We start from the raw sequence: 144,179 nt of genomic DNA, 5'->3' as shown, positions 1-144,179 counted from the left end.
GACTTGAACCTGAAAGGTCTCAACCATATCCCTCTTGTACCCTTGAATTTAAAGTCTATGATTTCCAAGTTTTGCAATGGTTGGAATAGGATTTGCACATTAATAAATTTGGAATCACGCCCGCACCACTATGATTTGATTTCAAGAAACTTGCCAATGAATTTAATATTTTTTTTCCTACACATAAAGTAAATCAAAATCCTTGGTTTAAGGATAAAGATCTAATGGATGAAATTAAATACGTCATGAGCCATATGTTCTTCTATGGATTAGATAAATTCTTACAGCCACCCATCTTCATTTGTAAGAAAATTATACGTGTTTTTGCAAAAGAAAGACTAGATTCTCCTGAATTTATGCCAATAGAGGTGACTGAAGAAAACAAAATACATATTGTCAATGACTGCTTTGTAGATTTTGGTGTAGAACCAATAATTGATAAATGTCTTCCCTACCTAATGGGAAACTACAAAATACATAAACAAGAGTTTAGATGGTTCACAAATGCACATGATTCTGTATTTTCTCCCTTCACACATCGTATCACACTTATGTTAAATGCCCTAGATAATGGTCTTAAAGGATACATTGTCATGCTTCATAAAAGATTGGCTATGTTCTCACAAATGACACAAATGCATATTGGGTTATCAATAATCAATATGATTTCTTGATAAATAGGCCCTCAATGATTTTTTCAGTAGTATCATATGATGTTGAAGCTTGTTATGAGACTATTCCTCACCATGGTGAAATTAGTCTGATAGAATCATTACAAAACATCATTAAACTAGTAAAAATGATGGCTATAAAGGATTTGTCCTTGTCGTAATCATGAAACAAAAAGAAATAAAATGGTCATTGAATGTTTTACCAAGCTGAACTCATTTGTTCTTGACCATTGTTTTTCCAAATTAGGTAGATATATTTTTTGTCAAACTAAGGATATATTAATAGGATATTCCTGATCTCCCTTATGGTGTAGCCTCTATCTAGCATGGTTTGAATTTAACCATATCAAAAAATTGACTATGCTTAATATCCCTAAAATGCTTCAGGCCTTTCTATGCTCTTGGCGATACATTGATGATTTTCTTTTTATTAACAATAAATTTGTCATGCAATGTTTATGTCATAACAAACCCTGTTCTAGGAGGACCCCTTTTCTATTTACCCCTAGACATTATATCCATTAAACCAACCTACGAACACAACACACAACATACCTAAACACTGTAATCAATATGACCTTACATTGGCAACTTTTCTACATCCACAGCATGGAAAAAATATAAGTTAGCATGCCGTAACATATCTTTTATATGTGCTGCTAGTAATAGACCTAAAAATATGGCACATAAAGTCTGTATGTCACAAGTGTTACCTACCATTTATAATGCATTACACATTAGTAATGCTTTTATTGATATAAAAAGAATGAGTGAGATTTTTACACAAAATTATTGATAACATTATTAAATTTTTGACCAAAGGATGTTTCCCTGGTATTCGATTCGATCTCAACATATTATTAGAACTCATGAACAAGGACCATATAGAAATATTATAACGCCTCACATTTCTCATGAATTGGCATAATATGCAGGTAGTGATGGATTTGACAAAGGATGGTACTTGAGATTTTTTGGATTACTAGAATGATCACACCCATTGGTGGCTATCTGATATATGGAGTGTAATTCTCTTCAGGTGTACTTCAAACTAGACTATTGACATGGATTTTTGGCTTTGGATTTATGAGAAAATTCTCTCCGGTTGTACTTCATGGTTTTGTATGAATCATAAACCTCATTCCAACAAATGACTTATATACATGACTTGGTGGAGCATAGATCCATTTGGTGGAGGATCTCTCTCTCTCTCTCTCTCTCTCTCTCTCTCTCTCTCTCTCTCTCTCTCTCTCTCTCTCTCTCTCTCTCTCTCTCTCTCTCTCTCTCCGTGCATACCTCAATATAATGGTCTTGATGATGTCATAAATTTCTCATGAAGTATATGTTTGTATATGTCTCTCTCTCTCTCTCTCTCTCTCTCTCTCTCTCTCTCTCTCTCTCTCTCTCTCTCTCTCTCTCTCTCTCTCTCTCTCTCTCTCTACCCTATCAAAGGCATGAGCAAAAAGAAATGTAAACTTAGTAATGGACTTGAATGCCACATAATACATAAATAACTGCATTGAATATGGTAAATTTGGCAACAATGGTTTTTTAGCAAACAAAAGATAACTGCACCAAATATAAACAAAAAATATTGTACACGGTTAAGTATCACTATGGCAGGATATGGACTTTGGCAAACCAAAATTAAAGCACCAAATAGGTGTGCATGTGATACATAGAGTATAGAACAATCACATATTTTCTCTCTTCTCCTACACAAAAACGCGAGAGGTCTCTGCAAAGGTTTTTGTACGCACTTGATATTGTTACGTGGTTTTATACCACACACAAACCTTTTTTTTCACACTCTCTTTCTCTCTATCACACACACGAACATAAAGCCAGTCGCACACACTCCACAAATTTGATTTTAGCTACAAAGAGTACTATATTATATCTCTAAGTAGCTGCTTAATGCCTTCCCAACTGACATATTCCGTATAGAATTTCGGGTATGGATTCTTGATCATCCCTGATTTCATTTACCACATGACTTTCTAGGATTTTTTGCGGGTTTTATATGTATGCTTGATCATGCTGGTGTGATTAAATGACTGGTTGGTTTCCCCCTCCCTTTCTGTGTATGACCATTCCTAGACTATCTTAAGCTAGTACATAAGATTGGTTTTTAACAATAGCAGATACATCAGACAAATAAAAATCGAAGTACGCAGTACACATCACAAACTCTACAAGCATCAACACTCATGGAAACCTCCTTCAACAGCCATACATATAGATTCTTCACAATTACTGGTATTGTTGGCATAGGATATTGATACTGGGACATACTAATACCATTGGATTGTACGGGTATTGGTACCGGTACACACACACATGACTGGTTAATGCATGTTGCCATTTCCCTGTTATAATTTGCTGGAACGGTTGGCCTAAAATACCTTTGGTACTGAATAAGTACTACTCGACTATACTGGTACTGGTACTTGCACTTTCCACTACTGGTGGTGGTACTGCTATACTCGTACTGGTATTGGTATTGTATATACTGGTATTGATACACACACACATGGTTGATTATTGCGTGTCCTCATTTACCTAGTATTATGCACAAAATTTTCTGAGAAATGGATATATAGATCCTTCACAATACACAAAAGAATAAAAATAGTTAATAAATGACTAAAAATGGATTATGGATTCGACTTGAGTAGAAATCACACACACATGGTTGAGTATAGCGTGTTTCTAGTTCCCTGGTATAAATTTTGTTGGGATATTTGACCTAAGGCACTAGTTCTGGTATGTACTAATACTATTGGACTACACTAGTACTGGTACTGATACAACCACATGGCTGGGTTTTGCCTGTCGCCATTTCCCTGGTATAATTTGCTGGAAAGGTGAGACTAGGATACCTCTAATACTACTAGACTACACTGGCAATGGTAATGGCACTATACAGTACTGATGCTCATATTGATATACTATTATATTCGTATTGGTACTGACTGGTACAAGTACATACACATACATGGTTCATTATTGCGTGTCTCTATTTACTTAGTATAATTTAGTAGAGCCGTTGGCATGGGGTAACGTTGATATTGATTGATATGACTGGACTATAATGGCACTACAAATTACAGATACTCATATTGCTATTCTGCTATACTTGTTTTGATAGTATTGGTTGTACTATTACTGATACTTACTGATACTATTGGACTATACTGGTACTGGTATTGATACACACACATACAGAGTCATACGCTGGTTTTACATGTTGCCACTTCCCTTATATAATTCACTAGAACTGTTGACCTAAAATACCTTTGATACTGACTGGTACTACTAGACTATACTGGTACTACCAGTGACACTAGACACTATTGATACTGATACTTCTTTACTACTATACTAGCATTGGCACTGACTGACTCTAATGGTACTGTATATACTAGTACTGGTACACACACACACATGGCTAGTTATTGTGTGTTTCCATCTCCCTGATATAAATTGCTAGAACTGTTGGCCTTGGATACTTTTGGTACTGACTCATACACCATTGGACTATACTATTACTACTAAAAGCCCTCTACACTATAGAAATTGATATTGCTATAATACAAGACTTGACCTCGTGATACTGGTTGTATTGGTACGGGTACTTATTGGTACTACTGGACTATACTATTAGTGGTACTGCTATAGTCGGACTGGTACTAGTACTATATATAATGGTATTGGTACATACAGATAGATGGATAATTATTACGTGTCCCTATTTACATAGTATAATTCATTAATTCACTAAAATTGTTGGTATGGGTAACGTTGGTATTGACTGGTACAACTGGACTATAGTGGAACTGTTAATCACACTATACACTACAGATACTGATACCGCTATACTTGTTTTCATAGTATTGGTTGTACTATTACTCATACTTACTAGTAATGTTGGACTATACTCGTAATGGTACTGCTACACACACACACACACACACACTCATATGCTGGTTTTACATGTTTCCACTTACCTGATATAATTCATTGGAACTGTTGGCCTCGGATACCTTTGATAATGATTGGTACTATTGGTCTATAGTGGTACTACTAGTGGCACTAGACACTACAAATACTGATACTGCTATACTACTATACTAACATTTGTACTCACTCATTATACTTGTATAGTATAGACTGGTATACGTATACAAAATATATACATATATATATTGGTACTAGCACTATACACTACTGATACTAATACTGCTATACTACCATACTAACATTGGTACTAATTGACTATACTCGTACGGTATATATTGGTACTAGTACACATACATGGATGGTTATTGGGTGTTTCCGTCTCCTTGATATACATTATTGAAACTGTTTTTCGGGGATACCTGTGGTACTCACTGGTACCACTGGACTATACTGTTACTGGTAATGGCCCTTTACACAATAGTTAATGATACTACTAGAATGTTAGACTTGTACTGGTAGTATTGGCTGTACTAGCACAAGTTCTTTTGGGTACTATTGGACTATATTGTTAATGGGACTTGTAAACACACACTCATATGGCTGGTTTTTTTGTGTTCCCATTTCCTTGGTATAATTCGGTGAAATTTCTAAAAGTTTGTAGCTCGAATCAGGCCAATTATATTAACCAGTCATCATATGTAAAGAATGTGCACCCTTTACCCACCATTATGCATGAACAGAATACCTGCAAATCTCTGCCTATGAAAGCATTTTTTTTAAACAAAAAGCACATATTAAAAATGAGAGAGAGTATGAGAGAGTTCTAGTGATGTGTGACAACGATAACAAGGAGGAAATGATGCTTGGATGCCTGTCACCCATTCACTGGGGTCAGTTCTTACTAGCAATAGGTAATGGTTGGTTGGCAGGTATAGGTTTTTTTCCCTTCATAAAGCTAGGATTGTCTCATCCGTTCTTTCCCTGTGGTGGTTTGTAATTCCAAATAGATGAATTAAATGATTATAATTGACAATTGTACTTGTAACTTTAAAATTCAAAAACCCAAAATATGGTTCATAATTTAGGGGATTTTTTTATTTTACTCTCTCTCTCTCTCTCTCTCTCTCTCTCTCTCTCTCTCTCTACCCTATCAAAGGCATGAGCAAAAAGAAATGTAAACTTAGTAATGGACTTGAATGCCACATAATACATAAATAACTGCAATGAATATGTTAAATTTGGCAACAATGGTTTTTTAGCAAACAAAAGATAACTGCACCAAATATAAACAAAAAATATTGTACACGGTTAAGTATCACTATGGCAGGATATGGACTTTGGCAAACCAAAATTAAAGCACCAAATAGGTGTGCATGTGATACATAGAGTATAGAACAATCACATATTTTCTCTCTTCTCCTGCACAAAAACGTGAGAGCTCTCTGCAAAGGTTTTTGTACGCACTTAATATTGTTACGTGGTTTTATACCACACACAAACCTTTTTTCTCACACTCTCTTTCTCTCTATCACACACACAAACATAAAGCCAGTCGTATACACTCCACAAATTTGATTTTAGCTACAAAGAGTACTATATTATATCTCTAAGTAGCTGCTTAATGCCTTCCCAACTGACATATTCCGTATAGAATTTCGGGTATGGATTCTTGATCATCCCTGATTTTATTTACCACATGACTTTCTAGGATTTTTTGCGGGTTTTATATGTATGCTTGATCATGCTGGTGTGATTAAATGACTGGTTGGTTTCCCCCTCCCTTTTTGTGTATGACCATTCCTAGACTATCTTAAGCTAGTACATAAGATTGGTTTTTAACAACAGAACAAACATCAGACAAATAAAAATCGGAGTACGCAGTACACATCACAAAATCTACAAGCATCAACACTCATGGAAACCTCCTTCAACAGCCAGACATATAGATTTTTCACAATTACTGGGATTGTTGGCATATGATACTGATACTGGTACATACGAATACCATTGGATTGTACAGGTATTGGTACGATTACACACACACATGAGTGGTTAATGGCTGTTGCCATTTCCCTGTTATAATTTGCTGGAATTATTGGCCTAAAATACCTTTGGTACTGAATAAGTACTACTCGACTATACTGGTACTAGTAATGGCACTTTCCACTACTGGTGCTGGTACTGCTATACTCGTACTGGTACTGGTATTGTATATACTGGTACTGATACACACACACACATGGTTGATTATTGCGTGTCCTCATTTACCTAGTATTATGCACGAAATTTACTGAGAAATGGATATATAGATCCTTCACAATACACAAAAGGATAAAAATAGTTAATACATGACTAAAAATGGAGTGCATGGGGCTCATTTCTATTTACCTCAAATGCATCCTTAACACTAGGTTGGTAACCTAACAGGACATAAAAGTGTCCTTTCAAGGTTTTGAAAAAACCCTCCAAAACCATAGTAGATCCACTCATTTTGTAAAATCCTTTCATGAGGTTATAGTTCAAGGCCTACTACACATGGAAAAAATAAGAAACTTGTAAAATTTCTCATCTTTTGGTCACACCAAGCCTCCAAAGTTGATGAACCAGTGCATTTTCATCAAAACAGTCATTTCTTACGTTTTGTTGCATCAAAATAAGATTAGGGATTTTTGTAGGACTTGAGATAAATTCCTTAGTTAACTTCTATGGGTTGGTGATCAGAACATATGATTGCTTCTCACACACTATTTTTTGTTTTGTCAAAATAAATAGGTACAAAAGAGTTGAATGTTTACCATTCTACAGACCTATCATCAAAGTTTCTATAGCCACGCTCAATACAAATAATATATGCATGTTCTCTTAGTTCCCTATTGTTCTTTATGTTCATAAGGATCCATGGAGCATGCCAAAAGAATAATACATCTCTTACCAAGGGGAATCTTGGGGACAAAGATGAAGTGCTAAATACAGCAAACATGAAAAAACTGGGTTCAACATTATGAGTTTTAGAATCCCATAGAAACTATTCAATATCTAGCCAAATTTGACCCTTATGCTAGATATGATTACTACCTACAAAATGCATGTAGTTGTCACAAGAAACTAACAATATTGAAAAGGCTATACTTGATATACTAGAATGTTTCGTTTTCTTCTATAATCAAAAAAATCAACCATCATTGTGTACTATGAAAAATAGGGTATTAGGTGCCCCAAAACTCAAGGAATATTAGATTTAGGTTACAGTATGCGACATAGAAAATAAAAAACGCATTTGGATATCATGAGATCCACCAAAAAAATCATAGAAGAGCTAAAATTAGCTAAAAAACAGGATTTTGTAATTTTTGTAATTTGGTCATAACTCACAACTTTAATATTTATTTCTCCCTAGAAGCATTAGGACATGTTGAGGACTACTAAAGATAGTTCTCTAGCATTATACACCTTGCAAAAATGAATTCTAGAGTGGCATAGTTGCAAAAAGTTGAAAAAAGCCAAAAACAGCACTCGTTTTTTCACACAGTTTAGGTTGTGAAATGTTGTGCAAGGACAAGGTTAAAGATAGAATTGATATTCCAAAAAAATTTCTAGTTTTTTTTAGCTCACGTTACAACTTTCTAGATAGATAGCACCTCAAAATCCATTTTGAAACTCTTGACATAATTCAAGGAAAATGGTCACTTAATAGGAAAATGGTCACTTAACAGGACATAAAAGTGTCCCATTACCAACCTAGTGTTAAGGTTATCCACTGGTTCATCTGGTTTTAGTAATTGACATTCTTTTGATGTTGTTTCAAGTTGTTGACGTGAAATTCTGTAACTTCACATAAACAACTTATAAATGGTTCTTTTGGAGTGAGCAATGATTTGAGATCCCACCTTGGATTCTACTTAACCTACTCCTAGATTCTACTGTAATTGGGTTGTGAAAGATGTCCACAAACACTTTTTTTCTTTTTTTTTAATGGTTTCCCGAGCATTGATCTTAAGACTTGTCTTGTCCATCAATCATTCTCAAAATCCTATCCTACAATCCTACAAGGTACTTAGCAAGTACAATCTACTCCCAAGCTACCTCTACACAGCAAAAGACGACACTCTTAAGCTATGCGGTTTTAAAGAGAAAATTTAACTCTAGGTGATCCTAGAGAAAGTTAAAGGATAACTACACAAGATGCTCTTGTTTTTGTAGTTTAGGTCTATTTGTCTTTGGCAGCGGTGCCAAATGCGGATGGGTTTTCTAACCTCACTCTTATCTTATTGCAGACAAAGCAAGAACCACGAACATAATTGTCAATCCATGGGACGAAGTTGACTCGAATAGTGTATGAAGGATACAAGAGGGTGTCAATCCCTTGGAAAAAAATAGACAACTCACATCTAACACAAGCTGCACACAAATTATCTAAGTCATCAAAAGCTAATCACTAATCGGCAAACAAAACATGACCGTTACAGCCTCAAACGACATCCCAATGCTATGAAACTTCTAGGACAAGTATATAAGACCTAAGCACACATGTTTATGGTCTCAAATCTCACTTTCAATGAAGTGCAAAAAATGCGATTATTTACAGCAGTGAGATTTTGACCTAGTCGTTTCTGACCCCGAATGCATCTAAATGCTTCGCAATGATACCCCAATACCCCACCTATGCTTACTTTGTGATTTCTTAGTTTAAATTCCTACTTATGATGAAATTAGGCTGCGAGTCAGTGACACCAAAAGCTACGATTTATCATGATATATTTATGTCAATGCATAGAGCTCTTACTTGTGGTTGTAACGCATACGACACTACAATATGAAAACCGACAAGGGAGATAGAAGCACGAGAAGGAGAGAAGTGTGCATTTTAAGCTCACGCTGTGTATTTCTTATCCAAAAACTTAAAGTTAACTTTACAAAATTGGCTTTTATGCCTTAGCCAAAGTTTCTTTGGTGAAAAACTAATCTTTTGGGAGCCCTAACTAATAATAAGTTGATACAATCTAGAAGATTATAGCCACGGCTCATAGATTACAATATCCACTTGTCAAATAGGAGTTACAATATTCTCAATTTACCAAAAGAATAAGTGTTTCTACAATAAAGCTCCCAAAAAATCTTACATGGGTTAGCTTGCTGCTAACACTCCAATGTAGTGATAAGGAGAACTCCATTCCAAAGATTTTGTAAAAACTCAGAGTATTTATATTTTCTTGAGAATTTAGGCCAAATTAAGTTTTGACTTGGCTTAAAACATGTCAAAAAGACTGACCAGTGAAAAAATTGCAAGAAGTGTTCATTTTAAGCTAAAATTAAATAATCGTGATAATTTGCTTTTAGCTCAAAATTGACCAAGGTTGATACCAGAGACTCTATGCATGATTACAAACATCTTTTATGAAGGCTCATACAGTTTGGATCACAAAACATACCAAAAACATGATTAAAATAGAAATTTGTACTGATTGTCGAGAAATTGAGTTTGACTTGATAAATCTTGTTCAAATTTGAAATTTGACTCAAAGGCTTAGTTTAAAGTATAGAACATGTGTGTATGCTCAGATGATCAAAAAAATGCTAAAACTTGACAAAAGTAAATAATCGCAACTATTTCTTTTGTCCAATCTTCAAACATTTTTTCACCAACCAAGCATACCACAAGTTCTATCATATTGTATTGAGCACTCACATCAAATTTGATATGATTTGGGTCTTTAAAGTGGAAATCATGGTCAGTTTTGTAAAGAGAGCAGTCTGTAGACACGAAACTATTGACAAATTGAGCAGGGTTTATCCAAACTTGGTGAAACCTTGCTAGGGAGCTTAAGTTGAGTTGCTTTACCTGCCTGTATCAACATCTTGACAAAAAAATACTAAAAATGCGATTATTTACATCTACCCCAGATTTGAGATTTTTTACACAACTGAGTATACCACAAGGTCAAGCATATCAAGTAGAGCACTCGTATCAAATTTTGTGGAATTTGGACCACAAAAGTGAGACTTAAGCCAGATTCTTGAAAACTGACTTTGCGGACACTAAACAGTTGATAACTTAGACAAATCTTATTCAAACTTACGGAAACTTGTCTAGAGACTATAACAAGGTAGACAGTCTATATGGCAAAAAATTCTAAATTAGTACATGGTAACTCAGTTTCTAGGTTGCAAATTAGTATTTTATCTCTTTGCAGGGATAGAACCTGGAAGTCTTATTTGTTGACTCACTTAGCTCATATTGAAGAGATATACATGGACCAATCACAATAGCTATACAAAATTGTACAGTCTTTGAGAGAAAACAACTAGCTTGGTTAAAACTGACACATGAACCAGGTTGCATGCAAATAATTGGAGTTTGACAGGAGTTAAATTCAAGTGAAGTGGAAAAATCTAATCCGTCGGTAAGTACTCTAACAATTCTATATGAATCTTAGATCTGGTTGTATACTAGCAAATCAAGGCCTATTTGAAGAAATCTCTAGTAGGGTATCCACCAAAGAGTGTGTGAATCAAGGTGACCAATTGGGCACTATCTTTTAAGAAGCCGCAGACACTTATTCCGACTCAACATTTGAAATGTCTTCCTATTTGACTCAGTCAGGATCTGGAACAATAGTGCGATATAAGCACATACTCACCTTTTATAAGATTAATATCCATGGAGCTCAGGTTTACTTGGATCCTAATGAAGAGTATTCCATTCGCATTGATGACAATGACATAGACTTTGAAGAGGAAATCAGGGCAAAAAAACAAGGAAAAATGTATATGGATAAAAACCAGACTCAGTAAAGTTGAAAATCTTGATGTGATAGACAAATGAGGGTTAGAAGTGAATGCAATAATTTTGGATATGGCAGCAAAAGAAGGTCCACCAACTTTAGAATTTGAGGGATACAATCAAGTTGATCTGAAACCTTTGAAATGGATTAGCACTGATAATCCTAGGATTGGAGTCTATTGTTGGGAGGATAGGAACATCAAGGATCTTTTATGGACCTCTCATGCCAAGCCAAGGCAGTTAACACCCATGAAGATCATCTATATCTTTAAGATCAATGACAAGGCTTCAGAAGATCTACCATCGTACCTATTTAGGGGTTGTTATAACAATAAATTTTTTATAATGAGTCTTGAGAAGGTAGAACAGACCAGATACCAAGGGTACTATATAAGAGATTGGATATTGGGGCAAGGACTTGATCCTATTCCAAGTGAGGAACTCCACGAGAGATCTTTTGGGAGAAATGTTAAAAAACCCAAACCTACCTCATCACAAAGGAAATTGAGTGACATTAGAGCCAGTGCAGGGCTACATGAGTCACTATTTCCAATAGATTGGTTTAAAGGACTCGAGACAGGACCAACCGCCAGAAAAGTTGTGGAGCTAAACGAAACAGACATGTCAAACGAGTTGATTTTTGAAAATGGGCCAAAAAACACATTGGATATGGGGATCCATATGACCACTTAGCTAGATTCAAGCAAGTCCTAAGAGCAGAATGCATATTTGATTTCCACACTCAATTTGAGGGATTTGGAATGACTTTAGAAGGAAAAGCTTTGACACGGTTCCAAAATAGTCCACCAAGGGAAATCATGGATTTAAATACATTAGCTCAGGGATTTGTAGCTGCATGTTCCCAAACTAGGATCAAACATAATACGGTAGCTCAAATATATAGCTTCAAAGAGAAATAAGGTGAGTCTGTTAGAGATTGTGCAACTAGGATGAAGCAATACATTACAAGTTGCCCAGAATTAGAAATATCAACAGAAGAAAGATTAGTGTCATTGTTTCTAGAAGGATTGCTAAACAAAGAAATTCATGCTATACTATATAGCAAGAAGCATACAACTCTAGAAGAGTGTGTATCAGATGCTATTGACTTTGGACACAACTGTGATATTTTTAATGAAGAAGATGTCCCTAAGGATACTTAGAGTGAGAAAACAGCATCCACAAAACCAGCACAAGTGGGAATAGCTGTGGCAACACCACTCAAAGCCATAGCAGACATGCTCAAAAGGATGAACAAAATGATGAATAATATGCAAAAAGCACCTATGAGAGGACCAGGGCAAGGGATATCTCAACAAGGACAACCAACTAGGCCGCAAAAAAGGTGTGCTATTGAGGGTAAATGGACAAACCATGTGACCAATGAGTGCTATTACTGGACAAAGTACGATGGAAATGTTCAATATGTGCTTATGAGACCAATGAGTGCTATTACCAAACAAAGTACGATCGAAATGTTTAATATGTGCCTATGAGACCACAAGAAAAACCTACGTACATATATCATCCTAATATGACCCCAGCACAAAGACCACCGATGGGTATGGAAAGACCACAACCAGTGTTGGGTCAACAAACTCCATTGCCTGAACATAATGCATTGCCTATAAAGTACATGCATTCCGAAGGACTCATAGATGAGCAAGCACTAGTGCATGCTACACCTTATGTTGAGCCTAGTCCATCTACACTAATGGTAGAAGGAGAGTGGTATAATTCACATCCACCTTCAATGGAAGAATCTGTGACTTATGCTACACTCGAGCTTACACCGATGTACTTTGTAGCTAATCAAAGTGTTAGACCTCCAATGGAAAGACCCATGATTAAGCCAAAGACTAGAAACTGCCATAATTGTGGTGCAAATGATCATTTGAAAAATGAATGCCCAGAATTTGACAAGAACATTAAGCCAGTTGAAGCTTTTTGTACACAATGCTGCAAGAAGGGTGGCCAATTCCCTGAAGACTATCCAAAAAAAATCCGTTAAACAAAGGAAAAGCAGTGGTGAATGTAGTTCAAGTGATACCTATTATCTCTTTAGAAAGTGAACCTATTGTTCCAATCAAGGTGATTACTAGAGCCCAAGCTAAGAAAAAGAAACACAACTCCTCTGATGAATCAGAGAATACTAAAAATTCCTCTCAAAAGACCAAGAAAAGAAGATGTGAAAGAGATGAGATGAGAAAACAAAAACAAAAGGACGAAATTGAGGAAAAAGCCAAGAAACATTTGTAGGGAAAAGTGAAAGAAACTAGGAGTGAAATAAAGGAAACCACAATAAAATTTGGAGGATCAATTTTGGTAGACAACATTTTTGAGCCAGTTGATGCAGCCTTGGAAGCTTTTCAAGCGGGACTTAAAGCAAGCGAAAATATGGAAAACAAAATGAAAAACTATCCTTCTACAGATTTAGAAGCAGCTAAGCTTGAAGCTTGAAGCTTCAAGCTTAGCTGGAAAAACAAAAACCCAAGCTTGAGAGTATAGCAAACCTGAGGAGATTGTGATAGAAACCAATAAAGAGAAATCCAAAGTGGTGGTAGAACCCCACCTTGAAACTAAAGAGCCAAAACTCATAGTGCTTGACATAGATGATGCTTTAGATGGAAGTCCATTTCTGGAGGAAGACAAGCCATGACATCTATGCGAAAAAAGTGAGAGAGCTTAATGATGGTAGCATAACTTTGAAATCAGCTCCCATAGAGGAAGTCTGGTTAGACAATCTACCTCTTGATATGGACATTGATATACAATCCTTGTATGGGGATTGCACCTCTGAAGTATCAGGAATGTCTAAACCATTGACTCTTAAAACAGTACCCGCTTACTTAGGAGACAACGCAGATGAGTCCATAGTGTGAAAAACCACTGAGGTAAAAAGAATGCAACATACCCTAGAGATGGAGAACATCCATTCAATCATGTCAACGCCCATTCAATGTACTATTACCTTGGGAGAACTGTTAAAAATTAGACCATATTTATAGAATGATTTACAAAAAACTCTAGAGAAGGTGGGGATAACAGGGCTAATCGCAAAAATATTGGGTAAATTAAGACATGAATTGGATAACAAGGAGATTAGATATGTAACATTTAATTCACTAGTAACTTGTGTGTAGAAAAAATTGATAACATAGTGAGAATTTCATTAAGAACAAGTTCCCAATGAGCATAGAGAGAGTACTTAATTTGAGAAAGAAACATAGCAAAATACACCTGCTAATTTGGGATTGACAATACTTGAAAAGAGAGAGAAATAGAACAATTGACAACAATTGAAGACCGGATTTACATGGAGCCAGTCCCCCCTCCATAAAGGCTTTGTATTCTAGCTTCTCCCATCAAAGGAGACTTTTGGACAATACAATCTTTGTGTTCCTTAACAAAACTAGTTGGTGCAATGAAGATGGATGCACCAAATTATGCTTGAAAAACACACCTAGTGTCCCTAGCCTCAGTCCCAATACCTCACACACCTTCAAAATGGTGAGAGCTAGCAGGGAATGAGGATAGATTGAGAGGAAGAAGATATATCTCACGAGAAGAAGTATTCTTCTCACATAATCACTCTAATAGCATAGCTTAGCTTAGTAATTAGCATGGTAGAGGAGATAAGAATGCCATTAAGCTTGGCTCTTTGTTGGATTTGCATTTCATAGCCAAGGCTTGTTGGTGTAGGCATCTACTTCTTATTGCTTGGAGAAGGAGATGGAGTTCTTCTTGCACACATGAGTTGTGTGTGTGTGTGTGTGTGTGTGTGTGTAGCATAAAAGATAGACTAAAATGCCAAACTCCCTCTCTGTTGGTCGACCCCTCTTGCTTTTTGATCATGTTGGCATCCTATTGGCTCATGCAAAGCTTAGCCAATCACAAATTAGAAGCATAATTTATAGCCTTTGGACATGTGATGTGTCCCCCTTTCCCTTTTTGAGGAAGCTTTTGGTACTTAAATAATTCAATAAAACTCTCATTGGACCTCTTAGTCTTCTCCCCAATAGGAATCAGAAAAGCCATTGGGCTCTTGGATGCTCATTGGACCCCTTGGTAGATTGTACAATAGTCTTCTAGGGAGCTTAATTTACATTTTTTCTTTTATTAAGCATTTTTAAGTTGATTAGACTAATTTTACTCTAGCCTAGTTCTCATTGGTCCACCTTATGGCCATCCAAGAGGATTTGAGGGGAGTTTGGGAGCAGCTAACCTAGGAGCTTGACATGTGTCCAGTGTTCCCTTGTGTAAAGGGGAGCTTTGGAGTGTGTGTGCGTTTCTCTCTCATCCCCTACTATAAGGGATCGCCCCCTACTTCCTAGGGATGTGGGATGACTTTTTAGTCTTCCCATGACCTTCCAATTTTCCCCTACTTTGGCCTTTGGACAATTGAATTACATTTAGGAACCTTAGCCTATGGAAGTCTTAATGGAGCTGAACCTTAGGTCGTTTAAGCCCCATTGAAGCACACTTCTCTTTTGTAGACTGTCCCCCTTTGGATCCCTGTAGAGACCGGTCTGGCAGCCTTACCAATATTCTAGCTTTTACTCCCCTAGTACTTCCCCATATTAAATGATCAATTTACCATGAGAAAATCGTTTGGGAGAATTAGATATTAGTTTCTATGAGATTGAAAAAAACTTTGAATATCTATACATATTTACATTTGCTTACTCTAGGGAATTACTGTAAGCATCGACAAAGTTTAGGCTATCCTTTAATTGTATGCCTTGCATCCATGTAGCATCTTCAAAAGGATAATTTTTAAACTTGAAAAGATATCACCGGATAGTCTTACCACCTCGTAATACCTTGTCTTCATGTTGGAGAATGGACTCGGGCTGCAACACCTCTTCTTGGTCCTCTATCTCTGGTGGATCTTCAATGATTGCTTCTTGAGATGGTTCTCCTTTGTAAGGCTTTAGTAGGCTCACATGGAAAGCATTGTGTATGAGCCAGTGGTTGAACCAGCTTAAGTTGGGCTAGCTTAGCATAGTACTTTTGGTGTCTTGTAGGATTCTTGCACATCTTGTGCCTTAATCGAGCCTTGGGAAACTTAAGCAAGACCCAGATCATTTTGTTTAAAGTCTACGGCTCTTCTGTGATTATCAACAACAACCTTAAATTTCCTTTTCTTAGAGATGGACATAGCAAAGAAATTCCCATGTACCTTGAGTAGTAGGGACGTTTTGATCTTCCATCTATCACCTCAAAAGGTGCTTTTCCCATGGAAGTATGTACAGTGTTATTGCAGGCATACTTCACTAGGGGTAAGTACTTGTCCCATTGGGACTTTTGATCTACTTCGGTGACATAAGCTTTTAGTAGATCAAGAATGGTTTGGTTAGCTATTTCACTTTGGCCATCCGTTTGGGGATGATAGGCCAAATTGCCTTGTACCTAAATTCTCAAAGATACCCTTCCAGAAATTACTGGTCATTCTATGTTATCTATCCAACATATAGACATTAGCAAGCCATTGTATTTGAAGATTTGTGATATAAAGAGGTTTGCCATTTGATGGTCCTTGTTAGTTTTTTTGACAGGTATGAAATGTGCTTATTTGCTAAAAATATCTACAATTGTCCATATTCCTATATTCCCATGGATAGACTTGGCCAATCCAAAGATAAAATCCATGGATATGCTCTCCCATGGTGAATTAGGGATTGGAAAAGGTTGAAGCAATCCAAGTTTCTTCCCTCTATCAAAATTCATCTTTTGGCATACCACACATTTTGATACATACTCTTGTATGTTTGCTTTCATGACAGGCCAATAGAAATATCTCTCTATCCCTTCTAGGGTTGATTGAATCCCTCTATGCCCTGTATAAGGAGGAGCATGAGATTCATACATTACTTTCTCACGTAGTGAGTTAGTAACACATAGTCGACTGCCATAGAGAAGATAACCATCTTGTAGGAAACGTTTTTTCCTTCTACTCTAGTGCAAGGGAAAAAATCACATCTTTAAAAATTGGGATCGACAACGTACTCATCTATCATGAATATAGATCACTGTGAGTTGCTATGGATACTGCATTCACTCTTGGTTGTCTTGAGAGTGCATCGGCCACTTGATTATGCTTGCCAGCGCTGTGAGAAATATGAAAATGAAATTGCGAAAGGAACTTTTCCCACCTTATTTTTTTTGTCGGAGAGCTTGGTCTGCGTCACAAAGTATTTAAGGCTTTGGTGATACATTTGCAGAATGAAAGGAGTCCCCAATAAATAGTGCTTCCACGAGTCTAGAGCATGTAGAATTGCTAAGAGTTCCTTCTCATATATGCCTAGAGCCTTCTCAACTGGGTCAAGCCTTCGACTTTCATAGGCTATGGAATGCCCTTCTTGGAGCACAACAGCTCCAAGGAAATCACCACAAGCGTCGCATTGGACCTCAAAGAGGTTTGAGAGATCCAATAGTGTAAGCATATGTTGAGAGATGAGCTTCTCTTTTAGATTTTTGAAAGCATTGTTCTCCTTATTGGACCATATATACCTTCTTTGTTAGTTCATGTAATGGTCCTGCAATTTGTGAGAACTTTTCTATGAAGCATCTATAGTTTGCACACATACCTATGAAGCTTCTTAGTCCATGCCGATTCCTTGGATTAGGCCATCTTTTTATTACCTCTAGCTTTGATGGATCCATTTGGATGCCATCTTGAAAGATATTGTGACCTAAATATTGAGTCTCCTGTAATAAAATTTCACTTTTCTTTCGATTAATATAATGTTTATTCTCTCATAAAACTTGAAATATTACCTTACTTGTGTTTTTCTAATGAATTAGAGTAGATGACTATATCATCAAAGAACACTCTAGTAAAGGTTTGATGGGGCCTGAATAGCTTCTCCATCAAGCGGTTAAATGTGGTTGGTGCATTGGTCAAACCAAAAGGCATGACAATGTACTGGTAAAGTGCAAACATAGTGCAAAATGCGGTGTCTACAATGTCTTGATCAACTATCCTTATTTGATGGTTGCCAATGTTTAGGTCAATCCTACTGAAGTAGCTCGACCCCTATAACTTATCAAATACGTCTTCTACCCGTGGAATGGGAAACCTCTTTTTGATAGTGATCCTATTTAGTGCTCTATAGTCGACACACATATGATGTGTGCCATCTTTCTTTTTCACTAATAACGTTGGTGAACAAAATGGAGATGAGCTAGGCCTAACCATGCCTCTCTCAACCAACTCATGCACTTGCTGCATAATCCCCTCCTTGTTGAGCTTAAGAAACTCGATAAGGAGTTTTATTAGGCGGTGAGCTTCCTAGAAGAAGTTCAATTGCATGGTCCTCATTGCCTTGTTTGAGAGGTAGTTCATAAGGGATATCGCCAATAAAAACAACATCTTGGAACCGCTTGAGGAAATTGGATAACTCTATTTATCTTTGATTTTTTATATTTTCTTTTGCTAAATCATTAGGGTCCTTTTAAGAATCTTTAACAAAAATCATGTACACGGAAATATAGCTCTTTATTGACTTATTGAAATCTTGCTTATGTACAAGGGGTATGGTACTTACCAACTCCTCAGCATTTGTGTACATATCTGTTTCCCTGAACCTAAACTGGATTTGCTTTTCAGGGAATTTAACATCTGCAGCCATGCAGTCAAACCATGGTTCCCCTAGGATTCCATCCTCATGCTTGAGAGGAGAGATGAAGAAATCCTCCTTGTCAACATAGCTTTGGACATGGAGCCTCAGTTTCCCAATTAAGGGAGTGACTAAGGCTTCTTGCCTCTTGAAAGCACCACTGGCAGGTAGGACATCTCCCATCTCATAGGCTTGGATGCTTAGCTTGGTGGTCAACTCTGTGGATATGAAATTGTGAGTAGAACCAGGGCCAAAGAGAATAAAATCATTGTATTCTCTTAACTTTCCCCAAGCATGGCATACAGGAGATCCTTTGTGATGAGAATCATCTTCTTGAATTTTGACCAAAGTAGCTCTACGAGGCTCGTTATGTGTATTCTTGTGGGGGCACGCATGATAGGTATTCCCTTGCTCCCCGCACTTGAAACAACAGTTATTTTTTTATAACACTCTAGCTCTTCAGGAGAGAGTTTATTTTCTCCTTTATAAACTCCCTTCTCCTTAGCTTTGTTGTTGTTGGCATTGCCTTTGGGAGACTTTTGGATGTTGTCCTTCCCTTTAGGCTCGTAATGGTCCTTGTTTTCTATGGGCTTAAGATTTCTCTTAGCCACTTGCTAAAAGTTGATTCTTGAAGCCACCATGGTATGGTGTATGACCGCAGATATGGTACATGGCCTTTGGGAACTAACGTACTCCTCCATATCCTCAGTTAAACCCGCACAAAATTGTTTTTTTTAATCTCCAAAATCCATCTTTTTGAAGACAGCGGCTTTGAGGTGTAAATCCCAAAACTTGTCTACATATTTGTGGATAGATTGGTAGGGAGATATCTTTAAGCCTCGCCATATTTGGTGAGTATTTTGTCTTTGCAATTGGTAGCCAAAAACTACTTCATGATGGAGGCTCTTAAAGCTTTCCATGTTCATGGAGATTCACCGTTTGCTCGTAGGCTAGACCACCATTGCTTGGAAAAATTTTGAAAATGCATGGCTACATGACGTAGCTTAGAGGACTCCATGAAGCCCTCATATCCAAACTCAGCATTGAATTGTTGGATAAAGGCCAAGACTTTGTCTGTAGCACCAAAAGTGCCATTGTAGGTAAGAAAAGAGATGTTTTCCTCCTTCTTTGGGTTTTTTGAGCTTGGATGACCTCTTCCAGGTAGCATAGGATTTCCTATGGCCTCTTCTTTTAGGTGGTTCTAGAGTTGCACCATCACTTTCTTCAGAAGAGGAACAATATGAGGAGGATGGAGAAGAGGGTAACCTCTTTCTCTCTTTTTTCTTCCCTTGTTCCTCCTTGTCTACACATCACTTTCTTTAGAAGAGGAAGAGGATGAAAAATATGGAGAAGAGGGTGCCCTTTTTCTCGCCTTTTTCTTCTCTTGTTTTCTCTCTTCCGTCTTTGCCTTATGGTGTAGAGAAGTATGTGATGGTCTTCTCTGCCTAGGGGGTGTTCAAGAGCCCTAGTTTTAGGTGTAAATGTTTACTTGTAAATTTGGCACTTCAAGCCCTAGTTGCTACTCATATTTACCTTCAAAGATAAGCACTCAAGCATCTATACCCATGGCTTGAATATTATTAATTGCAAGGATAGAAGAGAGGGTTCAACAGAGCCAAGAAAGCACCGATTCCTATCAAGATTCTAATAGCTCAATAATGGTTAAGCCATGTGCAAGCCCCATAGGACTCCATTATTAAGACCATAGCTCTCAATGGTATCCCTGTTAACTGCATAGAGCAGGCGTGCTTCAAGGATGAAAAATCCCTATTCTACTTACTCTTTTGCAATTAATAACACCAACCATTTATAGCAAGCTTGAGAACCTCTCTTCTTGAGCAAGAAAAGAGAATCCAATAGCTCTGATACCAATGTAACATTAAATTCATTAGTAATTCATTAGTATTTCATTAAGAACAAGTCCCCAATGAGCGCAGAGAGAGTACTTAATTTAAGAAAGAAACATAAAAATTTACACCTAGCTAATTTTCCATTGACAATACTTGAAAAGAGAGAGAAATAGAACAATTGACAACAATTGAGGACCGGATTTACATGGAGCCGGTCCCCCCTCTATAAAGGCTTTGTATTCTAGATTCTCTCATCAAAGGAGACCTTTGTACAATACAATCTTTGTGTTCCTTAACACTAGGTTGGTAACCTAACAGGACATAAAAGTGTCCTTTCAGGGTTTTGAAAAAAACCTCCAAAACCATAGTAGATCCACTCATTTTGTAAACTCCTTTCATGAGGTTATAGTTCAAGGCCTACTACACATGGAAAAAATAAGAAACTTGTCAAATTTCTCATCTTCTGGTCACACCAAGCCTCCAAATTTGATGGACCAGTGCATTTTCATCAAAACAGCCATTTCTTACGTTTTGTTGCATAAAAGTAAGATTAGGGATTTTTGTAGGATTGGAGATAAATTCCCTAGTGAGCTTCAATGGGTTGGTGATTAGAACATATGATTGCTTCTCATTCACTATCTTTTGTTTTGCCAAAAGAAATAGGTACAAAAAAGTTGAATTTTTACCATTCTGCAAACCTATCATCAAAGTTTCTATAGCCACGCTCAATACAAATAATATATGCATGTTTTCTTAGTTCCCTATTTTCCTTTAGGTTCATAAGGAGGCATGGAGCATGTCAAAAGAATAATACATCTCTTACCAAGGGGAATCTTGGGGACAAAGATGAAGTGCTAAATACAACAAACATGAAAAAGCTGGGTTCAACATTATGAGTTGTAAAATCCCATAGAAACTATTCAATATCTAGCCCAATTTGATCCTTATGACTAGATATGATTACTACCTACAAAATGCATGTAGTTGTCACAAGAAACTAACAATATTGAAAAAGCTACACTTGATATACTAGAAAGTTTTGTTTTCTTCTATAATTGAAAAAATCAACCATCGTTGTCTACTATGCAAAATAGGGTATTAGGTGCCCCAAAACTCAAGCAATATTAGCTTTATGCTACAATATGAGACATAGAAAATCAAAACTGCATTTGGATATCGTGAAAGCCACCAAAAAAATCATAGAAGAGCTAAAATTGGCTAAAAAACAGGATTTGACAATTTTTGTAATTTGGTCATAACTTACAACTTCAACATTTATTTCTCTCTAGAAGCATCATGACATCTTGAGGACTACTAAAGATAGTTCTCTAGCATTATAGACCTCACAAACATGAATTCTAGAGTGGTATAGTTGCAAAAAGTTGAAAAAAGCCAAAAACAGCACCCGTTGTTTCAAACAGTTTAGGTTGTGAAATGTTGTGCAAGGACAAGGTTAAAGATGGAATTGATATTCCAAAAAAATGTCGAGTTTTTTTTTAGCTCATGAGACAACTTTCTAAATAGATATCACCTCAAAATCCATTTTGAAACTCTTGACATAATTCAAGGAAAATGGTCATTTAACAGGACATAAAAGTTTCCCATTACCAACCTAGGGTTAACAAAACTATTTGGTGCAATGAAGATGGAAGCTTCATGCACCAAATTAAGCTTGAAAAACACACCTAGTGTCCCTAGCCTCAGTCCCAATACATCACACACCTTCAAACTAGTAATTAGACAAACTCAGATGAAATTACAACTCAATAATGGACACATAGAAAAACCCCTAGGACTGTTTAAAAAAGTGAAAGCTAGTTCTTGTGGAATTGATTATCAACATACTTTTGCAAAGAGGACTTTGGAGAGAAACTTAACTATGAAACCATCTTGGGAAGGCCATTTATGCGGCAAAAGTACAGCTCATTCAAGATTGGGGAAACAATTACTTGTACTTGAAGCAAGTGGGATCAATCACAAGGGTTAATTTGAAAGATCACATTTATAGAGATGTAATGAAAACACCCATTCGAGAATTTGACTCAGTTTCTTTAGCTAAATTAAAGCTTCCATCCTGGTTAAATAAATACACACCTATCTAGATGTGTTGAGCCTTAGAAAAGGGGAGTTTAAAGAGAGAATAATGTATCTTAGAAATGAATTGCACAGATGAAGCATATATACCTGAACCCTTTTCAGAGCATTTGTTTGAGCCATTTGAATGGACTCAACTTTTGACAACCATGGATGTCTGTGTGTGTGTGAATACGTCTATGCCTACTCAATTTTGCAATGAGGATGGTTATGACATAAAACTCCCATACAAATTATTTCAACCCTTCACATTGAAGATGAAGTTCAGGAACCCAAGGACTTACTAAAATCTCATCCAACCTTTCGAACCTCTACTATGATGCTACTGACAAGTTTGAAGAACATTCAACTACATTTGATGATTTTGGATTAAAAAAAAGAACATGTGAGAGCACAACTACTCCTAAAAGGAGGAAAAGAAAAGTTTTTTGTCTTTTAAAACCAAAAAACAAGAAGACACAAACAATATAGAATAAAAGAGCAACAAAAAACTTGAAATCCAGACCATGCCATCAGTTTCTAGCAAAACATAGTTTTTGATGCAGATAGATGCACATGACTGTGTCAAAGACAAAATCATGGGTAGGTATCCTTCAGACAACAAACAAGGAACATAAAAAACGTCAAGGAAAATGAGAAAAGAAACTCAATCAAAACCTAATCATCACCAAGATGATGAATCAGCCATGACACGGGTTGAAGGAAAGACAAAATATCAAGAGTTGAAGAAAACTATAAAGGGGTGTATACCACTAAAATGGAAACAATCGAGGAAGAGAGTAAATATGAAATGAGTGTTCCATCCCATTACAAGAAATATACCCTCCAAAACCGAATGGTCATAGTTGAACAACCTATAAGGAAACTAAGAAAGCAGGGTGAGTCATATGAAGGACCTAAAAATGCAAAGAAAATAAATTTAGTTGAACTAGGAGAAGAGCTCAGACTAGCCTACATTGCAAATGACTTGATTGAAGAAGAAGAAGAGCTTTTGCTAAGCTTAATGAAAGGATACCAAGATATCTTTGCTTGGTCTTATAAAGATCTCAAGGGGTGTTGATCCAAAAATTTGTCAACATACCATATCTATGAGAGATGATGCAAAACCAAGTAGACAACGGCCATAAACTTATAATGAAACATTTACCGAAAAGATCAAAGAAGGGATAGAAAAGCTCAAGGAAGCCAAATTCATTTATGAAATTGCACATGGATTGGGTGTCTCCAATTGTGATGGAACCCAAGAAAAACGGAAAATTAAGAATATGTGTCGATTTCAAAAAAGTGAATGCAACCACCATTAGAGATAACTACCCTCTTCCAATCACCGAGCATGTTTTAGAACGAGTTGCTAGAAAAGAAGCTTACATATTTTTGGGGTACAATCAACTTTTGGTTGATCCCAAAGATCAGCATAAAACTGCCTTTGCAACTAAATGGGGTATTTTTGCCTATAGGGTTATGCCTTTTGCAAATGCTCTTGCCACCTTTCAAGACGAGCCATGCTTTCAAAGAATATCTTTGTAATTTATTGGAAGTATATATAGATGATCTGTGTACATTCATCAATCTGAGGTGATCATTTTAAACATCTCAAAAAGGCATTCAAAAAATGTAGATTTTATAGGATTTTCTTAAATCTTGAAAGGTGCACATTTATGGGCAGACAAGGAAAAGTTCTTGGACATATAGTGTCTAAAAAGGACAAAGCAACCAATATGGAAAAAAATCATGTTATTGCCTAGACCGACAATAGTCAAAGGGGTTTAGGCTTTCATGGGACATTGCAAATATTACAGATGATTCATTTATATGTATGCTATAATCACAAAACCCATGTATGGTCTGATAACACTCTTTGTATAGACTGATGAGTGTGAAGAATCCTTCAGGCTTAAACAAGCTCTCACTTCAACCCGAATACTGAAAGCACGAGATTACAATAAGATAATCCAAATACATGTTGATGCTTCCAATTTAGCCATTGGGTGTATATTAGCTCAACCAGGAGACAAAAATTTTGATTTTCCCATTTCTTATGCTAGTAGACAGTTGAATGTGGTAGAGAAGAATTATATAGCCACTAAAAGAGAAGGATTAGGGATGATCTATGCCATAAAAAAGTATAGACATGACCTATTGGCCAACAAATTTGTGCTCTTTGTGGACCACCAACATTTATTGTATTTGGTCAACAAGCCATTCAACACAAGGCGAATAGTAAGATGGTTCATCATTCTTTTGAAATTGATTTCACTGTAGTTGTGAAAAAGGGCACCACACTCTAAAGAGTAGATCATTTATCAAGGATTATTTTAGGAGAACCACCAAAAGGGGTACACGATGATCTACCAGATGCATATCTGTTCTCTATGGAAATGATACCCCATTGGTCAGAAAGTATGGTTTCATTGATGACTATAGCTCAAGTGGATTCTCAAATATCACCTCCTATTACAGTAGGATTAATTGGGCAATTGGCCATGAACCAATTACTAGCTTGAAGGATATACAAAAGAAATCGAGATGGAATATTTCTTTTGTGTATTAATCCTAAGGAGAAAACCCAATACCTAAACCAAGCACACATTACCATAGTAGGACTTCACTTTGCTGAAAACCAAATTATGCAACAGATCTTGAGACTTCGAGTATTTTGGCCAACCATAAGGAGTAATGTTCATTCATTTGTGAAAAACTGCCTTGAATGCCAAAAACAAACACCCATATCTCATGTGACATTATTTCAAATATCACTTGTTCCTAGGTGGAGTAACTATTTGGTTACTTACTTATCAATCAGAACATTTCTGGAGGATATGAGTAAACACCACCAAAGAGTTATTGAAACCAAAGCAAGAGACTATGCTCTTATTGGAAACCAATTGTATCAAAGAGGAAAGGATCAACATTTGCATCTCTGTGTAAATGAAGATGAATATATACCCACTCAAAAACAAGCACATGTTGGGTTAGCTAGAGGTCACTTTTCTAGTGAAACCACCGCTAGAGAAATTTTAATGGGCAGGCATATGGTGGCCAAACACATTTTGTAGATGCCAAAGAATATGTTCAAAGATGTGATGCATGCCAACGAGAAAAAATGCCAACAAGGGTAGATAGCATGCTTTTAAGACCAATGATGTGGGCTAGAGCTTTTGCAAAATGGGGGATAGATTTTGTCGGACCAATACAACCACCTACTTATAACCACCAATAAAATCACCTACTTATAAAACTCAAGATCAATATATCATTGTAGCTACGGACTATTTGACAAAGTGGACAGAGTCTAAGGAAACCAAGAAAATTTATGCTATAATCACAACCGCATTCTTGTATGAGGATGTATTCACAAGATATGGACTACCAATAGAAATTGTCAATGATAGGGGAACTTATTTCCTTAATGATGTAATTGAGTATCTGCTGAATGAATTTATGGTCATCCATAACAAATCCGCTCCATATCATCCACAAGAAAATGGACAAGCTGAGCACACAAATAAAATTCTTAGCTTGGTATTGACTAAAGTGGTTACTTTAGGACAAATTGATTGGAAAATGAATCTACATGCTTCTCTATGGGCTTGTAGAGTTTCATTCAAGACAGGTTTAAATGCTACACCCTTTAACCTTATTTATGGTCTTGATGCCATACTATGGATAAAATTTCTATTATCAACATAAAGGGTAGCTAAAGATCTTGAGTGGATCAGACATGAAATATCAAAGAGGATTAAAGATTTATAAAACCTTGATGGTCAGAGGTTAACGGCTATAGCTCACATCTATGCACAAAAACAGAAGCAAAGACAATTTTTGATTCACATCTAGTCACAAAAATCTTTTTAAAATGGGACTTAGTTTTAGTTTATTCCCTTTAGCAACACATTCCCAAATTCAAGAAAAAAAAAAGGACCATTTGTCATTGAAGATGTATCTCCAAGTGGAGTGGTAAAGTTGTCCACTATAGATGGTGAACCAATGGCTGACTGGATTAGTGGATGCTGCTTAAAGAAGTATTATTTGCCACTAAATAATGATTTGCTAGAGAAAATGCATACGGCAAAGTAGACAAAGATTAAATAACGGTAGGTTATTGACAAAGCTCAAGACAGAGATTGACTTTGAGTAATCAAGAGGAAAGATGCTTTCAAGAATCAAAAAACACCTATTCCGATCAACACTTTGAAACCAGATGAAAGACTATGGGAATCATAGAATGATGCAGTATCAATGGATGATGAATGGTTGGATGGAATTGAACTTCGTATCACAGTACAATTGAACAATCATAGCACAAATGCATTAGTAGATACCGGAGATTGAATGAATGTAGTCAGCTATTCCACTTACAAGAAAGCTACAAGTTAGTCTTTAGCATCGGGAATATCTGCTATCAAAGGATGAAACAAAAACCCAACACCGACATTGGGAGTGGTCAACTTGAATGTGATAGTAAATGGATCTTCATGGCCTCATCAATTTATATGCATACCAGATGAGCATATGAGTGAAACGTTGATTCTTGGAATCTCATGGATGTAGACATACAAGGCAGAACCAGACTGGGACACCAATAAACTCAAACGATCACTTAAAGGAGTAAAATTCTTAGTTCCAATTGCACCGAGAAAAGAGGAATGGAAAAGAGATCGCCCACAAAAGAAACAAGGGAATAATCAATCTATGTCAACCTCTAAACAAGCAAAGGCTACAAGTAGCATGCAAGGTGTCATAAAAGCTAATATCTAATTCTCCTAAATGATTTTCTCATGTTAAACTGACCATTTAATATGGGGAGGTACCAGGGGAGTAAAACCTAGAATATTTGGTAAGGCTACCATATCGATCTCAGCAACGATCCAAAGAAGGGAAAATAGCAAAAGAGCAATGTGCATCAATGGAGCTTAAAATACCTAAGGTTCAACTCCATTAAGACTTCCATAGACTAAGGTTCCAAAATCTAAATTAATAAGTCCAATGGCCAAAAGGGGGGAAAATTGGATGGTTATGGGAAGACTAAAAAGTCTTCCCACATCCCTAGGAAGGAGGGGGTGATCCCTAAAGATAGAGGAAGAGAGAGAAACACACACACACACACACACACACACACCCAAGCTCCTCTTTACACAAAGGGAATAATAGACACATGGCAGGCTCCTAGCCTAGATGCCCTTAATCTCCTCTCAAATCCTATTGGATGGCCATAGAGGTGGACCAATGAGAATTAGGCTAGAGTAAAAGTAGTCTAATCAATTCAAAACTACTTGATAAAAGAACCAATATAATTTAAGCTCCCTAGAATACTATTGGACAGTCTACCAAGGGGTCCAATGAGCATCCAAGCAACCAAATGGTTTGCTTGATTCCTATTGGCAAGAAGACTAAAAGGTCCAATGAAAGTTTAAATAGATTATTTTATTACCTAAAGCTCTCAACAAAGGGGAAAGGGTACACTTATCACAAGGCTATCAACTATGCTTCTTAATTTCTATTGGCTAAGCTCTACAGGAGCCAATGGGAAGTCAGCAAGAGAAAATGGGAGGAGGGATTGACCGAGAAGAGAGGGAGGTTGGTATGTTAGACTAACCAATTTTTCTAGGGTAGGTGTTATAATTGTGGAGAAGAAGGGAAATATGCACCTGATGTCCTCAACCACAGAGAGAAAGAGGAGGTATGTACCTGCTTTTTGGTAGAGGTCGAGGTCAAGGACAATACAATGGTCCAAGAGAGCAAGCGGTGGAGAATCCTGTGCAACCAGCTCCGCAAAACGGAGGTGAAGTTCCAAGAGTAAACATCATAGGGGTGGATAAGCAGGATGTCAAAGTTTTGGCCAATAAGGGAGAAAGAGCTGAGAGAGAGACGGAAACAGAGTGGGAAACTAGATCTCGCAAAGGTAAAGAGAAGGTGTACAAAGGTAGAGAGCAGCCCGAGCCGAGCAAAAGAAGGATGCATCGCAAGATCAAGCAGACGGATTTCCAGCTAGGGTGTGGCTATCCCAAGTACGATCTAGTGAGTGATGTTCAAAATCAAAAGGCAAATATTACTTTTGGTAAGCTGTTAGCTTTAAATCCAAAGTTAAGAAGGCAGTGGTCCACAAGTGTTAGCACCAAGCTGCTAAGATCTAAAGGAAATGTGCAAGCGGTGCAAAACATGGCTTCGAGGGTAGGTAGTCCCACTGACGTTCTTCTGAATTATAGAGAAGAGGATGCAGGTACAAGCCTACATAGACGGTGGAGCACAGGTTTGTGTCATGATAGAAGTAGCCATGAAAGAGATGGGAGTCAAGGTAGTAGTAAGGTCAAATGTGCGATCAAACCATGGTGCCCCTAGAATTACATCCTCATGCTTGAGAGGAGAGATGAAGAAATCCTCCTTGTCCACATAGCTTTGGATATGGAGCCTCAATTTCCCAATCATGGGAGTGACTGAGACTTCTTGTCCCTTGAAAGCACCATCGGAAGGTAGGACATCTCCCATCTCATAGGCTTGGATGATTAGCTTGGTGGCCAACTCTGTGGATATGAAATTGTGAATAGAACCAGGGTCAAAGAAAATGAGAGCATCATGTTATCTTACCTTTCCCCGATCATGACATAGAGGAGATCCTTTGTGATGAGCATCCTCTTCTTGAACTTCAAATATGGAAGCTCTAGGAGGCTCGTTACGTGTATTCTTGTGGGGGCAAGCACAATAGGCATGCCCTTGCTCCCCACACTTGTAATAATGGTTATCTTTTCAATAACGCTCTAGCTCTTCAGAAGAGAGTTTATTTTTGCCTTTTTACACTCACTTCTCCTTGGCTTTGTTGTTGTTGGAGTTGCCTTTGGGAGACTTTTGGACGTTTTCCTTCCCCTTAGGCTCACTATGGTCCTTGTTTCCCATGGGCTTAAGATTTCTCTTAGCCCCTTGTTTGAAGTTGATTCTTGAAGCTAGCATGATATGATATATGATGGAAGATATGGTGAGAGGCCTTTGGGAATTAACATAATCCGCCATATCCTCAAATAAACCCGCACATAGTTGTTTTTTTGCTCTCCAAAATCCATGTTTTTGTAGACAGTGGCTTTGAGATGTAAATCCCAAAACTTGTCTACATATTTGTGAATAGATTCATAGGGAGAGAGCTTCAAGCTTTGCCATTTGGTGAGTACTTTGTCTTTGGCATCACTAGCAAAAAACTGTTCATGATGGAAGCTCTTAAAACTTTCCATGTTTGTGGAGCTTCACCATTTTCTCGTAGGTTGGACCATCATTACTTTTTAGACTTTTGAAAATTCATAGCTACATGGGGTAGATTAGAGGACTCCATGAAGCCCTCATCTCCAAACTCCGCATCGAATTGTTGAGTAAAGGACAAGACTTAGTCCATAGCACCAAAGGTGCCTTCTTTCCTCCCTCTTTGAAATTTTTGAGCTTGGACGACCTTTTCTAGGCGGATTAGGATTTCTTATGGCCTCTTCTCTTGGGCATTTCGAGATCTGCACCATCACTTTCTTTAGAAGAGGAAGAGGATGAGGAGGATGGAGAAGAGTTTGACCTCTTTGTTGCCTTTTTATTCCCTTGTTCCTCCACTTCTGCAACATTCTTTCTTCAGAAGAGGAAGAGAATGAGGAAGATGGAGAAGAGGGTGCCCTCTTTCTCATATTTTTGTTCTCTTGTTTCCTCTCTTCCCTCTTTGAATTATGGTGAGGAGGAGTATGCGATGGTCTTCGCTGTTTTGGGGGTGTTGGAGTGCGTTTTGTCCACCTTAGAGAGGGGGAATGGGGGAACACACCCGGCACAAACACAAGGGCCTCTCTATAGCTCACGGTATCCACAACACCCCTATCCTCTCAGAAAACACCTTCAAAGAAACACTCTACACTAACAGATCATTGTCTGCTCAATTTCCACTGCTCACACACTCCACAAACCACCACACAAGGTACACCTACTACCAATGCTTGTCTCCACCCTTACACACACTCACAACAACTCAATCTCACTCTCTCAGTCAAAACACCATCGGTACAGGGGGGCACACACATCCACACAGTTGGCACCGAGGAAAACCATGAAAGCAGGAGAAAGAGAAGGGGGGAAGGGGAAACAACAGCACAGGAGGCAACTGTGGCTTGATTGCACTTCAAAAAAAATATAAGCGGGCTTGCACTGCCATCACCATGGCCATTTTGAAGCAAAAGTTACAAAGGGGCTACCTTGCTACAGAACTCCACTTTGCAGGCTTCAAACGGCACTCGAAAGGCCAGTCAAAAAACCCCTAATTTGATTAATTTTTTACTTTTATAGGGGGGGGGGGGGGGGGGCTTTAATTTGGAACCTTGAATTGGCATTTTTTGGGAAAGGGGGCACCGCCTTGCTCTATCTCTCTCTTCTTCACTCTTTGCACTTGGGGGGGGCATTAGCGATGTCGCTATTGCCCCTTGGCTCTTTGATTTTTTATTTTTTATCTTTCAGTTTTTACCCTCTTTGGGCTCAAATTTTCACTGCCCTATATGCTTGACTTTGACTCTCTCTCTCTCTCTCTCTCCCTCTCTCTCTCTCTCTCTCTCTCTCTCTCTCTCTCTCTCTCTCTCTCTCTCTCTCTCTCTCTCTCTCTCTCTCTCTATCCGACTCCTCCTTGGCTCCCTTTTGGCCTTGACCTCCATTTTGTGCCCTTGCCTTGGTTTGGCCAACCCTTCCCTTAGCTTTGGCTTCCCTGCTCTTTTATCGGATGGTCTCCCTTCTTTGACCTTGGCCGTCCTTCCTTTTTGCTTGGCCAACTCCTCACTTTATGACCTTGGCAGCCTTCAAGGATTTTCTCCCCATGCTCCTCTATAGTGGGACACCCCTTATATACAAGGAGGAGGGGGGCAATAGCTATGTCGCTATTGCCTCCTCTCTCCCTTGCCTCCTCTCTCCCTTTCCAAAATATGTTCCGTGGGAATGCGCCCCCCTCATCGGGCGGCCATGTCACCTCGTGATCCTCTCCCACGTGGGCGGGCCGGCTCGGGCGCCACCTCACCGATCAAAAACCGCCGTCTCCACCCCGCAGGGCTGCTTTCGGCCAATGCAGCGCCCACGGACGCCTGCAGCGCCGACTCCATATCCATGAGCTCAAGGAGCTCCTATGCCCTCTTATGTAACAATGGAGGCTCACGGCCTACTATATATAGCACGTCCACCAAGCCCGCCGCTGTGCATGTGGGGTAATGGATCTGACACGTGGTAGCACAAGGGCCCATGGCCCCCAAAACATTTGAAAAGCCTGAAAAAACCCTCAAAAAATTTGAACTTTAGGCCTCTTTCAATCTGCTGCACATTCTTGCTCACATGCTCAATGAGAAGCCTATCAAACCCTATGGGAAGAACTCCTTGCTGGCTCCCAACCACCCGAACCTCATCCCCCTTTTTCCTTAGTGTGCCTTCGAATAGTGCACACAAAAAACCAAAAAATCGTCTGGCACCCCGCTTTCATTTTTTAACTGCCGATTTTGACTTGCAAGAACTCCCCACTCCGAGCTCCGATTCACATGCCATCACTTCATGCTAAGTCCACATGATGCACACTATCACCGAGAACTTTGGCGAGGCTAAAACGACACCAGATGCCACATTTTCCAATGCGAGCAAGTGGGCTTAGACCCGACCCCCGGCAAATCTTCTAACGGCCATAACTTGCTATCGAGAGCTCTATTTGCAATCTGAGAAGACAGGCATTCTCCACAACTCGAGCTCTACACATGTATACATTGACACCAGCCCGGGGCACCTGTGCCCAGCTGCCCTTTCCGTCGGGGATTTGCTACACACTCCAGCTTTAGACTGCAATATCTTGAGCACTGAGGCTCCGTTTGACAAGCCATATGGACCAACTTCTAGAGCATGCTGAACAGTACATTCTAGGACATTGATTTGGCATTTTGGACACCTTCATTTGCCATCCCATCTGGACCATCCTGCAGCACTTTTGGCCTGACAAGCCGCTTTAAGCATACATTCCCGCTATCCTTTGGCTGCCAAGGGCCTTGGCACCTGCCCTAGCCTTCTGGACTGCACTCGATCGCTACCTCTGCCTGGCATAGAGCACCTCCTAGCTTCGACCAACTTTGGCTGCACCATCATTGCCCAGCCCCCTCGTCAAACATTTATGTTCGACCAAAAGCATATGTACAAAACTTTAAAACTGGCACACCAAGCTGATGATTAAAAGAACTTATAAAACCATAACTGTATGTACATGCTATGTACAAAAGCTTCATCTCCTTCCTTTCACACCTTGCATGCTTTAGGTGGGGTACCCACCCCCCTTGACTATAATTTGTTGCACTTCAGGCACTAGATCCCTCTCAAAATACAGTTTAAGCCGCACACCATTCACCCTGTTCCTAAGAAGCTTGCCATTCGCTCTTACCAGTTGATAGGTCCCATTCGGAAAGGCCTTTCACATTTTATACAGACATGTCCACTTCTTCTTGGACTTCTTTTGGAATGTGAAATTGAGGTAGCTTTCGTACTTTATGACTAGGTCTCCTTCCTCTATCTTCTTGTCCAGTAGGTTCTGATTGAATTTGGCAACCCTCTTCTCTCTCTACTTCACATAGTAGTCTACCACTGCCTCTCTGTCCATCTGCAAAGCCTCCAAACTGGCTATTCAATCCTATAGAACCCCTTGTTGAGTGGCATTGATACGCCACATACCCTTCAAAGCACCTAGCTGTGCATGCACTGGCAACACGGCCTCATTACCATAGACTATCTTCAATGGAGTGAAGTTTGTAGCTACTTTATAAGATGTTCTATATGCCCACAGACACTTCTCTAGATTTGCTTCCCACTCAACTTCCTGCTTATACACATACCATTTGCACTCTCGACTAGACCATTGCATTGGGGGTGATAGGGCGAGGAAAACCGATGCTGAATCTTTAACTTCGCCACTAATGCGCTCATGAGATTTCTTCTAAACCCCTGACCCCTATTAGAAACTAACACCCATGGAACACCAAAATGGAAACATATATTATCAAACACAAACTGAGCCACCACATTAGCATTTACTTCTTTCACTTCTTTGGCCTCGACCCACCTTGTAAGGTAGTCAATGGCTATCACCACGTATTTCTTACCACTTGTAGACTTTGGGAGAGGGCCTATAGCATCCATACCCCACTTCTCAAAAGACTTTTGTGCGATGATGTCTCCCTGTGACTCCGCTACCAGTCGTCTTTCACCTATAGTTTGACACTCGTGACACGTCTTGCACCAGTAATGCATGTCTTTCACAATGGAAGGCCACCAAAAGCCTGCTCCAAGCACTCGAAATAGAACCTGTTCTTTTCCCTGATGCCAACTCTCTTCATGACATTGCTCTAGCACCAATCATATCTCTTCTTTGTACAGCACCCTTCTAAGCACTCCATCACGCCCATAGTTCATGAGACCTTCACCAACCAGTGTGAATTTGCGGGCCTTTTGCACCACTCTTCTCTTTTGCAGCTTGGACTAACCCTCCCAACATTTCCCTTTACCAAAAAAACCTTCAATCTCCTTAAGAGTTTCTCTACCTGCATAAGTGGTTGTAGGCAACATATAGACCTGCAACATGCACCTGTACTTTGCTACTTGCTAGCTGATCTGCCTCTTGGTTTTGTTCTCTCCTCACATGCTTGAATTGGACTTCTTCAAAAGACTTCAACATCTTCTTGATGGAGAAGAACCAACGCTTCAAGGAATCACGCTTTACCTGCCATTGGCCTAACAGTTGCTTGATGACTAGCAATGCATCTCCCTTCACTATCGACCTTGAAATGCCAAACTCTATGAACGGCTTTAAACCCAAATGTATAGTGAGATATTCTGCCTCATTATTGGTGTGGAAATCCTCTAGATCATACACCTTCGAAAATAGGTTTTACCGTGTGGGTCGTGTATCACCACACCTCTTCCTCCTTTCTGTACTACCCTTTGATACGCTCCATCAAACCACATAGTAAAAGCATCCTCTAAGTTGGGTTCCTCCTTAGCTTCGTCTCACACCACCCTTGGATAGGCCGGCCAATCGATGGCCTTGCTGATAAGAATGTATGCCAGGTGAGACCGACTCGTGTGATCTACCTTGAACTCGAACTCAAACTCTTGTAGATCCAACACCCACTTCATAATCCTCCTTCCTGGCTTCAAATGTAGCACTACCTCTGGCAATAGATTATTAGCCCTCAACACGAAAAACTTACGCACAATCAAATGGAATTTGAACTTCTTGCAAGCGAAGACCAGAGCCATCACCCATTGCGCTGCTTCGGTGTAGGTAGCCTCTCCTGGGCTAATCACCCTGCTCTCAAAATATATCGGCTTGTAGCTTCTCCCTAACTTTTGCAGCAGAACCGCTCCAATAGCAATTGTGCCCACCGTCATAGACACATAGAAGTCGTCCTCTTGACTCAGAGGACACACCACTGGCAACTAGTACAAAACCTCCTTGACCTTATCAAAAGCCTCCTGAGCTTCCCCATCCCATTCATATCCATGCACTTGCTGAGCCCTCTTTTGAAGAGGATGCACATATTGCGATAGCATCCAAAAGAAACGTGATAAATATTTCAACTTATGAACAAATGAAGCCAAACCTTGAGCCTCTGATGGCGGCTCCATCAACACCAATGCCTTCACCTTCTCAGGATCAGCCTCTATACCGTTTTGCGACACCACATGACCTAACAACTACGCTCGAGGCTGTGCTAGCTTGCACTTATTGGGATTCAGCTGACCTCCTTATTCATCAAGACTTTTAAAGCATAACTGGAGCTTCGATAGGTGCTCCAACCTTGAACTGTAGCAGCCGATATCATCCATGAAGACCCTAATAAAACGGCCCAAGTATGGACCAAATACCCTGTTCATCCAACCTTGGAAGGTGGCATATGCATTCACCAATCTGAACGGCATCCTGCGGTAAGCAAAGCAACCGCATGGAGATATGAATGTGGTCTTCAGCTGGTCTTCAAGCGCAATCCCTATCTGGAAGTACCCCGCAAAGACATTCATAATCGAGTATCTCTCATGCCCAACCACCTGGTTTAGGATTTCATCTTGAAATGGCAATGTATAGGGATTACTCCTGGTCACGGCATTCAATGGCTTGTAGTCGACACACACTCTCCATTTCCCATTCTTCTTAGGGGTTGTGACCACTGGAGAGACCCACTCTGACTATCGCATGTCTGCCAATGTTTAATTCCTTGAAAGACAAATCTACTTTAGGTACCATACCCATTGTACATAAGCAAGCTTTCAGTACGTCAATAAAGAGCACTATTTCCATGTACATGATTTTTGTTAAAGACTCTCAAAATGGACGTAATGTTTTAGCAAAAAGAAGATATAGGAAATCAAAAGGAATTAGAGTTATCCAATTTTCTAAATGGATTCCAAAATGATTTTATTGACGACATCCCTTGTGAGCTACCTCACAAATGAGGGGATAATGACCATGCAATTGAGCTTCTTTGAGGAAGCTCACCGCCTAATAAACCTCCTTATCGAGTTTCTCAAGATCAACAAGAGGAGATTATGCGGCAAGTGCATGAGTTGGTTGAGAAAGGCATGGTTAGGCCTAGCTCATCTCCATTTTGTTCACCAATTTTATTAATGTAAAATAAAGATGGCACATATCGTATGTGTGTCGACTATAGAGCACTAAATAAGATCACTATGAAAAAAAAGGTTTCTCGTTCCACGGGTAGAGGACCTATTTGATAAGCTACATAGGTTGACCTACTTCAGTAGGATTGACCTAAACGTGGCTACCATCAAATAAGGATATTTGATCAAGACATTGTAAAGACCGCATTTTGCACTACGTTTGGTCTTTACGAGTACATTGTCATGACTTTTGGCTTGACCAATGCACTAGCCACATTTAACCGTCTCATAAAGAAGCTATTCATGTCTCACCGAAGCTTTACTGGATGATGTAATCATCTACTCTAATTCATTAGACGAACACAAGCAACACCTCCAGATAATATTTCAAGTTTAAAGAGAGAATAAACTTTATATTAATCGAAAGAAAAACATTAGGGAAAATTTGAACTCACAAAGGGGCCCTATAAGGGGTTTGACTTCCTCTCTCATGTCCAAAACGAGCGTGCGGTAAAATTTTTGCAAATCAACTCTAAACTTAGTGGAGATTTGACAATTAGAATCTACTCTTCAAGTTTTTTCTATTGATATATAGCACGCCATGAGATTCCTCATATTTTGAAAGATTCTATTTTTTATTTTCTTGTGATGTGACAACTCCGTCTAGAATCTAGAGAATAAAAAATAGAATCTTTCAAAATATGAGGAATCTTGTGGCGTGCTATATATCAATAGAAAGAGATTGAAGAGTAGATTCCAATTGCCAAATCTTCGTCAAGTTTAGAGTTGATTTGCAAAAATTTTACCGCACGTCCGTTTTTGGACATGAGAGAGGAAGTCAAACTCCTTATAAAGCCCCTTTGTGAGTCCAAATTTTCCCTAATGTGAATTTTTCTTACAAGACATTCAATATTTAGGTCACATTATCTCTCAAGATGGCATCCAAATGGATCCATCAAAGTTAGAGGTAATAAAAGGATGGCCTAATCCAAGGAGTCTGCTTGAACTAAGAAGCTTTATAGTAGGTATGCGTACATACTATAGACGCTTAATGAAAAAGTTCTCACAAATCGTGGGACAATTACATGACCTAACAAAGAAAAACATTAGGTATTCATTAGGCAAAATTTGGACTCACAAAGGGGCCCTTTAAGGAGTTTGACTTTACCTCTCTCAACCAAAACGGGCGCATGGATAAATTTTTGCAAACCAACTCCAAAGCTGGCGGAGGTTTGACAGTTAGATTGTCCTCTTCAAGATCTATCTATTGATATATAGCACACCATGAGATTCCTCATATTTTAGAAGATTCTTTTTTTGATTCACCTATGATGTGACAACTCTGTCGGAATCTAAGTGAATAAAAAAAAGAATCTTCTAAAATATGAGGAATCTCATGGCGTGCTATATATCAGTAGATAGAGCTTGAAGAGGACATTCTAACTGTCAAACCTCCGCCAACTTTGGAGTTTGTTTACCAAAATTTATCTATGTGCCCGTTTTGGTAGAGAGAGGTAAAGTCAAACTCCTTAAAGGGCCCCTTTGTGAGTCCAAATTTTTCCTAATTAGTATAATACACCAAGGAGAAAAATGCTTTTGAAAAGCTTATCTCTCAACCTGTGCTTACACTATCGGATCTCTCAAAGCCATTCGAGGTCCAATGCGACACCAATGGTGATTACCTTGAAACTATTTTTCTCCAAGAAGGGCATGCTGTAGCCTATGAAAGTTGAAGGCTCGACCCTGTTGAGCAAGCTCTAGGTATATATGAGAAGGAACGCATAGCAGTTCTACATGCTCTAGATTCGTGGAAGCACTATTTATTAGAGACTCCTCTCATTCTGTGAATGGATCACTAAAGCCTTAAGTACTTCATGACACAGGCCAATCTCTCCGACAAACAAATGAGGTGGAAAATTTCCTTTCGCAATTTCATTTTCATATTTCTCACATTGCTGGCAAGCATAATCAAGTGGTCGATGCACTCTCAAGGCAACCGAGAGTGAATGCAGTATCCATAGCAACTCACAATGATCTATCTTCTATGATATATGAGTACGCTATCGATCCCAATTTTAGAGATGTGATTTTAGCCGTTGCACTAGGAAATAAGGAAGAACCATTTACCCTACAAGATGGTTATCTTCTCATGGCAATAGACTATGTGTTACTAACTCACTACGTGAGAAAGTAATCTATGAATCCCATGCTCCTCCTTATGCGGGGCATAGAGGGGTTCAGTCAACCCTAAAAGGGATAGAGAGATATTTCTATTGGCCTGTCATGAAAGCAAACATACAAGAGTATGTATCAAAATGTGTGGTATGCCAAAAGACAAATTTTGATAGAGGGAAGCAACTTGGATTGCTTCAACCCTTGACAATTCGTAATTCACCATGGGAGAGCATATCCATGGATTTTAGCTTTGGATTGCCCAAGTCTATCCATGGGAATATAGGAATATGAACAATAGTAGACATCTTTAGCAAACAAGCGCATTTCATATCTGTCAAAAAACGATCAAGACCCATCAAATGGCAACCATCTCTATATCACAAATCTTCAAATACCATGGCTTGCCAATGTCTATAGTGTTGGATAGATATCCTAGAATGACCAGTAATTTCAAGAAGGGTCTCTTTGAGAATCTAGGTACAAGGCAAACCTTCTCTTCGGCCAATCATCCCCAAACAGATGGCCAAAGTGAAATAGCTAACCTAACCATTCTTGATCTACTAAAAGCTTATGTCACAGAAGTAGATCAAAAGTCCCAATGGAAGAAGTACTTACCTTTAGTGGAGTATGCTTACAATAACACTGTACATACTTCCACGGGAAAAGCACCTTTTGAGGTGATAGAGGGAAGATCAAAAAGTCGCCTTCTATTAAAGGTACATGGGAAGATCTTCGCTGAAAATGAATAGCCAAGACCTGCAAGACTCTTTTCAAAAGATTAAGTATGCTATATCTATCTCTCAACAAAGGCAAAAGGATGCTTGATAAGCACAGAAGAGCTCTAGCCTTTAAACAAAATGATTGGGTCTTGCTTAAGTTTCCCAAGGCTCGATTAAGGCACACAACGTGTAAGAATCCTACGGGACACCAAAAGTACTGTGCTAAGTTAGCAAAAAGTTACTATGGTCCCTTTCAGATTCTTAGGCCAATCATGAGATGGCCTATCAGCTCAAGTTGCCCAACCATTGGCTCATACACAATGCTTTCCACCTAAGCCAACTAAACCCTTACAAAGGAGAGCCACCTCAAGAAGAAACCTTTAAAGACCGACTGGGGATTGAGGACCAAGAAGAGGTGTTGCAACCCGAATCCATTATCCGATACGAAGGCAAGGTATTGAGAGGCGGTAAGACTATCCGATGATATCTTATCAAGTTTAAAATTTATCCTTTTGAAGATGCTAGATGGATGCAAGGCATACAATTAACACTAGGTTGGTAATGGGACACTTTTATGTCCTGTTAAGTGACCATTTTCCTTGAATTATGTCAAGAGTTTCAAAATGGATTTTTAGGTGCTATCTATCTAGAAAGTTTTCTCATGAGCTGAAAAAAACTCGACATTTTTTTGGAATATCAATTCCATTTTTAACATTGTCCTTGCACAACATTTCACAACCTAAACTGTGTGAAAAAACGGGTCCTGTTTTTGGCTTTTTTTCAACTTTTTGCAACTATACCACTTTAGAATTCATGTTTGTGAGGTCTATAATGCTAGAAAACTATCTTTAGTAGTCCTCAACATGTCCTGATGCTTCTAGGGAGAAATAAATATTAAAGTTGTAAGTTATGACCAAATTACAAAAATTGTCAAATCCTGTTTTTTAGCCAATTTTAGCTCTTCTATGATTTTTTTGGTGGATTTCATGATATCCAAATGCATTTTTTATTTTCTATGTCGCATATTGTAACATAAAGCTAATATTCCTTGAGTTTTGGGGCACGTAATACCCTATTTTGCATAGTACACAACGATGGTTGATTTTTTCAATTATAGAAGAAAACGAAACATTCTAGTATATCAAGTATAGCTTTTTCAATATTGTTAGTTTCTTCTGACAACTACATGCATTTTGTAGGTAGTAACCATATCTAGTCATAAGGATCAAATTTGGCTAGAAATTGAATAGTTTCTATGGGATTCTACAACTCATAATGTTGAACCCAGGTTTTTCATGTTTGCTGTATTTAACACTTCATGTTTGTCCCCAAGATTCCCCTTGGTAAGAGATATATTGTTCTTTTGACATTCTCCATGGATCCTTGTGACCATAAAGGACAATAGGGAACTAAGAAAACATGCATATATTATTTTTATTGAGCGTGGCTATAGAAACTTTGATGATATGTTTGCAGAATGGTAAAAATTCAACTTTTTGTACCTATTTATTTTGGCAAAACAAAAAATAGTGAGTGAGAAGCAATAATATGTTCTGATCACCAACCCATTGAAGTTAACTAGGGAATTTATCTCAAGTCCTACAAAAATCCCTAATCTTATTTTTATGCAACAAAACGTAAGAAATGACTGTTTTGATGAAAATGCACTGGTCCATCAGCTTTGGAGGCTTGGTGTGACCAAAAGATGAGAAATTTTATAAGTTTCTTATTTTTTCCATGTGTAGTAGGCCTTGAACTATAACCTCATGAAAGGATTTTACAAAATGAGTGGATCTACTATGGTTTTGGAGGTTTTTTTCAAAACCTTGAAAGGACACTTTTATGTCCTGTTAGGTTACCAACCTAGTGTTAAAGGATAACCTAAACCTTGTCAATGCTTACAATGATTCCCTAGAGTAAGCAAATGTATATATGTATAAATGAACAAATTTTTTGTCTTATAAGACTCTCTTTTTCTTTATTGTCCACAAATGTTAATAAGTATACATGCTTAGGATCATGTTTGTCGAGACAACGTCTCCCAAACACCAAGTAGATCTTGTCACTCTACTATGGACTGATGTGTAGACATGCTTGTAGCAGATAAAGCTCTCAAGCACCAAATGGGCTAGTCATCCATTTTGGAATAGTGTCGTAGGGTAAAATTAGGGATCCTCTACCCGCTAACAAATGGACTAATGACTAGGCTTTATCTTCTCTATCTCATAGTCGAGGATGACTATGATTTCAAGAGAGAGCTAACGTCATAAAACCTAATATCTAATTCTCTTAAATGATATTCTCATGTTAAACTGATCTTTTAATATGGGCAAAAACTAGTAGAGTAAAATCTAGAATATTGGTAAGATTGCCAGACCGGTCTCAATAGGGATCCAAAGGAGTAAAAATAGGGATCCAAAGGGGGAAAATCTGCAAAAGAGCAATGTGCATCAATGGAGCTTAAAAGACCTAAGGTTCAGCTCCATTAAGACTTCCATAGGGTAAGGTTTCAAACTATAAATTAATAAGTCTAATGGTCAAAAGGGTGAAAATTGGATGGTTATGGCAAGACTAAAAAGTCTTCCCACATCGGAAAGAGGAGGCGAGACCTAAAGGTAGGGGAAGAGAGAGAAACGCACACACACACTCCCAAGCCCCCCCTTTACACAAAGGGAATAATGAACACATGGCAGGCTCCTAGCCTAGCTACCCCCAATCTCCTCTCAAATCCTATTGGGTAGCCATGGAGGTGGACTAATGAAAATTAGGCTAGAGTAAAATTAGTTTAATCATTTTAAAAATTATTGATAAAAGAACCAATAGAATTTAAGCTCCCTAGAAGACTATTGGAAATTTTACCAAAAGGACCAGGGGAAAGGGGGACACTTGTCACAAGGCTATTGACTATGCTTCTTAATTGGTATTGGCTAAGCTCTATAGGAGACAATGGGAAGCCACCAAGAGCAAATGGGAAGAGAGAAAGAACTCCTTCTCCTTCTCCAAGCGTTGAGAAGTAGAGGCCTACTCCAACAACTCTTGGCTATGGAATCCAAATCCAACCAAGAGCCAAGCTTCAATGGCATGCTCATCTCCTATACCATGCTAATTACTAAGCTAAGCTATGCTATGAGAGTGATTATGTGAGGAGAATACTTCATCCTAGTAAGATACGTCTTCTTCCTCTTCATCTTTCCTGATTCTGTGCTAGTTCTCACCATCTTCGAAGGTGTGTGATGTCTTGGGTTTGAGGCTAGGCTCACTAAGTGTGTTTTTCAAGCATAATTTGGTGCATGAAGCTTCCATCTTCATTGCACCAACGAGTTTTGTCAAGGAACACAAAATTGTATTGTACAAAAGTCTCCTTTGATGGGAGAAGCTTTAATACAAAGCCTTTCTGGAGGGGGGACCGGTTCCATGTAAATCCGATCCTCAATTGTTGTCAATTGTTCTATTTCTCTCTCTTTTCAAGTATTGTCCATGCCAAACTAGCTAGGTGTAATTGTTATGTTTCTTTCTCAACCAGGTGCTCTCTCTATGCTCATTAGGAATTTGCTATCAATGAAATGCCCACTATGTTATCATTTTGCACTACACACAAGTTACTAGTGCATTAACACTAGAATGGTAACAGGACACTTTATGTCTTTGGACACTTTTGTGTCCTATTAAGTGACCATTTTGCTTGAATTATTTGAAGAGTATGAAAATGAATTTCTAGGTGCTATATATCCACAAATTTGCCTTATGATCTGAAAAAAAACTTAGCATTTTTTTTTGAGTATCGATCTCACCATTAACCTTACTCTTGCACAACATTTTTGAACCTAAACTATGTGAAAAAACGGGTTCTGTTTTTGGCTTTTTTTTTCAATTTTTGGCAACTATACCACTCTAAACTTCATGTTTGTGAGGTTTAGATGGCTAGAGGTTAGGCCTTCATAGTTCTCAACATGTTTTGATGCTTGTAGGGAGAGCTAAGTGTTAAAATTGAAAGTTATGACCAATTTACAAGAATTGCATAATTCTGTTTTTTGAGCAAAATTAGCACTTTTATGATTTTTTGGTGGATTTCTTGATATCCAAATTCAATTTTGATTGTGTAAGTGTAATGTATAACATAAAGTAATCTTCCTTGAGTTTTGGGGGACCTAATATGCTATATAGCATAATATATGATGATGGTTGAGTTTTTTGATTTTGCTAAAAGATACGATACATTTTAGAGTAGCAAGTATAACTTTCTCAATATTGCTAGTTTCTTAGGCCAATTGTGTGTATTTTGTAGGTAGTGACCATATCTAATCATACACTACAAACTTGGCTAGATATTGAATAGTTTCTATGGGTTTCTAGAGGTCATAATGCTAAACCCAGTTTTTTCATGTTTGTTGTATTTAGCACTTTATCATTGCCCTGAAGGTTCCAATATAAGAGATCCATTATCCTTTTGACATGCTCCATGGCTCCTTTTGAATCTAGAGGCCCAAAGGGAACTAAGAAAATATGTATATAGTATCTGTATTGAGCGTGACTATAGAAACTTTGATGATAGGTCCGCAGAATGGTAAAAATGCAACTTTTTTGTACCTATTTTTTTTGCCAAAAAAACAATTAGTGAGGTAAAAGCAGCCATATGTTTTGGTCACCAACCCATTGAAGTTAACGGGGCATTTTATCTCATGTCCTACAAAAATCTCCACTCTTATTTATATGCAATCAACCGTAAGAAATTGCTATTTCGGGCAAAATGCACTGGTCCATCAACTTTGGAGGCTTGTAGTGACCAAGGGATGAGAAAAATTACAAGTTTCTCATTTTCTCCATATGTAGTAGTTATTGAACTATAAGGTCATGAAAGGATGTTTCAAAATGAGTGGATCTACTATGGTTTTGGAATTTTTTCCCAAAACCCTGAAAGGACACTTTTATGTCCTGTTAGGTTACCATTCTAGTGTTAAATGTTACACAAGGAGTCAAGCAAATGTGGGTACCAAAAGCACAACTCAAAGACAATCCGTCTCAAATTTGGTGCCAAAAACTCATCAACCATACTGAAGAAAGTTGCACATCTAACAACTCAGAGAAAAGAATGTTTCATAAGAAAAACTAGCACTAGATGGGTTTGGAAACCAAAGGAGCCTTTATCTTTTCTACAAACTGTAAAACCAACCAAGCAATGGAAAGTTAAATCTTAAAAAACTCCACCACAACGGTTTATCGACAGAAAACCAAAATACCAATGGAGAGTTAAATCTGAAGAACCAGCATCATTGATACCTACAACTCAAGAAATCAGTCTACCAAAGCATCAAGACGGAACAATTAGGAATAGAGCAAATAAATTACAAAATCTTCTATTTAGAAAACATCAACAAGAAACCTCAACCACGTAAATCCTTGAGTTAACTACTCAATACCCAACTCGTGCACAGACTACTGGTTTGAATTGCATTGACCTACAAAGCATGATAGAGCCAACCACGGCTATGCATAGACACGATTGTACAACTCATGCACACAGTCCTTCTAGGAGGGGTAAAAGGAAACTTCATTAATTAAGGGCAATGTTTGAAGAGGGAGGAAAAGTTGGATATTAACGTGTGGTTTTTAGCAAAATTACCTAAAAATGTCCTTAAAAATCATCGATAGGGGAATTTCAACTGATAACATCTCCCCGATGAGTGTAAATAGTGTATATACTATTAGAAAGTACAAAAAAAAATAGCCTTTTTGCTTATTTTCATTAATTTTTCTTGATATTGGAGCTTACAAACGAGGAAATTCACCAAAAAGTAATAAAATAGTGTTTTTAATAGATTTTCTTAATTGTTGATCTTTTAATTTTTGTTTTTAGAGTATTTTTATTATTTTCTTTGATTTTTTCAATAAAGAGGTCAAAAACTACTAATAAATAACAAATGAGCTTAGATGGAGAAATTGAAGATACACTAATGATCAAAAGAACAAGACGAACATGCAAAAACAAATTCAATCAAAAAAAAAAAAAAAAGCGGGAGGCCTACGTCAGGTAGCCAGGACCATTTTTTGCAAATTCTTGCAAAATGAGCTAACAGAGTCCGATTGAGGAAATTTTTTAGTCTAACATAGATCATAGATCTCACGGCCTAGTAGGACTAACAGGGGAATGTGGGGAAAAGTAGTTTGGGAGGTCCAAGTATAGTTATCTTAGGTAGCCCAAAATCACCTCATTTCCACTAGTTACTCTTGGAGAAGAGAGCTATCTACCTTCTTTGCACGCGATTTCCGGAGTCCACGATCACCCATTTTCAGTGCCATTTCACACGAGACATGAGGGGTAAGTTCTAAACTCATCAAAGTACATTTCTATGCAGTTGGCTAGCAGGTCTGCGCCCAGGAAAAAACCCTAGAATCCTAGCTGTGTACAAATTCCTACAACACAAAAATGGCCATAGCGGCTTGTCAACTCAACCGAATTGGACAAGACTTGAATTGTAGCATATCCCTAGATAATAGAACACTTTCATATCATTAGATGACCATTTGGTAGGGGTCAAGGGGGTCCCCAAGTAAATAATTTAGGTTTTTACCACATGCCACGAGAATCTTATAAACAAGTTCTATACACAATGTACCTAGATGGTTTCAAGAAAACAAAAGGCAAGACCTCTAACAATAAGAAATAGCTCGAAGGCTACAAAGCATCAATTTTGACATATGGAGTCAAACTGACTCCGAATGAGCCCAAAGTGGATGAGCAGCATCATGACTATGTATCAGACAAGTCCATGGCTTCAACAATGACCAAACAACTTTACACACCAAGTGGTAACAAAAACCGATGATTTTAGAGTCGAAAAGAGCACGGAATGATACCGATGTGACCAAATCTTACCAAACTCATTAATTTAGGACTTGTTTTAGATGTAATGAAGATGTGTAGGTCATAAAATTGTTTACATATGCTACCCAAAGAATTCTATGATGTAGTAGCTAAGCCAACAACGAAAGAGGCCAACAGAAGGTTAGGACTTTGAGAATTTTACGATCAAGATCCATGTGAAGTAGACTTCAAAAGAGCTTATGAACTACTCTCAACAATCAAAGAGGATGGATATGCCGAGATCGACCAGCAAGGAGAGAAGGCTGAAGTGGTCATTTACAAAGACATAGTGGCTGAAGCACTAAAACTTCCCACTGAAGGTATGACAATGAGAGCCAAAGATAGGAAGATAGCTGGTACATTCACAAAGAGCACGACTGCCACCACCTTCTACGACCTTATACTAAATAAAGTAGAGCATGTCGCCCATCTTTATCACCAACACTTCCATTTCGTCACCAGAAAACCACCAAGGTATACTTCCCCGAATAATGTTGTTGCAACCACCTTCATGCAGGTATTGAAGTTAGCAACAAGACAATCAATAGATCATGCTCAGTATGTGCTTACAACACTCAAGAGCACAAAGAGAGAAGGAAGATTAACATATCTGGGAGCTCCAAAAGTTCTAACTTGAAATTCATACCATGCTATTGGGATGGCCGGTAACTTGCCGCCAGCCCCAGATCAGACCACGTGGATAATCACAACTCAGCCCTCTCCATGAGCCACTAGATCAAAGAAGAAAGGAAGTTATAAATCAGTTGAAGAGTCAGCAGAGAGCTCACCCAAAGTCCATAGAAGTGAAGAATGTTTGAACAATGAGGATAAAAGGGCAATGGCCATCCATGAGGAAGAACCTCAACAGAAAAAGGCAAGGTTTGAAAGGGAAAAAGAAGATTATTGAATAATTCACCAAGCTACAGGACAAAATCCAGAATCATGGAGTCCAAGGGAAATTAAGGGTCCTAGAACCAAGAACCCTGAGAAGAAAGTCCAAGAAGATCCAAAGGACCTTCTTGAAAGGATGTATGCGAAAGTTGAAGCCCTAAAGATATAGGAGTCTTTAGAAGCGCAAACAAAATCCAAAGAAGAGTTTAATGTTCAAAAAACACATCAAGAAAAATTTGCAAAACCGACTGAAACACAGTAGGAATAGGGAGATATGCCTCCAAGACCACCCTCACCCACTACCGAACAAGAAGATCAACCATTTCCTAGTCCAAGCCATTCACCAACTGACAAATCAGATGAAGGAAAGGAAACAAAAGGAGATGAGAAAAAAGAGGAGGAAGCCAGTCAAGAACATCCCAAGGAAGCAAACAATGATGAGGATGAACCTTCTACAAAACCTCAAGCAAAATCCATTGGACCATCTAAAGAGCCTGAATCAAAATCTAAAGAGTGGAAAACAACGGATGAAGTTATCATCCAAGTTAATGAATATGCAAAGCAGATGCAGTTGATGATGGAGAAAATGCAAACAGCAGCTCTTAGCTGCGGTGCTAAATCTTGATAACTGGAACAAGTGATTCATGCTCTCCAAGGGGATCTTGAAGACAGAATGAATATCATTGAAAATCTACAAGGCCAGATCAAAGAGCTCAAGAACCAAGTAGAGAAACACCAAGGGTAAGGAAATGGCAAGCACATGAGGATTAAAGAAGAAAAGGCTGACTTGGCTCAACTACCAATAATTGCCAACTCTAGATCAAGGATCAGCAACTGAAGAATACATGGTGAAAATCCTAATGGGTGCCATGAACTTCTTCAAGAGCCTCCCTGACCTCTCGTGTGCAATGCTATTTAAAATCTGCAAAATGATGCTCACATGCATCCAAGTTTTTCATGAGCCTGAATAAGCAGGAGCCCCATGGATGTCCTTTTTAGAAGGTAACCAAGTCTTATGCTATGATTTGAGTGAGCAAACTTCAGAAGAATTCCTTTATGGCTTCTATGCCAGATGTATATTCTTGCCATCAAGCAATATGTTGGCATTCGAAGAATCTTTTTACACTGAGTTCTTCACATGGCGTACAAAGATTTTTGAACCAATGATTAGCAACTTAACAACAAGGTTCATCGAATATTCAACCATAGAACTCAAAAGAAAAGTTACAAGGTTCGTTCATCTCTGAGAAAGAACAGCAGATTAGATATCAAAAAGCACTTCAAGCACTTTAAGACCGCTTCGCCAGCCATCAACACAAAGACTATTTCATTCCATGAAACATTGTCAAGGGATGACACACTCAAGGAGGGGGGGAATGTTAGCAGCAAGCTAACCCATGTAATATTTTTTGGGAGATTTATTGTAAAAACACTTATTCTTTTGATTATCGAGAACATTGTAGCTCCTATTTGACAAGTGGATATTGTAATCTATGAGCCAGGGCTATAAGCTTCCAGATTGTATCAATTTATTCTTAGTTAGAGCTCCCAAAAGATCATTTTTTGACCAAAGAAACCTTGTCTAAGGCATAAAATCCAATTGCATAAAGTTAACTTTAAGTTTTTGGATAAGAAATACACAGCATGAGATTACGGCGCTCACGTCTCTCCTTCTTGTGCTTCTATCTCTCTCATCGATTGTCACATTGCAGTGTTGTCTGTTGCATTGCAAACATAGGTAAGAGCTCTATGCATTGACATAAACATATCATGATAAATCACGGCTTTTGGCATCATTGACCTGTGGCCTAATTTCATCATAAGTAGGAATTTAAGCTAAGAAATCACAAAGTATAGGTGGGGTATTGGGGCATCATTCCTAAGAATTTAGATGCATTTGGGGTCAGATAATCGCATTTTTTTACTTCATCAAAAGTGAGATTTGAGATCATAAGCATGTGCGCTTAGGTATTATATACTTGTCCTAGAAGTTTCATAGAATTTGGATGTCGTTTGAGGCTGTAACAGTCATGTTTAGTTTTTTCATTAGTGGTTAGCTTTTGATGACATAGGGTATTTGAGTATAGCTTGTGTTAGATGCGAGTTGTCTATTCTTTTTCAAGAGATTGGCACCCTCTTGTACCCTCCATGCACTAGTTGAGTCAGCTTCGTCCCATTGATTGACAATTATGTTCATGGCTCTCGCTATGTCTGTAATAAGATAAGAGTGATATTAGGAAACCCACCCACATGGAGTACTTGTTTGTTACATTTAGTTACCTTCCTTGGGTGTCTATCCATCTAGAAATAGGTTTGGATAGGGAGCATCCTTGTGAAGGGTTTAGATGGTGCAAGTACGTGGGGCTCATTGATATGGTTGGAATGGAGCGCTCCTCATCACTACACTAGAAGAATGGAGCGCTTCTTATCACTACACTAGAATTCTTATCTGCCCATTTCTATTGTTAGAATAGAGTGCTCCTCATTATCACTTATTTCACTTCTTCTTGTTTTATTATATATATATATATATATACTATTTCACTTTATTATACAATTGTTCAATTAAATACATTTAAAAAAAAACCTAATATCTCTATGATTGTATGAATGTATAGGTGTCATGTGAACTTGTCATGGGCGTTAATGCTCCCAGAACATCAATGCAATCGCTTCTAGTTGCCCATCAGCTGGTGGTGAAGGATCAAACAATGAAGCTTCCAATAGAGGTAAATGCCAGGCTGGTGGTAAGGTGTCAGGGCCTGAGTGGCAATTTGCTGAGAATGTAAGATCGTTTATAGATTGGTGATGTTCCCTAATGCGAGGTGCTCCTTTTGATAAATCAAAAGGTGCACCTCGCATTAGGGAACACTTCCTTGGATCATGGAATGGGACAACTAATAGGTCAAATGGAGGCAGATGTAATGGCATAGGTTGTGAGAGTGCTACAGAACTCTTGAGAGAGTTATTAGGATCTATAGTCGATGCAAAGCAACCTAGAATATTGACTCCAAGCCGGTTGGATTTAGAACACCAAGCGAGTGTTGCCTCAACACAAGGTGGAAAAAATAGTGGAGCACCCTCCATGTTGGCCAGCGCACACACACACACAAAGAGATAGCACTCAAGTGAGAGATACCCCTCCCCAGGGGTCTATGCACAAAATATACAATTTACACTATTATACAATTTCAATATACATCAGAGTTGTGGAAGCATTTGTATAGGGGAGGAGTTCTCAGCGCCCGACCAAGCATGGAGTTCAGGCCATGAGCCGAACTACATCCAGAGGTACCTAGAAGCTAGTGCTACCCCTGAATGGGTGTTATGAATGAAAGCGTACTCAAGAAAAAATATAACATCGTGGAGGGTGAATATATGTGTACACCGCGTTGCGGGAAGAGAGAGAGAGAGAGAATATAGTGGAGGGTGAAATAGAGTGCACAAAGACATGAGAAATTGACAACATAGGATCTTTAAATGCCCATCTAAATGGAACAGGAAACCATGTATTAATGCAATGACAAACTGTAGCTAAACTACACCACACCGTAACATCCCGACATAATTATGACTTTTCGATACCGTCAACCAAAATTTGATGAAATAGATATTGAAAGTTATTTTTCTTATTTTTAAAAGAGACCCATAAATTGGGGATCTTACATCCTCCCACACTTAAAAAATTTGAGGTGTCCTCACCTCGACATGAAGTCAAGATAATTTAGTCTCATTACATCGTCACGTTCCCAAGTGGCATCTTCCTGAGGATACGTTGACCATTTAACAAGGTGTTCAATAATGGTCCGATTACGTAGATGCTTAATTCTGCTCTGAATTATTTCTTCGGGATATACTTCAAAAGTTCCATCAGTGGATGTAGATAATAGAGAGTCATCAAGAATATGTTGTGGATCAGGTACATACTTCTTGAGTAAGCTGACGTGAAAAACATCATGTACCTTTATGTGTGGTGGTAACAAGAGTCTGTAAGGTTGGTCATTAATTTGTTCTATGATTACAAAAGGTCCACAATATCTTGCACTTAGCTTCTTACACTTCCCCCTTGATAAAGAACTACGTTTGGGTTTCACTCTCTCAAGAATACTATATCTCCTTCTTCAAAAAGTCTGGTGGATCGTTTTGGATCAACGTAACTCTTATGTCTATCTTGAGCAGTCTTAAAATTTTTCCATATAAGATCGGTTTGTAGTTGCATTTTGTCCAACATTTCTTTGGATGCTTGAACTCGTATGAGAGGGTCTGTCCATTTGAGTGGAGTAAGACACTCTTGCCCATACAATGCTTGAAAAGGAGACATTCCATTTGAGCGTTTGAATGATGAGTTATACGCAAATTCAACCAAATACAAATACCTGGTCCATTTACTATGTTCATGCATACAATAAGCTCTCAACATGTCTTCAATGATTTGATTTGTTCTCTCTGTCTGCCCGTCAGTTTGAGGATGATAAGCAGTACTAAAGGCTAAATAAGTTCCTGTAGCTGAGAATAACGCTTTCCAAAAATTAGAGGTTAACTTGGCATCACGATCACTTATTATCCTTTGAGGTAGACCATGATACATAAAAACGCCTTTCTTGAAGACTTGAGCTATGTCCTTAGCCGTAAATGTTGTCTTGACTGGAAATAAATGGGTCATTTTTGTAAGCATATCAATAACCACAAAAATAAAATCATATCCCAGAGATGTAGGAAGTCCTATAATAAAATCCATATATGTGCATTCCCACTTCATTTGTGGTACATCAATAGGTTGAAGCTTACCGGGATATCGAATTCGTTCAGCTTTAATATGCATGTTGACATGTTAAACATCTTGTAACATAGTTCAACACATCGCGCTTTAGTCCTGGCTAAAAGAAACTCTTTCTTACAGTAGAGTAAGTATTAATGTATCTTGGATGTCCTGCTATAGGTATATAATTAGCTTCTTGTAATATCTGAAGTTTGATTTCAGCTTGATTTGGAATACAAAGACGATTACCAAAGTAAAGGTCATCACCTTCAACATGAAAGCCTTTGATTTTCCTTTCTCGCTTCTCTGTGTGATTATTTAGATTTATCAATATTGGATTCTTAGGTAATATGGGTCATTAGTCATACCTTCTCGAATAAGGTCAATTAGAGAAGTAGTAGAGGTTGTGACAACTGCTATCATATTCTTCCTTCTCAAGGCATCAGCCACCAGATTTTCCTTCCCAGGTTTATACTCGACTCCAAAGTCATATTCGCATAACAAATCCATCCACGTTCTCTGTCGCATATTAAGGTCAGGTTGGGTGTAGATCCACTTTAGGCTTCTATGGCCATATGTTAAGAGCATGCACAATGGCCAATAAATCCAATTCATATGTAGGATAATTCAACTCATGTATACGTAACTTACGTGATTCATAAGCTACTGGTTTTCTTTCTTGAGATAGAACGCCACCAAATGCTTGTCCACTTGGATCAGTGAGTACAGTGATGAATGCCATTGAAAAGTCTGGAAGCTGTAGTATTGGACCATTCACCAAAGCTTCTTTGAGTTTTTTAAAACTAGCTTGAGCAAGTTCATTCCAAGTAAACATTTTTTCTTTCTTAAGCGTATTAGTCAATGGAGATGCAATCTTAGCATACCCTTCAATAAATGTGCGATACCATCCTGTCAAACCAAGAAAGATACGTACTTCCCGTAATGATTTTGGTGTAGGCCAATTTTTGACAGCTTCAATCTTACTTGGGTCAGTAGAAACACCATCTTTGGATACAATAAGTCCCAGATATTCCACCTTGTCAATGAAGAAGGTGCATTTGCTACATTTGGCATAAAGTTGATTTTGACGGAGAAGTTCAAGTACTCGTTGCACATGTTGTTCGTGTTCTTCTTTGTTTCTTGAGTAAACCAAGATATCATCAAAGAAGACAAGGACAAAATCATCAAGATGTTCTCGAAACACATCGATCATAAGACGATTAAAAGTCGCAAGAGAGTTAGTAAGTCCAAAAGGAATAACTGTAAATTTATAATGTCCAAAACGAGTATTGAATTCGGTCTTCGGTATGTCCTCCTCCTTGATTAGGATTTGGTAATACCCTGACCTAAGATCAATCTTTGTGAAGATAGAAGATCCATGTAATCGATCAAGCAATTTGTCAATCCTTGGCATTGCATACTTATTCTTGATTGTTACCTGGTTCAGTCCATGATAATCAATACAGAGACGCAAAGTACCATCCTTCTTCCTATTAAAGAGAACAGGAGTACTCCATGGAGAAACACTAGGTTGAATATAGCCTTGCTTAAGAAGTTGTGCTCATTGCTCCTTGAGTTCCGCAGATTCGGGTACTGACATCTTGTAAGGTCTACGAGAAATGGTTTGATCTCGTGGAGTAAGCTCTATTGCATGATCAACATCATGGCTGGGTGGTAGATGAGAAAGTTCTTTGAGAAATACATCATCAAACTCTGTTATCCATTCGGGTTTAGGTGAATCTATCTTCTTCTCTTTAAGGTTAAGATTTACTGCGTAAATCCTCTCATTCTACCTACGACTCTTCATAAGTTTGGTAAAGTTCACTAGTTTGAGCTTAGGCTTTCCCCTTTTTCCAATAACTATAACTCTAGCGTCTTGGTCACTTTGAAAGGTCAAGGACGCTTCTTTACAATGTATGTGAGCATCTTGGTTTTAAGCCAATCCATCCCTAGGATTCCATCGTAAATTTTGATTGGTAAGACTCTAAAGTTTGCAGAAGTATTATGACCATCCAAAGAAAAACTCAAATTATCCACTGAAGTAGAACATCTAACCTTCCTACCCATAGATAATTCTACTGTAAGGTCTGTATCAGGGTGTTCAGTCAGAATGAGGTTTCTGATGCACTTAGGAGATATGAAAGAATGGGTACCTCTTGAATCAACCAATAGGGTAAAATGGTTACCTTGATACTCTGCTGGGGTTTGAATAGCTGAAAATTGTTCATTCACTCCCTGATGTTCAATTGCAGCATGAACATACCTGTTTGCCTGATTTCCTTCACCTCTAGCCCCTTGAGCTCTGTTAGCTTGACGTCTTCCTTGAGGTCTTTGATTTCCCGCTCCTCCTGGATGAAGTTAATGATTAACATTTCCATTGTTGTTATTGCTAAGACAGGTGGTCTGTTCCGGAAAAAAGGCGGATTGCCTGGTCTAAAATTCCCCTGGTTTTGAGGCGGTCTCTGGTTTTGGTTAAAGTTCTGCTGATTGTAGTTCCTTTGAACTGCCAATGGCCTGGGTCTAAAGTTTCCATAATTCCGATTCGGATTGAAATTTCTATTTTCATAATTGTCCACCAATCCTGTGAAGCTTGAGTTGTTAAAGGGACAATCCCTGGATTGATGACCAGGATCAAAACAAATGTAGCATAAATGATCTTGTCTCTTTGTTCCTCCTCTGGATGAGGTCTTTTGATTTCACAAACAGAAACAGGTTCTGGTTTCCTCTTTCCGGTAGTAGATAACTCTATTTCAATGGGTTTTCCTGCATCAAGGACATCTGCAAAATTGGTAAGGCGAAGACTTTGGAGCCTAGTCTTCATAGGATTATGTAGTCCTAACACAAATCGAGCTACCTTAACCTCTTGAGTCATCCCTGCTGGAGCATACTTGACAAGGGTTAAGTAATGTTGGTAGTATGATTCCAGATCTCTTGTCCCCTAAATAAAATCAAGAAACTCATTCATACGGTCTGAATGATAAACTTTGTTTTGATAGTTCTTCTTAAGTTGGGTCTTAAGATAATCCCAAGTTGAAGCATTCGGATCAACATTGTTCTCTGTGCAATGGTCTCTCCACCAACGCTTGGCTATTTTTTCCAGTTTGAACTTAGTGATGATAGCCTTGTTCACTGCCAATGAGTGAGCCAAATCAAAGTAGTCATCCATGCGCTCAATCCAATCTTCAAGAATCTTGACTACATCTTTGCCTTCCCCGCTAAAATTTCCAAGTTGAGACTTGCGAAGCATAGCATCGATGTCTCTATCGATGATGGTGTGTTGAGGAACAATAGGTGCATTTGCATTAGCAGCAGCCGCATTTCCTCTAGGAGGCATGGTAACTTACTGCACCATATCAACCAAGGTCACACTTAGCAAAATATTCTATTTCACTCGAAGTTTTTAAATCAATTTGAATAGACGTTTAAGATAAGATGAGAAGCAATTAGGAGAAGGAATAATAAATCAATCAAATTTTGATATCACAAAACTTCGGGTTTTCAAAAGTCTACAAGGTATTTCGGAAGTTTCTAATAAATCCTAGTGGCTCTAACATAATGTACTCGGTAATATCCATTGTGACATCCTTCCATCAATGAAGCATAGTTGTCCCATTTCTTCAGTATGTCTGATGGTTGACTCCAATAGTCCTTTACGATCTTTGGCTGGAACATCTCTTCGTTGGCATGTGAGTCATACCATTGTTGAGTAAGAGATTTGTTTGTTACAGGTACCCCCATTTCAGTGTGGATAATCTCCTTCTTGCACGCGAAGTAGTCATCGAAGAAAGCAGATCCTTTGGAAACACATACAATGTGTCCCATCCAGCTAATCTATAAATATTTGCACAATCCGCAAGGCACAGAGGTCTGATGTAGGCATTGTATAAAATCTTTACATTTCAAGGGTTGTAGATTAGTGACCTTCCAAATAATTCAAAGAATAACTTCCAAGGGATTGGACTATAGGTATGTCGATCATTGTTCTCGCAGTGTCGCCCCCATACATCAAACATAACAATACTGAAACACCCCGTAGCCATTACTAAGGGTAATATGTTTCTAGCTATCCACGTTTCCTTTGTTGGTCTTAATGCAAGCTCATACGCATTTATATACAATATTTTTTTTGTGACAACAATTTCCTTTTCTAGCTTAGAATGTATCCACTCGATACACCCAACAGGCAAAGGTTTATGTTGAGGTGGTCTAAACTCGGGATTCCCTGCAGCATAGTGATACCAAGCTCTGAAAGTATTTGGTACAATCAAATCCGTAGATATCAACCTTTTTCTTTCTTCCCTGTTATGCGTGGTAGTGACAAGTCTTTGTACTTCCATTCCAGTTTGGAAATGATCTTCCACCATAAGGCGAGAGAGTATATCCACCCATATCCCTGAAGGTAAGATGTCAATCATCTCTACACACACACCCATCACTCATGTCAGTTAGAAGGATAAAAACCAAGATTCAGACTCAAGTATTATATCCTCAAAATAATATGTGTTATATAATAACCATTTTCTTTTTTTATAACTATAGAAGATCAAGAAGGTACATAGTGTTTCTTGGGAGATACATAAATACGAAAGGGTCCAATGAACCAATTCTTGGTTCCTACAACTGAGGTTCTACCCCTATATTTTTTCACATCACGGGTGTCAAAGTTGAGCACTTCAACTTGTGCACTAAAAGTCATGTCTTTCTCTTTATACCATTATTCCCCCCGTGACACATCCTTCAGTGGTAATCCATTAAAACAATTTACATGGCATGTCATTCATTTACATCATTTCTGTAGAAATATCTACTCGAGTTCACTGCTATTTGTTGTGCTCGAGCAAAGTCACTAATGCACCTTGGTTTCTCGTAGTCATCAAAGGTAATGGTAACATTGTGAGGGTTGTACTTAAGAATGGGTCCATAGACTCTGAAGTCGCGAAGCGGAGCTTAGATCGACTCTCTCTCTCTCTCTCTCTCTCTCTCTCTCACACACACACACACACACACACACACACACACACACACACACACACACACACACACACACACACACACACACACACACACACACACAGATATACAGACAGAGAGCTTGCACAGTACGCAGAGAATTCGTTGAAGGGTTATCTCCTAAATCTTATTATTCACAAAAGTATATGTGATATATACAAAGAGTTAGTGATAAGCAAGTTAGGCGGGCGGGCGGCCATATCCGTATAAGAGGCCACTTGGGCTTTAATCCCAACAACCTCCCACTTAAAGTCCAATGTGGCACTTTAAGTAACTGTAAATCTATGAACATAAATGTACAAAGATTTGCATGGCTGCCATCTATCCAATGCCCAATAACTCATGACAATTCACGAAGCCCTCTACTGGAAGTCCCTTTGTGAGTAGATCAGCAGGATTGTCCTTGGTGTGGATCTTCACAATTTGTATCTGTTTGTCTTCAAGTACTTCCCTAATGAAGTGATATTTCACATCAATATGCTTAGTCTTCTAATGGAACACTGGATTCTTTGCCAATTGTATAGCACTTTGACTATCATAATATAGCTCTGGCATATCTACTTTGATTCCCAAGTCTGCTCTACCAATCTACCAAGCCAAATAGCTTCTTTGCATGCCTCATTTTCTGCAACATACTCAGCTTCTGTAGTAGACTGCATAATACAATCTTGTAATTGAGATCGCCATGATATGGCACCTCCAGCCAATGTAAAGACATAGCCTGATGTAGATTTCCTCTTATCCAAGTCTCTTGCATAATCTGAGGTAGTGTATCCTTTGACACTCAAATCCTGACTACCATAGAATATGCGCATACTCTTTGTATGTTTTAAGTATCTCATGATACCTTTCACTACCTCCCAATGTTTCTTGCCGGGATTTGACATATATCTGCTAACCGCTCCCACTGAAAATGCAATATCCGGACATGTAGCAATCATTGCATACATCAAACTCCCACATGCAGATGCATACGGCACCGTATCCATTTCAACCTTTTCCACCTCAGACTGTGGGCAATCTTGGTTGCTTAGTTTCACATATGATGGCAATGGTGTCATCAATGCCTTTCCCCTGTCATATGGAAACGTTGCAACACCTTGTCAATATACTCTTCCTGAGATAAGTAAAGAATCTTCTCTAACCTATCTTGCTGGATACGCATACCCAGTATATGATTTGCCTCACCCATGTCTTTCATGTCAAAAACCTTTGCCATTTTTGACTTAACAGTAGCTGAAATTTCTTCCATTTGTCTACCAGCAAGTAACACGGCATCCACATACAAGATGAGGATTATTAAGCTACCATCCTTAGCTTGTCGAGTATACAGGCAATGATCTATCTCACTTCTTTTGTATCCTTGAGAAAGCATAAATTGGTGAAACTTCTTGTACCATTATCTTGGTGCCTGTTTCAAGCCATAGAGACTCTTTCTCAAACGACATACCAATTTCTCTTTGCATTTCTCAACATATCCTTCTGGCTGCTGCATATAAACCTCCTCATGCAATCTCCATGAAGAAATGTCGTTTTCACATCCATCTGATGTAAATGCAGATCATGTTTGGCAGCCAAAGCAAGTACACTTCTCAATGTTGTCATCTTGACAACTGGTGAAAAGACTTCATCAAAATCTATTCCGTGTTCTTGCTTAAAACCCTTAGCAACCAACCGTGCTTTGTATTTTGGCTGTCCATCATGAGGAGTAAGCTTATACCTGTAAACCCACTTACAAGGTAGAGATTTCTTGCCCTCTGGAAATTGAACCAAATCTCACATTTGATTCTTATGCCGAGTCGTCATCTCTGATTGCATGGCCAACTGTCATTTTTTTGAGTCAACCACTTGTAATGCCTCCTTGTAACAAGATGATTCTCCGCAATCCGTGAGCATGACATAATTTAGAGGTGTCACCTAACGATCAAGTGGTTTTGAAACACGCTCAGAACATCTCACCACAACTGATTCTGCCTCTCTAGCCACTATAGGCTGTTCCTGAGCCTGACCATGCTGTCTTGATGTGCTAGCACTAGGTCCATCTTCCCTGAAGACAACTCTTCTAATCTCCTCTGTCTTCTCTGGCTTAGCATGAAACTTGGCTTCATTGAAATGCACATCATTGCTACGAATAACTTTTCTGGACTCAGGATCCAAAAGCCGGTAACCCATCTCACCCGATTCTCCGTAGCCAAGAAATATACACTTCTTCCTCTTTGGTTCTAACTTATTCCTGAACTCCTTAGGAATATGGCTATAAACTTCACAACCAAAGACTCTAAGATGCTTATACGAAGGTGCCTTGCCTGTCCATAGCATCTCAACCACTTCACACTTATCCAAAACCCTACTAGGAGACCTGTTGATCAAATGGACTATTGTAGCCACTGCTTCCACCCAAAATCCATTAGGCAACCCAGCATTTGACAACATGCTTCTGACCTTCTCCTGTATGGTTCTATTCATATGTTCTGCAACCCCATTCTGTGAAGGATTATATGGTTCAGTAAGTTCCCACTTAATCCCTTTTGCTTCACAAAAGTCTTGAAAAGCTTTGGAAACGTACTCTCCACCATTGTCAATTCTCAAGCACTTCAACTTCTGACCACTCTGATTCTCCACAAGTTGCAAGAATGTCTTCAAGACCTTGAGCACCTCATCCTTGTGCTTCACAAAATAAATCCATACTTTGCCAGAATAGTCATCTATGAATGTACAAAAGTACATTGCTCCCCCTAGTGACAAACTAGGCATTGGTCCACATAGATCATTGTGTACAAGAGCTAACCGTTTGTCCCTATGATTCCTCTTTGATCTGTGCGGTTCCTGTGTTTGCTTTCCATAAACACAATGCTCACAAAACTTGAAATATTGAAATGAAAAGCCAGGAAAATAACCATAATGAGAAAGTATTTCCATTCCTCTTTTTGACATATGTCCCAGCCTACGATGCCACAATGACACACTTGGCGTCTCAATCACATTAATTACATGGTTTTTAACCTCTGAAACATGTAAAGTGTATAGAGTTCCAGACTTGTTGCCACGTTCTACAGTCATTGAACCTTTGGAGATCTTCCAAGCGTTGTTCCAAAAAACTATCACATAATCCGCATCATCCAACTTCCCTGTACTGATCAAGCTCTTTCGGATTGTTGGAACATGTCTGACATTATTGAGCCATAAAGAAGAGCCATTCTGAAACTTCAACTGCACATCTCCCACTCCAAGTATGTCACAAACCTGCTCATTGCCAAGTCTGACATAATCCTTAGTAGCCACATACGATGTAAATCACTCTTTGTGCGGAGAAACATGTAAAGATTCCCCTGAGTTGATAATCCAATCACTCATAGCATGTCCATTCTCTGCAGTCAAGAAAACAGAATAAAAATTTCTTGTGAGGAAGATGTCACTAGCTGCTATACCAGAATCACTGTCTGAACCAGATCCTGTGACATTCACCTCTTCAATCTTCATTGAACTCTTCTTTTCATCTTGCTCAGAACTCTTTGTTTTGCCTTTTTCTTGTTTCCACTTCGTGCAGTCTCTCTTCATGTGACCTTTCTTGACACAATGGTAGCATTCTAAGTCACGAGACTTACTTCGGTTTTGTGCCTTCTTACCCTTCTTCTCTTGAGACTGTTGTCTCCCTTGAACAAGCAAAGCACTATTGCCTTTGCCTTTGTCAATGTTCTTCCTGTTCACTTTCTTTGTAAGCAAGTTTCCTTCTACATTGGAACTTGTAAGACCCTCTGGCGTGATATAATTACTTAATTCCGTGCAAAAAGTATCCCAACTGTCTAGCAAAGTGATTAAGAGAAACATAGCCTTCACTGAATCTGGAAAGACTATCTCCTGTGCTGTTAACTGGCTGAAAATTGTGTGAAATTCATTGAGATGATTTGACATGGTTGTCCCTTCCTTCATCTTCAAATCCACCAATTTCTTCAGCCAGTAAATCTGAGAAGCGTCACTTTGTTCTCGTACATACCACATAGCTTTTGCCACACGCCATACGCTATAGTCTCTTCTGCTACATTGAAGTAAACATTTTCTGCCAGTGTCAACGTCATTGTTGAATAAGCTAACTCGTCAAGCTCTTCCCACTCATCTTCAACCATACCTTCTGGTCTCTCCCCTTTGAGCTTCAGTGGCTTCACTTGTTTTTTCTACACCAAAACCTGCCAAATCTGCTTCTTCCAGAATTGAAAGTTTGTGCCATCCAGCTTCTTTATGTTGTAAAGAGTCTCACTTTGAGAAGATGCCATGTCTGCCAAATGTTTACTCCTGGGAAAAATCCGACAGAGTTTCCCATGTAAATTGGCCTCTGTACACAATAAACAAGCTGTAGACAACAAGTTGAACACCTCTCCTCAAGAACTATCAGTATTTTGAAAATTTTTGACAGAGTCTCCCTTGTAAACTGAGCTCTGGAAACCAAAAGATATCTCAAAAACAACCATAAATGGCTGACCAGTGACAAATCTAAAAATCTCTGTAATATGCTATCATGTAAGCATACACTATCTCCTATCTAGGCGATCACATAGAACATGTATCTAGATTTTTAGATTTGTCTCAACGGCCTGACGCATAAGATGCAATCCAGTGTCTACACAAAGTCGTACATCCTATGGGATAAAAAGTCGCAGAAGAGGATGCGTGTAGAGGGGAAATCCAGCAACCTAATCCACCTCACACTGGGTAACCCAGCCCCCAGTGCTTGGCTTCAAAAAACCTCACACACGACCCTCTCAGATGGCTCAACAAACTGCCCAGAACTAGCATACATCCTACAATAGACCAATCACTGTTCTATGACTGCTCCGACGGTCTGTCTGCTAGCGTGACTCACAACTAGTAGATCCACAATCACAGTATATCAATCTGCAATACATACCAGTGGTGTCAAGCCGTCGTATGGCCACACCTTCCCTGGAACCTGGCAAGCACAAGAAGTAGCAATGGAGACTGCAATATATATATTTGATGATATATATGTGTACCTGGTCTATAGATGATGCTTTGAAGACTAATGAATGATGTATGTTGATGTTGATATTGATGCCGACCACCTCCTACTTGCCAATCTACACAAGACGGGTTTCTTTGTGGCTTAAACCTATCTTTTGATGTAGTGCTCAGAATGAAATTCTGAGGGCATAAACAACTTCTAAAGGGGGGTAAAACCTCAGGTCGGTTGAAGGAAATACTCAAAGACCGCTGAGTGTGAATTTCCAAGCTCTGGATCTAGAATCTCCTTGAAAAGTGCACGCATGCGCGATTATGTGAAACGCACTCAACCTTGCTTTGATTCCAATTGAAGTCGCGGAGCGGAGCTTAGATCGACTCACACACACACATAGATACACAGACAGAGAGCTTAGACAGTACGCAAAGAATTCGTTGAAGGGTTATCTCCCAAATCTTATTATTCACAAAAGTATATGTGAGTATATACAAAGAGTTAGTGATAAGCGAGTTAGGTGGGCGAGCGGCCATATCCATATAAGAGGCCACTTGGGGTTTAATCCCAACAAACTCTATTGAACCAATCCTTGGGTACATGATAGAATTGGTTGCGTCCATTTGACTTCTTCCATACTCTGATTATGACCTTCTCACAAAAGCCGTATCTTTGGTTTAGCATAAGGATCTTTTTACTAAGTATGAGTTCACAACTCGGTATGTCCAAAAGAGAGCATAAGTTAATGTAAATAACATATCCTTGCACTTTAACATCGCCTTCTTGGATCTTTTCCTTCACCCAAAGCTGTGGGTTGGTCATGAATCTATCAGGTACTTGTGTTCAATGTTCGGACTGAGATTCAACATATAACTCCCATGCTACGTAAGTGTTGGGTATAAGGAAATCCTTAGTCCCCTTTGAAACTCGAGTCACTTCAATTTGCCAATGGAGTCTGAATCCAACCGCGTAATTGAAAAAGATTCTTTGTGCAAAATCACTCGGGAGTTCATCAAGACAATAAAAAAGATCCATCTATAATAAGAGAAAGAGAGAAAACTTAGTACACATGTGAATCAAAACTAAGTTTATGCTTCTTCTATTCATCAAAATTTGATCTTTGTGATTTTATTACAATATTATGGGTGTCTTGGAGCTAATTCTCTAAATATCCTTTTAACTCTCATAACAGGGTATTCTCTGAGACCTCTCACGCGACAACGTGGTCTGTAGTTGTCTGTAGTTATCCTCTAACTTTTCTTTTCCTATGATAGCTGCAAGAGCTTCAAACTTCTTGGCAACTTCGGCAATCCTTAACATTTGGGAACGCATTGCCAAGTAGTAGAACATGTCTTCTAGGCCTAGCCATATTCTGAGTTGAAGTAGTTTGAGATTTGCAAACCAATCTCTTGGACAACACTCTTCCAAAAAGTTGTGCTTCCTGGTATGCCAAAGACTTTGGTCCCAACTTCTAAGTAAAAGAGTTCTTGTTCATCCTTGGACAATCGTGTCGCCATGTTGTTGAACACTATGGCCAAAACCTCATTCCCTTGGCTAAAGCATTCAGACCACTTTGGGAGCCATTGGTTACCACAAAACAAACATTCAAATAAAATTACATCGTCGTTGTACTTCAGTCACTTTACCATAACTCAAACCAAACACTTCCACTCAAGAAGACAAGTCAAACAAGTACCATCAACCAAATGTCACTTATAGATCCATCATGAATACAATATACTTTCTCGAACAGCATGCATGAATGCGTGCATGATGCATAACTAACCCGACTAGTATTAGGTTTTAGGCTATCCCTATAACCTTAAGCATTGGCTCTGATACCCGGTGAGAGATACCCCTCCCCAGGGGTCTATGTACAAAATATAAAATATACACTTTTATATAATTTCAATATACATCAGAGTTGCGGAAGCATTTGCACAGGGGAGGAGCTCTCAACACCCTACCAAGCATGGAGTTTAGGCCATGAGCCGGACGCATCCAGAGGTACCTAGCGACTAGTGCTACCCCTGAATGGGTGTTATGAATGAAAGCGTACTCAAGAAAAAATATAACTTTGTGGAGGGTGAATATATGTCTACCCCGGGTTGCGGGAAGAGAGAGAGAGAGAGAGAATATAGTTGAGGGTGAAATAGAGTGCACAAAGACATGAGAAATTGACAACCCAGAGAATCTTTAAATGCCCATCTAAATGGAACAAGAAACCATATATTAATGCAATGACAAAATCTCGGTATACTATAACATCAAAAATTTTATGAAAAAATAACTAGCAGAGCACTCGACCATGTGTAGGGACCGACTGGTCCACCCATCCACTTCCGCTCTTCTACGGACAGACATAATTTCACTTCGTCGGGAGAGATCCAGAATACCTCCATCCTACCTGATCCAGACATAGGTGAGGCCGCTTCGCCTCCCTCCATGAACCCGAGCTCTGAAAGGATTCCAAATACCAGCAGGTGGTAGGGTATCAACACCAACCATACCAGTTTAGGCGCCATGCCTCTTTAATGCCCAGCATTGGGTGTTTAGTCCAAGCCAAGGAAAGATCCCCAACGTGTTAGCCGTGTAGGTCATTCAACCCCCGACGCACTAACCGTGTAGATGAGCCTATAAAAAAGAAGAAGATCTAGGAAAACCCCCGATCCAGCAAAGCCCCAGGTCAGCGACCCTTTATTCTAAGGCTAAGCAATGTAGGTGATCCTAGTCTTGTAGAGACGCTGACATGAGAAACATAACACATGAGTCCAATCACAATAGCACTTCCCAGATGCACAAACAATTCCTTTTCCAATCAGTTAGACAAAACAGGGTCTCTACCCTTACATGTCTAACATAAACCATCTTGATCACTTCATGATCCAATCCAAAACCCATAAACCATAAGCCGTAATCCAATCACATCACACGGGTGAGGTCTCCACCCTACTTGGGTGAGGCATGACCAATCGTGCATAACCACTTTAGAACATAACATGGCTACAAAAACTTCAGCAGCATAACTCAATCCAGAAAAAAAACCATAAGCCACACCGGCTTCCACCATAAAATATCAATCATAATCCATGAGGGAATCTCAGCCCTTAACCATAAATCATAATCACATTGAACCAACTCCCACACTTGGAGTTTGACATATCCCTGTAATCAATCGGAGTCTACACACATGTGAACCTTAAGATGTGATTCTTTCATACATAAAAAGAGTCCTACCAGCGACTAATCGTGATATAAAAATCCAATTTTGACAACATCCAATCATGAAAAGTTGATCCATCACATCCGTACTTCACCACTCTAGTACATAGAGCTAGTTTTAACTTAGAAAGGTGGAAAGCAATCATAAACATGCATATGAGGCATCCACATCAATCCATGAGTTCCCATACATCATATGATAACATTTCAACACCATAATCATGATGCAAAACAACTTCGACCTTTAGGTCAATCATAAACCATAACTTCACACATATGCAAAAACAATTTTTTGACATTTTCGGGAGCATGCAAAACATGCAAATGAAAGTGTTTGACCTCAAACCAATGCATCAAGTTCAGCTCTATAATGTATAATATCACCCCATCATGTCACTTTGACCATATGATACTCACACAACAAACGGTAACCTCTAAAGAAAGTCACTTTATTCATATCTGCCTATGCGGTTCGGAATGTTTAACCATATACTTTCATGTAAGTTTATGGCCATCTAATAGTTGAAATAAACTCACCAAAACAAACCATAGAACATATCAAAATGGCTCGCTTAACTCACGATGTCATATGGTATCCCCCTTTGATAGCACTCTTATGCGTGTAGGTAAAACTGATACTAGAGTGATTAATAACTCGCATTCCCAAAATGATAACGGACATCAAGTTTTATCAAGTTTTTTAATTTGTTAAGTGGGTTTGCCCATCCGGTGAATCTATATAGTAGTTCTCCAAGGAGCCTAGAGTCAAAAAAATTGGTTGTGTAGTGGGCAGCAATCTGTTTTTTGACCATATCTCTTAACTTGTGTGTGTTTTTCACATGACACATAAGAGATAAAATGTTCTAAATGATGTGTTTGATCTATGGTATATAGGGTTTGGCCTGATTCATAACAGTTTGTGATTTATGACCAAAACAGTATTCTACCACTTCTATGATGTGAAACAAAAAGTGCTTCTTTATTCACGTTGTGAGCGGGATGAAAACACACACAACGCCTCTATAACGACCCGATACACACTCTTGGAAGGATACACACACACACTATGGGGCACCACTCGGCTTACACAACACACCTGGCCGAGACAGGGAACACACCTCTGGAGTGAGAGGAGAGAGACTATCCACTCCTCCACTCCACACATACACACACACACACACCCAAAAAACTCAGCTCAAAAGAGGAGAATTTCTGATGTTTAGATACAAATGAGCTTGGGCCAACACCAATGGGGCAAACAGCTCACACAATATGGGTAAAATAAGACAGATACAATCACAAACTGGAGCAGAAACTTCGCTCATAGGAGAAACTTACACAGCCAAAACAGAAGAAAAAGGGGGAGGAATTTGGAAAAATGGACAGCGCCATCGCGTCCAGAACGGCCCAAAACCCCAGTCTACAATGTCAAAGTGCTCAAATCCGACCTCGGATGAGCAGTTTACGGCCAAAACAGGCTCCAAAATGAGCAAAAACACACCTGCGGCTGTTCCTCCTCTCTTCTCCACGTTTTTTCTGGTCTTCTCTCTGTTTTTTCAGTTCCCACTCTTAGCTTTATTAGTTGGGCACCCTTGGCCTTTTAGATGACCTCAAACGGACCCCGAACAGGCCAAAAACTGACCTCGCAGTGCATAGTTGTCACCTTTTTGCATCATTTGCACACCTGGCACTCATCTTTTTTCCAATAATGCATCTCGCCACCACGTGAAGTGGCCCCAAAATATGGTCTTCATGATGACCTCTCTGCATAATTATCACAAGAAAACATCCACGTCGTGTCCGTACTTATCCACGTGCAAGTCTTGACCTCGTTCGGCCTCCTGACACTACTAGATGCCATCTGATGCACTCGCTCACCTCATGTCGTCGGCCCACGGATAGCTTCCTCGAGAATTTTTATGCGCTACCAACTCCTCCTTATTGTAGAAAAAACACACTGGTACTCGTGATAGTGAAAATCGATGCACTATGTACATGTTGTCCTACCTGTACACATGTGGGCCCCACGTAACCACCTGGCTCTGGAAAATGGGCAATTCTTTATTTGATGCACCATGCATTTGTATGTACATATGTGCAATCCCTTGATCCAAAAAACTCCTGACATAATTTGCCCACCCCCTAGCCTGCTAGAGCATTCATGCTCAGCAGCAGCACTAGTAGATGCTCATTCCACCTGGATCAAAAGGCCAAAGGCATATCGCCTGATTCACAAGAAGCATCATAACACCACATCTACATTTGTCAACAATCAACCAAAATTCACCATAGGCATATCCAACTAACACATCCGCCCTGTCTGGAGTTCCAAAAGCATAAATATTGCATGCCACATTCAACCCAACCGCCGATAGAGACAACTCATGTGACTCATCACCTAGCATCTTGGCTTCACCAGCCATAGCAACAACCTGCAAATCATGCAACCAAGTAGCTAAAATCATTTTGTGAAGGTAAAGCTGTTGATATCCAAAGCACAAAAGTATCCCCGCAGCACACATATCCCTAGCATAGGCATCCACATAGCTGAGATTGGACTTATATATGTCAAACCCCTTCTCATCATCATAAGCATACTCATCATCACACATAACTTTATCCACATCATAATCATGGCTAGCACCACTATCCATAGCTTCTAGCATGGGTTCATCAGTCTCCAAGAATACAGATCCCTGCTCTAAACCACAATCATGCTCATAAATCGGTTCAATCACTGCACATACATCAAAATATGGCTTCAAAACAGGCTCCACATCTAACAAATCCACAAAATGGCTCTCAATCTTGCCCTCTTCCCTAATTTCCAAGGAACTAGTATCCAAAGATACGTGCTCATCATCAATAACCTCGACCTCACACTCACACCCAGAATCACAAGGTACACAAGTAGCCAATGCATCCTCTTCAAGACTTTTCAATCTTGTATCCAAAGCATTACTCACCTCTTTAGGCTCTTCCATAAACCTGTCAACTTGCAAGACCTCTTTACGCTTCACAATAGACCTTGGGAAGAAACAAGAAACATCATAGGATAGGCTACTTTTCACCTGCTTAGGCTTAACTTCATCTTCCATGTCAAATCTATCTTGCACATGCATACCTGTACTGATACCATGTTCCTCAAGACGCTTAAACTTCCATTCCTTGTGCTTTGCAATGCATACCGCATCTTCAAAAGACTCGGGCGTCTTCAACTCGACCTCAAACCGCAACCAAGGTGACAAACCATCAACAAAAAAACTTTTCTTCAATGAACAAGGGGGGGTCTCATCCTTAAGAGCAACACACCAACAAGTCCATAAATCTGTAAAACCTTGTACATAGGCATCAACACCTTGACAAGAACCTTGCTTAAGAGCATTGAGTTCATTCCATACTGCATTTGCATCTTCCACAACCTGGAAATGCTCTAAAAAAGCTTCTATAAACTTGTCAAGACTCAAACCATAAGAAGAAGCCACTGCTTCTTTAGCTTCCAAATCCATGAACCAAACACGGGCCTCATCTTTCAAAAGCAATCCAAATAGCCTCAAAATCTTGTCCTCATCACACATATTATTGCTTATGCATGCCACCTCGACTTGCTCCAGAAAGTCTTCCGCATCTTCACCACTTCTTCCATGAAATTCCGGATAAGAGAAAGCCATGGCTACCCAAGTTACAATGCTTTGAGAACCCCTTCGAACACACGTGCAAGAACCCAAGACTTTTGACTACCCCCAGAAACTTCAATGGAGCTCAGCTTTAGATAAGGACAAACGCATGCACATCAAATGAGTTTTCATAGTTGATCATCGGAATTACAACAGGCAAAGGACATTCCAGGATCTCTCGTAATCTTCTTGGCCCGAACATAAAGACTATGCGCTGCTGGAAAAAAATCTTCCTTGACACATGAACATTTATCTGGATTCTCTGAGTTAAATGAAATGGAGTGAATTGAGGTCCATTTTGATCATCCATTAAAGCCAACCATGAAGCTCCCAAGAAAGCACACCTGTCTTATCCTCTGATTTTGCCAAAATTTCAGCAGCATAACAACATAAAATGGCTCAAAAGACCAAAAGACCAGCCATCATAACTTGGAAAAATTTTGACAGAGTTTCCCTAGAAGTAGAGCAATGAGAACCCAAAATATAGACTGTATCTGTATGCATAAACTGCCAACAATAGAACCCGAGCATCAAATAGGACTCACTAGTACATAGCCTATGGCGAGGTCATGAAAAGGGTGCTCCAGCTACCTGTATCACCGAAAGGATCTCCACATTTGAGAATCCCCCAGCTCAATAAAACCTCACCCTATCGACCCTCACACGAAGGCTAATGCAAATCGCGTATAGTCAAGTCTCAGAAATGACTATCTTCTAGACCAAGTCTCAAAAATGGCTGGTACTACCAAATAAAACCATATATGGATCCACAAAGGCATAACATGACAGTTTCCACAAGTAACGTACAATCCAACAGACAATGCGCTCAAACAGGCGCCAAGTGATGCATACCCACAACAACTGCAAGTGACACCAAAGCTAGTATATCACTGTACTCCAGCTACTTGTACCTGTGTGAATCACCTGTACCTCTACCTGTCCTTGTACCTGTAACCTGTAACCTCTAACCTGTAATCTGCAACCTGCAACCTGCAACCTATAATCCCGAATCTCGAAGCTTGAAGCTCGAAGCAGAAGGTACTAGAAGAAGATCCTCCGTGGGGGCGCCAAAAGAATGTGAGCGGGATGAAAACACACACAACGCCTCTATAACGACCCGACACACACTCTTGGAAGGATACACACACACACACTATGGGGCACCACTTGGCTTACACAACACACCAGGCCGAGACACGGAACACACCTCTGGAGTGAGAGGAGAGAGACTATCCTCTTGCCCACTCCACACAGACACACACACACACACACCCAAAAAACTCAGCTCAAAAGACGAGAATTTCTGATGTTTAGATACAAATGAGCTTGGGCCAACACCAATGGGGCAAACAGCTCACACAATATGGGTAAAATAAGCTAGATACAATCATAAACTGGAGCAGAAACTTCGCTCATAGGAGAAACTTACACAGCCAAAACAACAGAAAAAGGGGGAGGAATTTGGAAAAATGGACAACGCCATCGCGTCCGGAACGGCCCAAAACCCCAGTCTACAATGTCACGGTGCTCAAATCCGACCTCAGATGAGCAGTTTACGGCCAAAACAGGCTCCAAAATGAGCAAAAACACACCTGCGGCTGTTCCTCCTCTCTTCTCCACGTTTTTTCTGGTCTTCTCTCTGTTTTTTCAGTTCCCACACTTAGATTTATTAGTTGGGCACCCTTGGCCTTTCAGATGACCTCAAACGGACCCCAAACAGGCCAAAAACTGACCTCGCAGTGCATAGTTGTCACCTTTTTGCATCATTCGCACACCTGGCACTCAGCTTTTTTCCAATAATGCATCTCGCCACCACGTGAAGTGGCCCCAAAATATGGTCTTCATGATGACCTCTCTGCATAATTATCACAAGAAAACATCCACGTCGTGTCCGTACTTATCCACGTGTAAGTGTTGACCTCGTTCGGCCTCCTAACGCCACTAGATGCCATCTGACGCACTCGCTTACCTCATGTCGTCGGCCCATGGATAGCTTCCTCGAGAATTTTTACGTGCTACCAACTCCTCCTTATTGTAGAAAAAACACACTCGTACTGGTGATAGTGAAAATCGCTGCACTATGTACATGTTGTCCTACCTGTACACATGTGGGCCCCACGTAACCACCTGGCTCTGGAAAATGGGCAATTCTTTATTTGATGCACCATGCATTTGTATGTACATATGTGCAATCCCTTGATCCAAAAAACTCCTGACAACGTGCGTGACTATAACGCATAATGTGCATAAATCAACATGTAAAACATGATGAAACAATCATGAGGCAATCTCGTATGTATTTGGTTAATCCATATATACACTCGTATACTAAAAACAATCACCGAGAGGGTGACTACACAGAAAAAACGGCATAGAGAGAGAGAGAGATGATGACTACGAAGTTTATGGTTTCTCACCGTGCTTTTGGATTGATTTGGGGTTTTCGAAACGCTTCTTGCTTTGCTGCAAGAGAGCGGTGATGAGAGCTACATAGAGGTACCCGTCATGAAAACTTCCAGAGAGCGCATTCACTGTGATGCGAGAGAGAAGATAATAAGAAAATAGAGAGAGAGAGAGAGAGAGAGAGAGAGAGAGAGAGAGAGAGTATCCTTCTTCTTCTTCTTCATGAGAGAGAAGAGTTTATGGAGATGGTGATGAAGAGCTTGTACCACTGTGTATAATAGATAAGTAATTCTGACATCAAAGCAAGAGAGCTTCTACGTGTGAGAGTGTATCTATCCTTCTCAAAGTGAAATAAGAGAGGTCTTTATATAGGCTCTCAAGACCAAAAGCACTAGCTAAGCATAGAGTGAGCAAGGAGAGACAAGTTCGCGCACGTTCGTAGCTTTTTATTTTTTATTTTTTATTTTGAGGACACAAATTTCAACGCGCGATTTAGAGACTCTAAAAAGAAGCTTGGCTCCCAAGAAAAGTGTCCTAAACTAAGCTCCTCCACCCCTTTTTTTTTTAAGACACTTTCTTTCCTAAAAACAAGCCTTTGCTTTTTGGTGGTCAACTCTTCCACTTACCATTCAATTTTTACATTAAATTTGACCATCCAAACAGTATCTAGCCAACTAATGAAAACTGTAGCTAAATTACGTCACACCGTAACATCCCGACATAATTATGACTTTCCGATACTGTCAACCAAAATTCAACGAAATAGATATTGAAAGTTATTTTTCTTATTTTTAAAAGAGACCCATAAAGCGGGGATCTTACATCAAGATGGATCCATTGAGTATTAGTTTGGAATGCATAGAATGAGGAATGTACATCTACAACAAAGCTTTTGATCAATTTCTCTTGAAGAGGCATAACCTATTCTTGCACAAGCTATCTATTTTATAGGTGGTTCTATGTTTATGGTCACCTGAGATCCATGGAAGAAGATTGGTGAGTATGGTGTTGGTTTTTCCCCTCCATCATATCACCAAATGTGCACAATGTTCTTGGATAAATGCTTTGTAGACACCCCAAAATAAGTTCATTCATTGAACTTGAAATCAATTGATCAAACAAGATGCACTATAGTCAATGATGGATGTTCAAATGTCCAAGGTAGGCCACTAATTAATTTGATGCTATTCAAACCTCAGGGGGAGTGATTTATTAAAGTGGTTGAGAGCTTGAGTGAGAAAAAGTCAAGGAGCTATATAGCCGATATAATAATAGAGCAATTCATCAAGTTGGTGTCCCCAATGTAGTATAGGTGATCATGGATAATGCCAAAAATTGTAGAGCAACTGAATGTTTGGAGTGCTTTCCTAGCTTGCATATGTTTGGTTGCAATGTGCATAGCTTGAATCTTGTGTTGCAAGATTGGTATAAAAAAGAAGACATTGATTGGTTCAAAATTGTTATAGATAAAGCAAGGAAGGTAGTGAAGTTTATTTTGAAGAGGCGACATGTGCTAAACATGTATAGGCAACGTATGTCCACAATATTGAAGCTTCCATGTGAAACAAGATTTTGCACTAACTTCTACACTGTGGAAAGACTTTTGCAGAACAAAAATGATGTTTTGGAGACATTTTTTGGTGCTGGCTTCTATGAGTGGAAAGCAAAGCAAACAGACAGAGTTAAAACATAATTGCAGTCTTTGAAAGTGCTTATTGATGATATACACTTTTGATCTGAAGTAGATGACACATACTTTGTGATGCAACCTGTGATGATATCCTTGCGTCATTTTGATCTTAAGCTACCCAATATAAGGAAGGTTTACATGGGTTGATATAATGTTCAAGAGAGCTTGAACTCTCCTTCAAAGCCTGCAAACCTTTTGATAAATCCCTAGAGAGCATCTTTTAATAAGGCCAAAAGGGATTCCTTAAATAAGTATGTACATGCTCGATGGCTTAGTGCGCATAGTCCACTGCATAGTGTGCCTTTTTCTCTTGATACAGAGTACTGGAACATAGATTGTGATGAATTAGATGAGGAAGTGATTGAAGACTTCTATGACATGGTCGATAATTTCTACGGCAATCCAGATGATCAAGCTCAGGCAGTTGTCGACCTGACAAAGTACAGGTTAAAGGATGGCCTTTTACTTTAGAGTTTGTGTAGAACCTTGCATTGGAACAACCAACATGGAGATGTTCTCTCATGAACGGTGCTTTGATGCCTACATTATGCCAATTTGTAGTTAGGGTTATTTCACAGTGTGTTCTCAATTCAAGTGCTAAGAAAAATTCCAGTACTTGTTGCATCTATGTACACTTGACTATTTGTAATCGTCTTCTAAGTGATTGAGGCGAGAAATTGATATACCTATATTTCAATCACCTGCTTCTTAGCAATATTCAACCAAAAAAGTATGAAGATAGACCATGATGGACTGTGGATATGATTGAAGATGACCAGGAGCAAGGGGAAGAGGTGGCAGTTGAAGAACTCAAATTTTGTGAGCTTGGTGGATGTACTTCGATTGAGTTGAACGCAAACCTTGAGGTGGACGATTTTCCTCCTACTAGACAAAGAAGGGTATTTGCGGACTAATGATGTAAACATAGATAGCACTGTAGGTTAACACTTTATTAGGGTGTAGAACAATTGTAAGTCATGTAAATTCATTTTTTTGTGACCTGTGGTTTGGCCGTGGGCTAATGGAAACACCACAATTACTATTTTATTGACACGGTAGTTTGAGTATTGCCATTTATAATAAAAAACAGTCCGCTTGCTTGAATCAGTTGGTGGCTTTATAAAATTTGTTATTTATGGCTGCTCTAGTGTCTAGAAATCATCATAATTTCTGTTTTCTTGAATCAATGGGCGACTTTATACACTTTGCATTAATAAGATTACTCTTGAAACCAAGTAAAACTATAAAAACAAACACATATCAATTTATCCACATTTGGTTACAAGGAAAATTGGTTTAACATTCATTGCAAGGATATCATATACATGATTCAAAAAGTGATTGTAAGTATTACAAGGTTTCAATGTTCATTGCAAGGGGGCATATACAATGACCAACAAGTCACTACAATCCACTCCAAATTAAGATGTTTACAAAGATAAACTCAGGTTATCCAAAATAGAGACTCTCTCCCTTGCATTGGCCGCCATGAAGCATTGAAAATCTTTCTCCATTTTTAAAAGCTTGTCAATCAAAGCCTTGCAAATGTGGCACTGTTTTTTATTTACTATGTTTTGCATGAGACATGGAAATTGGTACTTGTGGAAGCAAGCTATCCTGTAGTGACCCCTCCAATTGTGGAAAAAGTGTACGCAAACTGGGCAAGGACCCACAGTGTCTTTTGTGTAAGCTAGAGGTGGCCACAATGTATTGGGATGCTCAATCATATTCATGATTGATTGTTGTTGACAACGTTTCTCCATTTCACAGAGTTCACTCCTGAGGAGCTTGATGTCTCTCTATAACTCTTTGGTGTTGCTTGAGTCACCTCCCCCTGTCATCTATATGGAGGTGCAAATTGTGTTTGCAATTCCTCCACAATGTAATGTGTTTGCATAGTGGTGTCGGCCAATGCATATCTTAGCTCCTCTTGTGATATCATGACTGTCTCACTTTGGATATCCATTATGCTCTTACTGGGGTCCCTGCTGGTAGAGTCCATTGGCTCATTTTGAACATATTGGACGTATAGAATCTTTCCAAACCACATGGGACAATCAGTGTGGTTAAGCGTACTCCCTCTTCATGCAAGCTACATGGCCTTGGAATGCGTACAAATGTCTGGCACAACACATTTTTTGTAAGGTTTCCAATTTCTGAAACCTTAGTAATTGTACAAAGCCTGTAAATTTAACTTGAAAACACTGTAGAATGATTCAATCATGACTGATATTGGTATTTTTTGAATCATAACCAGAGCTTTACTATGGTTAGTATTTTTCAGAATCAGATTCTGATAAAATCTGGGAAAGTTACGGGCCCTGAAAGGTTACACTAGAAATTCAATTAGTTAAGTAAAATTGGATGGTTTCAGTAATTATTATTTACAAAGACTTTCTTATCCTAAGGTTCTAGAATTTACTGATATTTCCAATTTTCATCATTAAAAATCAGTGAAAATAGTCAAAATAGATTTTGGAAGCTGAGGGGGCATTGTGGAGTTGTGGGGAAGCTTCCCGGGCCAGTTTTAGCAGCATGTGGCACTACTTAGAGGTTGGGGCCTTGCTTGAGGTGCCAGAACCTGCCAGGAACGGCCCGCAGCCCATAAAAACTATAAAAAGACCCCCTTTCCTTCATAAAAAATTAGACTCGGAGCTTTGGCACATTCTCTCTCGTCTAGAGAGACCTCTACACAAAAATTACTAGAGATCAAGCTCTAGTTGGTTAATTAAACGGTAATTAGCCCTAATCTTTCTTAATTAGCAAAGCTAGGTTAACCTATTTACAAATTTTTTAATTAATTGAAGATTAATTCTATGTATACTCAAAAATCCTCTCTTAATTAAAAATTCTCTGCTGATTATTGTGATCAAGCTTAGGGATATTAAGCTAATTAATTATTATATCATATTAAGACTGAAATTATTCATTTTAAACATAAATTAATGGTAATTATATTAATTAAGTTTAGATTAAGATGAGATAATCATCAGAGCTGTGTTAGACTATCATTATGCTAGGAAAATTATCTTGTAATTTTTTGAGTAATTTTTATAATTAATTAAGCAGAATTACACTATTTTTGAGAGAACGTAAAGAGGAAAATAATCAAACTAATCCAAAATGCTTTAAGATATTTATCATAGGTAAATCACATCTTAGAGAACCCGTGATAATTATTTTAACCTCAGATAATTAGTTTACCTAATTATCTTAGAAGAATTACACTATTTTTAGGACAAATTAAAAGGGGGAAAATAGAAAATTGATTCCAAATTCTTTGAGATAATTAGAAGAGGTAAATCACATTCTATGAAACCTGTTGTAATTATCTTAACCTTATATGATTAGTTTAACTAATTATCTCAGCATAATTACACTATTTTTAGAGGAAACTCTAGCTTTTGTTAAAGTGAAGGAAGCATAGGGGTGTGTCCACATCAGTAAAAACGTGGGTCACAAAGAGACAAAATTTGACTTTTAAAAAAAATAAATCATTTTTACTTGTTTCTAACTTAAAACTCCCTCCCAACATATATACATATCCAAAAATCATTTTTTGACCCATTTTTTAACCCACAAGCTTAGAAAGTCCATTTTTTCAAAACTCTTTTCCCCCAAAAAGTAATAAACATTTTGTTCTCTCCTCCTAAAAGGGGGAAAATAGAAAATTGATCCAAAATGCCTTTAGATAATTATAAGAGGTAAATACCAGCCTTGGAAACCTTTGATAATTATCTTTATCTCAAATAATGAGTTTACTTAATAATCTTAGCAGAATTACACTACTTTTTGGACAAATTAAAAAGGGGAAAATAGAAAATTAATTTCAAATTCTTTGTGATAATTATCAAAGATAAATCACATCCTATAAAACCCGTGATAATTATCTTAACCTCATATAATTAGTTTAACTGATTATCTCATCATAGTTACACTATTTTAAGGGGAGATTAAAAGGGAGAAAATAGCAAATTAATGCAAATTGCTTTGAGATAATTGTAAAAGGTAAATGATGTCTTATAGAACCCATGATAATTATCTTAACCTTAGATAATTAGTTTAACTAATTATCTAAGCATAATTACACTATTTCTAGGGAAAATTAAAAGGGAGAAAATAGCAAAGTGATTCAAAATACTTTGAGATACTTATCAGAGGTAAATCACATCTCAACAGAATTACACTGTTTTTAGGAGACAATATAAGGGGAAAAATAGTAAACTAATTCAAAATACTTTGAGATAATTATCAGAGGTAAATCATACCTTATTCAACCCGTGATAATTATCTCAACCTTAGATAAACTAATTATCTCAGTAGAATTACATTAGTTTTAGGCGACAATAAAAGAAGAAAAATTATAAACTAGTCCAAAACACTTTGAGATAAATATCAGAGGTAAATCGTACATTATGGGAACGTGACACTTATCTTAACCTCAAATAATTAGTTTAACTAATTATCTCAGTAGAACTACATTATTTTTAGAGAAAAATAAAAGGAGGAAAATACTAAATTAATCTAAAAACCTTTGAGATAATTATCAAAGGTAAAACACACCTTGAGGAACCCGTGATAAATAGCCTAACCTCAAATAATTAGTTTAAATACTTATCTTCATTAAAAGTAACCGGTTTTGTGTATAAAATAGACAAATGAAATTGGTAAATGAATTTATATAATTACCAAATAAATACCTGAGGTTCGAAATCATTATTGAAGGTTGGAAAACTACCTTAGTATACATGATTGGTATAACAAATTACTATCGGCAAAAATTGTCTAAATTATACCATAAGTATAAGAGGGAAAAGTTATAAATCAATTTTATGAAATTTCTTAAAGATAGAAGATATCAAATTACATCTAGGGTGAGTAATCCATTAGCAGATAGGAATTATAATTTACTAAGGCTAAATATAAGATATTCATGGAAAATAGACTAAACAGAAATCCAGTAAAATAGCTCTCCTAATTAGATGATAATTATGGGAAAATACTAATAGTACAAGGAAGTTACAAGAGAAAGATCTCATCCAATAAACTATCAAGTATACCTACTTACTCCAAAAATCCTTATTTTTGGGTAAAAAGGAAGAAAGAAGATTATTCAATTAAACCTCTAATCAATTAAGTCCTTTTATAAAGGCTATCGATATGGCTCCAAAGAGAACCAGAGGAAATCCTCTTACCGAGGAAGAGGATATTAGCAACAAAAGAAATAAAGACACTTATAATGTAAGGTTTCCAGTTTTTGAAACCTTAAAGATTGTATAAAGCTTAATCAAACTGATATGAGTATTGATAAAGTAATGTAGAATTGTCCGATCATGGCAAATATTGGTATTTTTGGAATCTTAAGCACAACAAACCCCAGGGCAGAAATTTTTAGATTTAAATTCGGACAAAAACTGACTCCGCTAGTCCTTCCGGAAGATTCAATGTAAATTAAATTATTAAGAAAAATTGAAGGGTTGCAGTAATCATTTTAGACTTTAATAAAGTCCTCCCACATATTTACCAGATATTTACAAGATATTTACCAATTAAGCAAAAATAGGTCAAATTATAGCAGAATTGACATTTTAAAAGCTGGCAGGTAATGGGAGGGTCATCACTAACCTGCCAGGGACTCATTTAGCAGTAGAGGGCATTTTTTGACTTGCTGGGGACTGCTTGAACTGCAAGCACCTGCCTTTTACAGCCTGTGATGAGAGCTTGTGAGTGCCAGAAAACTATAAATAGGACCCCTTTTCTTCACAAATTGGACAGACTCGGAGCCTTGATACTCTCTCTCTCACCTAGAGAGACCACTACGCAGAAATCATTAGAGATTAATCTCTAATTGATTAACCTAAACGGTAATTAGCCTAGTCCTTCTTAATTAGCAAGGTTAGATTAATCTATTTTGTTAATAAATCAAAGATTAGGCCTATGTATACTCATAAAACATCTCTTAATTAATTAATCTCTGCTGATTATTGTAATTAAGCTTAGTAATATTAAGCTAATTAATTATCCTATTATATTAGAACTGAAATTAGCCAAATTAACCATGAATTGATGGTAAATATATTAATTAAGCTTAGATTAAATGGATGTAGTTATTAGAGTTGTATTAGACAGTCATTAAGCTAGGAAAATTATCCTATAATTTTTTGAGTATTTTTTTTAATTAATTAGGTAGAATTACTCTGTTTTTTGAGAAAATTAAATAAATAAAATTAGTAAATTGATTTCAAATACCATGATATATTTATCAGTGGTTAAATAGGTGTTAAGAAACCTGTAATAATTATGAAAATCTCATATAATTAATATAGCTAATTATTTTAGCAGAAATACTCTATTTTTTGAGCAATTTAAATAGGGGAAATTAATAAATGAATTTCAAATGTTGTGATATATTTATCAGTGGTTAATTAGGTGTTAAGAAACCCGTGATAGTTAGGATAAGCTCAGATAATTAATCTATCTAATTACTTTAGAAGAAATACTCTATTTTTTTTAGCAATTTAAATAGGAAAAATTAGTATATTGATTTCAAATGATGTGATATATTTATCAGTGGTTAATTAGGTGTTAAAGAGCTCGTGATAATTAGGAGAAGCTCAGATAACTAGTTTAGCTAATTACTTTAGTAGAAATACTTTGCTTTTTGAGCAATTTAAATAGGGGAAATTAGTAAATTGATTTCAAATGCTGTGATATATTTATTAGTGGTTAATTAGGTGTTAAAAAACCCGTGATAACTAGTAGAAGCTCAGATAATTAATCTAGATAATTACTTTAGCAGAAATACTTTGTTTTTTGAGCAATTTAAATAGGAGAAATTAGTAAATTGATTTCAAATACCATGATATATTTATCAGTGGTTAATTAGGTATTAATAAACCTATGATAATTAGGAAAAGCCTAGATAATTAATCTAGCTAATTACTTTAGTAGAAATACTCTATTTTTTATACAATTTAAATAGGGGAAATTAGTAACTTGATTTCAAATTCTGTGATATATTTGTTAGTGGTTAATTAGGTGTTAAAGAACCCATGATAATTAGGAGAATCTCAGATAATTAGTCTAGCTAATTACTTTAGCAGAAACACTCTATTTTTAAAGAAAATTAAATAGGGAAAATTAGTAAACTATTTTCAAATGCTGTGAGATATTTATCAGTGGTTATTTAGGTGTTAAGAAACCCGTGATAATTAGGAGAAGATAAGATAATTAATCTAGCTAGTTACTTTAGCAAAAGTACTTGTTTTTTGAACAATTTAAAGAGGGGAAATTAGCAAATAAGTTCAAATTGAATTGAGTTATTTATTAAAGGTTAATTAGATGTTAAAAAATCCATGATATTTATTTAATGTCAAATAATTAGTTTAACAATTATCTTAGTGGAAATACGCTATTTTTAGGGTAAATTAAAGGGGGAAATTAGTCAATCATGTGTTATAATTACATGCTATTTATCAGAGCTGTAATATAGGGTAAAGAGGTTATGATAATTATGCCAAGGTTAGAAAAGTAGTATAGATATTTATCTAAGTCAAATTATACTATTTCTAGCTAAAAACTAAAGAGGGAAATTAGTAAATTATGCTATATGATTACATGTTATTTATAAGATCTAGATTGCATGATGAAAAGGCCGTGATAATTATGTCGAAGTTAGAAACTTAGTATAGATATTTATCTAAGTGAAAAAATACTAATTTTGGTGGAAATTTCAAGGGGGAAATTAGTAAATCATGCTATATTATTACATTCTATTTATCACAGTTAGCTTACATAGTACAGAGGCTGTGATAAATATATCAATGTTAGAAAAGCAGAATAAATATTTATTTAAGTCAAATTATCCTAATTTTAGCTGAAAATTGAAGATGGAAATTATATAATTAAGTTGGAAAATAATAAGATAATTATCAGAGGTCAAAAATATCCTTATCTACTTGTGGTAATTATACAATAGTTAATTAGGGAGGTTAGAAAATTATAACTCACCAAAAGTCCTATTTTTAGCAAATGATTAATTAAAATAAATAGACTTTGTGGTTAAAAGTTTTTAGAAAAATTATAGTAAGTGTAAACCTATGATATCAATGTAAGGAAATGGAATATTTAAGAGAAATTAAATACAATAAATATTAAGCCCAAAATAAGTAGATTATTAGCTTAAAAGTTGATGGGAAAATTAGGAAAAAGATATAGAAAATTATAAGAAAGTTAGGAGACCTTAGAAAACCCTTAGGGAAGCGGGGGAAAAATTTATCATGCCTATATAGACAAATAAGAAATTACTAGGTCAAGAATTTATCAATTAAGACTATAAATTTAACCTTGGATGGGTTACGATTGAATACAAAGGTTAAGTCTAGATTTTGAATTATTTACCTAATGATTAGACGTCCTTTTTATAAGGATAAGAGGTTATGGCACCAAAAAGAACCCGAGAAAATCCTACATGTGATGATGAGGACGTAGCTCCAAAACGAACTAGAGCGTCGCACAACGACGAAGCCGGGCCTAGTAGTAGGCCTACGGAGGAGAGTCTTCAGGCGCCAGCGTAGCAGCAGATGGCTAATCAATCCCAGGTGGGTGTCCCATTATTCAATTAAGTCTTTAATTAGTTTAAGTTCTTTTATAAGTTAGCATTGCATATGTAGGAAGGATAAACTGACTGAAACGGAAGGTAACTTCCAACGTGCATTTGTTTATAATGTAGGAAAGAATTGTTTGGGTTAAAACTGGTTGAAATAGAAAGATATGATTGATCATCCTTAAAACAACTTGTCTCAAGACACCTCCGACTCCTTAGTATAAATGGATGATAATGATTGGCTTTCTAGCCACGGATAAGTCGGTTACCCCCATGAACGATGAGTTTCTACTCCGTGTCATGTCTTGATGTTTCTACATAAGTTAGGATACCGATTTTAATCCTAGGGGAGCTGCCCGGTTGTATGGGCACTGGTTTGGTGTATGGGCACCCGGAACCTTGGGTGGGGCTTTATCCACTCCGGATTTGAAGGAATGGGTGCCGTTTTTCACCCTTATGTGGTCTTGAGACAAGAAGAGTACTAGTCATGGTTATTATGGACAATGTTTTGACTGACAGTACCCTGTCTGAAGTTTAAAGATGTCTGTTTTCTAAAAGAATGCTTTCAATGCTGTCTTCAAGGAATTACTGTGATGGAACGTTAAAAGAAATCATTATTTTAAATGTTAAAACAATGTGATAATAAGATAAATGAATCTTGTGTGAGTGCGGGGTGGTAAGTGGGGATTGACTAAGGTTGTCAATCATGGACGGGTGGACCTGATTAGTCAGGTAACTATCCATCCTTGCGCACTAAAATGTTTAGAAAACTTCTTCATTTGGAAGAGGAGTCCACCAGGGGCTGTGCCCTCACATCTGTTAGGGGGAAAAAAGCGTTGGTGGAGGATACCTTAGCCCAATTGTGGTAGTTATAGGGCCAAAGTAGTTTTTTGGACTTTTAATACGTTGTCATGTTTCCGCTGCGAGACAAGACTAGGTCTTCTTCTAAGGCTATAGACCCAAGCCATTGTCAATGGTAAAGGACTATTCCTTGGATTTTTCTTGTTTAGAGCCTTTGATTTTTATCAAACCTAGAGACCTGTCAAGGATCCCATCCCGATCTTGGTATTGGCGGGTTGGGGACCTCACATATAACCATGAGGCTGGGCTCAACGGAGGAAAGTCTATAGACTCCAGCGCAGCAGCACATGGACGAGCAGTCCCAAGTGGAATTCTATTTTGTTTTCTTAAATCTATTAAAGTTCATTTTTAAGTTAGCATTGCATACATAAAGGTTAGGAAGGATAAACTGGCTGTAAATGGAAGGTAACTTCCAAGAAACCAACGAGCAATGATTGTAAATAGGAAAGAAATGATTGGGTTATGACTGATTGACCTAGGAAAGAAATGTTGGGCCATCCTTAAGACAACTTGTCTCAAGACACCTCTGATTCCTTGGAATATTTTACTCCACGTAATGAGTAATGATGGAAATTTTTCCATGGATGAGTCAGTTTTCTCAGCGCGCATGGAGTTTTTACCCCGTGCTTGTTTGTGTTTGTGGATATTACTTAAGATATCAAGTTTATCCTAGAGGAACGGCCCAGTTGTATGGGCAACCGATTGGCGTATGGATGCCCGGACTTTGGGTGATGGCTTTTTACACCTCGGTTTTTATAAATAAGGAATGGGTGTCGTTTTTTGACCCCTGTATAGGTGGTCTTGAGACAAGCCAGTACTGGTCAGAGATACTTCAGAATGACAGTACCGTCTAAAGATGTTTGTTTGCTAAAAGAATGTTTTCAATACTGTTTTTAAGGGTTGTCTTAATGAAATTCTGTTATGAAAGTTAAAATAAATCATTGTTTTAATTGTGAAAAGAATGTGGTAGTAATTAAACAACACAAAAATCATGTGTGAGTGCGGGGTGGTAAGTGGGGATTGACTAAGGTTGTCAATCATGGACGGGTGGACCTGATTAGTCACGTAACTATCCATTCCCTGCACTAAAACGTTTAGAAACTTCTTCACTTGGAAAAGGAATCCACCAACGGCTGTGCCCTCACATATGTCAGGGGGGAAAAAGCGTTGGCTAAGGAAACCTTAATCTGAATGATAGAAGTTATAGGGCCGGAAAAGTTTTTTTTAGTGGTCCTGTTTCCACTGCGAGACAGGACTAGGTCTTCTTCTAGGGCTATAAACCTAAACCATTGTCAATGGTAAGGGTGAATTCCCTAGAATTCTTCTTGTTTGAGGACTCTTTGACTTTAGTAGGCATAGAGACTTGTCAATGGTCCCATCCCGCTTTTGGTGTCGGCGGGTTTGGGGACCTTACATTTTTCCAGCTTCAATCTTCCCTTGTGGATGGATAATTCAAACACAGTCGGCCACACTTCCTTGACCATCTCTATGGCAAGATGTTTGTTGTTGTCTTTACATTGCTTTCCATTTGCTAATGTCGACTCATTAGTCTGCATGGCAACTCTCGCTTGGTCATTTGGGCCAGTTGAATCTGCAAGTGTGTGCAAGCGATCATACGCTTTTTTGGATTTCTCACCTCATCCATGCCTCGCAGCAACACATTTACAACGTCTTCAATGTGCGCTAAAAACTTAAGTTAGCATCACAAAAACTCATTTACAACCCTTAATCCAGTGGTACAAATTGATTTAAGTTATCACAACACACGACATTCTGTATTCATCACTTTACACACCAAGTCCATCATTATAAAAGGGAATACAAACTATCACAACACACCACAAATGATATTGAATCGCTTTACACCATGAGTCCATCATTATTTTAAAAAATTTACTAGCAGATCTAGTGTCTAGTGTCATTATTTTAAAAAAATTTACTGGCAAATCTAGTGTCAAAACAAACCACATAGTGTATTGATCACTTTGCACCATCATCCATGACTATATATAAAAATTTCATTATCTACTTTGTTCTAGAAATCATCATAAATTTTGCAGCACACCACATATTGAACTGAAATACCTTGCACCATGTTCCATAAGTAATGAGAGCCATCATAGAAGTGAGAGAGCTACAATTCAACTTCATGGTCCATGACTATACAAAAAATTACATTTACATTTGCGATCTTTACAAACCCGAGCACATAATCCAAACAAGAACGCGGTCTACAAAAGTGGTTAGAATAAAGTAGAATCTAGGCATCATCTCATTAAGCGGATGCAAAAACACCTCCAAGTTGAGCTCTAACATATCCAAATTCTCACTCATATTCTGTAGTGTCTTTCTCTACTTGGGTGGTTTCTTTAAATAGGTTTTGTGCATTATATTTACAATCATGACACCATTAGTATGCTTTTTCTTTTTCCATAGCACATTGTAATGATCTAAAAAATATATACACAAATCATATAGTTGCTCGATGCAAAAAGCAATTGCATAGGTGTCAATGGCTTTAGAATAGGGCAAGCCAATTTTAGGTTTCAAAGCTCTATGGATTCCTTGATGTTGGTTGCTTGCTTCGCAATGCCCACTTGCAATGTCAATCCCCAATCAATGACTCCCACATGCGGCACACCCTCCTTGGTGAAATCAATCATGATGTTCCGTGTAAGTCACAGTTTATAATTCCTTTATTGTGTGAATGTGTCATGGACTTCACCAAGCCATCCATAAAAGATGGAGCCCAATTGATCATATGCTTGCACATATCTAACTCTTGGTCTATGTGTGTGTGTGTGTGGGGGGGGGGGGGGGGGTCTACTATCTTCCTTTTGATTCTCCATTATGTTAGAAAATCCGTCTTTAGGTGGTGGAATACACTCTAACATGTCACTCAGATCCATTCATGAAAGTGAGGAAAGATGATCGACCATGTCTCTTGGTGTGTGTGTGTGTGTGCTATGCACCTTAACGATACCCTTGTGGAAAAATTGTACGCTTGCATCTAGAGAAAAGATTGGCAGATATTTGTTGTATCACCTTTGAAATCCTTGACCACATATTGCACTTCCAATGGCAACCAAGTGACTCCTTTGATGGTGTACTTTGACACAGCTTCATACTTGATCCTTTTCCAAGGTTTCTGTTGGAACTAGGGTTGCAAGAAAACACACACACTTAAGGAAGCTGAAGGCACACAACAGAGAGTGTATTACGTAGTGTGCAATGGAAAGATAGATATCCCTAGAGTGATGAACATATATACAATGCACGGGGGAGAAAACCTCCTAGTGAGGGAAAAAAATACCCTAGTGGTCCTAAGTGTGTTCACACACATCACTACCACATGTATATGGCAAGAAATCCCCCTTAGAAGTTATGCGGTGAACAAGAGTTGGGACATAGAATATAGGGAAATGCCATGCCCTGAGGAAATGATGAGTCCACAAAGGGAAGTAAGCCCAAAGCTTTTGCAAAAATCTTCAAACTTTTCATGATACCTCGGACAAGACAATGTATATCACAAAAATGTTTAGGTCGGATAAAACGATGGTGCAATTCAACAAGCAGACAGGATTAGGGTTTGTCTTTAAACGTTCTTTGAAAAATATGAAAACATCAGATGCATTTCTTATATTTTCCTACTCTGTTAACTTCATCCAACAGCCTACTTTAATCTACATGGCCCTGATAACATCTTGATCGGGGTGGTAAAATAATTCTTCTGGAAAATAAACTTTCTTTCCTGCACTCCAAAAATCTATCAACATGTCAAATAGATAACCCAATGCATAAATGTCACTCAATTTTGTGTACGCATATGCACACCATGGATTGTATAGTTTTTGAGCAATCCACGATCACTTTGCAGTCTTTGCTTCCCCTGCTTTCTGTGCCTCCAAAACTGCAGGGTCCAACTGTCTGCTTGGATGTAGATAATTAATTGACACGTGCTTAGCTGGTGTCTTGAGCACCATTCCCCATTCAATGATGCCAACATGAGGTTTATTTTCACGAGTAAAGTCCAACATTATGTTAAACGGGTGTAGGTCGTTGTACACTATACCAGCTAAGTGAGCAGCCACAACGCCATCGATTAAGGCATGACATATTTCTGGCATCTTCTCAATCACTACTTTGATCCACGTTATCTCTATCTTTGGTAATCACTAATTTTCTAGTGGCAATGACCTCTAGCCATGTTGTAGCATATGCATGTGGCTGTCTAAACGCTCCGTGGGTGAATGGCAAGCGGCACATCATGTCCCCCAAGGTGCCCCCATTGTATTATGGAAATATTGTGATCCAAGGACCTTCGGTTGTAAAGACAATGCATCCTATAATGAAGGGATGAAGCATTTGCATTCCTTGCTCTGTCTGGAAGCTGTCAAATTTTTCCTCACTCCCTCCCTTGTAGCATTTTCCCACATATGTAATGTGGCCTGGAAAGAAGGAGATGCCTTTGATGGTGTACAATGTGCACACACCAAAAGAGCCTACTCCAACCCTTGTACCTTCCACCAAGGCCTCATAGGGAATTCCAATTATATGAGCGCACTTGGCATTCAAATCCATGAGTATGATTGTGCCGGTGCCGTTGGCATTTGATCAGCCACCCACAGCTGCTTGTGCATCTTGGGCCATCTTCAATCTCTTGGGTAAGGAGGCTTGGTCTTGAGATTTCACACGCTTCATCTTGACCTTCTGTTCCTCCCATAATTTGTCCCAGAGCTCTAATTTTTTCATATCGTAGGCAGGAGGGATATCTTCCTTTAAGTCTCTGCAACAGACTTTCATATTGCCCACACTATCCTAGCCATGTGGTGGGGGTCAAATTCTCGAATCACTGCCAAAATCAACAACTCATTTTCCTTCACCTGGAAACCTACGCTTTGTGTTTTCCCATATAGCACTACTGAGGTCTTTGATGAAGATGTCGCTTTCACTAATATGCTGTATGCAACCATCTACACATGATGATATAGCCAAAATACATTCTTTTTGAATGACACGCATAATAATTTTCTTTTGATCTGGCATCATTTTAGCACTTGACAATACAAACAAGATATCAAATACAAATTCATGGCTGCACATTGCAATAACACTGTCACACTAGTTTAGACAAACCATAACCATGACTTGAAGACTTTAATGAATGTGCACGAATATATTGATAAACTTTGGAAACAAATTTCACTTTAAAATGCAATGTTTATATGTGTTAAATGCAGAGCAAACAAGTAGTCTATAAGTACTTCATCCACAACCAATACATGTTAAAAATGTGAAACATTTCAGCATATTGTGAATTTTTAATTTATATCTTTTTACCGTGCACTCTCACATGTTCAAACAAAGCATACACTGACTTAAAGACTTCAAAAAATTGTGCAAGATTACATTTATACAGGTTGATAATCATTTTGGCTTTAAAATGGTATGTTTACTCGTGTAAAATGCAATAACCATTAGGCAAAATTTGGACTCACAAAGGGACTCTTTAAGGAGTTTGACTTTACCTCTCTCTACCAAAACGGACGCATGGATAAATTTTTGCAAACAAACTCCAAAGTTGGTGGAGGTTTGACAGTTAGAATGTCCTCTTCAAACTCTATCTACTGATATATAGCACGCCATGAGATTCCTCATATTTTAGAAGATTCTTTTTTTGATTCACCTATGATGTGACAACTCTGTCGGAACCTAAGTGAATCAAAAAAAGAATCTTCTAAACTATGAGGAATCTCATGGCATGCTATATATCAATAGATAGATCTTGAAGAGGACATTCTAACTGTCAAATCTCCGCCAGCTTTGGAGTTTGTTTGCAAAAATTTATCCATGCGCCGGTTTTGGTAGAGAGAGGTAAAGTCAAACTCCTGAAAGGGCCCCTTTGTGAGTCCAAATTTTTCCTAATGAATAGGTCACTCCTAATAAAATTGTCCAGATCTAACAAAACATGTTAAAAATCCAAAACAATTCAATATTTTTTGATAGAACAAAATACCTGGGTTATATTTTGCACGTTATCACGATTTTCTTTAAAAATAATGTCAGGACACCGGAAAGAAGGCCGGACTAGACAAGGGCAGGGCCGGGCTAGGCGGTGTGGAATGGGCAATCCAACTAGGGCAAAGGTCCAGGGGATTTGCTATATAATGGGTGGCTGGGTAGTGGACTCTCAGGCTTTAGCTTCCCTTGTCTCACTAGTATCAGAGCTAAGTGCCTATTTTTGGGAAAGGGGAAGGCATGGTGCTTTCTAGCCACACAAGGCTTGCATGTCGGGGTCCAACACAGTGGGGATCACCCCTTGCTAAGGAGGTTGACAAAGACAAAGCCGTGGGAACACGAGATTGGCAAGGGAGAGCTGTCGGGTGCAGGAGCACCAAACGGCCGGCGTGCGGGCTTGTTGGAGGCAAGGGCCTGCGTGGAGTTTTTCGACACAGGGCCGAAGCCCCTCAAGCTTTGCATCGTCCGCCCCAAGTACTCCAAACCCCTGCGTGATGCCATCATATCGATCTAGAGAAGAGGGAAAGAGAGAAGAGAACTCCAGAATTCCAAGGGAATCACGACGATGGTAGAGAAAGACTCGGAGATGGAGATGGCTTGAAGGTAAGAGCTCAAGGGAGAGAGGTTGAGGGAGAGAAGGTAATTCGACATCAAGGCAAGAGAGCTTCCGCTTCTAAGAGTGTATGTCTATCTCTTCATAGTGAGGGGAGAGGGATCTTTATATAGGCTCTCAAGGCCAGCTAAGAATAGAGGGATAAGTTCACGTACGTTCGCGGCTCCCCAATTTTTAATTTTTTAAATTTTTTTTTTGCGGACACGGATTTCGATGCACAATTTTGGTTCTCCAATTTTAGAAGAAGCTTGGGCTACAACTCTAAACTTAACTCCCTCCTTTTTCTTTCCTAAAAATACTCCTCCTTTCCTAAAATTGCTCCTTCTTTCCCAAGAGTCAACTCTTATCTCTTGATACAATCTTGAGGCTTAAGTTTCCCACCAACCTTATTGTTTTCAAGTAAATAAGGGTCCTAATTAATAGTTCTCAAGTTCGAGTTTTGATCCGATCATTCCATTGAAATGCTTTAAGACTTAAATGTGAACCTTAAATATTTTCAAAGTAAATGAAATACTTTTATTGAAAAATGTTGGGTACATTACAATAAGAGTAGAAAGGGGGGTGATATTCCCTAATATGAGCTATATATAGGGGTTTTATCAAAGTTTCCTACTCGCAAGTGAATCCTTCGACGGTGATTCCCCTGTGGGGTAACCATTGTTCCGTAGAAAAGCTTACTCACACACTCCCATTGTGTGGTAAGGTACCTTATGACTGTCGTGCAATACAACAAAAGGCACGCTACCACACAACACATACACACAACACATACCCGGGTGGTGTGGTTAGGTACTCCGCTACTGCCATGTAATGCAACACAGATCACGCTCACACACGACCCTCTCTCTCCTCTCGACATACCTCCAAAGGCGGTCGTCAACCTCTCTCTCTCTCTCTCTCTCTCTCTCTCTCTCTCTCTCTCTCTCTCTCTCTCTCTCTCTCTCTCTCTCTCTCTCAAAAGATGGCTCAAGAAAAACACCCAACGGGCTCGATCAGGGCCCTATATATATAGTTCTGCGGCCCCACCGGGCTTCTTAATTTTCATGGCGGGCTCGCAAGGAAAACTTCAAAACCCGGTAGGTTTTTAGTGGGTTTCCATGTTACCCTAAACCTGCTTCTTTGTGATAATGTTAAGTGTGATTATGTAACTATGTCAATAAGACCTTGTGATCACACAAAATTTGTGTTACTTACGTAAATATTGAATCCCTGTTTGGGAGCTAGTTGACGCATGCGTCACCGGATTGGAAACAATGAGGACATGAAGAATCTTGAGAAGGAAGCTTATGTCCAACAAGTAATTCTTGACATCCATACCTTGAGAAACTGGTTCTGGTATTTTTGGAAGCTTTCTAATAACTTATATTTGATGGTGCCTTGGTAGTTCTAATACACTTGGTGGTTTATGGCAGTTTTTAGTACTTCAATTTATTTTCTCAGTATTGGTAGATTCTGGTAGGTCTGGGAGTTTTGACATCCTTTGGTAGTTTGTCATATTCGTGAAAGATCTTGGTATTTTTGGGTATCTTTAAATATTGCTTTGTTAGTTTTGTCAATGTCTGGTCCTCTTGCTTCTGTATGGTAGTTGCATATTTTAGGTAGATTGATAGCTTCAAGTAAATTTTTAAAATTTTCTCTATGCTATTTTGGTAGTTTCTATTCATACCGGTATCTTTTGGGTCTTTATGGCTCTACTTTCTTGTTTTTGTATCTTCTATCATGTTGTTATTAGACGTTTGGTAGTCTGGTAATTTTGTTGTTTTGAGAGTTTTGGTAGTTTTGAATGTGCTGCTAGTACCACTAAACCCTTACTGTATGGTTTTGGTAGTTTTTGGTTACGCTTTGGTAGTTTATGGCATGGATCTAACAAGTTTTTTTTGGTATTTTTGGTTATGTTTGAATGATTTATATCTGTCTTGGGTGTACTCATAACGCTTTTGGTACTAATTGGTAGCTCATGATTCTGAATTGGTTCAATTCTTAGTACATGGCTGTCTTCTGGGATTGATGACTTTGTCATTTTGGTAGTTTTTTGGTACTATTTGGTAGATGCCTTGAGGAGCTTTTGGTACTAACTAAAATCTTTTGGTAGAATTATGTTCCCCCTTTGGTGGTTTATGGTTGCTTTCTTTCAATGGTGTTTTGGTGGTATTGGTAGTTTTAGGTAGTTATGGTAGCTTGTGACAACACTGTTTGGTGACTGTTACGGTTTTGTTTTCCCTGCTTATGTTTCAACTACTAATTGATAGCTCATGGTTCTGATTTGGTCCTAATTTTGGTAGTGTCTTGTGTCATTTCAATGACTTGGTAGTTTTGGTACTACTTATTAGTATGATCCCTTGAGGACTGCTTTTGGTACTAACTGGTAGCTTTTCGTACTAATCTGGTATCCCCTTTGATGCTATTTGGCAACAAGCTGAGTATGATATGCTGGAGGCAACATGGAAGGAAGCACAAGTCCACACCCTCTTTGTGAAGTAGATGATTGCTGATGTTGGGCTTGGGAAGAGATTCATGTTATATCCTAGGTCCCACGTTGTTGATTCAGTGGGTATGACCCACGTGTTTGGCATGTCTGTTGCATGTGGTGATTTGTTTGAGTCCGCAGGGGTTGTTGGAACCTTTATCCTTGAGTGCTGACATAAGTATCACCCCCTTTGCTTCAGTGCTTTGCTACAAAGCAGGGATCATTGTGCCAAACTTGGTTGTACTATGGTGATCCCAGAGGTGGAAAAGTCCTAGGTCATTGGGCATCATCTTGTGAAGAGTAAGTATGTGCATGTTTTGAAAATCATATGCTTACTTTCACTGAATGTGAGGTTGTTTATAAGTACATGCTGTCTTTTACTGTTTTTTCAAAGGGGGAGGATGATGGAGTGGCTGGGACCAATGGAAGAAATGGAGAGGCGGTCAAGGATGGACAGGGTGCCACAAAGTCTGTTGTAAGTCGTATATGTGAGGAGGATGAGGTTACTAAAGAGATAGGGGATGTTCTCCATGATTTAAAGTATGGTAGTGTGGAAGGGAAAGATAATGAGAAGGGCAGCAATGTGATACCATGGGGGACAGTGAAGGAAACAGTTATTGTGACGACAATGATGTTAAGGAGAACAAAGATAATGCGGGAGGTAAATTCCCTCATGGAGTAGAGATGGATTTTGCTAGACTAGATGCTGCTAATACGATGTCTGAAGATCATATCACTAGCAAGGATGAGAATATGCAAGGGGAAGGTGCAACAGAAAAAAAGGGGTGGAAGAACCTAACGAGGCAGGGGAAGAGACCAAGCATGGGGTGGAGGCCAAGGAGGATGAGGGGGAGGCAAAGAAGGGGTTGGAAGCCTAGAAGGGGGGTTAAGGGGACGACAAGATGGGGTTGGATGCCAAGGAGGGGAAAGGGGTGGATGATGCCAAGAAAGGGAAAGGGACGCATGCCAGGAAAGGGGAACAGGCAGAAAGGGGAAAGGCAGGCAAAGCAAAGAACAAGGATGGGGCTGATAATTCCAAGGAGGAAGTGGCAGTAGAGGATGCAAAAGTGGACAGCATTGATGGGGGTGTGGATCCAGCGGTTGGTGATACTATACAAAATCCAACATGTAATTCTTCTGATTTGGTGACACTATCAGATCTTTTTTGTGTGCAAAGAAAGAAGTACAATCGTTTCCATGACCAGTTGACTTGTGCATGCAAATTGTAGCCCTTCTGTCATGCAAATGTACTTTGCACAATGTGCTTTTCATTTCACAGAATCAATTCAACTTTTGGCCTCTGTCTTTCATCTGTTGTTCTCTCTATAATACCATGGTTTGGTCATCTTGTAAGTGTGCTCACAATGTTACTATTCATTTCCAAACTAAGTATTGCACAATACAGTACCAAAGTGGTGTACTATTGAGTACCATTTCCAAACTAAATATTGCACAATACAGTACCAAATTGAAAGTATTGAGTACCAAATTTGGTAGTTTTTGGTGTCATACCAATTTTCTTTTTATGATATGATGATTGCACTATCTAATTTCATCCACTCATATGGACTGTTGGTATTGTAGTAAACTCTTGGTGTCTAGATGAGCCTTCGACAAACACAACGCTTGCATCTGATGTGGCTGCTAAAATCGGGCGGCTAATTGTGCTTGATCTTTATGGGGTGTTATTGACAAGGTGCCACAAACTTCTAGGAGGCCTTTGGGTTTTGGACAAGAAGCTCCAACCACGGATCGTCAGACACAATAGCTCGTTGTTTTTTCTTGTAAGGTCAGATGCTCAAGAGTTCATACTAACTCTTAAAAAGAAAGACAAAATAAATTTGTGCTCCTGCTGTAGAAGGAAAAAGGTGTTAGATATGTTGAACGCTTGCTTTCCCCAACATGTGAGGCAGAAGTACTTTCCAGGTAACTCATGTAATCCTCGAGTGTTTCAGATGTTAAGTTACGCATACTTCTAACCTCCTCTTTGGCATAGTAGATATACTCCACCAAGAAGACTGTGAGACCTAGTAGCAAAGTATGCCAGAGGTGCCACACATGCCCAAAGTGGTGGGATACATTCCTTTTTTCCTAAACAACCTACGGATGATGTGGGCAAGGCACCAGGATTTTGATGCTAGCAACACAATTTTGGTGGATGATTGTCGATACAAGACACTAAAAAGTAACTACAAGAACTATCTTGCAATCAGATCATACTACCCTATTGTGGTAGGAAAAAAACACCCTTTTTACTTCGCGCACCTCATTTTGTCGTGGTTGCTTGGATGGATACGCGATCGGTACCCAACAACGTACACTTGCAAAAACCCTATCTTTGACATAAAAGATGATATTTCTGGGTATGTTGATGATTGATTCATACAGATGGAGGGTTACTCTTACAGATTTGATCCCCCTAACCTAGGAGATTCTTGAACTGTTGTACTTGGTGAAATTTTGTATCAAGTCGTATATTATATAATGGAAAACCACTTTTTTGGTACACTATCTTGGGATCTTGATCTCTAGTGTCTTTTCTTGTGTTGTCTAGTAGTTTGTAGTCTAAAATCATATTTTTTGAAATCCCTAACATTGGTGTTATTACAATGGTAGAAATCTACAAAATTTGGTTCTTGAACAGTACCAAATTTGGTGTAAGAACAGAGCCAAATTTGGAGCTATCCATTACCAAACTTGGTGCTATCCAAGACCAAATTTTCTTAAGAATTTGGCACTGTTCACTTCATGCTGGTAGTGAGCCATGTTGTCTATCAGGTATTGGAGACCCTACTTATGCATCACTTGTATTTGAAACCCTAAAGTTGCAAATATATAGTCGCAGCTTGGATCCATTGTCTTGCACCAAATGCAGTGTTGTATATAAACTTATGCAAAGAATCCTACAGTACCAAATTTTTCTACTGCTTGTCATCACTTTCGTACTGGTTAGAGACAAGTTGGTATAGAGCTTGATAGTTAATGTACATAAATCTCAAATATTGAACAGAGGAAGTGAAAAATAGCAAGAAAAACAGTAAATTGTGAGGAGAAAAAGATGTATTCTGCCTAGATAGGAGAAAAAGGTTCTGGAAATGTGTTTCAAGTAACATGGATGAACCATCTCTCTCATCATCATCATATGCATGCTATTGTATATGTTCTCATATACTTTAGTAGATAGCTTGAATTGATTAAGGACTCCTGCAATAGGCTCCATCAAGAAACATATGGCCCTCACAAGATGTGAGTAGATCATGACTCGAAATGTTTGATCCAATATTCTATATGTATCGACTTTTCCTTCCACTTGGCTATAGTAGAAGCCTTCAACAACCTTCCCACCTCTAACAATATTGTTATGCCACTTATCCTTTTGTGCTCTCACTATCTCGTACAACACTTTTGTGCATTTGATAAGGTAGAAGTCCTCTTTAGACTGAGTTGCTTTCACTACAACATTATCCCCAATGGACAACATTCCACATAACATTTTAGGACATCCTTCATACAATGGAAAGAAAGAAACTTGGCTCACACTCGGCATAGAATTTGAATATCCATCATCCTCTTTGTTGTCCCTTGCTATATTTAGAGACTCTGGTAGTGGAAACATATTTCCATTCTTCTATATGCATTCTATTTTTGCATCTTCTCCATAGATCACTCATACATGGATCACAAAAGCATGAAAAAGTTTGAAAGCATACGGTGCAATAGTTGTCCTTTGAATACCCATCAGCACAATGAAATGAGAGGGAGCCCACGATGTGCTTCCAGTCCCACTGGAGATTGTGTTGCACATCATCCGTGCCAATACGATAGAAGAATCTCTGTGTATGAGACCTGCGAGACTGTTCTCTTGGCTGAAAAGTTGCATTCAAAAAGTTGACCACATCAGTCGCACACTTCATAGGCCAGCCATCTAGTTTCAATTCCTCATGTGTCAAGGTTATCTTGATGACTACCCCTGCCCCATCATGCTCTCCTTTTCCATGGTCGGATGCTAAGAAGTTAAGCATGATATGCAAGCCCGTCATCTGATAGTACCTGGCCACAAAATAGTACAGTCTAAAGGATTTGAATTATCAAGCAGCACCATTTGACCACACTCAATGGTGCTTCAAACGATGTCCATGCTGTTTTAGCCACTTTTCATGAAGCATGAAATAGTGTCGTACAAACAATATATCATGCTTCCTATCATCTGATATGTAAAACTATAGTGTCTTTTGAGCACCACCTCTTGCATTTCTTACATAAGTGATGTGCATAAGTATTGTGACTTGAGTAGACCACCAATGCATTGATTGTATCTCATTTTGATTTTTAAAAGAGTAATCTCTGCAAAGTTAATAACTGATACAATGACATTGCTAGGAAACTTGAGCAAACAATCCTTGAATTGTTGGGCTTGCCAGTCAAAGACAAGGTTGTGCTTGATAAAGCTTGTGAGGTGGGCTGAAAACAAGCTAAGAAAAGATGCACTTTTCATTTGTTTCACAATCAAGTCCTTTCTCTTCTTCTCACTCCCACCTGCATCGGTCTGTCCCATTCCAGCATCCATAAAAACATTCACAACACCTTTCTGCTATCCTCTGCTATCTCACTGGGACACAATGTCAACTTCCGTACACCACATTGGGAGCAATCCCCCATCAAGAATTTCTTGGCATGGTATTTACTATTTGGAGACTTCGAGCACATGATGGATTCCCACATACTAGCGATGTGCTAACATATTGCTTGGTTTGCAAAACACTCTCCTGTAGTATCATCACTTATACAACATATGGAGCAAGTGCAAAGGTGACCTTTTTCGTGATGCCCAAACCTGTTTTTCTGCATCTAATTGAAAGCATCTTTGAAACAGAGCATTTGCACATGGGATACACAGTAGCAAGTATACCTCTCTTTCAACTTCCGAACAAATTATGGCTTTGTTGCCTCAAAACATCTAAGAGACATGAAAAATGTAGGGTGAGCCTTCTTGAATATTTGGTATAGCTCAACCTATGGCACCAAAACAAAAAACGTTTTGGAACTATACAAAGACATTTGGTATAGTATCAGACCATTCCCAAACAACAAAAATTCAAATTTGGTATTGTCTTTTGGTTTTGACTCACAATAGAATTTTATGCATGCAAAAGAGTACCGATATGGGTACTTTACAAATGCTTTGATGATAAACAATGCTTTGGTACTATATAGGGAGTAGGTTTGGTAGTGCACAAAAACTTTGGTGCTACACAAAAGTTATGATTTGGTAAAATTGAGTGAGGCTTTGGTATTCTATAGATATAATATTTCCATATTTGAGACTATCAAGTTAGGCTTTTGGTACTATGTACAACCAATGGAAAGTACGAGAGTACCAAATTGGGTAGTTTAGAGGGTCTTATGGACAATACAAAGACCTTTGGTACTTTTAAGCGCCATTTCCGTAAACAAAAATGTCAGATTTGGTATTGTCCGTCTGCTTTTGACTCATAGTAGAACTCCATGTTGAAGAGTACCCATATGGGTACTTTGCAAATTCTTTGGAGATAAACAAGTATGATCTGGTACTATATAGGGAGTAGGTTTGGTATTGCACAAAGAATTTGGTACTACACAATTAGGCTTTGGAAAAATAGAGTGAGGCTTTGGTACTCTATAGATATATTATTTCTATATTTGGTATTGCCATTAGGCTTTCATACTATGTATAGCCATTGGCATGTACGAGAGTACCAAATTGCGTATTTTATAGAGTATTGGGTACTACACAAAGACCTTTGGTACTGTGGAATTTCCATATAACAAAAACTCAGATTTGGTAGTCTTTTGGTACTTTTGACTCATGGTAGAACTATATGCATAAGAGTATCATATGGGTACTTTGAAAATGCTTTGGTGATTATCAACAGCGCTTTGGTACTATACAGAGAGTAGGTTTGGTAATGTACAAAGATTTTGGTACTACACAATTAGTCTTTGGTGATTATCAAGAATGCTTTGGTACTCTATACATAGGCTTTGGTGTCTCTAGGGAAGGAAAAGTTATTATAGAAAGGCTTTGGTACTCTATAGATAGGTTGTGGAATCATTAGTAAAGGATTGAACATCAAATTTGGTACTACACATGGGCTTTGGTTCTATGCAGGATAGCTTTGGAACTACATGTGGAATGCATTGGTACTTTGTAAGGTATTGTACACACCCACTGCCATATAGAAGACTACCAAATTTGGTATTGTCTTGACCAAATCATCCTTAAGGATTATCAAACAAAAAAATAACGCTAAGAGTTGTTGGTACCTGAGAGTCATCGACTAGATGCACAGGATGTTTGACAACACTTTTCCTTCCAATTCTCTTCTTGCATATGTCCTTATTGTTAGGTGAAACTCTAGTCTTTGATGTCCAAAATAAATGCACCAAATCTCTTGTTTCATTGGTGATAGTTCTTCCTCAAGGAAATTGTCTCTCATAAAGACTCAATGGCAACACTTCATCCTCATCTTTATTCTCCATCCTTGAACTTGCAGTAGCTTTATTCCTTTGATGGATACCCAAGACACTAGAAATTTTAGATTGGTTTATTGAGGTCTTACTTGTACTATTGTTCAAGATCATTGTCTGTTAACCCTCACGGCACACGGACACCCTATGATCTATAAACGTTGTATTATTTAGAGTCAGGTACCGGGCTTGTCGGACCAATAGGGAAAGGTAGAGTGATCGCCGATGAGAGGCGCACTCTAACTGGGACATTCAAGGGATTAGTTGGCTAAGCATGGGCGCCCAAGTGTGAATGGGGTGAGCTCCTATAAAAGCCAACTAAACCTAATTTTTACTCATTCTCTCATTTGTGCAATAGAAGAGTGCTCTTGCTCTATCTCCATCTCCATCTTCTTCTTCTTCACCTCCTCGTGTGTGTGTGTGTGTGTGTGAGAGAGAGAGAGAGAGGGAGAGTGTGTGTGCGATGGAGCATTACGAAGGCACGACGGCGGCGAAGCGGTTGAGCGCGGCACGACTGCAGCTTCTTCTTCATCGCGGCGAGGAATCCACCACGAAGGCGAGCGTAGAGCGGTGAGTGACACACCCTTTGCTCTCTTGAGCTTGCTAGTTTAGGCTTGTTGTGTGCTTGGAGCCTTTTGTGGCTCGCACACGGTGTATTGGCAAGTCCCTTGCTTCGACAGTGCGGCAAGGAGCGCACATTTTTGGCGCCGTTGCCGGGGATATGCCCTACACTAAGCTCTGTTAGCACTTTAAGCTTTTTTGTGGTGCAATCTCTATCATAGGAAAGGCAGGGAATGAGGGTGTGTAGTTGTGTGGAGATTTCTATTTTTTGCGTTTTCTACATTTTCTGGTTTGCACTGCATAGTTAGCATTTCTTGCGTTTTTGCATTTTCTGCATTTTCTGTCAAGTTTCAATTTCTGCAATTTTCTGTGTTTTTTGTGTTAAATTTTCTGTCAAGTTCCAATTTCTGCAATTTCTGTATTTTCTGCGTTTTTTCAATTTTCTGCATTTCTTGCGTTTTTTCAATTTCTGCAATTTCTGTGCGTTTTCAATTTTCTGCATTTCTTGCATTTCAATTTCTGCAATTTCTGCGTTTTCTGCATTTCAATTTCTATAATTTCTGTGCGTTTTCAATTTTCTGCAATTTTTGCGTTTTCTGCATTTCTGCATTATATATAAAAAATAAATATTTTTTTGAAAAAAAAATCTGGAAAAAAAACGAAAATAAAAAACGTGACTCTTAAAACGGACGGGCTGGTTTGTATAAAAGATAGATCGGGATCGGGATCAAGCCCAAGCCCAGGCCTCAGTCCTCAGTCTTATGATATATACTAGACTCACTCTTATATATATACCCTACTCCCTCAAGAGAGAATGAGAGCATGTGGGACAAGTCCTCCACTCTCCTCCTTTCTCTTCCCACTTGCACCCTTAGACTTTCTAGTTTGGGCCTAGTTTCCTACTGGAAATTGACAATTTTAGGGATTCCGAGGGCATAGAGTGACCAAACGGAGGGCTGTAAAGCACGGCACGACCCTCTGATCGATACGCTCATTTCGAGCTATCACACGGCCCATTCCACGACACGCTCTAAAAAATCTAGCAAAAAAAAACAAACAAAAAACACGCTAAAAACTAGTCACAAGGCCTCCTAGAGCAGCTTTTTGACACCTTAGGGTATCAAAAGCACATGCACTTACGCTCTGGACGAGTGTTAGAGCACGATCACATTGGTAGTGCCTCTGTTCATACGGACACCCATTACCCATCCACGATAAGCTCTAGACCCTCAGCGGGGACACAAGGTAGCACCACCCAAGACCCTAAAATAGCCGCTAGTGATTCCTCCTCCGACTCAGAAATCATGGAAGCATACCCTACCCAAAACACTGAGAGAGAAGGCCATGCACCTCCCGAAGCTCCACAGCCTAGTACTAGTATGTTTAGCCGTTTCATGGAAACATTAGGTAGAGCTACTCGCTCGAAACCTGATGCAAATGAAGCACACGAAGTGGGTGGGGAAGTGGACTCTCCTTTCACATCGCAAGTGGACCCCACACCCCCAAAGAGTGTCCATGTGGATATCCTACCAGCTTCTTACCAAGAAGGCCCTGTTGAGCTGCCTCCTTCAGAAGTTCCCTCTAGAGTACCGTTGGTGACAAGTAAAACCACGGGGAGCAACATTGCTTCTACCTCACAAGAAACCGTTAACACGTCGACTCTAGAAGGATTGTTCATTAATGATCATTGGACATACGACCTCCACACTGAGGTGTTGACGGATCTACACTCTAGCCACGCCTACCATGTAGGATGGATAGAGATTGTACAATCCACCTCTAGTGCCACGAGCATCGAAGATCAACAGAAAATGATCTGTAATGTTATCCATGGCATTATTCAATCAAAAAGGCAAAACCGAGGGGTAAATATACTCTCAACTGGCCCCATGAGATTTCTGGATACGAGCAAGGCTCAACAGCCTACTCTATCACAAATGGAGACTCCTCTAATGAGCCCCATGGACCCATCTTACGTCATTTCACCTGGGGTCTCTATGCAATCTGAGCCTCCGAGCAAAAACTTTAGCTTCCCTAACTTGGCTCAACCCTCTATTAAGGAAAACCCAGTGCTCACTCCAGGGATAAGCCTGACAGAGAATGTATCGATGACATCTACGGTTAGCGCAGTGCCACTACCTAGTGTCGTAGTACCTAATATGGGGCCTCGACCGTATGTGCCTCTAGCCCCTTATGCACACATGGCCCCCACACCTCCAATTGTACCACTTGCTTATGCTCCTCGAGTGCCGCTCCCTAGCTCTTATCCGAGTGGACCTATGCCCGGTTATGTTCCATATCCTGCATCATCCACACATATGCCAAGACCGGTACCCGTCCCTCTCCCACATATGATTCCAAGAGTACCTCCACCGGCCCTACCTCCTCACATAGGTGACTTGGCAGCGTTTGCTCAAACCATAGGTCGATCTATCGCGGAAAATATGCGTCATGCATCTGATAGAGAGCCTAGAAGTAAGGCAGTACAAATTGCCAAACTCACGCAAAAATTCAATGGGGATGAAGATTCTAGGAAACACATTGAAGTGTTTGAACAAGTATGTGATTCCTTAGGGGAACGCAACGAACTACATAAGTGCAATGCCTTAAGCTTGACATTAAGTGGGAAGGCTGGAGATTGGTATAGAACCCTAAGGGTGGACGAGAAAACAATCTACCCTACCCTTCGAAGGTTGTTTCTAAAGGAGTACATACGAGAAGGTGTGCTTTGGGGTGTAGCATCTCAGCTACAGAAGGCCGAACGTAAGGAAGGAGAGTCAGTAAGGGACTTCATTAGTCGTCTAAAGCACTTAAACTCTCGCTGCCCTGTAAATGAGCGCTTCAACAATAACCAACTACTTGATCGATTCATTCGAGGGTTGAGGAATGAAGGAATCTATAATGGACTAGTGATTAGAGGTATCACAACCTGGGAAAATGTCACTGCCAATGCAATCCAATTAGAGGACAACTTGATGATAGCAGGCATGAGGGTGTCTACTGACACGAGATCCACTAGCTCACAAGCCATTGAGTATGAACCCATGACTGCAAAGCCCATTGCCAATGAGCCAAAGGTATTTGAGACCTTCTTGACAGACCTCACCAAGGCAATCCAAGAGACTCTTAAGGATAATCGACCCCCTCAAAATAGTCACATGTATCCAAGAAGGGAGTAAAATTTGCTTAGGTCCACATAGCACTAGTGACTGCCCTACGTTTAGAGTAAAATTTAATGGAACTTGCAACGCATGTGGTAGGTATGGTCACCAAGCTAAGGATTGTTTAATGATCAAACGTATGATGGCAAATAGACCACCTGTAGCCTGGACGGATGCACCTCGAGCTCCTGTATTGATGCCTGCTCCACCTGTTGAGCAACTACCGCAACACATGGTCCCTAGACCTCAAAATGTTGTACAAGCTACACCGCTACCACCTCCTGTGCTAGGACCACAGCCCCCGCATCCAAGAGTCGCCCCTATGAACCAAGTGGGTTGCGAGCCATCAAATGCTTATCCAGATGGTTGTGAGGAGGAAATAGACACTAGTATTGCCTACGGACTTGATACATTGGAAGAGTGTCCTATATACTACATGGAAGATTGTTGGGGGCAAGTCAAGCCGGTTTATCAAGCTGCTGCTCTCGCATCCAGAGGTCAAAATATCAACCCAGGCTAGGAGGCCACCTCTTCAATGCTACGAGTGTGGTGGACCACATCGAGCAGCGGAGTGCCCTATTAGGCTGCAAAAGAATGCTGCACAGATGCAAATGAATCAAGGGAGCACGTCTGCAATGCCAATACTCACATGTAATCGTTGTGGCATAGATCACTTGATTGCTCAATGCCCCTATAACCCAAATGCGCCTAAAATCACACCCCTAAATTTGGTCGAAATTGCTAGTGTGACATCGCCAATACCACCCGTCGCACCCGCTTATGCGATTACACGGTCCATGCTTCAAGGGCCAGGCCATATCCTCGAAGAGAGAGATACCATTTCAGTTATCCAAGCAAAGAAAAAGAAGACACGAAGGAAGAAGTCGCAGAATACGGGAAATTCAAAGCCAAGTTCCAAAACAAACATAGGAACAGGAGATGACCCCGTGTATATGAATGACCTCGAGGATGATTCAGATTCAGTCGAGACAATGGAGACTAGAACCAATACCACAAAGGGAAAGACCGACAAAGAAAACCGTAACATGGAACCAAATGAAAACCGAATAAGAGAAAACCATAAAGAGCCTCTGAAAACACCACAAGTGTTTCCAAATCCAATCCAAGACCCCCAAGATAAACCGCAGGGGCAAAAAGGGAAAAATCGTAAAAAGAAGATTGGGACGTACCCAAACCCAGTAGACGAGATTAAGCAGGTGAAACATCTAAGAGGTTTAGTGGAGGAGACTCAAAGGAAACTAGAACCAGAACCCATGCATGTCAAAATTCATGACACAATGTTTCCCACGCAAGTTCATCCACCCCACATGAACCATAGACCGTTAGCCATATCTAGTATCATCCAAGAAGGGAGTGAGGACGGGACATCAGAAAGTGAGCATACACCTTTCTTGTTGGAAAGGATGTTTAACGAAGGAATACCTGATCCCATTGAGGAATATGAGATTCCATCCTCACCAGTTCTTAGTCAAGGACCTACACCCTGCAAAACGCCAATGAATGTTGCCAAACTAGTGGACTTCATGTCTTCTGAGGTCCAAACCACGATCATAGCAAAGCTGTATGGAGATCCTGAGTTATTCCTTGCACTTCGAGCATTCCTTAACGGAGAGCTACGAACGGGATTACCACAGTTTGCGCAACCAAATAGGCCTGACTCGATTATGATTGATGAGGAAAATCATGTGCAATCACTTGACTTAGATGGACACGAGTCTGTGATCGAGGTACCCATTAACGAATTAGGGCAGTATTTTGAAGGCGACGAGTCTAATGCGACCCTACCCATCACTACCAAGGGATTAACTATAAAGGGAATTCTTGATGGTGGTGCGGGAGTTAGCATCGTTACAAAAGATTGTTGGGAATCCATGGGAAAACCCCGCCTCAGTGTTACTAACATTGTGGTAAAGATGGCAAATGGTACCATAGCCAAACCTATGGGGATGCTCAAGGATCTTAAGATCAAAGTTCTAGGACACAAGGTACGACATACGTTCATTGTAATGGATTTCTCTAAACACCTTATGTCATATGAAATGATTTTGGGACGACCATTCATGAGGGAAGCACAAATGGTTCATGATTGGTCTAAAAATCATGTCTATTTGCAATTCCAAGACTCTGTCCTTAGAGTGGATTTGGTGACTGGTAAGGTACACCCCTTAGGGAGTAAAACCATTATTGATCATCGCTCTGACACCACAGTTCACTCGGCCCCACTACAATATTGTTACACTTGTAAGAAGGATACAGACATTGGCCAAGATTCTCCTTATATGGATATCCTACCTGGGATGACTGAGTCGGACAATGTGGATTGGGTCCACCTAGCATCAACCATAGACACTTGGGGAAATAGGGGGACGACCTGGGTAACACCTGAGGGGGATGAAATGGCTATACCCTTAAATATGCTACAAGCAATGCATATCGCTTCCGACAAGACTCATCCTAAGGTAACAAAGAAAACATACAAGTGGGTCCCTAAAGCTTCTTTAGTGACCATAGCTAGTGCTAAAAAACAGAAGCCTTGTAAGAAACGTACCACTCGCTCCAATAAAAGTAAGAAAATGTTGCGATGGATCCCTAAACGACTATTGGAAGCCCAAGGCTACTATCAAGGAAATGATCAAATCTGGGTGCCAAAACGTAGATTGTGCTCTTACCTATCACCTGACCCAAGTGAGCCCAATCCCCTAGCTCCAAAACGAATCAATGATCGTGGAAAGAAAAAAATCACAGAATGCTACACACCCGCTCCTGAGCTAGTTTGGGTACCAAAGAAAGAACGATTTGTTCCACCTGGCTCAGGAAGGGGGGAGTCCCATGAAGATTCTAGCTCCTCATGTAATACATCCATAGAGGTAAAAGCTTCTACACAGCCTCCATCTATAGTAGTGGACCTCCATGAAGCTACAAAAGAATCCACACCTCCCAGTGTTCAAGAATCACCTGATGAACCACTTCAAGTTCGATCCTGGGAGAGTACCTTACCACCCTTGCAACTTGACGAGGCACCTAGGGTAATAGAAAACTAATGGCAAAAATCCTCACCTATTATAAACTGGAACAATTGGTTTCAAAGGGTGACAAGCTCATTTCAAACGGTATGATCTACCCAAGGAAGGGGGGAGTGTTTGCTGACAGTCATCATTCACTTGCTTCCCTCTCAACCTTTTTCCCTGACCTCTTAATCTCCGATCTTAGGGAATGTACATATAAAGCTTTATACTCACAAAATAAAAATAAAAAAAATAAAGAGCAAGAGCAATTAGCAAACGAGTATGCACAATAAAAGTCAAAACATTGACTCAGACCTACACATGTCACATCTGATACAGTGAAACAAAACCCTATGCCATAAAACACCTTCGATCCTCATCACTTGAGTGATGGAGGGTAAGGTAAGATTAGTACGATAGGAGTGTTTCTGTTTTAGAGTTGAGAGATTAGCGAAGTTATCTTTTCCCACTAATGTGCCTCCTGGAGGTATTCCTTTTGTTTCCTAGTGTGTATAGGAGCGTGTTGCTATTGATAGGATTTGGACCTTCATGGAACCTTTCTCTCGTTCACACTTCAAATCAAGCGCGACCATCGACACAAACAGGTGTTTCTTGTCCATTAGCATTGCCCTTATCTTTTTTGCATCCATGTTTGTCTGCTTTGATTGTGATTGGTAGCATAATATTCAGCGCATTGGCTTAGTATCAAACATTTAATTCAATGTAATGTTTTGTCATAATCACTTGTTAGGGGTAAAAATCAAGCAGTCCGACTAAGCTAGTTTGACCAAGCTAGATATTAGAAATCTTCTCTTAATACCATGGGGAATGCCTTCCTAATAAGCAATGGTTACTTAGGTTCTTAATCCGATTTAGGCAGCATTGTGTGAAATGTACTAGGGCTTTCTAGTGGGCTTAACCCTATTGACCTTTAGTTTAAGTATTATAAAGGGAGTTTACTAATGTGATGAGCCTGGGGAGGGTAACAGTGTTATATGACCCCCCAAAGTTACAAATTAAAATGCTAAAAATGAACAAACAAAAAATCAAAGTGCCACAATGTAAAATCTTACGCTGGAAGAGGAATCTCAGCTTGATTTGGTACTTCACTCACATGTATCGCCTATGGTACTAGAGCCCTAGAGGTTCCCAGTGTGGGCGCTTTTCCTTGAGAAGAAAAAAACCCAAGGCATACAAAATAAGCACACACATCATAATTGAATCAATGTGAAAAGACTTTGGGGGGTCAAAGAAAAAGTAATCAGTCAGGCGATGATTTCATGAGAAATTCCTTTTATGGTAGCTTAACTACAAGGTTTTCTAGATATAGCCTCTAGTCAGCCCTCGAACATCAATACTTGGCTCTCGCGATTAAACAACTTAATTGACCACAGATAATTAAGAAGCTTACCCATGGTATTAATATTCGATCTCTAGTGCCTTTCGACCGTCAAATTAGCGACCCCAGACTTGTTTAATTTTCTACCTTTACATCTGTTTATGCATTTGATTACATTGCAATTTAATGTTCATTGCTAACAAATTGTTTGAAATTCTTTGACCAATCAATTTTTCTACCTAAAATTGCATATGCTTTTTAAGAGAATGCAATTACTGTGCCAATGTTGTTTGATTTTGCAGTGACTGAAGAAGGCTAAGGACATTCATCTCAAATGCTCTTCCACCTCGACGACCCAGCTTCAACTCAATAGCTTTCGAGGACGGAATCTACATCAGGAAGGGGGGCATGTTAACCCTCATGGCACACGGACACCCTATGATCTATAAACGTTGTATTATTTAGAGTCAGGTACCGGGCTTGTCGGACCAATAGGGAAAGGTAGAGTGATCGCCGATGAGAGGCGCACTCTAACTGGGACATTCAAGGGATTAGTTGGCTAAGCATGGGCGCCCAAGTGTGAATGGGGTGAGCTCCTATAAAAGCCAACTAAACCTAATTTTTACTCATTCTCTCATTTGTGCAATAGAAGAGTGCTCTTGCTCTATCTCCATCTCCATCTTCTTCTTCTTCACCTCCTCGTGTGTGTGTGTGTGTGTGAGAGAGAGAGAGAGAGGGAGAGTGTGTGTGCGATGGAGCATTACGAAGGCACGACGGCGGCGAAGCGGTTGAGCGTGGCACGACTGCAGCTTCTTCTTCATCGCGGCGAGGAATCCACCACGAAGGCGAGCGTAGAGCGGTGAGTGACACACCCTTTGCTCTCTTGAGCTTGCTAGTTTAGGCTTGTTGTGTGCTTGGAGCCTTTTGTGGCTCGCACACGGTGTATTGGCAAGTCCCTTGCTTCGACAGTGCGGCAAGGAGCGCACATTGTCAAAGAGGTTTTCTTCACAAAAAGATCATTTGCTGAGTGCAGAACCTTAATTGGAGTCAAAGTGTTGTGCACACCCAATAGAACGATGTCTTAGACATTGTTGATATTTTTTTTTGCATCTCAAAAAATGTTTGGTAGTCCAAGAGTTGCTGGAATATTTCCTTTTGTTCACTCCTTGATACACCTAGTGTTTACTTCTGCCAACATCGTGCCACCGTTGCACAAATGTTCTTCCTAGTCCTGGATTTTTGTAATCCAAGAGCAGAAGAAGCATGTCTTTCTTTGCTTCTCTGCTCATGTTTCTTTGCAGCCCAATAACTACAAAGAAAAGCTTGAGTAGAGGGAATGAAATTGCTAATGGAATGACTTTTTGTCGGTTCATCTGTGCTCGGACCACCTTCCAGCTCGTTGAAAGAGAGAAGCTGTGGATCAACCTCGGAGTACTAATCTCTTGTAATACTATCCATGGGCAAGGAGCAAGTGGGAGAGGGAGAGAGAGAGAGGGGGGGGGAGAGGGAACAATCTTTGAAACTGAGCTTCACTGTGTAGCTACATGGTGGAAAGAGAGAGAGAGAGAGAGAGAGAGAGAGAGAGAGAGAGAGAGAGAGAGAGAGAGAGAGGGGAGCAGGCAAGGTACATGATACCAAACTTTGTGTGTGTGTGTGTGTGTGTGTGTGTGTGTGTGTGTGTGTGAGAGAGAGAGAGAGAGAGAGAGAGAGTGCACAATCACTTTGGTGGTTGTGGAGTAGTCAAGGTACATGATACCAAACTGTGTGTGTGTGTGTGTGAAAGAGAGAGAGAGAGAGAGAGAGAGAGAGAGAGAGAGAGAGAGAGAGAGGATGCCAAACTGTGTGTGTGTGAAAATCCCGCCACCTTTTTCACCTTTATATACCTTTATCAGTTTTATGAAAGCTCTACAGAAAGAAGTTTTTTTTTCTTAATTCTATAGTTCCTATAAAGTATCACGCTAGTTTTTTTGGTATTTTAAAATTACATATCCATCATGGTAGATGTACTCCAAATCCTCCCAGATTTTTCCAATCTCTTGCCATAAAATTCTCTTCAAGTAGTTCAAGTGACAAAGAGCCCTGACCGGACTATGAATTTAAAAAAAAAAGATATAACATGCTTTAAAGTTCTACTACAACATGAATCTTCAAAGCTATAAAGAGGAGCAACATCCGCCCAATTAGTCATGCAGAAGCAGTAGTATATAACCTATTTATAATAAAGAAAAGACCAAGTATTGCAACAACATGCACCCAGGCATAGCACCCTTTACGAACCAATGCGCAGTAGGAAAGGAAACCATTTCTATCCATGTAGATTCCTGTAGCTAATCAAGTTCATTGCACAGTACATAACAAAAACCAGTGTGCAGTGGGAAAGGAGACTATCAAAACCTATGTAAATCTAACCAATTTTAGTGTGTAGTAGGGTCAAAAAACCACCCCATGTAAGTACCAGTGGTTGTCCCATGTATAAGGCCCAACAAAGTTTCTTTTTTGTAATAATTCTACATTCTTTATGACAAAAAGATAGTCAGTCCACGAGGCATTATGCTGCTCAGTAAGCCATGCGCAAGTAAGATCGACTGAACACTGTAATGCTAAGAAATCGACAGCCAAATCTCTTGAAGGATCTAATGTTTGTTGTAGAGCAACCACCCCCAACAAAATGGTTTATTCAGAGATTTTGTACCACAATAGTTGGTCCCAAGTGTCAAAAAAACCCAAATAAGAACAGTAATCCCACAATATAAAAACAACCCAAAGCACCCAGTAGAAGGGTAAGCAGTTCATGCCAAAAACATATCAACCTTATATACCTTCATCGATCAACCATTACCCAGGATTCATTTATGTAAAACAATAAATTTCATCAAGCATCATCATATAAAAAACAAGCTACTGCGTTGTTTACACAAAGAAGTAACATCCTTCTTAAAAAATCTATTTGCAAAAATATGCAAGGGCGGAGAAGCCAACATGAGAAACGTGCGTTGCAAACTCCATATTTCAAAGTAACACAGCTACGCAGTTTGTACTAAATGTAAGAACAAACAACAACCGAAGCTAAGTGATAGAGGAAGGAGGACGATCCCCTTGGTCACTACTTACTAGTTGTGACGATTCCTCCCAAGGGGTCAGGTCGATGTGATGAGCAGAGCATGATGAATGGAGAGACCCCCCACAACTAGCGTGATCGGACTCCTTCCTCCTTACTAGTTGTGGGAGGAACCGTAACCCCTTGGTCCCGCCCACCTCTTCTCGGGAGTGGCCAGTTTCAAAAGATAAAAACATCTTCAAAAGCAAAGAAAAAGAAATATATGGCCCCTCCCCAATTTTAATTAAAAGGTCCTCTTATTTTATACACATGAACCATCAGGCCTATGTTGTGTCAAGGATAGTCCTTTTTGTACCACCAAACCATGCTTTCAGCCATATGGTGGTAATCAAGTATCTCATTTGCATCTTCATGTGAAGTGCAAAGTGATAATAACTCATGTTATCAACACTCCATGGGAGTGTTAATAACATCAAATTCACAAGCACTTGCTAGAATCGGCTCTTCCTATTAGCCCATCAGTCATCCTAACTAGCCCGTCTCAGACGAGCCCTGATGCCCGACGGGCTCAACTATATCCTCCTCTTGCTCCCCATTTTTGTAGGTGGCTATATAAACGTTGTCCAATCCTTCTAGCCATGAATTTTGGCACACTCTACAAATATTGTTGGCTTAGTTGTTGCTTACTTGTTGGCTTTCATTCACGTAGCTTTGAATCCTATATTTTTTAACATCCATGAACAATACTTCCCCTGGGTGTCTATCCACCACCTGGAAACATGTTTGGGTAGGGAGAATCCTCGTGGAAGGTCTAGGTGTTGTAAGTGCTAGGGGCTCACATCTATGGCTCAAATGGAGCGCTCCTTATCACTACATTTACGTATTGTTATGTTATGTATGGTTACCTCCCTTGGGTGTCTATCTGCCTAGAAATAGGTTTGAATAGGGAGCATCTTCATGAAGGGTTTAGGTGGGGCTCGTGCCTCGAGATCGTTTCTATAGCTAGAATGGAGCACTCCTTATCACTACACAGATGTACTTGCTATTGAAAGGATACTAAAGATCAATATTGAAACCTTTCATACCTTCATCTTTGAGTGAAAGTGGTTTGGGAATGTGTTTAGACAGCCTGATAATGAAATCTACATCATGGTGTCTATTGTGCATCACACAAGGAGGTATGACAGCTTAGTTTTACCATGTAATTATGAGCGAGTGAGTGATTATCTTCTTTAGCTTTATTTGTTTGTACCATAATACCAATGTCACTAAATTTAGTTAACTTATATTCTACAGGTCACCTATATCCCATCAATTCACCTACCCAAAATTTGATTTGTAATTGAGGAAGAACCATTTTTGCTACTAATGAACTAGAAACCATCCTCGAATCTCTCCCGCCTACTACTTTGGATGAGGAGGAGACCAAGTAGAGAGGTCAAGGAATCATGTCCCACCACTGCCAATCTTAATGAGAATGATGATTGTCATGATGATGATGATGAGATGGAAGATGATGAAGTCGACACATCTACAAATGACAATTCACTTTCTCTATTTGTTGATTTATAGCAATGGGTTTAGATGTAGATGATGTGACTTGCAAATATATGTTTGAAGATGATTCATAAAATTTTTATATATTTTATTCTATGGAAAGTTTTTTCATGTCGCCCATTCATCGCTCTCTCTCTCTCTCTCTCTCTCTCTCTCTCTCTCACTCTCATTTTATCAACTTGGCTAATTTATGCTAATAAACTAGATGTGATTACTCTAATTATCATATATCTATCATTTTCTATACACTTTTAATGTAAAATATCAAATGCTTTTTAAAAAAATTAGTAAATAGAAAAAAGTACTCAAATTTGAGTGTTTTAGCTCCAAAGAATTCCGCGATTATGCGATAGGTAATAACAACGGTTATAATGTCATAAAATATATAATATCTAACTTTACCAAATGATTTTCTCATATTAAACTGATCATTTAAAATGGGAAGATAAAAGGGAAACAAGAGTTAGGATATAGATATGTGCTTCTAGACCTATCTCAACAGGGGACCAAAAGAAGAAATGGTTGCATCTCAATAGGTGTCATAATAACTAATAGCTAATTCTCCTAAATGATTTTTTTATGTCAAACTCATCATTTAATATGGGGAGGTACCAGGAGAGAAAAAGCTAAAATATTGGTAAGGCTAGCATACTGGTCACTGTAGAGATCGAAAGGAGTAAAAATAGGGATCCAAAGAGGGACCATCTGCAAAAGAGAAATGTGTATCAATGGGCTTCAAAGACCCTAAGGTTCATCCCATTAAGACTTCCAAAAATCTTAGGTTCCAAAATTCAAATGAAATGTTCATGGTCAATCCTTAGGGAAACTGGATCTTTGGGAAGACCACAAAGTCTTCCCACATCCCTAGATGGGAGGGGGCGAGCCCTAAAGGTAGGGCAAGAGAGAGAAGAGGTGAGAGAACACACACATACTCTCAAGGCTTCCCTTTACACAAAGGGCATATTAGACACATGTCATGTCCCTAGCCCAGTTGCCCCCAATTCCCATTCATATCCTATTGGATGGCCATAGAGGTGGACCAATGAGAAATAGGCTAGAGTAAATTTAGTATAATTAATTTAAAAACACTTAATAAGAGAATCAATGAAAATTAAGTCTCCTAGAAGATTATTGGACAGCTTGCCAAGGGGTCCAATGAGAATTAAGCAACCCAATGTCTTGCTTAATTCCTGTTGGCTAGAGGGTAAAAAGGTCTAATGGGGATTTGAATTACCTAAACTCTCACTAAAGGGGCAAGAGGGATACTTTTCACAAGGCTCTCCATTTGAACTTCAATTTCCTATTGGCTAAGCTTGGCATGAGCCAATGAGGAGCCAGGAGAAGGAAATAGCAAGAGGGTTGACCAAGAGTGAGAGGGGGCTGATTTTTCAAGGCATTATGGCACACACACTTACACAAACTCATGTGTGAAGTAAAGAAGACTATCTCCTTCTCAAGCTTTAATGGAAAGGTCATCATCTACTCCAAGCTTGTGAGAAGGGAGGCCTACACCAACAACTCTTGGCTTTGTGATGCAAATCCAACCAAGAGCCAAGCTCCAATGCATGCTCATCTCCTCTACCATGATAATTACTAAGCTATGCTAAGCTATTAAGAGTGATTATGTGAGGAGAAATATTTCTTTCTCATAAGAATACTTCTTCCTCTAGATCTACTCTCATACCCCGCTAGCTCTCACCATCTTCGAAGGTGTGTGAGGTCTTGGGTCTGCGACCGTGAGGGAATTAATGTTTTGTTTTTCAAGTGTAATCTTGTTGCTTGAAGCTTCCATCTGGCATTTCCCAAGCAAGTTATTGAAGGAAAACAAAGTATTGTATTGTGAAATGTCTCCCTTGATGGGGGGAAACCTATAATACAAAGCATTTTGGAGGGGGGCCCGGCTCCATACACATCCGGTTCTCAACTGTTGTCAATAGCTTAATTTCTCTCTCTTTTTGAAGTATTGTTCATGCCTAATTCTAACAAGGTGTTAGGATTTTGTTGCTCTCTGTCCAACCAATAACTCTTGCTATGCTCATTAGGAATCTATCCTTAATGAAATTATCACTATGTCTATGTTAATTTCCACTACACATAAGTTACTACCCCATTAAATGTTACATTGGTATCAAAGCACAAGCTTTCTCTTTTCTTGCTCAAGAAGAGAGGTCCTCAAGCTTACTATAAATGGTTGGTATTATTAATTGCATTTGAGTAAGTATAATAGGGATTATTCACCGTTGCAATGCGCCTACTACATGTAGATAACGGAGCAACACTGTCGAGAGCTATGGTCTTAATAGTGGAGTCCTACAGGGCTTGCCTATGGCTTAACTGTTGAGATGTCGAGCTCTACATCTTGAGCTGGCATCCACTACGGGTCTTGGCCGCTTACGACATTTACTCACTAGCGCGTTAGGTGGCCGACACGGAGGATCTCTGCCAATGATTCTACAGCTGGACTACACTTATAGTGCCAGCCTAGTACGCTTCTAGCGAGTTGACACTTAGTGACCGCATGTACATATGTGCTACTTTTCAGTTTTAGCACTTAGTCATTTCGTACTCTCTTTTCTGCGAGAAGAAGAAGAAACTTTCCATCTCTGTGTGCTTTGTGCTTGTCTTGTGTAGCTCTCTTGCATCCTCATTCTTTACATGATATCAGAGCCTGGTGCAGGCAAGAGAGGCTAAGAGAGCAAGAGCATCACAATCCCTTCGTTCGCAATCCACGACCAGAGAACAGGTCTCCAAAGTTTTTCGTACAAGTTTCTGAACAGGTCTCCAAAGTGCAGTACACAGAGATTTACTGTACAAGTACAGTGGCTGTATGTACGCTTGATTATGGACACTCGTTGAGTGTAGAAAGCGTTACATGTACCACGATAGTAGGTTCAACAGATTTGCAGGTTTTTACAGATTGCAGCTATTTTGTCTTAGTGCTTCAAGATGTCTGACGGTTTCAGTCAGATTGTCACTGAGAATCTTGAGAAAAATAACTACCGTGCATGGAAGTTCAGAATAACAAATTTCCTAAAAGGAAAAGGTTATTGGGACTATGTAGAAGGAGACAATGAAAAGGAACCAGAGATTCCCGAGGCAAATGCTACAGCAGAACAAAGAAAAGCTTTGAGGGACTGGCAACAAGGTCAGAGCAAAGTGATGTATTGGCTTTCTATGAGCATCAGAGATGGCATGATGGGCTATCTACAGGATGCTGAAACCCCCGCCATTGCATGGAAAAACTTAGGCAGAGTGTTCGAGGTGAACACCAAGGCCAGGAAGCTTCAACTAAAGTCGAAGCTAAATCAGGTTAAGAGGAACAACCTCTCCATCAATGATTATGCCTTGAAGATCAAGAGTATCATTGAGCCTCTTGGATCTATTAAAGTCTCAGTGGAAGACGATGACATTGTCCGTGCATGCTTGGATGGTCTAGGAGATGAGTATGTACATTTCAGGTCTTCCATGAATACAAGAGACGGCATCCCCGTGTTCCAAGATTTGATTTCTATGCTTATTCTTGAGGAGAAGAACCTTGACACATCTTCTTCTCATGGCAGAAATAATTTTGAACAGGCCTTCTATTCTAACTCCAACAGAGGTAGAGGTAGAGGTCGTGGTCGAGGCCCAAGGGGTTGCACGGGCCAATTTCAAGAAGGTCAATCAAATCAAAACAATACAGGTGGCAGGGGAAACCAGTCTCAAGGCAGGAGGAGTCAAAGAGGTCGTGGTGCAGGATCAAGCAGGCAGCAACATACTGCAGATAGCAAAGAATGTTGGACTTGTGGTGAAAGAGGTCACATGTCACGTGACTGTCCAAAGGGAAAAGCAAGTGGAAAGAGAGAACAGGGCAACTATGCATCTACTAGCAGAGATGCAGATGACAGCAAAAACAAGCGCATGTTTGTTATGCAGCATGTAATGAATACAATGACTACAGAGAATTCCACCCAAGATGATGTTTGGTATGTGGATTCAGGTGCCTCTAATCACATGACGTCTTGTGGAGAGTGGTTTAGATATATGCGCAAACCAGATGTGTCAAGCTATGTGCAGACAGGAAATGACACAGCTCACCCCATTGCTCATGTAGGGGACATACCTCTAAATACGAAGAGTGGGAAATCAAAGTACTTAGCAGAGTGAAAGCATGTTAACTTGTCATGCTTTTTCATGTCCTGGACAATGCTAACTAGCACAATTTTGACATATGCTAACTAGTACAATAACTTGAGCTACATCTCCAAGATCTATGACATATGATATATCAATAGAAAGCACTTGAAACAAGGAATCCAAATGTACAACCTTCGAAAAATTTTGATATTATTTGTAAAAAAATTACCGGACGCCCAACTTTTTGAAGATGTGCTAACTTGAAACTGCTAACTAGCTCAAAAAGCGCGACAGGTTAACATGCTTTCACCCAGCAGATGTACTTCATGTCCCAAATATTACAACGAATCTTGTTTCTGTTGGACAAATGGTTGAGCAGGGTTTGCAGGTTCGCTTCAATCCTAATGGCTGTTATGTAGAAGATTTCCAGAATGGTTGTAAGCTGATCACAGAGGACAAATGTGTGGGCAGAATGTTTACACTGAATGTAGACATCCTGAGGTAAAAGCTGCATTATTTGCACAGGGTACAGGTGTTGTGGCTGATGTTGACATTTGGCACAAATGCATTGGCCATGTCAATGAGCAAAGATTGCGCAGCATGCAATCAAAACAGATTGTAAAAGGTTTGCCCAAATTCAAGATGGATGGTATGCATAAAGTGTGTGCAGCATGCCAATTTGGAAAACAGTCAAAGGGCTCATTTCCACATGAGCGCAATGTATGTAAAAATCCACTTGAGGTGGTGTACACAGATGTTTGGGGTCCAACCGATACTGCAAGTATGCATGGTTGCAGGTATTATGTCTCTTTCATTCATGACCATACAAGGAAAGTATGGGTCTACTTCATGCGTAACAAAAGTGAAGTGTTTGGTCACTTTCAAGACTTCAAAGTCATGATTGAGAAGGAGACAGATATGCAAATCAAGACATTGAGGTCAGATGGAGGGGAGAGTACTTCTCCAATGATTTTTTATGTAACATTTAATGGCCTAATAACTTATGTGTAGCGGAAATTAGCATGAACATTGTGGGCATTTCATTAGAATAGATTCCTAATGAGAATTACAAGAGTGCTTGGGTGGAGAGAGCAACAAAAATCATAACACCTAGTTAGATAGCATCAACAATACTTTCAAAAGAGAGAGAAATTAAGCTATTGACAACAGTTGAGGACCGGATTTGCATGGAGTCGGTCCCCCTTCCAAAAGGCTTTGTATTATGGTTTCTCCCATCAAGAGAGACATTGTACAATACAATTCTTTGTGTTCCTTCAAGACTAGCTAGTGCAATGAAGATGGAAGCTTCATGCACTAAGAAAAACACTTAATCAAACACAACTTGAATTATCCCCGTTCTCAAACCCAAGACCTCACACACCTTCGAAGATGGTGAGAGCTAGCAGGGTATGAGAGTAGATTGAGAGGAAGAAGGAGTATCTTACGAGAAAGATGTACATCTCCTCACATAATCACTCATATTAGCATAGCTTAGCTTAGTAATTAGCTTGGTAGAGAAGATGAGCATGCATTGAAGCTTGGCTCTTGGTTGGATTTGCATCCACATGCCAAGAGAGTGTTGATGTAGGCTTCTATCTCACAAGCTTGGAGTAGGTGATGAGCTCTCCATTAAAGCTTGGGAGGAGATAGAGTATTCTTTCTTCACACATGGTCAAGTGTGAGTGTGTGTGTGTCAATGCCACGCAAAAATCAGCCCCCCTCTCTCTCTCTCTTGGGCGAGCCCTTCCTGCTAAATTGGTCTGGCTTTTGCCTCATTGGACCTCCCCAAGTCAAGCCAATGGGTGTTAAGCAACATAAGTGATAGCCTTCTGACATGTGTCCCCCTTTCCCCTTTTGTGAGAGCTTTAGGTAATTAAATAATTAAACTAAACCCTCATTTGACCCCTTTGCCTCCTGGCCAATAGGAATTAGGCAAGCCATTGGGCTCCTGAATGCTCATTGGACCCCTTGGGAGACTGCCCAATAGTCTTCTAGGAGACTTAATTCTCATTGGTTTCTTTTATTAAATGTTTTTAAATTAATTAAACTAGATTTACTCTAGCTTAATTCTCATTGGTCCACTTCAAGGGTCTTCCAATAGGAATTGGGCACACCTTGTGGGCATCTGGCCTAGGGAGCTGACATGTGTCCCTAATTCCCTTTGTGTAAAGGGAGCCTGTGTGTGTGTGTGTGTGACTTTGTCTCTCGTCCCCTACTAAATGGGCTTGCCCCCTCCTTTGTAGGCTTTGAAGAAGACTTTTGTACACACACTAAGCATCCAATTTTCCCTAGGGTTGACCTTTGGACACAACCTTTGAATTTTGGAACCTTAGCATTTTGGAAGTCTTAATGGGCTGAACCTTAGGGTCTTTTTAGCCCATTGTTGCACATGGCTCTTTTGCAGATGGCCCCCCCTTTTGATCCCTATTTTCCCTCCTTTGGATCCCTACTGTGGCCGGTCTGCTAGCTTAACCAATATTCTAGCTTTTTCTCCCCTGGTACCTCCCCACATTAAATGATCAGTTTAATATGAGAAAATCATTTAGGAGAATTAGATATTGATTATTATGACATTTTAGATTTTTTGCGAATGCATGGTATACGCAGGCAGTTTACATGCGATATACTCCACAGCAGAATGGGGTCGCAGAAAGGAAAAACAGGCACATTGCAGAGGTTACACATGCATGATGAATGAGAAGAACATGCCTCATCATTTCTGGGCTGAAGCTGTAAATACAACTTTGTACATTATGAACAGGACACCTACAGTTGCGGTGCATGATGTAACACCTGAGGAAAAGTTTACAGGTACAAAGCTTGATTTGGCACACTTGAAAGTGTTTGGCTGCATAGCTTACCTACATGTACCATATGAGTTGTGTAGGAAATTGGATCCTAAAGCAGAGAAATGTATTCTTGTGGGATATTCCCTTGAACAAAACGGGTACATGTGCTACAATCCTACTACACGAGAATTACGAGTGAGCAGAGATGTAGTCTTTGGTGAGATGAGCAGCTGGTACAGTAATGCACATGGCACTATTGGGGCTGATGTAAAAGATGATGTGGTTGTACAAAATGTGAGGCCACAGTCACAGGTTTTAAGTGGACCACAAGAGTCGTCACTTGTGGCTCTGCTGAGAAGCCATGGAATGGTAGACTACGTACGCAGGTTACTCCACCAGCAGGTACAAGGAATGTATCACGAAAAGGAAAGAAAAAGGTTGATGAACCTCCCTTTATGGCTGATGCATCATCAGGGTTTTCACATGTAGACATGGATTCAGATGGTTCTGAACAAAGTCTTGATGAGGAATTTGGAATTCCGGCTGTCGGGACACTTGGTGTAAGGAAAGTACAAGAAGATGCTAGAGGGCAAAGGAGTGACCCAGGACCGCACAGATCTAATAGAGTCAGAAATCCAGTTCAAAAATTGACTTATGATGGGTATCTAGCGCATCACCAAGTCTACATGGCTAAGGTGATACAGGATGTGGAGCCCACATGTTTTGAGGATGCAGTTGGAAATGTACATTGGGATGATGCAATGAATGAAGAGATGGCTGCATTGGAAGAAAACGACACATGGGAGTTGGTGCCATTTACAAGTGGCAAGAAAGCTATTTGCTATAAATGGGTGTATAAAACCAAGCATAAGGCTGATGGTAACATTGAGCATCACAAGGCAAGGCTGGTCGCAAAGGGTTACGCACAGACGTATGGCATAGACTATGAGGAGACCTTTGCTCCAGTGGCAAAGATGACGACTATGAGAGCTGTCATAGCAGTGGCTGCATCTAGAGGATGGATTATGCATCAAATGGATGTAAAGAATGCCTTCTTGAATGGTGAGTTACAAGAGGAAGTGTATATGGATCAGCCACCTGGTTATGTCGATCCAGGTTACCCAGATTATGTATGCAGACTTCTCAAAGCTTTGTATGGTTTGAAGCAGGGCTTTAGAGCATGGTATGACAGGATTGCCAAGTATCTTGTCAGTATTGGGTTTAGGAGAGCTGATGCTGATCATTCACTCTATGTACGTGAGAGTGATGTGGGGATTGTGGTCATTACCATATATGTAGATGACCTTATTATTGTGGGTGACAATGCTACGGAGATTGACCATGTGAAGGGTCTTCTCAAACAGGAGTTTGAAATGAAAGATTTGGGCGAGTTGGGCTACTTTCTTGGCATTGAGGTGATCAGGACTCCAGAGGGTGTATGGCTGTCACAGAGACAATATGCTTTGGACATGTTGTCAAAGTATGGTATGACTGATTGTAAGCCAATTTCTATTCCCTTGGATGTGAATGCAAAGCTGAGTGCAGAGAAGGGTGATGTTGTTGAGGATGTCAATATGTACAGGAAGATTGTGGGTAGTATAATCTACTTGAGTATCACGAGGCCAGGACTTGAGCTACACAGTAGGCTTGGAGAGTCAGTTCATGCAGCTTCCAAGGAAGCCACATTTGGATGGAGTACGACGCACACTTTGGTATGTGCAAGGGACTCTTGACTACGCATTGTTCTATGCAGCAGATGCGCCATTAGCATTGTATGGGTATACAGATGCAGATTGGGCAGGTAGCATTGTTGATAAGAGATCTACGAGTGGATTCATGTTCTCTTTTGGGAGTGCTTCTGTTACTTGGAGCAACAAAAAGCATCCTACGATTGCTTTATCGAGCATAGAGGCCGAGTACAGAGGTGCAGCAATTGCAGCGTGCGAGGTAGCTTGGCTACGCTCATTACTTGAGGACTTGGGAGTGCAGGTGGACCAGCAGATTGTCATGCATTGTGACAACCTCAGCAGCATGCAGTTGGCTAGGAACCCAGTGTTCCATGCCAGGACCAAGCACATAGAGGTCCATTACCACTACGTTCAAGAGCGAGTGTTGGCGGGCGACATCGACTTGGTCTACGTCAGCACAGAGGAGCAGATAGCGGATATCTTTACCAAGGCCCTCGGAGCTGAGAAGCTTCGACGTTTCCGGACTATGCTTGGACTCTGCGACATGCAGAGCTCGAGGGGGAGTGTTGAGATGTTGAGCTCTACATCTTGAGCTGGCATCCACTACGGGTCTTGGCCGCTTACGACATTTACTCACTGGCGCGTTAGGTGACGGACATGGAGGATCTCTGCCAGTGATTCTACAGCTGGACTACACTTATAGTGCCAGCCTAGTACGCTTCTAGCGAGTTCACACTTAGTGATCGCATGTACATATGTGCTACTTTTCAGTTTTAGCACTTAGTCATTTTGTACTCTCTTTTCTGTGAGAAGAAGAAGAAGCTTTCCATCTCTGTGTGCTTTTTGCTTGTCTTGTGTAGCTCTCTTGCATCCTCATTCTTTACATTAACCACTATTGAGCTTTTAGAAGCTTGACAGGGGCCGGTGTTGTTTTGGTGGTGAAAGAACCTCTCTTTTATTCCTTGAAACTAATGATATTTAAGCCGCAAGTATAGGAGCTTGAGTGCTTTTCTAAAGGGCTAAGAGGAGTAGCAACTAGGGCTTGAAGTGCCAAAGTACACTTAAAAATTTTACACATAAAATTTGCTAGAATGGTTGGCAATAATAAAGAGAGTGAAATTAATGTTGATAGATTTGATTTTGCTAGTAGAATAACAACTAATGATGCCCCTATGCTTGTAAACTATCTTGTTTCTAGGCTACAACAAGCCCTGGGCAACCCAACAGTCCAAGGTGAAGTGCTACAGCAATTGCACACCCATGGTATTCTCCAAACTCCCCACCAAGAGGAGAGAGTACCTAGGAAGCCTCGTAGTGAGACTTCCAAAAGAGGACTCTCTCCAATAAGGGAAGAAGAAGAGGATCCGTACAAAGGGCTCAAAAATCTACTACTCAATGACGCACCTCCTTCCCAAGGGAGAATCCAAGTTTCAATGGTAGAGCCCCCATCGAAAGAAGAGAAAGAAGTGAGTCTCCTTCCACCTCGGCGGAGATGGCTCAATGAAGTTGGCGGGCAAAATGCTCTCCAACACCCCCTAAACGAAGAAGACCATCGCATACTTCTCTACACCATAATTCAAAGAGGGATGAGAGAAAAAAAGACAAGAAAGAGGTTAACCTGTTCTCCATCTTCTTAATCCTCTTCCTCTTCTGAAGAAAGTGATGGTTCAAACAAGGAGGAACAAGGGAAGAAAAAGCCAAGAAAGTGGTCACCCTCTTCTCCATCCTCCTCATACTCTTCCTCTTCTAAAGAAAGTGATGGTGCAACTCTTGAACCACCTAAAAGAAGAGGCCATAGGAAATCCTATGCCTTTTGGAAGAGGTCATCCAAGCTCCAAAATTTCAAAGAGGGAGGAAAGAACATCTCTTTTCTTACCTACAATGGCACTTTTGGTGATATGGACAAAGTCTTGCCTTTATCCAACAATTCCATGTGGCATTTGGAGATGAGTGCTTCACGAAGTCCTCTAAGCTACACCATGTAGCTATGCATTTTCAAAAGTCCGTCAGGCAATGGTGGTCTAGCCTACGAGCAAATGGTGAAGCTCCACAAACGGAGCTTCCATCATGAAGCAGTTTTTGGTTGTCGATGCCAAAGACAAAGTACTCACCAAATGGCAAAGTTTGAAGCTCTCTCCCTACGAATCTATTCACAAATATGTAGAAAAGTTTGGGATTTACATCTCAAAGCCACTGTCTACAGAAATATGGATTTTGGAAAGCAAAAATAATAATTTTGTTCGGGTTAACTGAGGATATGGTGGAGTATGTTAACTCCCAAAGGCCACTCACCATATCTGTTGTCATACACCATACCATGGTGGCTTCACGAATCAATTTGCAACAAGGGGCTAAGAGAAATCTTAAAGCCCATAAAAAACAAGGACTGTAACGAGCCTAAGGGGAAGGACAATGTCCTAAAGTCTTCCAAAGGCAACTCCAACAACAACAAAGCTAAGGAGATGGGAGTTTATAAAGGCAAAAATAAACTCTCTCATGAAGAGCTAGAACGTTATCGGCCATTGTTTCAAGTGCGGGGAGCAAGGGCACGCCTATCCTCCTTGCCCCCACAAGAATACATGTAATGAGCGTCCTAGAGCTACCTTGGTCAAAATTCAAGAAAAGGATGCTCATCACAAATGATCTCCTCTATGCCATGTTTGGGGAAAGGTAAGAGAACATGATGCTTTTATTCTCTTTGACCCAGGTTCTACTCACAATTTCATATCCATAGAGTTGGCCACCAAGCTAGGCATCCAAGCCTACAATATGGGAGTTTTCATACCTGCCGATGGTGCTTTCAAGGGGCAAGAAGCCTCAGTCACTCCCTTAATTGGGAAGTTGAGGCTCCATGTCAAAGCTATGTGGACAAGGAGGATTTCTTTATCTCTCCTCTCAAGCACGAGGATGTAATCCTAGGGGCACCATGGTTTGATTGCATGGCTGAAAATGTTAAATTCCTTGAAAGGAAAATCTACTTTAGGTTCAGGGAAAAAGATGTTTCCATAGATGCTAAGGAGTTGGGTAGTACCATACCTCTTGTACATAAGCAAGCTTTCAATAAGTCAATAAAGAGCTATGTTTCCGTGTACATGATTTTTGTTAAAGATTCTCAAAATGAACCTAAGGCTTTATCAAAAGAAAATATAAATAATCAAAAGGAATATAAGTTATCCAATTTTCTCAAGGGGTTCCAAGATGTTTTTATTGACGATACCCTTGTGAACTACCTCCCAAACGAGGCAATGACGACCATGCAATTGAACTTCTTCTAGGAAGTTCACCGCCTAATAAACCTCCTTATAGAGTTTCCCAAGCTCAACAAGAGGGGATTATGCGGAAAGTGCATGAGTTAGTTGAGAAAGGCATGGTTAGGCCTTGCTCATCTCCATTTTGTTCACCCTTGTTATTAGTGAAAAAGAAAGATAGCACATATCGTATGTGTGTCGACTATAGAGCATTAAATAGGATCACTATCAAGAATAGGTTTCCCCTTCCACGGGTAGAAGACCTATTTGATAAGCTACAAGGGTCAACCTACTTTAGTATAATTGACCTAAAAGTGGCTACCATCAAATAAGGATAGTTGATCAAGACGTTGTAAAGACCACATTTTGCATTTGGTCTCTACGAGTACACGATCATGCCTTTTGTCTTGACCAATGCTCTAGCTACCTTCAACCGAATGATGGAGAAGTTATTCAGGCCTCACCGCAACTTCACTGGAGTGTTCTTTGATGATATTATCATCTACTCCAACTCTTTGGATGAACACAAGCAACATCTCCAGATAATTTTCCAAGTTCTAAGAGAGAATAGTCTTTTCATAAATCACAAGAAAAGTGAATTTTTCTTGCAAAAAATTTCAGTATTTAGGTCACATTTTCTCTCAAGATGGCATCCAAATGGATCCATCAAAGCTAGAGATAATAAAACGATGGCCTAATCAAAGGAATCTACATGAACTAAGAATCTTTATAGGTATGTGTGCATATTATAGACCCTTAATAGAAAAGTTCTCACAAATTTCAGGACCATTACATGATCTAACAAAGAAAAAATTTAGGTATACATGGTCCACCAAGGAGAACAATGCTTTCGAAAATCTTAAAGAGAAGCTTATCTCTCAACTTGTGCTTACACTGCCTGATCTCTCAAAGCCATTTAATTTGAGGTCCAATGCGATGCTTGTGGTCATTGCCTTGAAGCCGTTTTGCTCCAAGAAGGGCACTCCATAGCCTATGAATGTCAAAGGCTCGACCCTGTTGAGAAAGCTCTAGGCATATATGAGAAGGAACTCATAGCAGTTCTACATGCTCTAGACTTGTGGAAGCACTATTTATTGGGGACTCCTCTCATGTTGCGGACGGATTATCAAAGCCTTAATTAATCCATGACACAGACCAAGCTCTTTGATAAACAAATGAGGTTGGAAAATTTCCTTTTGCAATTTCATTTTCATATTGCTCACATTGCCTGGCAAGCATAATCAAGTTTTTGATGCACTCTCAAGACAACCGGGAGTGAATGCGATTTCCATAGTAACTCACAATGGTCTATCTTCTATGATAGATGAGTACATTATTGATCTCGATTTTAGAGATGTGATTTTAGTCTTTGCACTAGGGACGAAAGAAGAACCATTTACCCTACAAGATGGTTATCTTCTCTATGGAAATAGACTATGTGTTACTAACTCACTACATGAGAAAGTAGTGTATGAATCTCATGCTCCTCCTTATGCAGGGCATAGAGGGATTCAGTCTACCCTAAAAGGGATTGAAACATAATTTTATTGGTCTTCCATGAAATCAAACATACAAGAGTATGTTTCAAAATGTGTGGTATGTTAAAAGACAAAGTTTGATAGAGGGAAGCAGCCTGGATTGCTTCAACCTTTGCCAATACCTAATTCACCGTGTGGGAGAGCATATCCATGGATTTTATCTTTGAATTGCCCAAGTCCATCCATGGGAATACATGAATATGGATGATAGTAGACAGGTTTAGCAAACAAGCACATTTCATACCTGTCAAAAAGACTATCAAAGCCCATCAAATGGCAACCCTCTTTATATCACAAATCTTCAAGTACCACAGCTTGCCAATGTCCATAGTGTCAAATAGAGATCCTAGAATGACCGATAACTTCTGGAAGGGTCTCTTTGAGAATTTAGGTACAAGGCTAAACTTGTCTTTGGCCTATCATCCCCAAACGGATGGCCAAAGTGAAATAGCTAGCCTAGCAATTCTTGATCTACTTAAAGCTTATGTCGCAGAAGTAGATCAAAAGTCCCAATCGGAGAAGTACTTACCCTTAGTGGAGTATGCTTACAATAACACTGTACATATTTCCACGGGAAAAGCACCTTTTGAGGTAATTGAGGGAATATCAAAAAGTCCCCTTCTACCCAAGATACATGGGAAGATCTTCATTGTAGATAAGTATAGCCGAGACCTACAAGGCTCTTTCCAAAAGATTAAGGATGCTATATCCATCTCTCAGCAAAGGCAAAAGGCTATTGCTGATAAGCACAGAAGATCCCTAGCCTTTAAACAAAATGATTGGGTCTTGCTTAAGTTTCCCAAAGCTCGATTAAGGCACACGACTGGCAAGAATCCTACAAGACACCAAAAGTACTATGCTAAATTAGCAAAAAGGTACTATGGCCCCTTTCAGATTCTTAGGCCAATCAATGAGATGACCTATCAGCTCGATTAAGGCACACGACTGGCAAGAATCCTACAAGACACCAAAAGTACTATGCTAAATTAGCAAAAAGGTACTATGGCCCCTTTCAGATTCTTAGGCCAATCAATGAGATGACCTATCAACTTAAGTTGCCCAACCATTGGCTCATACACAATTCTTTTCATGTGAGCCTATAAAGCCTTACAAAGGAGAGCCACCTCAAGAAGAAATCATTGAAGACCCACCGGAGATCGAGGACCAAGAAGAGGTGCTGCAGCCCGAGTCCATTCCCCAACATGAAGACAAGGTATTACGAGGCAATAAGACTATCCGACGATATCTTATCAAGTTTAGAATTTGTCCTTTTGAAGATGCTAGATGGATGCAAGGCATACAATAAAACCTAATTAGCACTAGGTTGGTAACCTAACAGGACATAAAAGTGTCCTTTCAGGGTTTTGAAAAAAACCTTCAAAACCATAGTAGATCCACTCATTTTGTAAAAGCCTTTCATGAGGTTATAGTTCAAGGCCTACTACACATGGAAAAAATAAGAAACTTGTAAAATTTCTCATCTTTTGTTCACACCAAGCCTCCAAAGTTGATGGAACAGTACATTTTCATCAAAACAGTCATTTCTTACGTTTTGTTGCATAAAAACAAGATTAGGAATTTTTGTAGGACTTGAGATAAACTCCCTAGTTAACTTCAATGGGTTGGTGATCTGACATATGATTGCTTCTCACTCACTATTTTTTGTTTTGCCAAAAGAAATAGGTACAAAAAAGTTGAATTTTTACCATTCTGCAAACCTATCATCAAAGTTTCTATAGCCACGCTCAATACAAATAATATATGCATGTTTTCTTAGTTCCCTATTGTCCTTTAGGTTCATAAGGAGCCATGGATCATGTCAAAAGAATAATACATCTCTTACCAAGGGGAACCTTGGGGACAAAGATGAAGTCCTAAATACAACAAACATGAAAAAACTGGGTTCAACATTATGAGTTGTAGAATCCCATAGAAACTATTCAATATCTAGCCAAATTTGATCATTACGACTAGATATGGTTACTACCTACAAAATGCATGTAGTTGTCACTAGAAACTAACAATATTGAAAAAGTTATTCTTGATATACTAGAATGTTTCGTTTTCTTCTATAATTGAAAAAATCAACCATCGTTGTCTACTATGCAAAATAGGGTATTAGGTGCCCCAAAACTCAAGGAATATTAGCTTTATGTTACAATATGCGACATAGAAAATCAAAAATGCATTTGGATTTCATGAAAGCCACCAAAAAAATCATAGAAGAGCTAAAATTGGCTAAAAAACAGGATTTGACAATTTTTGTAATTTGGTCATAACTTACAACTAACATTTATTTCTCCCTAGAGGCATCAGGACATGTTGAGGACTACTAAAGATAGTTCTCTAGCATTATAGACCTCACAAACATGAATTCTAGAGTGGTATAGTTGCAAAAAGTTGAAAAAAACCAAAAACAGGACCAGTTTTTCACACAGTTTAGGTTGTGAAATGTTGTGCAAGGACAAGGTTAAAGATGGAATTGATATTCCAAAAAAATGTCGAGTTTTTTTCAGCTCATGAGAAAACTTTCTAGATAGATAGAACCTCAAAATCCATTTTGAAAATCTTGACATAATTCAAGGAAAATGGTCACTTAACAGAACATAAAAGTGCCCCAGGACATAAAAGTGTCCCATTACCAACCTAGTGCTAAACCTTGTCAATGCTTACAATGATTCCCTAGAGTAAGCAAGTACGTGTAAATATGTATAAATGAACAAATTTTTTGCCTTATAAGAATCTCTTTTTCTTTATTGTGCACAAATGTTAATAAGTATGCATGCTTAGACATCTCCCAAACACCAAGTAGAGCTTGTCACTCTACTATGGAAGATTGATAGGACTAATGCGCAGACATGCTTGCGACATCTTAGGTTCTCAAGTGCCAAATGGATTAGTTATCCATTTTAGAACGGTTTCCTGGGCTAAAATAGGGATCCTCTACACACTAGAAAAAGGAATAACGACTAGGCTTTATCATCTCTACCTCATAGTTGAGCATGACTATGATTTCAAGAGAGAGGTAATGTCATAATAACTAATATCTAATTCCCATTCAAATCCTATTGGATGGCCATAGAGGAGGACCAATGAGAATTAGGCTACAGTAAATTTAGTCTAATAGGTTTAAAAACTCTTGATAAAAGAACCAATAAAAATTAAGTCTCCTAAGAGATTATTGGACAGTCTGCCAAGGGGTTCAATGAGAACTAAGTAGTCCAATTCCCATTCAAATCCTATTGGATGGCCATAGGGGTGGACCAATGAGAATTAGGCTAGAGTAAATTTAGTCTAATTAATCTTAAAACACTTGATAAAAGAACCAATGAAAATTAAGTCTCCTAGAAGATTATTGGACAGCCTGTCAAGGGGTCCAATGAGAATTAAGTAGCCCATTGGCTTGCTTAATTTCTATTGGCCAGAGGGAAAAAAGTTTGAATGGGTATTTAAATGCAATATTTTAATTACCTAAACTCTCACTAAAGGGGAATGTAGGACACTTGTCACAAGGCTGTCCATTTGACCTCTAATTTCCTATTGGCTAAGCTTGGCATGAGCCAATGAGGGGCCAAGAGAAGAAAATAGCAAGAGGGGTCAACCAAGAGTGAGAGGGGGCTGACTTTTCAAGGAATTATGGCACACACACTCACACAAACTCATGTGTGAAATAAAGAAGACTATCTCCTTATCAAGATTTAATGGAAAACTGGTAATCTACTCCAAGCTTATGAGAAGGGAGGCCTACACCAACAAATCTTGGCTTTGTGATGCAAATCCAACCAAGAGCCAAGCTCCAATGCATGCTCATCTCCTTTACCATGCTAATTACTAAGCTATGCTAGGCTATTAAGAGTGATTATGTGAGGAGAAATACTTCTTTCTCGTAGGAATACTTCTTCTTCCTCTAGATCTACTCTCATACCCCGCTAGCTCTCACCATCTTCGAAGGTGTGTGAGGTCTTGGGTCTTAGACCATGAGGGAATTGACGTTGTGTTTTTCAAGTGTAAGCTTGGTGCTTGAAGCTTCCATCTTCATTGCCCCAATAAGTTATTGAAGGAACACAAAGTATTGTATTGTAAAATGTCTCCCTTGATGGTGGAAACCTATAATACAAAGCATTTTGGAGATGGGACCCGGCTCCATGTACATCCGGTGCTCAACTATTGTCAAAAGCTTAATTTCTCTCTCTTTTTGAAGTATTGTGCATGCTTAATTCTAACAAGGTGTTATGATTTTTTTGCTCTCTCTCCAACCAAGCACTCTTGCTATGCCCATTAGGAATTTATTCTTAATAAATTGCTCACTATGTCTATGTTAATTTTCGCTCCACATAAGTTACTACCCCATTAAACATTACAATAGGGGTCCAAAAGGAGATGGTCTACCAAAGAGCAATGTGAAATAAGAGCTTCTAGATTTACCTCAGCAAGGGACCAAGAGGAGATATGGTTACATCTCAATAGGGGTCCAAAAGGAGGTAGTCTACCAAAGAGCAACTTGCAACTAATGAAGCTTAAAATATTTTAGGGTTAGCTTCATTAAAGACCTACAAAAGTTAGTGTTAAAGAGTAATTTGACCTTAGCCAAGCTAGGGTTGACCTTGAGGTGGGAATCCTACCCAAGCATGAGGTGCTTTCCGGCTTGCTAAATGTTTGTGGAAACCTTGCCCAAGCTTGACGTGCTTCTTATATTCCTAAATGACTAAGGTTGTTGAAGTTTTCAATTCAAAGATGATCTCTCAAGAGGCATAAATGGTTTTCAAGCTTAATTGACTAAGTGCTTGAAGTGTTCAATTCAAACCAAATGACTTAAGCTACATAAAAGACACATGTCAAGATCCTCCCCATCATGTGGTCCTCGTGATGTGCTTGAATCCTATTGGATAGGCTTTAAAGGGGTCCAATGAAAATCTAGACGCATAAAAATAAATATCTAGGATCTTTTTCTCAAAGAGGAAAAAGAGGCCACATGTCCAAATGATATAATTAAATAATACCCCCCCCCCCCCCCCCCCCCCCCCCCCCACACACACACACATTCTCTCATTGTGTGAAGTGCAAAATGCAAGAGCTCCATCTCCTTCTCCAAGCTTGTTGAGAAGTGGAGAGCCTACACCAACACTCTTGGCTATGGAATGCAAATCCAACCAAGAGCCATGCTTTAATGCTTAAGCTTTGCATCTTCTTCATCTTCATTACTATGCTATTATGCTATGGTAAGCAAGAAGAGTGATGATAAGTGAGGAACTATTTCTTTCTCCTAAGGATGATTCTTCTTCCTCTTCCCTATCCTCATTCCCCTCTAGCTCTCTCCACCTTCGAAGGTGTTTGATGCCTTGGGACTGAGGCTTGGGATAGTTAATGCTTTTTGAAAATTTTATGTTATGCTCGTTGTCATGCAGCTCCACTTCCATGAAGAGAAAAAGAGCAAAGAAATGTAATCTAAGCTTCTGAAGCCTACACATTTAGTGAGCAGTGATCAGGGCTTGATAACAGGCCAAGCTTAATGATTAATGTATACCAGATGCGGCTTAAAAGGGCCAATAGATGCCTCAATGATGCCAAAACTGAGTATGCTTGCAGTGACCACATATAAGAGATTATGATCTAAAGCTCCAGTGCTTAAATTTCTCTATCGGCCTATCTTTACGGCTCGTCGATTGGAGCTACGGTGAAGAAGTTATGGCAGTTTGAAGTTCAAGTTGATTGCAGATCTGTACCGGATTGGGCAACTGCAAAGCTGAGGTGACAGAGATGAAATGAATGCACGGGGATAAAGTGCTCACTTTGTGGAGCAGGTCGACCTTTTTAGATTAGTAATCGGAGTCCCGATCGTCAAGATATTAGCCGCCGTTAAAGATTCACCAGGGGCCGGCTCTGTACTAGATCGGTTCGCTCGGTCGGAATGCTATCTGGGAATTTTTGAGTTTTATCTGGGTTTTGATATGCGGGAGTAGTATGTGCTTTAGGAGTATCATGTCCTGAATGACGTCTTTTGGAATCCAATGATTGCGGAATAAACCCAACAGAGGCAGGGCCAGGAAGCTGGACAAATGCATGACGAGACAACACTCCAAATGCAATTTTGTACGCTTGTAACTTGAAGGCAAGTGGCACCATGCAAGATGATATGGGGATCAAATTCACGATGATATTGTTAGCCAATGGCTACTAGAGAAAGGGTGTCACACAAGGCATTGCCTTGGCCGATATGTATGCCATGTGTGGTGGCCTTACAAGGCATAAGGCCGCCCAATGAGGCACAAGGCCGTCCAATGAAGTAAAAAAGCCGCCCGCCCAGTGGGTAAAATAAGGGCAAGTCGGAAAGCTAAAAAAAAAGGGGAAAAATGCATGGCGGGAAGGAGACAAGGAGGAGCGTAGAACAAGGAAGAAAGGAGCTCGCAGCGAGCCAAGAGAGGCTCAGACGCCGCCGACCAAGAAAGGAAACAACATTAGCTCATAGTCGTGCAGGATTTCGGTGCCGATCCCGTTGGATTTGGTGCGGCTTGACCCGGTGTGTGCCACATCATCAAGAAGCCGTTCCCATTAGAGATATCACTAATGGGATGGCAGGCAAAAAAAAAATTCAGGCAACATATAACAAGAGGGAACCAAGAGAGATAACAAGGAGAAGCATAATGAAGAGAAGAAAAAGGCAAGGAGGGTTTGAAGGAGGAAAGCTCGGAGGCTCTCGGTTGCTTGCTCTCATCCACGGTAAGGAAGCTTGACTAACAAAAGTGAACAAAGGGAGAAGCTCGAAGGCAGCAAGGGGTGACGAGAAGAGCCAGATAGGGTAACGAAGAGGAAGAGGTTGAAAGGAAAGCTTGGGCCAACCTCTCTCTCTCTCTCTCTCTCTCTCTCTCTCTCTCTCTCTCTCTCTCTCTCGCTTGAAGAAAGGGCTCATTCTTTCCCTTGTGTTTAAGAGAAAAGCAAGCGAAGCAAAGAGGAGGACGAGCAAGAGGAGAGGCTTGAAGCTTGGTCGAAGGAGCAAGAAGCCCAGAGGAGCTTGAACTCTAATATCTATCTTTAGGCCAAGATGTTTTCTTACTCTCCCTTAATTAAGGTCTTAAGCTCCTCATGATCTCCATATTCAGAATCTCCTCATTAATCTTAAGCTTAAGCTCTTAAACTATTGGAAGTGAGCTAATCCTATTCTCTTAAGCCTATTTTTTCTCGAATTCATAAACCGAGCTTGAACTCTAACCTCGCTTCATAAGCCATAATCCTCGACACTCTAAGCCAATTGCCTAAACCAGGCAAAAGCTTCTAATCCACCATTAGCCGTTCGAATCGAGAAGGCACAGTAAGCAGAGTTTCATCGTTTTCTTGTTTAAGCACCTGATTTAGGCCAGATTTTTCCTTGTAAGAGAATTTAAGCTTCTATAGTGATTTGTTAACCATGGATTTTGTTGGTAATTGCGTCTGCTACACCTTGTTTCCCGCACCTCTCACAGCCAGGGGCCCGGTGCCTTCCTGGCTCACCTTTCGCACAAGTAACCCCCGACATGCTTGGTGAACCCGACGCGAAACGAGGCAGGGTGGGAGGTAAAGATGGAGAACTTAGAGCAAATGATGAAGTTGATTGCAGAATTAAGTGCAAACGGTTTTGATGGTCAATAGTTCTAGATTTTTTGAAGATGCTTCAATTGGTTCAAGGATCTCTGCTTGAAATGGAGACCATAAAGAAAAAAAATCAATTCGATGACGCTTTGGATGCATCTTTAGATGCAGTATACGATGAGAGACGACTCTTTGATGGATACGATCCAGAGGGCTACCTAGAGTGCTATGAGGACCAAGGTAAGAGGGATACCATAAGAATTGATGATCAAATCTTTTCATCAGTTAGTGAGTTCAGATGTGAAGGAGAAGATTCAAGAGGTTACCAGATCATGCAACGGCAATTGGGATTATTTCAAAGAAGCTATTGTACATGTAAGTTATGAGTAGTATGAAAGCTATCAAGAACAGAGTGCAATCAAAGTTAGAATCTGTGATTGATGAGTTTATTGTGCAGGATGCTACCTTCTTACAGGCTGATGATGAAGACATAGTCAAAGTTGTGTATAGTTGGGTCTTGTAGATGCCGTGCATGGAGTAGAAGTCTTTAAGGGTGAGTCTTTATAGCTTCAAGATACAGAAGGTGATTTTTGCCAAGAACATATACCTGTAGTACAGGAGGAAAAGAGATCAGGGAATCTAAACAATGAAGTGGCTAAAGCTCAAGAGAAAATTGTACAGGTGAATGAGTGCAGCCATATTCAAGTAGACATGCATGAAGATTCGATTACAACTGATACGTTTGCTACTGACTCAGAATCAGCGCAAAGTTTTTCTAGTACAGATTCTTCCATAGGGTTGATTGATAATACTAGTACAGACTCTACCATAGAGTTGAATGATGATACGGATGTTATAGGTCAAAGCAGGGCTATTGTTGAGAACAGCACGATCGTGGATTTTGATATACCACATTTATCGAATTTGGATGTACCAGATTTTGAGGACTTGGCTAAGCAAGAGTATGTGCTTGATTCAGAGGGGGTGCAAACTCCTTTGACATGCTTCTATGATCTAAAGCTCCGATCTGGCAGAGTGATCTTGAATTTGATGATAGTGATTTAGAGAGAGAGCAAACTTCCTCTCTATCAAGAATTTGTGACACAGAGCTCACACTATGGCAGAATGATCATGAACTTGATGATGCTGATTCAGAGGGGGTGCATAGTGAAGTGCAATCTCTTGTTGATGAATATGATTGGTTTCATTGTGCCTATGATACAGACAGGGCAGTAGATGAAATTTTCAATGGGCATGCTGAACTTTCTGCTACAAAAGTGCAAATATATCTGGATGAGGGTGAAAGATTTAAAGAGCAGTCTGCAGTAGATGTGTTTAGTATGCATGTCATATGTGGAAATCTTAGTTTATTGGAGCAATCTGAGATGTGCAAGATGGAGGAACCATCTCAAGCGATGGACGTAGATCTTATGTGCTTACTGGATGAAGCTTTAGAAGGGTTCTCAAACGCAGATGCTAAGGATATCGATCAATCTAGATTCATGCATGATCAAGTTTGTTCAGATGCAGTAGATGATGACCTTATGCAGTTGTTAGATGATGCTCTACTTGATTTTGAGCCTCTACAAGATAGGGAATTGTTTTCTGATGCATCTTTTGAGCCTAATGAAGAGATTTTTGCCAGAAACTTGATGTATTCAGATATGCATGATCGAGATTTCAATACTACTGCGAGTTAAGGTGCACCGCAAATGCTTTTACCAGTGATTGAGGATTGACAATTGGATGAGCCAATTGCACAGGGGATATGACAGTATTTGATGCTACCTGATGCTATATGGAATCTGATGTTACCTTATGATGTAGGGGATTTTGAGCAAGATTTTGATCCAGGAGGTCACAGGTATATGCATGGTCCTGGAAAATTGACTTATATGCCATATGATCGAGGCGGTTTGTATAAAGATTTGTGGGCTACTTTATGTCTATGCTGTTGAGGCGGTCCGGGGCGGGCAACAAGAAGAGCGGCCTCTAAACACCCTTCGAGGCACCCGTGCTGCTCAATTGGGGCTGGGGCAAGCACAATCAGAGATAGCAACAACCCATAGTCAGAAACCAAACAAGAAAAGGGGCACCACCTAGTTGTAGATGCGAACTAGGACGCACGTGATATCTCCTTGTACTCAAACGCACAAAGAGAGGGGAATGCAAGATAGCCACACACACCTGTGCGCTCCTTGCCGCACTGTCAAAGCAAGGGACTTGCCAATACACCGTGTGCGAGCCACAGACGGCTCCAAGCACACAACAAGCCTAAACTAGCAAGCTCAAGAAAACAAAGGGTGTGTCACTCACCGCTCTACGCTCGCCTTCGTGGTGGATTCCTCGCCGCGATGAAGAAGAAGCTGCAGTCGTGCCGCGCTCAACCGCTTCGCCGCCGTCGTGCCTTCGTAATGCTCGATCGCACACACACTCTCCCTCTCTCTCTCTCTCTCTCACACACACACACACAAGGAGGTGAAGAAGAAGAAGATGGAGATGGAGCAAGAGCACTCTTCAATTGCACAAATGAGAGAATGAGTAAAAATTAGGTTTAGTTGGCTTTTATAGGAGCTCACCCCATTCACACTTGGGCGCCCATGCTTAACCAACTAATCCCTTGAATGTCCAAGTTAAAGTGCGCCTCTCATCGGCGATCACTCTACCTTTCCCTATTGGTCCGACAAGCCCGGTACCTGACTCTACCAAATACATAATACGCGTCCATCGTAGGTGATGGGTGTCCGTGTGCCGTGAGGGTTAACATGCCCCCCTTCCTGATGTAGATTCCGTCCTCGGAAGCTATTGAGTTGAAGCTGGATCGTCAAGGTGGAAGAGCATTTGAGATGAATGTCCTTAGCCTTCTTCAGTCACTGCAAAATCAAACAACATTGGCACAGTAATTGCATTCTCTTAAAAAGCATATGCAGTTTTAGATAGAAAAATTGATTGGTAAAAGAATTTCAAACAATTTGTTAGCAATGAACATTAAATTGCAATGTAATCAAATGCATAAACAGATGTAAAGGCAAAAAATTAAACAAGTCTGGGGTCGCTAATTTGACGGTCGAAAAGCACTAGAGATCGAATATTAATACCATGGGTAAGCTTCTTAATTTTCTGTGGTCAATTAAGTTGTTTAATCGCGAGAGCCAAGTATTCATGTTCAAGGGCTGACTAGAGGCTATATCTAGAAAACCTTGTAGTTAAGCTACCATAAAAGGAATTTCTCATGAAATCATCGCCTGACTGATTACTTTTTCTTTGACCCCCCAAGGTCTTTTCACAGTGATTCAATTATGATGTGTGTGCTTATTTTGTATGCCTTGGGTTTTTTGCTTTTCAAGGAAAAGCGCCCACACTGGGAACCTCTAGGGCTCTAGTACCATAGGCAATACATGTGAGTGAAGTACCAAATCAAACTGAGATTTCTCTTCCAGCTTAAAATTTTACATTGTGGCACTTTGATTTTTTGTTTGTTCATTTTCATCATTTTAATTTTGTAACTTTGGGGGGTCATATAACACTGTTACCCTCCCCAGGCTCTTCACATTAGTAAACTCCCTTTATAATACTTACGCTAAAGGTCAATAGGGTTAAGCCCACTAGAAAGCCCTAGTACATTTCATACAATGCTGCCTAAATCGGATTAAGAACCTAAGTAACCATTGTTTATTAGGAAGGCATTCCCCATGGTATTAAGAGAAGATTTCTAATACCTAGCTTGGTCAAACTAGCTTAGTCGGACTGCTTGATTTTTAAACCTAGACAAGTGATTATGACAAAACATTACATTGAATTAAATGTTTGATACTAAGCCAATGCGCTGAATATTATGCTACCAATCACAATCAAAGCAGACAAACATGGATGCAAAAAAGATAAGGGCAATGCTAATGGATAAGAAACACCTGTTTGTGTTGATGGTCGCGCTTGATTTGAAATGTGAACAAGAGAAAGGTTCCATGAAGGTCCAAATCCTATCAATAGCAACACGCTCCTGTACACACTAGGAAACAAAAGGAATACCTCCAGGAGGCACATCAGTGGGAAAAATTAAAACTCCTAAAAAACAAACTCAAAACACAATCTAGACCCCTAACCTACCTATCTGTCACCCCTTTTAGAATCAAGGAAAGAGGATATTATATAAACCGGGTGGCCACCCTAAGGTTAGGCCTCTATCCTCATCATCTAGATAAATAAAATCGTTGTCCGTGAGGCCATAGTCTTCCTCGGTCTCTATTAGTTCCTCTTCATCATCCTCTTGTGCAAGCATGCTAATCAAGAACCTCGTGATGCGTGGATACTCATCTTGTGCAAAAGAATAAGCATGTGCCATTGGAGACACATTCGCTACTGGGTAGGGATCACTAGTTAGCCATAGACGTATCAGCCATTCTAACTCCTCAAAATTTCTCTCACATGCAAGGCTCTCTATCAAATCCCATTCGCAAGAAAGTATAGGGTAGCATACGTAGAACACTTGTTGAAAAGACAAGGGGTACCTTTCATCAAAAATAGAAGTGCATGCCTCTGGTGAAGTAGCCATTTCTGACAAGACAGATAGATTTGGTTAGGCCTTTAAAACATAAGAGTTGTTTTTGTGTGTTGCTTGACTTGACACGGTGAATTTAGACTTATATGTAAGATCTGATAGGGTGCTCTCTCATTGCTAGGCGCTCTTGCTCTTTACTATTTTTGTTTTTTTGCGAGTATAAGGCTATATATATACATTCCCTAAGATCGGAGATTGAGAGGTCAGGGAAAAAGGTTGAGAGGGAAACAAATGAATGATGACTGTCAGCAAACACTCCCCCCTTCCTTGGGTAGATCATACCGTTTGAAATGAGCTTGTCACCCTTTGAAACCAATTGTTCCAGTTGGTAATAGGTGAGGATTTTTGCCAGTAGTTTTCTATTACCCTAGGTGCCTCGTCAAGCTGCAAGGGTGGTAAGGTACTCTCCCAGGATTTTATTTGCAACGTTGTTGTAGGTGGTGAACTTACCCCGGAAGGTGCAAACTCTTTCGTGCTTGGATGGATATGTACAGTGGTAGGTGGAGGTTGTGTCGAAGCTTCTATTTGCGTATAGGAACTACATGAAGAGCAAGAAGCTTCATTTGATTTCCCTGTTCCTGAGCTAGGTGGGACAAATCGTTCTTTCTTTGGTACCCAAACTAGCTCTAGAACGGGTGTGTAACGTTCCATGATTTTTTCCTTTCCGCAATTTTCAATTTGTTTTGGAGCCACAAGATTGGGTTTACATGGTCCAGGTGACAGGTAAGAGTACACTTTACGTTTGGGCACCCAGATTTGATCATTTCCTTCATAGTATCCTTGGGCTTCCAATAGTCGTTTAGGAATCCAACGCAGCGTTTCTTTACATTTCTTGGAGTGAGTGGTACGGTTCTTACTAGGTTTCCGTTTTTTTGCATCAACCATGCTCACTACAGAGGTTTTAGGGACCCACTTGTATGTTTTCTCTGTTATATTAGGATGGTTCTTGTGTGTCTCAAGCTTTCTTTCAACTACATTAGTTGAAGCTCTAGAGAGTTGGGCTATGGGGACGTATGGTTCAACCTCCTGGACATGCAATGTCTTGGGTTTTATTTCCTTGGGCAATATCTCAGGGACTATGGCTTGAGTGGTAGGGCTAAGAGTTGGTTTTTGCGTTGTAACACCCCCAGTCCCCCAATCAATAGTGCATTTGGTGGCTATCATCCACGTGCGGCCTAGGTTTATATTACCCTCCATAGTTCCAGTAGGCATGACCAAAAAGTCTTGAGCTACCACCTCATTGTCATAACTGACAGAAGTGTGCCAGATTCCAAAAACCGCAGTTTTTTTCTTGTTGACACCCTTGACTTGGATAATACTCTCAGATAGAGGTGGCTTCCCTAACTGACACCACACCCCATAGGATAGCAGATTGTATTTAGCACCCATGTCCAATAAGGCGTTATATAGCACTTTTCCATAGGCACTATTTAACTCAATGGGGTATCGTAGAGGTGTGTCAGAGTCCAACCCATCCTCTTCGATTTCCACGTGGAATGCATTTGTGACCCCAAGGTTAGCCTCTCGTTTTTGTCTTATACGTTGTTGTCGCTCCTTAGCCTCAGCTTGAGCTTGTATCTTGTTTAACTCGGTTTGTGCTTTGGCGGCCTTCTTTTGATGAATGGCCCGTAGTTCTTCTTGTCTTAAAGGTTCATAATATCTTTTGAATTTACTCCCATTGAGGAATCCAATGGTTTCAACTCCATCAAGAGTTTCCACACGAAGGGTACCTTGTGGGGTAATTTCACATACTCTATATGGTCCTTTACCAGCATATTTCAACTTTTTCTTCTCTTTACGTACTCCATACATAAGGACTTTATCACCAACTTTGATATCCTTGTCCTTCACATGGCGATCAAACCACTTCTTTCTCCTATCCTTTTCCACAAGAGCATTTTGCACAGCCAACTGTCTCTCTTCGTCTAGTTTTTCTAAGATAAACAAACGCTCGGTTAAGGGGTTACCATTCCATCCTTCTTGCGAAGCTACCCTAAGACTAGGAATGACAAACTCCCAAGGCATAACCGCTTCTTGGCCGTATACCATTTTGAATGGCGTACAATTAATAGCCACTTTATAAGCAGTACGATAAGCCCATAGAGCAGATGTCAACTTCAAATCCCAATCAGTGCGATGAGCTTCTACCGTCTTGGTTAAAATAGAGATTAGAGTCTTGTTGGTGCTCTCGGCTTGTCCATTAGCTTGCGGGTAATAAGGTGTAGACTTATGGTGGGATATCATAAAGGTCGTGGTAAGCTCTCTTATTACCTCATTTATAAAATGGGTACCATTATCACTAACAATTTCAAAAGGGCAACCAAATCTTGTGATAATGTTCTCAAAAAGAAACTTAGCTGTTGTCCTCGCGTCAGCTTTTTGTGAAGCCTTAGCTTCAGCCCACTTTGTTACATAGTCCGTAGCAACTAGAATATATCGAGATTGAGTGTTGCGAGCTGCGGGACTAATTGGACCTACAAAGTCTAAGCCCCATTTTTCAAATGGTTGGGTTACTTTAATAGGATGTAAGGGCATTCTGTCCTTGCGCTGTGTGGTCTTGTAACGTTGGCACTCATCACACCCTTTTGTAAAAAGTGATGCATCCTTAAATAAAGTTGGCCACCAATAGCCTGATTGCAGCACCTTTCTAGCAGTCAGGTCCCCTGAAAAATGTCCTCCTGCTATGCCCATATGTGCTTCTTGCAAGATATACAAATATTCATCCTCGCGGGCACAACGCCTAAGAATATCGTCCTTGCCTAATCTATACAGGGTTCCGGCAATCAAACAATAGGGTTCACATTCTTTTACTAGCCTTCGAGCGATATCCTTACGAAGTTCCTTGGGTGGAAAACCATTAACTAAAAAGTTAACAATGTTCTCACTCCATTCAGGCATGTCTCAACTATGAATAGGGAAGTATCGGGTAATTCATCATCAACTCCTGTAGGGGCTTCACCATTGGGTATGCGAGACAAATGATCAGCCATGACGTGCCTTTTACCGGGTCTCACTACAATCGTGAAATCAAACTCAAGAAGAATTAACAACCATCGTGTGATTCTTCCTGTGGAGCATGGCTTGTTTACCAGATACAGCAACGCTTGATGATCCACATAAAATACAAACTTGTTTGCCAGAAGGTAGTAGCGAAATTTCTTTACTGCATAAACCATTGCCAAACCTTCTCGCTCTGTAGTGGTGTAGTTCCTTTCAGCATCGTTCAATTGACGGCTTGCAAAGCTAATGGGATAGTCCAATTTATGTTCTCCTGGTTGAGTGAGAACACACCCAATAGCAAAGTTTGATGCATCAATATGCACATGGAAAATGACATCCCAGTTAGGTGTCCTTAAAATTGGAGCACTTGCTAGTGTTTTCTTCAATTGTTCATAGGCCTGGTCACACTCTTCAGTCCATTTAAATTCAATGAGAAGCTTGTACAAAGGACGTGCTATCTCAGCGAAAAATAAAATAAACCGTCGATAATAACCCACGTGTCCCATGAACCTTTGAACTCCCTTGTAATTGGTTGGTGGTGGTAACTCTAGAATCACTTTAATTTTGCTCTCATCGGTTGAGATACCATTCTTGGATACTATATGCCCTAAAATAACTCCATGCTTGACCCAAAATTGGCATTTGAACGGGTTCAATGAGATACGATATAACCTACATTTTTCAAACACCTTCCGCAAACATGATAGATGTTCTTTCCAAGAAGAGTAAACACAAAGGTCGTCTAAGAAAGCTTCACAAAACTCTCTCAAATATTCTTTAAAAGCAGTGTTTATTAATCGTTGGAATGTAGCAGGGGCATTTGTTAAGCCAAAAGCCATCACACGAAATGCAAACACGCCAAATTCTGTGATGAAGGCAGTTTTAGCTTGGTCCTCTAGCGCTATCGTGATTTGGTTGTAGCCTGAGTACCCATCTAGAAAGCTATAAGCTTCCTTGCCTGCAACTCTTTCGAGTACATGTTCGGAATATGGTAGGGGGTAATGGTCTCTTCTAGTAGCTGCATTAACTTTTTTGAGGTCCACGCACACCCTGAGTTTCCCATTCTTTTTTGGCACGATAACTATTGGCGACACCCATTCAGAGTGTTCAATAGGATATATGAACCCACATTTGATAAGCTTTTCTAGTTCTTCTTGAATGATCTTTGCGTACTTAGGATTCATCGGGTAGGGTCTTTGTTGTACGGGCTTCGCAGTGCTAATCATAGGGATTGTATGTTGGACCACAGAAGGCGGAACACCTTTCATATCATGGTATGTCCAAGCGAATACGTCCTTGAATTCCTTGAGAAGCTCTTTGAGGACCGCCTCTTCAACTTCTGTGAGGTCTTGGGCAATAAAAACAGGTTTTGATTCTTCACCGGGGTCAGCTAATTCTATTTCTTTAACTATTGCCGGACCATCATAGATTCCATTATTCCCATCGATAGGTATTCTTTGGGCTTTTGTGTACACAACCTTTGCTTCCCCTGTGGTGTAAGATTTGAAATGTTCTGGTGCAGGATGCAAGTCTGTGGATTCTGGTTGTGCGTTGGTTTGTGCTTCCATTTCTGCTTTCTTGTGTTGTCGAGCTAACTCTTGGTTTTGACGCCTCCTTGCAGTGCGGCTCAACTTTGGCTTGTCTATGATCTCTAATTGGGCTATGTCATGGGGTCGTGGTCTACACCACATAACATTTTGGAGATATTCACCCCAATTGTCTACCAATTTTCGATGAGCATCACATGCTCCTATATAACTGAGCCATTCTGCTGAGGATCTCTTCTTGTTTATCCTAGCACGTACATTGGCTCGATATCGACGCCTCTTAAGGTTTTTCTTTTTCTTATTTGAGACCTGCTTTTGATTTGCATTTAGATCTGGCTCACTAAAGGAGTCCTCGTTGGTGTCCTCTTCACTCTCGGAGGAGCTATCATCGGTTGATGTGCTCGATCCTTCCGAATGTTTTGACTGTGAACTTGCTCCACTCTCTAATTCATGAGATTCAGAATCCGTTTCACTCTGGGAGTCAGTGTCCAAGTCGTGTTGGTCAAAGTCTTCTATTGAGCTATCAGTGTCACTGTCAGATTGGTCCACAATTGCCTTGCCCTTAGAAGATGCATGTATGGCACTTATCATGTTCAGAGGTGCAATTTGTGGTACCTCTTCCCCCTCTGGTGTGACCCAAGTGGTTCCTCTATTTCCCCAGGTATCTATGGTTTCAGCTAGGTGTACCCAATCCACATTGTCCGACTCAGTCATACCCGGTAACATATCCATGTAAGGAGAATCTTGGCCAATGTCTGTATCCTTCTTACAAGTGTAACAATATTGTAGTGGGGCCGAGTGAACTGTGGTGTCAGAGCGATGATCAATAATGGATTTACTCCCTAAGGGGTGTACCTTACCAGTCACCAAATTCACTCTAAGCACAGAGTCTTGGAATTGCAAATAGACATGATTTTTAGACCAATCGTGAACCATTTGTGCTTCCCTCATGAATGGTTGTCCTAAAATCATTTCATATGACATAAGGTGTTTAGAGAAATCCATTACAATGAACGTGTGTCGTACCTTGTGTCCTAGAACTTTGATCTTAAGATCCTTGAGCATCCCCATAGGTTTGGCTATGGTACCATTTGCCATCTTTACCACAATGTTAGTAACACTGAGGCGGGGTTTTCCCATGGATTCCCAACAATCTTTTGTAACGATGCTAACTCCAGCACCACCATCAAGAATTCCTTGGTAGTGATGGGTAGGGTCGCATTAGACTCGTCGCCTTCAAAATACTGCCCTAATTCGTTAATGGGTACCTCGATCACAGACTCGTGTCCATCTAAGTCAAGTGATTGCACATGATTTTCCTCATCAATCATAATCGAGTCAGGCCTATTTGGTTGCGCAAACTGCGGTAATCCCGTTCGTAGCTCTCCGTTAAGAAATGCTCGAAGTGCAAGGAATAACTCAGGATCTCCATACAGCTTTGCTATGATCGTGGTTCGGACCTCAGAAGACATGAAGTCCACTAGTTTGGCAACATTCATTGGCGTTTTGCAGGGTGTAGGTCCTTGACTAAGAACTGGTGAGGATGGAATCTCATATTCCTCAATGGGATCAGGTATTCCTTCGATAAACATCCTTTCCAACAAGAAGGGTGTATGCTCACTTTCTGATGTCCTGTCCTCACTCCCTTCTTGGATGATACTAGATATGGCTAACGGTCTATGGTTCATGTGGGGTGGATGAACTTGCGTGGGAAACACTGTGTCATGCATTTTGACCTGCATGGGTTCTGGTTCTAGTTTCCTTTGAGTCTCCTCCACTAAACCTCTTAGATGTTTCACCTGCTTAATCTCGTCTACAGGGTTTGGGTACATCCCAATCTTCTTTTTACGATTCTTCCCTTTTTGCCCCTGCGGTTTATCTTGGGGGTCTTGGATTGGATTTGGAAACACTTGTGGTGTTTTCAGAGGCTCCTTATGATTTTCTCTTATTCGGTTTCCATTTGGTTCCATGTTACGGTTTTCTTTGTCGGTCTTTCCCTTTGTGGTATTGGTTCTAGTCTCCATTGTCTCGACTGAATCTGAATCATCCTCGAGGTCATTCATATACACGGGGTCATCTCATGTTCCTATGTTTGTTTTGGAACTTGGCTTTGAATTTTCCGTATTCTGTGACTTCTTCCTTCGTGTCTTCTTTTTCTTTGCTTGGATAACTGAAATGGTATCTCTCTCTTCGAGGATATGTCCTGGCCCTTGAAGCATGGACCGTGTAATTGCATAAGCGGGTGCGATGGGTGGTATTGGCGATGTCACACTAGCAATTTCGACCAAATTTAGGGGTGTGATTTTAGGCGCATTTGGGTTATAGGGGCATTGGGCAATCAAGTGATCTATGCCACAACGATTACATGTGAGTATTGACATTGCAGACGTGCTCCCTTGATTCACTTGCATCTGTGCAGCATTCTTTTGCAGCCTAATAGAGCACTCCGCTACTCGATGTGGTCCACCACACTCGTAGCATTGAAGAGGTGGCCTCCTAGCCTGGGTGTTGATATTTTGACCTCTGGATGCGAGAGCAGCAGCTTGATAAACCGGCTTGACTTGTCCCCAACAATCTTCCATGTAGTATATAGGACATTCTTCCAATGTATCAAGTCCGTAGGCAATACTAGTGTCTATTTCCTCCTCACAACCATCTGCATAAGCATTAGATGGCTCGCAACCCACTTGGTTCATAGGGGCGACTCTTGGATGCGGGGGCTGCGGTCCTAGCACAGGAGGTGGTAACGGCGTAGCTTGTACAACATTTTGAGGTCTAGGGACCATGTGTTGCGGTAGTTGCTCAACAGGTGGAGTAGGCATCAATACAGGAGCTCGAGGCGCATCCGTCCAGGCTACAGGTGGTCTATTTGCCATCATACGTTTGATCATTAAACAATCCTTAGCTTGGTGACCATACCTACCACATGCGTTGCAAGTTCCATTAAATTTTACTCTAAACGTAGGGCACTCACTAGTGCTATGTGGACCTAAGCAAATGGAACACCATTGTTGCTCCCTTCTTGGATACATGTGACTATTTTGAGGGGGTCGATTATCCTTAAGAGACTCTTGGATTGCCTTGGTGAGGTCTGTCAAGAATGTCTCAAATACCTTTGGCTCATTGGCAATGGGCTTTGCAGTCATGGGTTCATACTCAATGGCTTGTGAGCTAGTGGATCTCGTGTCAGTAGACACCCTCATGCCTGCTATCATCAAGTTGTCCTCTAATTGGATTGCATTGGCAGTGACATCTTCCCAGGTTGTGATACCTCTAATCACTAGTCCATTATAGATTCCTTCATTCCTCAACCCTCGAATGAATCGATCAAGCAGTTGGTTATTGTTGAAGCGCTCATTTACAGGGCAG

The sequence above is a fragment of the Adiantum capillus-veneris genome, chromosome 12 (genome assembly GCF_014529385.1).
Source record: "Adiantum capillus-veneris isolate H3 chromosome 12, ASM1452938v2, whole genome shotgun sequence".
Classification (NCBI taxonomy): domain Eukaryota; kingdom Viridiplantae; phylum Streptophyta; class Polypodiopsida; order Polypodiales; family Pteridaceae; genus Adiantum; species Adiantum capillus-veneris.
The sequence above is the reverse complement of the archived record's forward strand: the minus strand, read 5'-3'. Positions refer to the sequence as shown.